A 143,823-nucleotide genomic window follows, 5' to 3' on the forward strand; every position below is an offset into this window, starting at 1 on the left:
TAGCTAGCCATAGATATCAATAGTTACTAAATAATAAACGATATTGTGCAGCACGCAAGATAGACAGCGCACAGTGTGCTTTGAGGCAGTAGCCAAGAAAGCTGTAGTCCGCGTCTGTGAATACCCATGTGTACACCTGTGTGCATACCTGTGTGGATCAGCATGCTTGCATTCCAAAGGTTTCTCCATGTAATGATCTGCTAGGGAGTGTGGGGAGCCACAGCCCTGTCCTTTATGGTATCAAGCAGGTATGGAGGAGATCAAAACTCCAGACATCCAGAGGCCCCCAGAACACAAGAGACCAAGGAAGACCCACCCAACCTCGTTAAAATGACCTTAACGCCACAACACGGCAAATCTCTGTTAACGAGCTACAGTGGGGCAAAAAAGTATTTAGTCAGCCACCGATTGTGCAAGTTCCCCCACCTAAAATGATGACAGAGGTCAGTAATTTGCACCAGAGGTACACGTCAACTGTGAGAGACAGAATGTGAAAAAAAAAATCCATGAATCCACATGGTAGGATTTGTAAAGAATTTATTCGTAAATCAGGGTGGAAAATAAGTATTTGGTCACCTCAAACAAGGAAAATGGTTGACTGGTCGTTTCCGGTAGTCCACTATCATTTCTCTAGTTTTGCTGATGTTGAGAGTCGGGTTATTTTCCAGACACTACTCGTACAGTGACATCACCTCCTCTCTATAGGCCGTCTCATCATTGCCTGTGATGAGGCCTATGATGGTTGTGTCATCCGCAAACTTGATGATGATGTTGGACTTGTGTTTAGCAACAGTCGTGTGTACACAGGTAATATAGCAGGGGGCTAAATGTCTGTGAAGGTTCTCAGTGATCCAGGTCATCATAGTCAAAGGAGCTTGCAAAGAAAAGCGTCTGGACTTCTTTAAGTTACTTGAAGGCGTTTCACCTCTCATCCGAGAAGCTTCTTCAGTTCTAAGGTCAAATGGTGGAGAGTCCCAGATATAAACCTAGTGGGAGTGACCCCCCACAGAGGGACAAAAGGACCCCCTGATGATCCTCTAATCACCTGAGCCAAGGTGTGAAATTGGGTGTGGGCCCCAATCAGCCAGAGTTTCGGGTGGGTTCATTGTGAAACCTGGCCCCACCTTATCATGCGAATTCCTGAGATCAGATGGCCCAGGATGTGAGTGGGCATTAAGGCGTCTGGGAAGGGATCTCAAAACTGGATTATAGATGGCAGCGAGGATGCCAATGTTCACATTTTGGACAGAGAGGACAGATGGTTTGAAAGAGGAGTGAAAGAAGCCATCTATGTCCACTGTGAGCGACCATCTTTGAACAGAGGCGGGGGTTTACGACACCAACTCTCTGTCATCTATAATCCAGTTTTGAGATCCCTTCCCAGACGCCTTAACGCCCACTCACAAATTTCTTTTTTACTATGGATTTAATTTGTTGATATTCTAAAAATCTTTTCTTGTTGATCCCATATTGTGTAACTAGTCCGTCAAATGAAATAAATTCTGTTCCTTCTAGTATATGTTCTAAATATTTGATTCCTTTACCACTCCAATCTGAAAAGTTTATCATATTATTGTTTTATAATAATAATAATAATAATGGATTGGATTTATATAGCGCTTTTCAAGGCACCCAAAGCGCTTTACAATACCACTATTCATTCACTCTCACATTCATACACTGGTGCATGGGATTAATGAAGATGCCGTCAATTTTAGAAACTCCCACCATGCTGTCAGAGAAGAGCTGATGTTGATGCTTTTAAAGCATTCATGTCGTTGGATGTTTGAGCTGATAAATGGTAGGTCTGAGATCTCTAGATTATTGCAAAGTGCTTGTTCTACATCTAGCCAAGGTTCATCTAAGAGGGTATGTTTTAGCCATCCTGAGATAAACTGGAGCCTGTTGGCTAAGAAGTAGTGCTGAAAGTTAGGTAGTTCTACTCCTTCTCTATCCTTGGTCTTTTGTAGTGTTTTTAAGCTTATACGTGGGGGTTTATTTTTCCAAAGGAATTTGGACATACATGAATCTAGAGATCTGAACCAATCTTGTGGCGGTTTAGTTGGGATCATTGAGAATAAATAATTTATTTTTGGTAAGACCATCATTTTTATAGCGGCAACCCTTCCCATGAGTGATATGGGTAGGCATTTCCATCTAGCCAGATCATCTTCTACCTTCTTTAAAAGTGGGATATGGTTTAATTTAGTTAGATCTGCAAGCTTGGGAGAAACATTAATACCTAAATATTTTATATTTCCCGATTGCAGTGGTGTAGAAGAGGAATTATGGAGGGAGCAATTAATCGGTAGGACTGCAGATTTGGACCAGTTAATTGAGTAATCTGATATGCTTGCAAAAGAGTTTATCAATTCAATCACCCCAGAGATATTGGTTTGTGAATTTTGGAGAAAGAGTAACACATCATCTGCATAAAGGCTGATTTTATGTTCCACGTTCTTGCATTTTATGCCCTTAATTACTGAATTCTGTCTAATTGCTGCTGCTAGTGGTTCAATAAAAATTGCAAACAGTGAAGGGGAGAGTGGGCATCCCTGCCTGGTGCCCCTCAAGAGACAGAAGCTGGAGGATGTCTGGTCATTTGTTCTGACACAAGCTGTTGGGGAATTATATAATATTTTTAACCAGTTGATGAAAGAGGATCCAAAACCAAATTTGTGTAAAGTTGCAAAAAGAAATTTCCAAAAAAGATGTCATCTGCTGACATCTGGTTGAATTCATTTGTGTAAATCCACAAAGAGCAGCAGGTCAGCTGATCACAGCCTGTACATTCAGAAAATCTACTGAAGCTCTCAATAGAAATTATGAGCCATTGCAACTGATTTTAGGGTTCCTCCACCTGCTGAATCCACTTCAACCCCTGACTCCTCATTTTCCTGTTTAGAGACAAAGTCGCCCTCTACAATGTAGGCAACAGAAAATAGAGCCACTTTTTATTTTCCTTCTTTTTCTCTGCTCATGAGGCAGAGCTCAGCTACTTTTTACTTTCTTACTCTGAGTACATTTCAGAGCCTGTACTTTTTCACTTTTACTTAAGTAAACACATTGAATCAGTACTTTAACTTTTACTGGAGCATTTTTAACACAGGTATCTGTACTTCTACTTAAGTACAACATGTGTGTACTTTTGCCACCTCTGCGTATCAGCCACATTAAAGTCTCCCTCTTCTGTGGTGCCGCCTTTACAATGTGTTAAAGTCTTCTTTATCATGATCTTGTTTCACCTCTGAGGGGAAATTTTGATGCTGGTCCTCTTTGTCTGTTCACTGCCTGCTGGAAACTTACCTGCTCGCTGCCGCTGCTCTTCCTCTCAGCTTCCCGGAGTAAGTCTGAAAACTCACCCGCCTGCCCTCCTGTCTGCACCTCTGCTCTGAAAAAGGAAAGGAAAGGTTAGACATGTTGTTCTTCTCCTCACTCCACCACACACCTGGAGAAACCCCCTCTCTGCAGTGCTTGGCCTTGACAGCACAAGGTCCTGGACCACGTTTACATGTCTTCATAAGTTAACAGATGTGAAGTATTTTCACATACGGCCCTTAAAGCTTTTGTTAAAATGCTCCACAACACTTGCTTCAATCTGGCTTTATGCAGAGAAATGTGTGATGTTAAACTGAACCATCAGCTGATGGAAATGTTTATTATTAAACTCCTCGCCTTCATCTGTTGGAAGTTTAACAGGTACACGTCCCTCACTCATCCTCAAAAGCAGATGCAACAGATGCTGCTGCCTTGGTTTGAAGACACCTGCATGCATACTTAGAAAATCCATCTGTACATGTCAGTAAGTGTCTCACATTATCATTATCTGCACAATATTCACCCATATCAGCCAAATCAGCCTGTTTGTCGATTCCACTAATCAAAACTCTGTTTCTGGGAAAAAGTCTTCTTGCTGGTTTATGAAGTGTGTAAGTATCCTCCCTCTTTAAACAATGACAATGTTTCACCTCCAGTAGTGACAACATTACACCTGCTTATTCCCCTGCAGCTTTGAGAGGGTTATTCACACTGCCCAAACCCACTTTATGTCATGTGTTTTCCACGATTGCTATGAGACACAAGTGGTCAGACTGTGAGTGTTAACACATCTTATTTCATCCCCATCACACAAAAACACTCAGCAGTGCACGCCTGTTTTATGCTTCCCACATCAACAGTTTCTCCTCTTGTTCAACAGACTTGCTGTGATCCAGGGAATTGTGCACCACATCATCATTTGCGTTACGCAGAACAAAGTGCACTTTATTCAGCTTGAGCCTGGAAGCTGATAAAGAGCATTCACTAATGTGTCGTTAATTCAAACTGGAAATGTAAGGCTGGAAACCTGTTTCAGAAATCCTCTGGATCGTACCATGAATCTCATTTGTTTCGCTGTTTAAAGGAGGGAAGGTGTGTTTAGATGATGCTTGCTGGTTGTAACAACCAGTATCCCCTGACACCACACCCTGAACCCACTGCTCCACTCCTCCCGTGCAGCCGAGCACAAACCACACTGACCACACACTGCTACTAAGAATCAACATGAACACGACAGAATTAACCAGCATTGTTAAAAGAACAACTATCGAGGGCACACATTTGCTGGCTGTCTTAACTTGTTATCAGCTCCCAACACACATTATCGGCACATTTCCACACATGAGTGTTGTGTAGTGATGGGACGTTCTGTATCGAGGCTTCGGAGCGTGTGTCGAGTAATGGAGGGGGCGTTTCCGCGAAGCGCGTATCGAGGCTTGCTTCATTTATGGGAGGAGCTGAAAATGATGACGTCCAAAGCCTCGCTGCCCGGCTGTACCACGTGACTGGTTCATGAAGCAGTTCGAATTTTTTCCGCGAGATATGACAGCGATATAAACCCCTCAGACTTCATTCAAAATGTGGGTGTTTGATGGAGAGTTGCGGTTAGTGAGAGTTTGGAGACAGTTTGGAGGTTTATGAGAGTGAGGAGAGAAAGTCAGGAGAGAATGGAGCCAGCTAAGAAGAGGAGGATGTCCTCCCCTGTGTGGGAACATTTTGAGCTTATATCTCCCAACAAGGTATGTGAATTTCCACAGAAGATGTATTTTCATAATACTGATGGTGCAATAAAACCTATGTTAGGCTGTCTGTACTTTTGTACAAGGTGAGGTGTTTGCTATGTGCCAGGGAGCTGGGATATAACAACAACACCTCATCCATGCTTAGGCACTACAGAGCTTTGCATGAGAATAAGGGGAACACCGATTGTGGAGCAAGACCAGGTGAGCCATCAAATGCAATGATAATATAGCATGCAGTAATGTTACTAAATGATATAACAATATCATACAATGCAATAAGTGACGTGTGTGATATTTATATTTGTGCTTTGTTTTTGTCTTTCCATACTGCCAGCATAAATATACACAGTATACTGCCATCACTACAATATACATGTTTTACACACTCCTTTTGTTGTTGACATTTACAGGCTGTGTGCAAAATGCCACACTCTTCAAATTCATGCCAGCTATTATTTTTACATCCAGTAGGTGTCCTGCTAGAGCAAATGAAGCTTCATGAAGCTTCGCGTTGGGGTGAACCAATTGGATGAAAAGCTTCAGTGCTTCATCTGCCCATCACTAGTGTTGTGAACACTGAGTGTTTATGTCACAAAAGACAAACAAGCTAATTTTTCACACTTTAACGATTCACTGGATAAATTTACATCTGAGATAAAAACATGTTTTAGTGAAAAACTGCACATCCATGTTGTTTTCTAGAAGTGGGCGTGGGCGATGATTCTCGGGCACCGGGCGTACTGGTGGAGGCTTGGTGGGTGCAGAACCATACGATGGTGTGGTAACCACAGCCGACGAGACTGGACCAGATGGCAACGTGGCAGCCGCAGACGATAGAGCTGATGGTTGAGCAGGTTGTGGATGAACGGGCTCACCAGAGCCGCCAGCGGAGACGAGGAGGTGCCGGAGCAGTTCTCCTGAACCCCCAGCAGAGTCGAATGCAGAGCCAGCAGGTGCAGAAAAGTCCGGCTGAGGCAAAGCTAACTGTAGCTGCACAGGGCACGTACAGTGCTAACAGTCTGTCTGAGATTTGTCAGAAAGATGCAGTCCTCAACTGACTGAATGAGCTCACCAGAGCTTTCAGCAGAGGATGGCAGCAAGTGAACAGGGCTGGGCTGGAGAGGGACCTGGAAACAGAGCTAAAGCCTGAACAAGTAATAGAGCTAGAAACTGAACTAGAGACTGAAGTAGAGGCTGAGCTGGTGATAAAACAGGAAACTGAGCTGATAAATGAGCTAATGGCTGAAACAAAAGTTGTGGTGGTTGTGATGATGGTTGTGCTGGTGGCTGTGATGGTTGTTGAACTTGCGACTAATCAGGTAACTGACTCTTAGCTGCTCTCCTCTGGGGAACAGGGATGGGTACTGGGCCTGGCCGAACACCAGCCATCCCCATCCGAGGAACAGATACGGGCGCAGGGACGAGCTGGGTTCTTCCTGTCTTTATTCTGGGAGCCCGTGTAGGCGCAGGAGCTAGCTGGACCTCTGCTGCTCCAACCCAGGGAACTGAAACGGGTGCAGGAGTCGGCAGGGTCAGAGTTGCCTTCACCTGGAGAACCGGAACAGGGATTGGCAATAACTGGGTGTCCGCCATCCTCACCCAAGGAGCAGGTACGGGTGCAGGGATGAATACAGCCTCAGTTAGCCTGGCAACTGAAGCAGGCACCAGCTGGACCTCAGCCACCCCCACCCGAGGAACCGGTAAGGGTGCAAGGGAAAGCTGGGCCCGAGCTGCCCTGGGAACAGGAACTGGAAGTGGAGAGCGGAGCTCAGGAGCAGTAACAGTCACTGGGCAAACTAGGTTAATGGTGCCAAAGACAGTTTCAACTTGTCACTCTGAATAATGTCTTTAGAGTTCAAACACACAGTAGCGGAGTTATCTGATTCAGGCGATACAGAGTCCACAGAAGACGAAACAGTGTTACTGTTGACCTATTTTTACTTATTTATTTGTTTATTTATTTGATGGATCCGCCTTCCCCTTGTGTTGACCATTCTCACCTGCTGGTAAGCCTCAGTCCTGAACTCCTCCTCCCTGTATGGTTGAATGTGAAGTTGCTTTCTCTGTCTGGATAATAAATCTTGGAAGCACATCTCCTCCCTCATTTTAGTATAAAGAACCTTTGCACCTGACTGTGTTAAACATATAAATATGCATTAAAGCCACTAAAGTGTCTTATAGTCCCTGTTAACACATGCCTGCTGACACATGATACACAGTAATGTGTGTTTGAATACAACCTGAAACCTGTTAATGTTCTGATTTGACAGCAGATTTCTCCACATGCAGGACAGAGAAATTCCAGCATCTGTCACACAAAAAGTGGAAAATATATTTGTTTGACATTTTAATCACAATAACAAAGAAATAAACTGTTGGTAGATCCACTTTTTACAATGAATCATCCATCAGTAAAAATCTAACTCAAATCAAATACAACAAATTCAACATTCATAGAAAAAAATCCAACCCTGCAGGGATCAAACATCTGATCAAACACCAGGGTTGGACACACACTTTCTAATCTGACATCAAAAAATTATTCTGAAGCTGTAAATCTAATGAAAAACTCCCTAAACTATGAGAAAACCCTTAAAAGGTTCAGTGATAGAAGAAAAATCCTTTACATATAAAATCAGAGGTTCCTGATAAATAGACTAATAAACAGAGAATAGCTGAACAGTTTCTGTGACACAGACGTAAAAATGCATAAATGCTCCATGATTTATTTCTATCCATCATCTTGAACACGGACTATAAATGTGTTCACTTCATTATTGTGTGATTTGGTTTCTTCACGTGTCTCTGTATCTGAAAAATGACATTAAATGTCATCACTCTAGATACAATAATAACAATATAAAAAACCTCAAAGATTAAATTTGTTACATTTTAAAGGTTCAAACCTCAAAGACATTAAGTCTACAGTCATATATGATCAAGAAAATCAACATTCACATTTCAGAAACTGGAAGCAGCTTTAAATGTGACTAAAATAATGATAAAACAATCAGTTCTCTAATCATTGACTAACTGATGAATCACTGCAGCTCCAATATATTGTTGCATTTGACAACCCACTACAGCAACTACAGAATAAAACCACTAACCAGACTGATGACAGATTTCAAACATGCTGAATATGAAGAGTAGTGTTATGTCCCCTCTTAAATGCTAGGCGATGAGGGTGGGGGGGACAGTAACAGTTAGATCCAGGTGGAATGAAAACAATGCCAGGCAGAGGTATTTAATATAAAATAGATCTTTATTGTAAGAAAACACCTCAATAATTATAAATGGCAACAACAAAAGGAGACAGCACCGCTGCTTTAACGAGAAATCAGGGAGGTCAACCCAAAGTGGTAATGACCACTCAACAAAGAAAGCAACAATAAGGCTTCAACAGAAAGAGACAGCAACGCTGCTAACAAACAATATCCAGGCAGGCCACACAAACTAATGAAGGCCGCCGTCACTCATGGGCAATCACTGCTCAGTTAAGCACTACTCACACACCAGAAGGCTGGTCACACACAGCAGGCTGTTCCACACCTAAGTCAGTAGCACACAATGACCAGCACAGAGGAACTCCACCAGAAACCTCTCCCTCCTCTTCCGCACTGCTCTTCTCCAGCTTATATCACCCCTGAGGGTAATTGGTTGTAACGAGAGCAGATGAGCAGCAGGTGTGACCTAAAGGAGAGGGCAGGGGCAGAGAGAGACAAGGGGAGGGGCCAGAACGAAGGAGGAGGAGAGGGAGAAGACAACACCACGCCCACACACTCCCACAGCCTCCCAGGATGTAACAAGTAGTATCATTTAAACTCACATGATTATCAGCTATAAGAACAAATTGAGATTTATATTGATGTAAGGTATATAAATGTAAGTACAGTTTGAATCAGTGCAATATTATTTTCACACATCAATGGACCACTGAACTTCTCAGCTTCTAAAATGTAAAGCCTCATTTAGAAACTACACAAGTACATATAATGGTCAGGGATCAACATGAACCTGTCTTCTCTATTTGACTTTAATCAACTCTGCAGTGTCTCCTTTAGAGTAATAAAGCAAAAGTCCAGCATAGAGCGGCTGAGTGAATGTGGTCTGGACTCTGTGGAGGAGAGTCATGGTTTCAGAGACGCTGTAGAAAGACAGAATACCTGCTCTGTGATCCAGGTACACTCCTACTCTGGAGGACCGAGGACCTGAGAGGTCAGTGTGGACTTTGTTGTGAAGAAATGTATAACTGTTTGTGTCACAATATAATGCCCAAGATTTGTCATTGTATCCAAATCCACATTCATCGCCCCACCCTGCTCTGCTGATATTCTTGTATGTGACTGCAACACAGACTCCTTCTCCTCTCCACTCCACCTCCCAGTAACAACGTCCAGTCAGACTCTCTCTACTCAGGACCTGATAATTTACAGTGAATCTGTCTGGATGATCAGAATAAGACTGTTGTTGTTTCATTCTTGTTACTTTTCTGTTCCCCTCAGATAATAACAGACGTCTGTTTGCTGTCTTTGGATCCAGTGTGATTTCATGTGAATATTTTAAGAATCCAGCTCTGGTCTTTGGCTCTGCTGGTGACAGTAAAACATCCTCTTCAGTGACTGTCAGTGAGATGTTTGTCCATTCCTCTCTCAGAATGTCCTGTAGTCTATCTCTGGTCTCTGACACAGCTGCTGTCACATCCTCAAAGTAGCTCAGAGGACGAATATTGATGCTGGATGAGTGTGTAGACTCACTGAGTGCTGACAGTGAGGGGTAGTTGTGTAGAAACTGGTTGTGATCCTCTGTGTGTGAGAGCTGCTCCAGCTCGCCGTCTTTCCTCTTCAGCTCAGCGATCTCCTGCTCCAGCTTCTCCTGAAGCTCTTTGACTCGACTCACTTCAGTTTCCTGCTGGGATCTGACCTGCTGCTTCACATCAGAGCTTCTTTTCTGGATGAGACGGATCAGCTCAGTGAACATCTTCTCACTGTCCTCCACTGCTTTATCAGCAGAGCCATTGATGGCCTCCACCTCCTGTTGAAGCAGCTTCACATCTTTCTCTCGCTCCTGGATTCTCTGCTGGATGTTTAGTCGTCTCCCCTCGAGCTCCTTCTGCTTCTCAGTCCTTTCTGCTGCAGCTGGGACTGTTTCATGGCCTTTATGTTCATACATTGTGCAGAGATAACAGATACTCTGCTGATCAGTACGACAGAAAATCTTCATCACCTCATCATGACGAGAGCAGATGTTCTCCTGGAGCTTCTTGGAGGGGGCCACCAGCTTGTGTTTCTTTAATGGAGCTGCATCATAGTGAGGTTGGAGGTGTTTCTCACAGTAAGAGGCCAGACAGACTAAACAGGACTTGATAGCTTTCAGCTTCCTCCCAGTGCAGACATCACATGCCACATCTTCAGGTCCAGCATAGCAGTGATCAGCTGGAGCAGCTTGGAGTCCAGTCTTCTTCAGCTGCTCCACTAAAGCTGCTAACATGGTGTTTTTCTCCAGGACAGGCCTCGGTATGAAAGTCTTCCTGCACTGAGGGCAGCTGTGGATTCCCTTCCTGTCCTCTTCATCCCAGAAACTTTTAATGCAGTTCATGCAGTAGCTGTGTCCACAGGGAATAGTAACCGGATCCTTCAGTAAATCCAAACAGATGGAACAAGAAATTGTTTCTCGGTCCAGCTGAACTCCTTTCTGCGCCATTTCTCCTCTCAGTGTCAGCGACTGTGTGAGTTTCACTTCCTTATAACTGAAACTAGTCTGAGCTCTGATCTCAACAACATGTTTCTGCAGTGAATGGAGCCTGTCAGCTCTTACACGTCACCACATGTTGGTTACACCCATCTTCAAAGTGCAGATCTGAAGGGGAGGGAACGAGGAAACACGTGGACAGAGAGGAGGTGCTGTGTTTAAGAGCAGGAAGAAGAGGGAGGGTTATCAGGCTGTGCTTCACTCCAGGAAGAGGAGCAGTTTGAGAGTGAAACTGTGTGTTTAACCCTTTTTATTTACTGCTCACATCAACTTTTAAGCTTGTTAACAATTTCTTCTATATAAATAAACTTCAGTTTAGAAATGTCAGAGTTCTCACTGAAGTTAACAAACAGTCCTTCAGTTTCAGTCAATGCAGGAGGATAATGATCCTAAACATACAGATAAGGCAGCCACTGACATGATGCTTATGTTGCATTTAAGTTTATGTTCATTTCAGTTGTTTCTCTTCTTGAAACACCATCAGAGGTGAGAGGGTGCAGCAGGTGTAGTAGTTGGTATATGAGTCAGTAAACAAATTAAAGGTTTTTCAAACACAGTCATCTCCACAAAAATGTGATAAATGTTTGACAGAAATAAAAAGAAACTCTGATCCTTCTTTAAAAGTATTTTTCTGTTATTACGGTCGAGTTGATCACACAAAATCATCTTGAGCAGGGACATGGCTAAATACAGGTATGTGAGAACCAGTCAATATTAAGGTCTCCACTGACTGACTGCAGCTTTGTACATGTGACCTGGAGATACTGGATATTAGAACTTGGTGGTCTGTAACAGCAGCTCACTAGTACAGGTTTCACAGGAGGAAGCTGGACCTGTAACCACAGAACTTCCAGTCGGATCAACAGTCACAGCAAGAATCTGCATCTGCACATTTATCATCAAGAGCAGCAGGGGGCGCTGTTACACACAGAGGCAGGTTCTCTCCCAAATGTGTCCAGAACAAGAGCTGAGCAGCTTTTTCTGTGAGTCAAAGTATTTCTAACAAACTACAGCAGATCACAGAGCCTGTGTCAGCTCAGCTATCAGAATCAAACAGTGAAGCTGACCTGTGTAAGTCAGCAGGTCAGACAGTATGTTAATGAGGGCAAATCTACAAAGCAGTAATGAACTTTTCATAAACCACATTTAATACAAATCTATGATACGTCCATAAGTCTGCACCGTCTGAAACCTCCTCACATTTCAGCCCTCATTTCTCATCATATTGTAATCTACAGTTATTTATGGTTCAGTGAGTTTTGCTTGGAGTTTCCAGCTTCTGAGAGCATTATTTACATCACTGAAGTATTTATGATTCCCCTGGTATAAAAAAGCTTCACAGTAAAATCTCATCTTTGTAACATTCACACTGAAACATGTTTACTATACTGCATGATAAAGACAGCTGAACACGACGTCCCCAGTAACATGTTTTATTATCAGAAACAGACAAAAAGAATCAGCTTTCCTGACCTACAGTTTGATGGTTCAAAAGCACGAAGGACAAAAAATGTAAAGAATTGAAATGTAAGAAATCTGTCCTCTCCTCATCCTTCCCACCACCCTCAGGGTGACCTTCATTTTCTTTGCTCTCTTTACCTTCATCATCCTCTGCATCGTCTTCTTGCTTACTGTCTGCTGCACACACACACACACACACACACACACACACACACACACACACACACACACACCTCTACATAAATGAAAGAAACAGCTCAGATATGAGCCTCTTAACCTGCTCACAGCTTCATACTGTTTTTAACATCAGAGGTCACCAAGGATCGCCATAACAACTGTAACTAATACCAGAATAGGTCAAAGGTCAGAGTTGTTAAAGTGGTTAAATATATGAAATACTCAGCAGTGTGTCAGAGAGAAGGGAGCAGCTATCAGTCTGAGTCATACACTGAGTAGTTTGGCAGCATTCATGGTTTTATTGACACAGTTATGATCAGTTTGAAGTGTTGCAGCATGTTCACTCCTGCTCTGCATGTTGTGCAGTTACTGATGTCTTAAACTGTGTGTGTGCAGGCTGTGGCTCTGTTTCACTTCCACAGTTCAACTACAGAGGGCGCTAAAAGGGTCCAGGTCATGTTAGTCTAAGTGCCTGAAAAGAAGTTCAGTTTCCTTCTTTTTAAGATATCCAGGCTGAACTTCACGACAACAATTCAAGCGTCTACCAATGAGAGTTCAGGACACTGTGATTGATCTACGACGGGGTGGTAAATACATCAGAGGGTGACCTCAAGTGTTTTTATGTTTAGTTAACAGAAAGAGTAGGAGTATAAGCCATGTTTGCTCAGCAGCAGCTTTACATTAAAGGTTGTAGCTTTAGTATTTTAGCTTTTATATAAACCCCTGTTTCACCCCCTGCTATTCAAATTCAAATTTTTTATTTGTCACGTACACAGTCATACACAGTACGATATGTAGTGAAATGCTTGGACAACTGCTCGTGACCTAAAGAAAACAAAAAAGGAAAAGGCTATGAATAAGATAGGAAATAAATATGAAAAATTAAAAAGGGTAAATTTAACTAGGAAGGAATAAAATATAAATTATAAATTAAGGTTAAAAATGAAATAACTGTACAACACACTGGGAAAGAATAAGATAAAATATATAAATTAAATTGAAAATAAAATAACTGTACAACAAAATACACAATATAGAACTATATAAGAATGTATGAACAAAATACACAAGAAGTATAAATAAATATATACACAATAACAGCAGCAGTGATTTAAGTGATGAAGTGAAAACAATGTCCAGAATGTCCAGTGTGTGTGTAAGAACTATATGTGTGGGTCAGTACTGTGTGGTGGTGTGATTGTGATTGAGAGACCGTATCGCCTGCGGGAAGAAGCTCCTCCTCAGTCTCTCTGTGTTGGTCTTCAGGGAGCGGAATCGCTTTCCTGACCTCAACAGAGAGAACAGTCTGTTGTTGGGATGGCTGAGGTCCTTCACGATCTTCCTGGCCTTGGTCCAGCACCGCCTGCTGTAGATTGAGTGCAGGTCAGGGAGCTCGGAGCGGATGGTGCGCTCAGCTGATCGCACAACCCTCTGTAGAGCTCGTCTGTCCTGCATGGTGCTGTTCCCGAACCAGGTTAAGATGTTTCCCGTCAGGATGCTCTCTATGGTGCACGAGTAAAAGTTCCTGAGCACCTTGGAGGGCAGTTGGAAGTCTCTCAAGCGTCTGAGGTGGTAGAGACGCTGACGGGCCTTTTTCACCACGGAGTTGATGTGACAGGACCATGACAAGTCCTGCGTGATGTGAACTCCGAGGTATTTGAAGCTGTCCACTCTCTCCACTGGGCACTCGTTGATGACGGGGGTCTGGTAGTTCCTCTCCTGCTTAGTGCTGAAGTCCACTATCAGCTCCTTTGTCTTACTGACGTTTAGAAGGAGGTTGTTCCTCTGGCACCAGTTCTCCAGATTCCTAATCTCCTTCAGGTAGGCCGTCTCGTTGTTATCAGAGATCAGGCCCACCACGACGGTGTCGTCAGCAAACTTGATGATGGTGGTGGAGCTGGTAGTGGCCACGCAGTCATATGTGTACAGAGAGTACAGCAGGGGGCTCAGAACACACCCCTGGGGGGCTCCAGTGCTGAGAGTGGTGGAGGCTGAGACATGTCCGCCCATCCTTACTGCCTGTGGTCTGCCAGTTAGGAAGTTGGAGATCCACTGACACATAGATGAGCTGAGTCCCAGATGCTCCAGCTTGGTGGTGAGTGTGGAGGGAATTATGGTGTTAAATGCAGAGCTGTAGTCTATGAAGAGCATTTTAACATAATTCCCCCTTCTAATGTCCAAGTGAGTGAGTGATGTATGGAGGAGATGAGAGATGGCATCGTCTGTGGAACGATTTGGACGGTAAGCGAACTGTAGTGGGTCCAGTGTGTCTGGTAGTGAAGAAATGATGAAGTCTCTGACCAGGCGTTCAAAGCACTTCATCACTACTGAGGTGAGGGCTACAGGGCGATAGTCATTGAGAGAAGCAGGGTGGGGTTTCTTCGGGACAGGAACAATGATGGACTCTTTGAAGCATGTGGGGATCACCGACTGAGATAAAGAGATGTTGAATATCTCAGTGAACACAGGAGCTAGCTGGTATGCGCAGTCTCTTAGGATACGACCTGGGATGCCGTCTGGTCCTGCTGCTTTCCTGGTGTTCACTCTCTTGAAGGCTCTCCTTACTTCATGCTCGGAGATGACGAGCACGTTTCCGGTGCTGGCAGTATCTTCCTGTCTGCAGCCGTTAGCGCCGCTAGCACTAGCATTGTTGGAGTCCTTAGCTGCAGCCTCGAAGCGAGCATAGAAAGTGTTCAGCTCGTCTGCCAGAGTCACGGCCGCGTTCGTCATACCGGTTGTTGGTGCTTTATAGTCCGTTATTGTCCTTAGTCCCCGCCACAGGCTCCTAGAGTCACTCTGTTGGAGTTGTGACTCTAGTTTCCTCCCGTAGCGCTGCTTCGCCTCTTTTACCGCCCTCCGCACGTTATATGACGCGGCTTTGTACGGGTCCATGTCCCCCGTCGTGAGTCCCGTGTTGTAGGCAGCGGTGCGGGATCTCAAAGCGTCGCGGATGGTTTTATCCACCCACGGCTTCTGGTTGGGAAACGTTGTGATAGTCTTTGTCTCCACGGTATCATCCGCTAGTTTCCCGATGAATCCCACAACCGCTTCCGTAAACACGTTGACATCATCATCGGAGCTGCTTCTGAACATGCCCCAGTCTGCGTCATCGAGTGCGTCCTGTAACGCGGCCACTGATTGATCCGTCCAGCGCGCGACCTTCCTCTGAACCGGAACTTCCTGTTTCAGCCTTTGTTTGTATTTTGGCATGAGGAAGATGGCGGCGTGATCAGATTTGCCAAACGGAGGGCAGGATTGTGCCTTGTAGCCGTCCTTAACCGTAGTGTAGCAGTGGTCCAGTGTCCTTTCACCTCTGGTGGGGCAGGTGATGTGTTGATAAAAGTTCGGCGCTGCGCGTTTGAGGTTGGCGCTATTAAAGTCCCCCGTCACAATAAGCGCAGCGTCCCGGTGTTGTGTCTGGTGCTGTGTGAGTGCCTCATGCAGCTCGCATAAGGCGGTGACCGTGTCCGCTTGTGGTGGAATATAAACGGCACTTATAATGACCGATGTAAATTCCCGAGGTAGATAGTAGTTCCAGATTTGGTGTGCAGGAGCGTGTAAGAGGAACAACGTTCGCACTGTTGCACCAGTTGTTGTTCACCATTAAACACACGCCGCCTCCCCTTGACTTCCCCGAGTCCCGTGTCCTGTCCATGCGGTGAACCGAGAAGAACTCGGCCGGCTGGATGGCGTGGTCCGGCACCGCTGGGTTCAGCCATGTCTCGGTGAAGCAGAGGAGATTGCAGTCCCGAATGTCTCTCTGGAACTTTATCCTGGCCCTGAGGTCGTCAAGCTTGTTCTCCAGTGACTGGACGTTGGCGAGCAGGATGCTAGGCAGAGGTGTGCGGTGTGCACGAGCTCTCAGCCTGTTCCTGACGCCGGCTCGCTTCCCTCTAGGCCGCCGCTTCCCTTTGTTCTCCCTCAAGATCTCACTCGGCCAGCTCGGATCCGGAGTTAAAAACTGAGTACATTGTATACCAATAGAAACAAGAGTGTCACTGTCATACCTAATGTACCCAATGGTGATGATTTTGCCGATTTAGAAACGCTGAAAACTAACTTAAAAAGCAAAGACAAAGAAAAAGTGGTCGGAGCAGTCGTGACGGCAGCCGACCTCACCGGCGCCATCAAATGAGACCATCAGGTACTGTTACTGCATTTACCTTGCGGAAATCTGTGCAAAAGCGAGGTGTTCCATCTGATTTTGGCGTAACCAGGCACGGAGAACTCCATGGACTATAGCTTGGGATAGCCAATCCATGCTTCAGAAGGTAGTCTACTTCTGTGTTCATCATTTCCCTTTTTGCCATATTCACACGGTAAGGATGCTGCTTAATAGGCACGGCATTCCCAACATCAATGTCGTGCTCTATTACAGTAGTACGGGAAGGCATGTCCCCAAAGAGTGTTAAATGAATGGTGACGAGTCTTTCAATGTCCAACTGTTGCTCACGGGTCAAGTGAGACAGATATATAGACAACTGGGACAGTACCTCAGAATTAAGCATTCTGGCATTCTGGTAGCTGGCATCACAAAGTTTGAGCCCGTCTTCATCTAAACTTGACCTCAACCCTGAGGAAGAGTTCAACAAGAGAGTTTCTGGAGATGAGATTGGCTCGGACGGAGATGCCACAGACTTATCTGCAGGACCACAGAGAGAGTCAGCTCTAGAATGAAAAGATTTGAGCATATTGAGATGGCACAAGCGTGTTTTACGCTTCCTGTCTGGTGTTTTAATCACATAGTCAGTGTCATTTACTTTCTTATCCACCTGGTATGGTCCACAGAAGCGGGCAGACAATGCAGAGCTAGCAGTTGGTAGAAGAACCAAAACCTTGTCACCTGGATTGAAAGATCGAGGAACGGCTTTCTTATCATACCAACTCTTCATCTTCCCCTGAGCAGAGGAGAGGGCTTCTGCAGCTGCCAACCTGGCCTTATGGAGGCGCTCTCTGAACTGTGAAACATAATCCAGAACATTAGTTTTCACAACATGGTCTGTTGACAAGAACTGTTCTTTCAACAACTTCAAAGGTCCCCGGACAGAATGACCAAACACTAGTTCATTTGGGCTAAACCCAAGGGACTCTTGCTTAGCTTCGCGCATGGCAAACACCATCAGAGGTACTCCCTCATCCCACTCTTTTGCAGTATCCAAGCAGTATTTCTGCAATGTTGCCTTGAGTGTCTGATGCCAGCGCTCCAATGCTCCTTGAGACTCAGGATGGTATGCACTTGACACAACATGCTTAATCCCCAGAGTCTGCATGACCTGCTTGAAAAGTTTAGACAGAAAGTTAGTTCCTTGGTCTGTCTGGACTACTTTTGGTAAACCAAAAGTAGTGAAGAACTTTGTCAAAACTTTAATCACCAAAGGTGCAGTTATTCTTCTGAGTGGGACAGCTTCTGGAAAACGAGTCGAAGTACACATTGCAGTCAGTAAAAACTGATTACCATTCTTTGTCTTGGGCAATGGACCAACACAGTCCACAATGACACGTTCAAAAGGTTCACCAAGTACTGGTATAGGATGAAGAGGGGCTATAGGAACTGTCTGGTTTGGCTTTCCTGCAATCTGACATGTTTTACAAGTGCGGCAAAACTCAACTATATCAGCCTTCAATCCTGGCCAAAAGAAATGGTTGAGTATCTTGTACGTTTTTGTAACTCCCAAATGACCAGACAGCGGGTGCTCATGTGCAAGGGAGGCTACGTAGTGACGATACTCAAGAGGCACAACAATCTGATAAGTAGTGCTCCAGTTACAGTCATCAGAACAGCTTTCCTCTACGTCCGCTGTTAGACTTGGGTGGGCAGTCCACTTGCGCATCAAGACCCCATCTTCCAAGAAATAAGAAGCCTTTTTATTTCCTGTTTCAGAAAGAGAAGTAAAGCATTTAGTCAATGAGCGATCAGACTTCTGAGCAGCAACAAGGCTTTCACGTGTGACTGGCAAGTCTAACTGTGGGAGATGTAGATCCTTCCACTTCTCAGTAGTATCCTTTGAACCACTTTTAAGATCAATCAGGGTTTGCAAATCATCTGTAGCCAGAGCCTGAGCCAACGAAGAGTCTGACAAATCAATTTCTGCAGCTTTACGTCTTGCTTGAGCCCTGGTGAGAACACAAGCAGGAAAAACAGATGGGAAACATGTTGCTAGGTCGTTGCTCTTCAAGTTTGATTCTGGATCATTTGTTACTTCGGGAACAGGTTGCACTTTTCCACCAGCAATATCATTTCCCAAAATGAACTGCACCCCTTTTATGGGAAGTGAGGGGCGTACTGCCACAGAGAAGATGCCATTAACCAACTTTGACTTGATGTGTACATAATGCAAAGGAGCTTCGACATAGCCCATTTCAACTCCTTGAATCAGAATACTACCATGACAAGAGGAATGGTCACTCAGGGGTAATACATCAGATAAAATCACAGATCGTGACCCTCCCGTATCTCTGAGTATTCGAATGGGTTTTTCATCCTCAGGCTTCCCAGTCAATGACACAGTGCCATCTAAGAGGAAGGGTTTGAAGCAGGGACCAACTCCTTCACTTTGGTCCCTTCTCTCAGCACGGATGGTTTTAATTAAGCCTACTCCTTTTGGTGACTGGTTCTTGCGCTTCAAAGCGGGACATTCAACAACAACATGACCAAGTTTATGACAATAGAAACATTCCCTTTCAGTCCTTGGAGCAAAAGTCTGTTGTGGGCTTGAAGGATCCTTTCGTGGGGGAGGTTCTCTGGTGATAACTTCACGTTTCTGCACAAAAACAGTTTTATGAGTCAGCACAAATTCATCAGCTATCACAGCTGCTTCTTTCAAAGTGGAAACCTTCTGTTCATTAAGGTGTACAACAATGCGTTCTGGCAGGCCATTTTTGAACATCTTCCAGCAGTATCAGTTCACGTAAGGAGTTGTAGTCAGGAACTTTACTTGCTGTTATCCATCTTTCAAAAAGAGTAGCTTTTTCACGAGCAAACTCTACAAAAGTCTGATTTGCTGTTCTTTTGTGATTGCGAAAGCGTTGCCTATACGCTTCGGGAACAAGTTCATAAGCAGCAAGGATAGCAGACTTCACTACATCATATTTCAAACTTTCTTCCAAAGACAAAGCAGAACAGACTTCTTGTGCTTTGCCTACCAATTTGCACTGAAGAAGCAATGGCCAAACTTCTCTCGGCCAGTGCAATGAGGCAGCAACACGTTCAAACACATTGAAATATGTATCAACTTCTGATTCACGAAATGGAGGTACCAACACAATGTTTTTACTCACATTGAAACCACCTGGGTTTACAGGGGAGGAGGTTGTTTCACCAACAGATGAATTTGCAGAACTAGGTTGAGTAGTAGTACTTCTTGAAGTCTGTGCCTGTAACTCCAACTGACGCAGTCTGACCTCCCTTTCAATCTGCAACTCCAGCTCCAACTAAACCGGCTTCCTGAAACAGGGCCCTGGTGACGCTGGTCTTAAGTATTGGCAGCTTAATTGCCAACAGGTGTGGACTGCAGGCTGTAATGCAATGACTCCGCCCAGAGGTGGAGCCACCGGCTCTATAGAAAAACCTGCACTCAGCCGGACCATGACACACTGATACATCCAACCACTGCAGAGTCATCATAAAACTTCTGAAGATGGCAAACTCAACATGAACAATTTATAAAAGACTCCACAAAGCTGGATGGGACAGGCCTTGAGGACACAGCACTCATCTGGTCTGGTCCAGCAGACGTTGTAACAGTCACAATGGTGTGGTGTCTCTTTAAGACAACCCAAGTCGAGGGTTAATGTTATCATCCGTATGCGCCACTGGCTCTCTCTGTGATTGTGTGGACATGTGCTTACACAGTAGTGCATGAGGACGGACAGATTTTATGTTTTACCTCTCCAGACACCTTTCTTTTGCAACGTTATGAACACTGCGCGCCATGTTTGTTAAGCTGCAGCCGTTCAACCGGGCTTATATGGTTGATGAAGAGAAGGTATATTAAAGAACATGCTGTGGAGGTTGATCTGATATCCTCGTGTTGGTGTTGTTCCCAGATCATCATACTAAATGTTGTTCCAGGATCAACATTGCAAGTGACCAATCAGAATGTTGTGACATCATACTTTTGCGACTTCGGGAAAAACCGGCGTAAAACAAAAAACTGTACTTAAACTGCGTGAAACCGCCTCTGTCCGCCGATCAACGGACCCTGACCCTAACCCTAACCGTAACCCTTTAATAAACAGTAAGCAGAATTGATATTGTCCTTGCAACATTGGAATTTCATAAATGCACGAATGGCTTGGCGCGCAAAGGAATAACGTCACAACAATGTGATTGGTCACTTGCAATGTTGAACCTGGAACAACATTTTCATGATGGTCTGGGAACAACACCAACACGAGGATATCAGATCATCCATGCTGTGGAATTCCCAATGCCAGTGCGAGTGTGTATTCTTTCGACTATCCTGCTAAGTGTTTTGCCGCCTCCTCTCAACCACTAAACACAACCCGACGTTACAACGTGCTTGATTGGAGTCTTCTCCTTTGTCTTTGAATCTGGTCACGAGTGGAAGTGAATGGTGCAGGAGAGGCGGCAATGGTGCAATGTGTCCATGCTGGGACAATGGAGCTGGTGCAGAAGGTTATGTAGTGAGTGACACACCCAGTAAGCCCACTGGTGTCCTCACCGTGAGGCTCAAAGAGTGTCTCCCAGTCTGTCACCTCAAAACAACCCTGTAGTCCCACTAAAGCCTCCTCCGACCACCTACTACTATACTTCTAGTGGTCACAGCTTCCCTCTTCACAATAGGCACATAGCAAAGATAGTAAACATAGTAAAGATGGCGCCGGTGAGGTCGGCTGCTGTCACGACTGCTCCGACCACTTTTTCTTTGTCTTTGCTTTTTAAGTTAGTTTTCAGCGTTTCTAAATCGGCAAAATCATCACCATTGGGTACATTAGGTATGACAGTGACACTCTTGTTTCTATTGGTATACAATGTACTCAGTTTTTAACTCCGGATCCGAGCTGGCCGAGTGAGATCTTGAGGGAGAACAAAGGGAAGCGGCGGCCTAGAGGGAAGCGAGCCGGCGTCAGGAACAGGCTGAGAGCTCGTGCACACCGCACACCTCTGCCTAGCATCCTGCTCGCCAACGTCCAGTCACTGGAGAACAAGCTTGACGACCTCAGGGCCAGGATAAAGTTCCAGAGAGACATTCGGGACTGCAATCTCCTCTGCTTCACCGAGACATGGCTGAACCCAGCGGTGCCGGACCACGCCATCCAGCCGGCCGAGTTCTTCTCGGTTCACCGCATGGACAGGACACGGGACTCGGGGAAGTCAAGGGGAGGCGGCGTGTGTTTAATGGTGAACAACAACTGGTGCAACAGTGCGAACGTTGTTCCTCTCACACGCTCCTGCACACCAAATCTGGAACTACTGTCCATCATGTGTCGTCCTTTTTATCTACCTCGGGAATTTACATCGGTCATTGTAAGTGCCGTTTATATTCCACCACAAGCGGACACGGTCACCGCCTTATGCGAGCTGCATGAGGCACTCACACAGCACCAGACACAACACCGGGACGCTGCGCTTATTGTGACGGGGGACTTTAATAGCGCCAACCTCAAACGCGCAGCGCCGAACTTTTATCAACACATCACCTGCCCCACCAGAGGTGAAAGGACACTGGACCACTGCTACACTACGGTCAAGGATGGCTACAAGGCACAATCCCGCCCTCCGTTTGGCAAATCTGATCACGCCGCCATCTTCCTCATGCCAAAATACAAACAAAGGCTGAAACAGGAAGTTCCGGTTCAGAGGAAGGTCGCGCGCTGGACGGATCAATCGGTGGCCGCGTTACAGGACGCATTCGATGACGCAGACTGGGGCATGTTCAGAAACAGCTCCGATGATGATGTCAACGTGTTTACGGAAGCGGTTGTGGGATTCATCGGGAAACTAGCGGATGATACCGTGGAGACAAAGACTATCACAACGTTTCCCAACTAGAAGCCGTGGGTGGATAAAACCATCCGCGACGCTCTGAGATCCCGCACCGCTGCCTACAACACGGGACTCACGACGGGGGACATGGACCCGTACAAAGCCGCGTCATATAACGTGCGGAGGGCGGTAAAAGAGGCGAAGCAGCGCTACGGGAGGAAACTAGAGTCACAACTCCAACAGAGTGACTCTAGGAGCCTGTGGCGGGGACTAAGGACAATAACGGACTATAAAGCACCAACGACCGGTATGACGAACGCGGCCGTGACTCTGGCAGAAGAGCTGAACACCTTCTATGCTCGCTTCGAGGCTGCAGCTAAGGACTCCAACAATGCTAGTGCTAGCGGCGCTAACGGCTGCAGACAGGAAGATACTGCCAGCACCGGAAACGTGCTCGTCATCTCCGAGCATGAAGTAAGGAGAGCCTTCAAAAGAGTGAACACCAGGAAAGCAGCAGGACCAGACGGCATCCCAGGTCGTATCCTAAGAGACTGCGCATACCAGCTAGCTCCTGTGTTCACTGAGATATTCAACATGTCTTTATCTCAGTCGGTGATCCCCACATGTTTCAAAGAGTCCATCATTGTTCCTGTCCCGAAGAAACCCCACCCTGCTTCTCTCAATGACTATCGCCCTGTAGCCCTCACCTCAGTAGTGATGAAGTGCTTTGAACGCCTGGTCAGAGACTTCATCATTTCTTCACTACCAGACACACTGGACCCACTACAGTTCGCTTACCGTCCAAATCGTTCCACAGACGATGCCATCTCTCATCTCCTCCACACATCACTCACTCACTTGGACATTAGAAGGGGGAATTATGTTAAAATGCTCTTCATAGACTACAGCTCTGCATTTAACACCATAATTCCCTCCACACTCACCACCAAGCTGGAGCATCTGGGACTCAGCTCATCTATGTGTCAGTGGATCTCCAACTTCCTAACTGGCAGACCACAGGCAGTAAGGATGGGCGGACATGTCTCAGCCTCCACCACTCTCAGCACTGGAGCCCCCCAGGGGTGTGTTCTGAGCCCCCTGCTGTACTCTCTGTACACATATGACTGCGTGGCCACTACCAGCTCCACCACCATCATCAAGTTTGCTGACGACACCGTCGTGGTGGGCCTGATCTCTGATAACAACGAGACGGCCTACCTGAAGGAGATTAGGAATCTGGAGAACTGGTGCCAGAGGAACAACCTCCTTCTAAACGTCAGTAAGACAAAGGAGCTGATAGTGGACTTCAGCACTAAGCAGGAGAGGAACTACCAGACCCCCGTCATCAACGAGTGCCCAGTGGAGAGAGTGGACAGCTTCAAATACCTCGGAGTTCACATCACGCAGGACTTGTCATGGTCCTGTCACATCAACTCCGTGGTGAAAAAGGCCCGTCAGCGTCTCTACCACCTCAGACGCTTGAGAGACTTCCAACTGCCCTCCAAGGTGCTCAGGAACTTTTACTCGTGCACCATAGAGAGCATCCTGACGGGAAACATCTTAACCTGGTTCGGGAACAGCACCATGCAGGACAGACGAGCTCTACAGAGGGTTGTGCGGTCAGCTGAGCGCACCATCCGCTCCGAGCTCCCTGACCTGCACTCAATCTACAGCAGGTGGTGCTGGACCAAGGCCAGGAAGATCGTGAAGGACCTCAGCCATCCCAACAACAGACTGTTCTCTCTGTTGAGGTCAGGAAAGCGATTCCGCTCCCTGAAGACCAACACAGAGAGACTGAGGAGGAGCTTCTTCCTGCAGGCGATACGGTCTCTCAATCACAATCACACCACCACACAGTACTGACCCACACATATAGTTCTTACACACACACTGGACATTCTGGACATTGTTTTCACTTCATCACTTAAATCACTGCTGCTGTTATTGTGTATATATTTATTTATACTTCTTGTGTATTTTGTTGATACATTCTTATATAGTTCTATATTGTGTATTTTGTTGTACAGTTATTTTATTTTCAATTTAATTTATATATTTTATCTTATTCTTTCCCAGTGTGTTGTACAGTTATTTCATTTTTAACCTTAATTTATATTTTATTCCTTCCTAGTTAAATTTACCCTTTTTAATTTTTCATATTTATTTCCTATCTTATTCATAGCCTTTTCCTTTTTGTTTTCTTTAGGTCACGAGCAGTTGTCCAAGCATTTCACTACATATCGTACTGTGTATGACTGTGTACGTGACAAATAAAAATTTGAATTTGAATTGAATTTGATTCCTTCCCACTGCCCCGTGTTGAGGACTGTATCGACAGCGTCGGATCTGCTGCTTATGTGAGTAAGCTTGACCGTCTTAAAGGTTATTGGCAAGTACCTCTGACAGAAAGAGCATCAGAAATCTCAGCTTTCGTAACACCTGATCACTTTTTACAATATACAGTCATGGCATTTGGAATGAGAAATGCTCCTGCTACCTTTCAGAGGTTAATGTCAACTGTATTATCTGGTGTGGCGAATTGTAATGTTTATCTTGATGATGTGGTCATCTATTCTTCCGACTGGTCAGAGCATGTCGACACTTTAACTACTGTGATCAAGCGTTTAGCTGATGCTTCCTTGACCCTCAACTTGGCTAAATGCGAGTTTGGTAAGGCTACAGTGACCTACCTTGGAAAGGAAGTTGGACAGGGCAAGGTTCGCCCTATCAGTGCAAAGGTTAATGCCATCCTCAACTTTCCTGTGCCAACAACACGCCGTGAGCTGCGCAGATTTCTGGGGATGGTTGGTTACTACAGGTGTTTCTGTAGGAATTTTTCTGAAGTCGTAACACCACTGACAAACCTGTGCAGCCCGAAGGTACCATTCATTTGGAGTCCTGAGTGTCAACATGCTTTTGAATGTGCAAAAGGTCTTCTGTCGAGTTCACCTGTTCTTGTCGCCCCAGACTTTTCTAAACCTTTCAAGCTTGAAGTGGATGCCAGTGAGGTGGGGGCTGGAGCTGTTCTTCTTCAGGATGATGGACAAGGAGTGAGTCATCCTGTCTGCTTCTTTAGCAAGAAGTTCGATACTCATCAAAGGCGGTACTCGACAATTGAAAAGGAGACTCTGGCCATGCTTCTGGCTCTTCAGCATTTTGACGTGTATGTGGGGTCTACTTCCCACCCTGTAGGGGTCTTCACTGATCACAATCCTCTCGTGTTCCTCTCTTGTATGTATAACAACAATCAGCAACTGATGAGGTGGGCTTTAATTTCACAAAACTACAACATTGAAATAAAGCATAAAAGAGGATGTGAAAATATTGTGGCCGATGCCCTCTCAAGAATGTGATGGTGTAAGGTTAACAAACTTATACGTTTGTTTTTCTGGGTGGGGGTGTTACATCCCCCAGGAGGATGTCTCTTCTCCCTATTAACCCTTTGTTTTGTCCAGGCTCCACCTCCTCTGTCCTGATTGGATGTTGCGCAGAGTCCGGCTGATTGGTAATCAGCAGAGCACTATTTAAGGCCTGTGGAGCTGTGCTTCTGGGCCCTCCGGCCATTTTGGTTGCCATACTTGTGCAGGCTTGCATGCCTTTGTATTTTGTGTGAGCATTATTGTTTCATGTTCAGACTGCTTGTAGGGGAGAGCTGCCTTTTGTTTTGACACCCTGTTTTCTCCTGTTTATATGTTGTTAGGTAGGTTATGGTTATAGGTTGTATATTTTGTTTCTTTGGAGTTAGGTAAGTTTCTTTTATTTCTACGTCAGGGATGTTTTGTTTGTTATGTTGGCCTTGGCTCTCCCTGATATTACACCTCGGTCTGAACCCACATCCCATCACCAGTATTAAATAAACCTTTTAAAATTACCATCTTGGCTCCTCCTTCTCTATCCACATTTATGTTCGTCCCTTCAACCCCCTAGACTAGCCAGGGGACGTAACACCCTGAGTTAATGAAAACTCTGGGTTTTCAGTTTCACAAAGCGAGTTTAAATTAATTCTGAGTGAGTTACTATGACGACACACTCCGTGAAGCTAACCTGCTCCCTAGCAGGTTTACTTCAACTAACCCTGACTTTCTCCGCCTCTGTGTCGGAAACCTGACTGTAGGAAGTGTCAGACATGGCGTGCCCCTTCCTTGAAGAGCCAGTAGATGTTGAAGCCCAAATTCTCCGCAGAGCTCTCCGCCGGGAGAGAGTGATTAGAGTGCATTTGGACATTTTATCATTTCCTGATGATTTTCTGTGTGAACGTTACCGTTTTTCAGCACAATCTATAATTTATTTGAATAACATCCTCAGGCCTAATATTGCTCATGTGACACATCGCGGACATTCTCTCAGTTCTGTACATATTATTTGTATTGCACTTTGGTTTTTTGCAAACGGGAGCTTTCTGTATAATATTGATGACGCTGAGCACGTTTCTGTCGGGCAGTCAGGAATGTTACAGTTGCACTGAAACGTCTCCTGTACTCGTTTGTGGTGTTCCCCGGTCATAGACCCACAAGATTTATCAAAGAGGGATTCCACAAAATTGCAGGTAGCAGGATGAACAAAACTTAATTCATGATGTGGTGATACTTGAACTACTACTTAAATTTTACTTTTTTTTTCAGGGTTCCCAGGCGTGATTGGCTGTACAGATGGCACTCACATTCCAATCATTGCTCCTTCAGTAAATGAAGGAGACTATGTGAACAGGAAGTCTTTCCACAGCATTAATGTACAGGTACATAGTTCCCTGTAGCATTTCAAACTAACAAATTATTTCATTATAGGTGGCCTTTTGTTGTGGGCAGTCTGAGGTACACCTGTGCACTACTCATGATGTCAGATCAGCATCCTGATGTGGCACACCTGTGAGGTGGGATGGATTATCTCAATATAGCAGATGTGCCCACTACCACACATTTGGACTGATTTGTGACCACTGTTTGGGAGGGATGGTTATATTGTGTATCTGGAATGAATTTTAGGTCTCTACGTCCATCCCATGGGGAATGGGAGCAGTAACAAAGGTGTTGCGTTTATATTTTTGTTGAGTGTATGAGCCATAGTGCTTGGTCTGTTTGTCCTATGTAAATCAATTGCAGTTAGAGGCTACATTAATATTCTTTCTGTAAGCACTTATTGAAATTATCTGAGCACATTACAAGTACATATTTGCTTACTCTGTATGCTCAAATGTGACCCGTTATAGCCAACAGAAAAAAAGCGGAGGCCCGAAAAACAGGTGGGGGTCCTCCACCACCACCACTCACAGAGCCTGGCCACTTGGCTTCCACATTTGTGATAATGTTGGCAGCATCACATGATATTCACAGTGCAGAGAACGCAAATTAGCATCCATTACTATAATGAAATAATTTGTTAGTTTGAAATGCTACAGGGAACTATGTACCTGCACATTAATGCTGTGGAAAGACTTCCTGTTCACATAGTCTCCTTCATTTACTGAAGGAGCAATGATTGGAATGTGAGTGCCATCTATACAGCCAATCACGCCTGGGAACCCTGAAAAAAAAAGTAAAATTTAAGTAGTAGTTCACGTATCACCACATCATGAATTAAGTTTTGTTCATCCTGATACCTGCAATTTTGTGGAATCCCTCTTTGATAAATCTTGTGGGTCTATGACCGGGGAACACCACAGACGAGTACAGGAGACGTTTCAGTGCAACTGTAACATTCCTGACTGCCCGACAGACGGTAGCCTTGGAAACGTGCTCAGCGTCACCAATATTATACAGAAAGCTCCCGTTTGCAAAAAACGAAGTGCAATACAAATAATATCTACAGAACTGAGAGAATGTCCGCGATGTGTCACATGAGTAATATTAGGCCTGAGGATTTTATTCAAATAAATTATAGATTGTGCTGAAAAACGGTAACATTCACACAGAAAATCATCAGGAAATGATAAAATGTCCAAACGCGCTCTAATCACTCTCTCCCGGCGGAGAGCTCTGCGGAGAATTTGGGCTTCAACATCTACTGGCTCTTCAAGGAAGGGGCACGCCATGTCTGACACTTCCTACAGTCAGGTTTCTGACAAAGAGGCGGAGAAAGTCAGGGTTAGTTGAAGTAAACCTGCTAGGGGGCAGGTTAGCTTCACGGAGTGTGTCGTCATAGTAACTCACTCAGGATTAATCTAAACTCGCTTTGTGAAACCGAAAACCCAGAGTTTTCGTTAACTCAGGGTATACTTACTCAGAGTTTGCACTAAACCGGCTTCCTGAAATAGGGCCCTGGGGCCCGTTCTTCGTACGTCGCTCACTACATCCAAGATCAAATGACACATCCAAGACCAAACCATCGCGCTACCGTGAGCTCGCTAATCCGGTTCTCCGAACACACCTGCCGTTGACGATTAGTACAGCTGGACGCAGTAATGTGACATCACTGGGTGTCGTAAAAGGGGCTACGCATCGATAGTAGAAACATTGATCGGCAACCCGCTGATTGGTCGGCGAAAATGTCGAAGGAGCGCGCTCGGTATTATCCGGCAGCAGAGCAAGAACTCTTGAGTGCGGGATTTCAGGAGTTTCAGAGTTTAATTAAAACGCAAGGGAACACTGCAAAGGCTGCAAAAGCAAGGAGAGAGGGCTGGCAGAAAGTTGCTGACAAATTAAACTCGTAGGTGATTTAATAATAATAATAATAATAATAATAATAATAATAATAATAATAATGGATTGGGTTCATATAGCGCTTTCCAAGGCACCCAAAGCCCTTTACGATACCACTATTCATTCACTCCCACATTCACACACTGGTGGAGGCAGCTACGGTTGTAGCCACAGCTGCCCTGGGACAGACTGACAGAAGCCAGGCTGCCATATCGCGCCATCGGCCCCTCTGGCCAACACCAGTAGGCGGTAGGGTAGATCTATCATATGACACTATATTGTCCAATATCATATGGCATTATATTATATTATAATATGTTATATTATATCCCCTTTCACATTAGAGCCATAACAGGACCCACAAGAACATGGGAACAAGCCTTGGTTGTTTTTAAATGTGCTCTATAAATAAACTTGACTTGACTTGACTAAAAGTGGAATACAGGAGTATTCTACAGAATGGTAATATTTATCTCTTAGATTGCTTTTCGTCTCTTGGCAAGGTAATACTGGCCTGTAATACTCTGTTAGTTTGTTCATAACAGCAACCAAGAAAAGGGCAGAGGAAAAAAAGACAGGTGGTGGTCCTGCACCCCCTCGTCAACAAGTTTGTTAAATAAATAATACCCTCACGGGAATATCGATATCTCTCAATGAGCACACTGTCGCGCTGAGCAGGCTCCCGAGCAGGTTTACGCTTACGGCTCTGTTGCTATGACAGCAAGTCCCGGATGAGCTTCGGGGAACCGAACGATCCAGGATCATGCGAAATCGTCAACAATCTAATCCAGCTAACTTACTTAGCGAGGTACGAAGAACAGGCCCCAGGTGTTTAATGGACAGCATCTTTAGATTTTGTTGACCTGATGAATCTCTCGGAAAGTTTATCTAGATATAAATTCCTATCAGTACTGACAGGTCGTTTCTATAACAAAACAATTATGGAGTTGATCTTTTCAATCATTTATCTGTATAGAAATCACGTTTAAACATATCAAAAAACAGAAAACTTTCAGTTATTTTTGTGTATTATAGTGTAAACAATCCAACTCAGTTCACTGTCCCATCTTTTTCTTTTGTTTCTCTGTTTATGTAACAGCATTTTGGTCTGATTTATTACAAAGAGCTTAACAATCTGTCAAATGAACACACAGACAAGCAGATGAACTTGTATTAGAGATGTTAGAGCTCCTCTCAGCTCTTTCCTCACAGTTACGACCTGATCTCACGTGTGTATTTCTGAAGCAGAGCCCCTTAACTTCACGCATCTAATGTCTGTACCTGATGCTTCACTTTTTCTTTTGTTTTAAATGCAGTCTTCTTCAGATCAAGAGCAAATAGAAACATTTTTTATTGATTTATCAATCAATTTATTACAACATATGAAGAAAAATTTATTACAACATATGAAGAAAAAAAAAACCAGACAGCAATGTTCTTGATAACAAATGTCACCAAAACACATTACTACCAGATATAGATCTCCACACACACACACACACACACACACACACACACACACACACACACACACACACACACACACACACACTTTAAAAAAAAGAAAAATTTATATAAAAACAAATCAATATCCAAAAAAACTTGGGTAGTGCTTCACAGATTAAAAAGAGTGAACGTATAATGATAAAGCATGTTTATAAAACCAATAAAAATAAAAAAAATAAACAGAAATAACACCAAAAACCCATAAACACTGTTTTTTTTTCTTTTTTACATGAAACTGAAAAAAAGGTGTTTAAAGGTGAAGCTTATGTTATTAAAAATTATTGCAAGTATCAGATTTAAAAAGTGCTTATTTCAGATATTTAACGTTACATACATGAGACTATTGCAGGTTTTATCCAAGACTGAAACACGTCTGTCAAACTGAAGGGTGCAGTTATTACATTTATTGGTTTTATCTTTGTTTAAGTCAGATGTGATTTGTAAAGACCAAACAATTACATCAATGGTTTTATGTCTTGCCACTTTAATTTTTTATAGAAATGAAGTGTGTTACTGTAACATTACTGTGAGAACATGAAAATGAGTCATTGTCAATTTTGAGCTGAAATGCTGCACGGCTCACATTATTTGCTGAGAGTGAGTTCTGAAGAGACAGAAAACCCACTTAAAATGTCTAAGGTCATGTTAAAAAGAGTAAAAGTGCATGTTCAGTGATTTTTCTTTCATAACCCATGCTCATTTTTGAAGCTGATACTGAGAACGGCTGAAAAGTTGTGGTTATTATTTCCAGGAGACCACGAAGGGGATCTGCCTGGAGCCATAATGATGCTGAGAAATGTGCATTTGGATCAAATGAAACTTCAAATGAATCTTTGAATATAAAGATCTAGGCTTTTGTCTTTATAAGTGCAAAACAAAATACATCAAAAGATAAATCAGAGCATAAAAATTGTTCGATTAAAATTCAACTACACAGAGAGAAAAAAAAAAAAAAACTTTCGCAGTATTGCTTGCAGATGTCTCTTAGCCTCTTCTATCACTAACACTAAACCACCAAGTATTAGAGCTCCAACATTTAGAGCTCCTAAAACTGTTTTAACATTGTTCCAGTCATGAGCTCTGCGTTTCTCCTCAGGACTTCTTGCTCCTTTAAGAAGAAGGAAAAAAACAACAAAAAAACAACATCTGTTTATATCTGATGTCAGGTGAAGCAACTATTTATGTTTGATTTAACCTTGTCATGCTCAATCATTCAGGGAAGGCAATTACAGAAAGTTGATTCTGTTCATCTGGAATCAGATACTCTTATGTGACCATTTAAAATACATACAGTAGATTTTGTTTCTACTTTCCTTTAAACCCTCCATTTTCTCCCCTCTTTTTCTACAGCACCAGCCAGTAAGTATTTTTAGGTAATGAATAAACAATAAACTTGTAAAAAAAAAAAAAAAAAAGCCATGGCAAAAAAAAGGAGCAGTGTTATCGTTGTCAACGCTTCTAAATAAGTGCCCAAATAAATGCCTGGCAGCATTTCAGACCAACTGCCAAGTGGTTAGATTTTTTCTAGAGATACTTTGTTTTAAAAGAAAAAAGAAGTTTCATTACAAAGTACTTTGTTAATTAATGAGTGAACACCTTTAAAACCTTTAATAACCATAGTAGCAGCTCGGTGTGTCCTACCTTCACTTGGTTTTGGTGTTGTGTGGAAGCCGTCTCTGCTCACTGAATGAAGGCGAGTCACATTCAAGATGAAATTTTCTGTAGAAGCAGATTAGTTAGGTGTTAGATTCTCATCAAGGTCATCTTACAGCAGTAACAAAAACAAAGGCACAACAGGTTTGTATCTGGGGTTCTGTTGACCTACCAGAGACCTCATGCTCCCACCTCCTCAGCACCTTATTATAATCAGCAGCCAGATCACAGCGGTAGTTTCCAGAGTCTTCAGCTGTGACTCTGGACACATGAAGTACGACTCTTCCTCCTCTCAGGGCGCCTCTGTCGATGTGAACCCGTCCTGCAAACTGCTCATGCTGAGACTCAGAGTCCTCCACTCCTCTGATCATTTTAAACAAAGTATTTCCATTATCTGAGAGGAAAACACACATCAAGTGAGCTAGAGACAAGTCAGCTTGGAGCTGACGGTCCAGTTTGATGGTGATGTTGCTGCCCTCCTTGGCCTCATAGACACTGAGTCCCAGCTAATATACCTGAAGAGGAGACAGAGGAAGGTCAGGATTGTAGCTTTATTTAAATAAAAACCTCTCAATGTGTCAATGTGAAAACTCACATAAAGACAGAAATATCGAGATGATAATTTTCCTGTGAGGAAAAAAAAAAGAAAAAAGGTGAGGACAAAGTTTTAGATTTTTTTTTTTTAACTAGGAGAATAAAAGTAAGACATAAAAAGTAAAATGTACATAAAACAGAATACAATGAATTGGAAATGTCATAAAACTATATTTCATTCACAACAGAACACAAAAAACATTCAATTTTTAAAATGAAAAAACGCACAACTTTAAGAGAAATCAAAACACTATTAGCTGAATCAACATGTTTCCAAAATTTGGGAAGAGACCATTTTTATTGTAGCATCAGGTCTTCTTTTGTAACAGTCTAAACATGTGGGAACTGAGGAGAGACAGCTCAATGTCCCAATATTGTCTGATATAAGAAGCTAACAGTCCTGGATCTTCTCTGATGTATTCTTTTGCTTATTTACGCTCTAAATGTTTGGAGCTGGTGAAAGGTCTCAATGGCAGGCAGGAAGACTTTTTTTTTATTGCATTTTTTAACGCAGTGAGGACCAGAACATTAAGGGCATTCAATACTGGTTTTCATTTTTGTCCCTTGCCCACAGTGATTTCTCCAGATGATCAAAATATTTCGATAATATCATGTACTGTAGAGTATTATGTATATGATAACATTTAGGTCTTCACAATTTTACACTGAGAAACCTTATTCTGGAACTGTTTAACCTTATTCTTAAAATGGTATTTTTCTTTGTTTAAACAGTTAATATTTTTTTCTATTTTCTATTGTGAATTAAATATGAGTTTATGGGATATGCAAATTATTGCATTCATTTTTTCTTTACACTTTATACAGCTTTTTTTAAATTTTCTTTTTTTTTTTTTTTTTTTTTTTTTTTCTAAATGACATCAGAAACAGCAGTATGCGACATTACGTGATGGCAGAGCTTCAGTTCATCCTTTGTCATTTTTTTTTTTTTTTTTAATAAATAGGACAGGGGGAATGAATGAGAGAAAGAGGGGGAGAGAAAGAAAGAAAACCAAAGGGGAGAAGAGACGGTGAGAAGGGGAGGGAAGAGAGAGAGAACAAAAAAAAAAAAAGAACTCCTGGGTCACCTGTATGGAGAAAAAAAAACAAACAAACAGAGGAGACAGCAAACAACAAAGAGCAACATAATAATAGAGAAAACAAAGCACCATCACAATAAACTAGCTAGCCATAGATATCAATATTTACTAAATAATAAACGATATTGTGCAGCACGCAAGATAGACAGCGCACAGTGTGCTTTGAGGTAGCAGCCAAGAAAGCTTTAGTCCGCGTCTGTGAATACCCATGTGTGCATACCTGTGTGGATCAGCATGCTTGCATTCCAAAGGTTTCTCCATGTAATGATCTGCTAGGGAGTGTGGGGGGGCCACAGCCCCGTCCTCCAGGGTGTGAAGCGGGTATGGAGGAGATCAAAACTCCAGACATCCAGAGGCCCCCAGAACACAAGAGACCATGGAAGACCAACAGAGGGGCAGCCGCGCCACTGTTCCAGTAAGAGCTGAGGAGAGTCCCAGATGAGGGCTCGCCCAGCAGCCGCGGAGCAGAAGTCAGGGGGAGTTGCAGTGACGCGCCCGTGAGCTCCGCCGGCCCCCAGCTGCGCCTGAGTGACCGAGCCCCAGGCCGAGAGGCCGGGGGCACCCCACCTCCAAAGGGGCCCGAGCGAGCCCCAGGCCCCAGGCCCCGACAAGCGGCCGCCAAGGAGTGAGCCGGTGTGTACCCGGACGCCCACCCCCAGACACAAAGAACCACCAACACACCGACACCTGAGGGAGTCCGCCACCGGCAGGGGAAGTGGTGGTGGGTGGAGATAGGCCTCCAAACCTTGGAGGGCCTGAGGTGTCCCCAGAGAGGTGGCGTCTGATACCCAACCTGACATATAGACACAGACATACAGGCACACACAGACACAAACATCCATTCCCACCCTCATGCTCTCATATGCACTCACTCCACACTCAACCAACGTGGAGACAGACATAAAGAGACGCTGTACACACAATCACACTCCCCAAGCGTACTCTACAAACCGGGTCTAGGTACCCTTGTCCCTGGAGGGGGGAATTGCACCCAGACCCAGGTGGTGTTGCCCTTTTCCCTGCGGTGGGGAGAGGCAGACCACCCCGACTCCGCAGCAGCAGGGAGGCCCCACACCCCAGACCGCAGTCGGACGGCCAACTCCTCCTACTAGCCCTCCCGCTCCAGCAGGCCGCAGAGAATGGGGGTGGGAGAAGACTCCAAACCTCCCTCCACCCGCTCATTGTAGTGTTGATGCATATGTGTTCTAAGGTGCAATTAAAACCCAGGAGGGCATGGAGCTACCTGCCATGGAGCAGCAGGTAAGCGCATAGTCCCTCCTGCTAGCCCTCAATGACTAAGTGTATTTAAAATTGAGAGGTGGGCAACGACGTCAGGGGTGAGGTATACACCCTGATGGTAAATTGGACTCCGTGATTGTGCCCACCCCCAAGATCCTATATGTATGTGTAATGAGAGTGTGAATAATGTGAATGTCTAAGTTGTGGGATAAAATTGAGGCAGAGGCAGCCAGAAGGGGACGGGGGGGGGGGGGGGGGGGGGGTAGCCTCCTCTGCACCCTGGTGACATACCCCCACTCCAAGGCCCTGCATGTGTGGGTGGTTGTGGAGGAGCGGGAAGAGGGAGGCAGCTGGAGATGGGGAGGGAAGGAAGGGAGGGGCAGGTAACCCCTCCCTGGGGCCAGCTCCCCCGCTGACCCCAGTAGGCACTCCCACCCTCCGCGACCCGCCAGGGAAGGGGGGCCCAGGCCCATCAGACCGGGGCCCAGTGCAGTAGCGCCCTCCGGCTCCACAGAGCCCTGGACAGTCCACCCAACCCCACCACAGAGAAAACTGCACCCACCCCACCATCCACACATCTTCCAGACTACATAAGACGGTAAACGCCCAGGCTGAGATCTTCCTCCACCTCTCCTGTATCTCCCCCTCCTGCAGAGAGTTCCTGAAGAGAAGAAAGCTCCTGCAAGATGTGACCATCCCCCCCACCAGATGAAGAGCCCCCCAGGCGGCTCGACGCACCGGCGGCACCCTGCTCCAGGGCCGGGCCCCCATGCACCCACCCGCCCACAACCCCGGCAACACACCAACCAGGACCCAAGCCCCCGAGGCCCGGCCCGGGCCCCAGCCCAGAGACGGAGCGCCCCCAGAACCTCACGCCCATCCCGGACCCACCCAGGGGCAGCCAGGTTGCCAGGTCAGTAACCCACGTCCGTCAGCACAGACCCTCCCCTAGCCCCGCTGCACGCAGCCGCGAGGAAACAGTCACCTGAGAGCCAACAGAGCCCCCAACCGGACGTGACCGCTACCCCGGGTTGAGCCCCCCAAGGAAGATGCCTCCGGGGAACCCCCCGACGCCCTAAGCCTGTCCCTACCCCCTCACCAATCACAACAGTGAAGGCGGGACCAAACTATGACCCCCCACCCCCACTAGGTGATGGAGCTGATAAAAGGGGCCCAGAGCAATTGATCTAATGTGGTGGCAGAGGCTGTGTCAAGACTAATGTAATCTAATAGATAATTTCTATATTGGTTAGAATTAAGATTATTTTTATTTTTCCAGTTCATGAGGACTGTTTTCTTGGCTATGCATAGGGCAGTGAAGATCATATGGGCTATATTCTTTTCTGAAGTGACATTATCTAAGCTGCCCAGTAGACACACTAAGGGGGAAGTTGGAATGTTACATTTCAGACACTTTGATAAGTCTTCACATATCTCGCGCCAAAACTTTTGCACTGGTGGACAGAACCAAAGAGCGTGGATGTAATTGTCTGGTGTATTGCCTTGACAGTGTGAGCAGTTGTTGGAAGATGTAAAGCCCATCTTGAACATCCGATGACCTGTATAGTGCACTCTATGAAGTATTTTGTATTGTATTAATTGCAGACTGGGATTTTTAATTAATTTGAAAGTTTTTAAGCAAATCTGAGACCAGAAGTTTTGGTCTAGGTTGACTGATAAATCTGCTTCCCACTTTGCAGTAGGAAGGGATATTGATTCATCTAATTTAGAAAGTGTTCTGTATATTTTAGATAATAATTTGGGGGATTTAAGAGCTTTTTTTAAATTTTCAGTATTATTATTATTACTATTATTATTATTAAGTAAAAAAAAAAAGTAAGTAAAACTTAGTTATATAGCACCTTTCAAGATAAAAATCACAAAGTGCTTCACAGAAGCTAAAACCTAAAAATAAAAATCAACCAAAACCAAGTTTAAAAAGATGGGTTTTTAGCTGTTATTTAAAAGCGACCACTAAGTCCACAGATGTCAGGCTCAAAGGGAGAGAGTTCCACAATCTGGGGGTCACAGTTCCAAAAGCTTTGTCGCCTTTTGTTTTCAGCCTCTTGTGTTGGACAGCAAGCAAGCCCTGGTCACATGACCTCAGGGACCTGCTGGGAATGTATGGTTGTAAAAGTTCACTTATATATGTTGGTGCTTGTCCATGCAGGGCCCTGAAAGTCATTATTATTATTATTACTACTACTACTACTACTACTACACACTTCAACCCTATTAGATTTAAAGCACCTGTTGACATCAGTGTGCAGTGCCTTGTCTAATATTATCTCAGTCAACTTTTTTAACTCTTGTAAGCTCAGTTTTGAATGACGTTCCTACCCCTTCATTCGTGCTCAGTTTCCAGGAACCAGGAGCTCCTCTCCATGAAAGTGAGCAAACATGTGACGATGAAGTTTTCCTGGTGAACTTCCTGAGTGCATCACAATCAAGGGCCTGGAAACTAGAAAAGAAAAATGACAAGCATGCGGTTTTGTTTTTTTTTTGGTTCACTTCCACTAAATTTCGATTCATGGTGTTGACGTATCAAAGAATTAATCTGTTAAATATTCCCCCACAGTCCACGATGAAGTTTACAAACTTGTTGTTTAATCAACGCAGGCTGTTTTCTGCCCTTCCGATACATGGATTTGCCATGGCAACGGGCAAATAAAGAGGAGAGCCTCGTTTTAATCTAGTGGACTGAGAAACATGAATGTTTGCAAGTGTGGACCATGATGTTTATCTTTGGTTTTCTACTTTGTCATAATAATAGATGGATGGATCTGGATAAAAGGTTCTTCTTATGAAATAGAATCGTATTTATAATATACGTTTATGAGAGTAATGTTTTTTTTTCTTTTACATGATTCTGTTATTTCTTCAGGTTCATCAGGAGGAGGAGTTTGCTGGAGGAAACCTGTCAGTGAGTAGGTCAGGTTCACAGAGTCTGTTACTCAACTAAGCGCTTAATTTCACTTGTAGAACAAAAAACCCAAATTTCTTTCAATCTCAGACTTAACAATCTCCCAGAAGCAACTATTATTAAAGCATTACACCGGTCATGTTTCGGATAGTTTCCATTTAACAGCCTGTCTTTAATTCACCTACAATAACAAGAAAATATTGAAAATCGCGACTCTAACGACACGGCGCTTTCAGCTGATGTTTAAAAAACTTCAACTGCATCAGGTTTTATTTTGTTTCTGCTACAACCAGCAGAGCTGCTGGAGCTTGTTGTTGCACAACCTTAACTTAAAAACGTTAGTGTGAAAACCAGTAAAAAAGACAAAAACAAAAAACAGTTAACCTGGAACACAGGGCAACAGACGAAAACAATTGAAACACAAACTTTGATTTTTGTTGGGGAGCAGCTTTTAGTTTCTAAAAATCAACTAAAAACGATTCACTGAACAAATATTTTTTTCAACCAGGAAGTAGCAGATTTAGAACTCGTGACAAAAACAAGGAAGGAGGAAGGGGAGTAATGCAACGATAAAAATATATTTCACGGCTCAGAGTTGGTACAGATTTACCTCTGAGAGCTAAATAAATATTCGCAGGAAACAGCAGCACAGTAGTTCAAACAAAAAGTACAGCTTTTATTTATTCATTTGAATGGTTTAAGACGTGAACTGCTCTTCTGTTTCCTCAATGCGCACTTTAAATATCCAAACTTCACAGCTGTTCCAAACAAAAACCGACGAAGAAGCAAAGTCAAAAGATTAACACTGGTTTAATAATACTTAAATCAATTAATGCGTTCATTAGGTAGTCCAAACTTAAATCCTGCCGAGTTTTACATGTTGACATTAAATACGTTTTAAAGGACTGAACATGAAAACACAAAGAGTCAAATCAGCTTTTAGATACTCACCGGTTTAAAAGAGAGGTCCACTTCGTGTAAATTAATAGTGATGGGTCCAGCAACACTGATGCACGTATCAAGCTCACAGAGCGAAATTTGTATCTGTGCTGTGTCTCTTTAAGAAAAAAGTCACGTGATCGTAGTGATGTGACGTTCTGTATCGAGGCTTCGAAGCTTGTGTCGAGTAATGGAGGGGGCGTTTCCGCGATGCGCGTATCGAGGCTTGCTTCAGTTATGGGAGGAGCTGAAAATGATGACGTCCGAAGCCTCGCTGCCCGGCTGTACCACGTGACTGGTTCATGAAGTGGTTCGTACTTTGCCGCGAGATATGACAGCGATATAAACCCCTCAGACTTCATTCAAAATGTGGGTGTTTGATGGAGAGTTGTTAGTGAGAGTTTGGAGACAGTTTGGAGGTTTATGAGAGTGAGGAGAGAAAGTCAGGAGAGAATGGAGCCAGCTAAGAAGAGGAGGATGTCCTCCCCTGTGTGGCAACATCTTGATCTTATTCCTCCCAACAAGGTATGTAAATTTCCACAGAAGATGTATTTTCATAATACTGATGGTGCAATACAATTTATGTTAAGCTGTCTTTACTTTTGTACAAGGTGAAGTGTTTGCTATGTGCCAGGGAGCTGGGATATAACAACAACACCTCATCCATGCTTAGGCACTACAGAGCTTTGCATGAGAATAAGGGGAACACCGATTGTGGAGCAAGACCAGGTGAGCCATCAAATGTCATGATAATATAGCATGCAGTAATGTTACTAAATGATATAACAATATTATACAACTGTTATAGCTGTAATAAGTTACGTGTGTGATATTTATATTTGTGCTTTGTCTTTATTGTCTTTCCTCAGGAGAACAATCTCAAATAGATGAAGACCTGGTTATCATGGTGATTGAGGACTCCCAGCCATCTAGCATTGTGGAGGACAAAGGATTTAAAAGATTTGTTAAATCATTAAATCCTATCTATGTTCTCCCCACTAAAAAGGTCATAAAAGCAGTGAAAATTTAGTTTTTACAGAATAAAATGTGAACAGGCAGGACTGAGGCTCAAAGCCTCAGTGTGTAGCTGTCCATACCTCAACGTTACAAAAGCACAACCACTGTCCACACCCCAACCACACCTCACCTCACAGTAAATGATCATTTCCATTTTAAGCATTTCCAAATAATCATTTTCCATACTGGCAGTATAAATATACACAGTATACTGCCATCACTACAATATAGATGTTTTACACACTCCTTTTGTTGTTGACATTTACAGGCTGTGTGCAAAAGGCCACACTCTTGCCAACTAATATTTTTACGTCCAGTAGGTGTCCTACTAGAGCAAATGAAGCTTTAAGAAGCTTTGCGCTGGGGTGAACCAATTGGATGAAAAGCTTCAGTTCTTCATGAAGCTTCATCTGCCCATCACTACGTGATTGGCACAGCTGCTGTATCGCTCGTTGCCAAACTGTGGCTGTGTCCCAATTTAGCGACCGCACGCTTCGGAGTACGCGCAGTACGCGTGCTATGTATGGTAGTACTATAAGTGTACTATAAGTGTACTTATAGTACACTTCTCGTACTATAAGTACGAGAAGTGTGGAAGTGAGAGGCTTGTGAAATGGGACGGTCTAGCCTTCGTCGCGCTGCTCAGGTTGCCTAGCAACCATGATACTACAGCATTGTTTGACATAAATGAAGGAGAAAAAAATGTCATCGTAGTCAAAGGAGCTTGCAAAGAAAAGCGTCTGGACTTCTTTAAGTTACTTGAAGACGTTTCACCTCTCATCCGAGAAGCTTCTTCAGTTCTAAGGTCAAATGGTGGAGAGTCCCAGATATAAACCTAGTGGGAGTGACCCCCCACGGAGGGACAAAAGGACCCCCTGATGATCCTCTAATCGCCTGAGCCAAGGTGTGAAACTGGGTGTGGGCCCCAATCAGCCAGAGTTTCGGGTGAGTTCATTGTGAAACCTGGCCCCACCTTATCATGCGAATTCCTGAGGTCAGATTGCCCAGGATGTGAGAAACAGAAGCAGAGCAAATCAGGATGAAAGTCTCAGCCACACTCTCCAGTGCCAAAGTCCCTCCATCCAACCTCACAATACAGGAAAAGAAGGCCGTCGCTTCCCTGAGCAAAGACCACAACATCACTGTTTTACCAGCTGATAAGGGAAGATGCACCGTGGTCCTAAACACTACAGATTACCATACAAAGATCACTACTCTCCTCAGTGACAACAATACCTACGAAGCCTTAAAGCGAGACCCCACAAGCAGCTACAAAAAGAAAGTTATAGCTTGCCTTCAAGACTTTGAAAAGGACAAAATTATTGACCGCCTTACATATCACCGCCTTTACCCAGGGGATGCCATACCCTGCATCTACGGACTTCCTAAAATTCACAAGGAAGCTGTCCCACTCAGACCCATAGTCAGTAGCATAAACTCAGCCACTTATAACATTGCTAAACACCTTGCTACCATCCTTGCTCCTCTCGTGGGGAACACCCCATACCACATCAAGAACTCCACCGACTTCACCGACAAGGTCCAGAAACTTACCCTGGATCCAGATGAAACCATGGTGTCCTTTGATGTAGTCTCTCTCTTCACTTGCATACCCACCATGGAGGCCGTGGAGACTGTCAGAAAATGACTACAAGAAGACAGCTCCTTGGAGGACAGGACCAACTTCACACCCGATCAGATTTGCACCCTGTTAGACCTCTGCCTCACCACTACATATTTCAAATACAACGAAGGCTTTTACAGACAAAAACATGGCTGTGCCATGGGCTCCCCCGTGTCACCTATTGTAGCCAACCTTTACATGGAGGAAGTGGAAAGAAAGGCTCTTGGCTCTTTCAAAGGAAGAGTACCCAGCCACTGGTACAGATATGTGGACGACACCTGGGTCAAAATCAAGACACAAGAAGTGGAATCCTTCACTGCGCACATTAACGCTGTGGATAAAAACATCAAGTTCACCAGGGAAGACACAAAGGACAACTGTTTGCCTTTCCTGGACTGCGCTGTGCACATTGAAGAGAACGGCAACCTCAACATCGAAGTTTACCGGAAGCCCACACATACGGACCAGTACCTCCTCTTTGACTCCCATCACCCTCTGGAACACAAACTTGGAGTAATTAGGACCCTACACCACCGGGCAGAACATGTTCCCTCTAAGCCTGAAGGAAAAAAGAAGGAACACACACATGTAAAGGAAGCACTCAAAACGTGCGGCTATCCTAAATGGGCGTTCTTAAAGTCAGCAAAGAGGCACAGAAAAGAAGACCAGACACCAGCGAGGGAGGATAAGAAGGACAGACGCAACAACATTGTCATCCCCTATGTAGCCGGTGTATCAGAAAAACTCAGGAGAGTTTTCTCCAAGCATTTCAGACCCAGCAACACGCTCAGACAAAAACTGGTTCACCCGAAAGATAAAACGCCAAAACACAGACTTAACAATGTGGTGTATGCTGTACAGTGCAGCGAGGAATGCCCAGACCTCTACATTGGAGAGACCAAACAGCCACTTCACAAGCGCATGGCACAACACAGAAGAGCCACCTCCACAGGACAAGACTCAGCAGTCCATCTGCATTTTAAGGATAAAGGACACTCTTTCGAGGATGCCAATGTTCACATTTTGGACAGAGAGGACAGATGGTTTGAAAGAGGAGTGAAAGAAGCCATCTATGTCCACTGTGAGCGACCATCTTTGAACAGAGGCCGGGGTTTACGACACCAACTCTCTGCCATCTATAATCCAGTTTTGAGATCCCTTCCCAGACGCCTTAACACGCACTCACATCCTGGGCCATCGGATCTCAGGAATTCGCATGATAAGGTGGGGCCAGGTTTCACAATGAACTCAGCCGAAACTCTGGCTGATTGGGGCCCACACCCAGTTTCACACCTTGGCTCAGGCGATTAGAGGATCATCAGGGGGTCCTTTTGTCCCTCTGTGGGGGTCACTCCCACTATGTTTATATCTGGGACTCTCCACCATTTGACCTTAGAACTGAAGAAGCTTCTCGGATGAGAGGTGAAATGTCTTCAAGTAACTTAAAGAAGTCCAGACGCTTTTCTTTGCAAGCTCCTTTGACTACAACCTCTAAAAGCAGTTACCTTCACTGTCTCATACCAGTATAATTTAATTTAAAGAGTAACTCCATGAATGAAGCATGTTTAGATAGTTTATAGTATTCAGCCTTTTAGACAAGTACTGCTGTTCGGTATAGCGTGAGACCATCTGGTAAAGTTTTAAAATCTGGAAGAAAAAAAAAACGTTTGATGACTGGCTGATCTGAGGGCGGATCTGCCTCTAAGACCTCTGCTACCCGGACACCCAGGACATCTTTCCTCTCTTCACCCTTTAACATGTGCTAGAAGGTAATGTGATTTCAATAAGCTACGCGTCGCTGTTGTTGTTATTGCGTATTTGTGTTCATAGAAAAAACACCTCCCTTAAAAAGCAGCGGGGCATAGTTTACACGTCATATAGTGACAATCTGCAGTCCACAGGCATTCTCTAAACTGCAAATTTAGCTTAAAAAATGAATGAAATTAAAAACGTTTAAAGTTCAGTTTAAATCAAGTTTCTCTGAAATGTGTAATAAGTGGAGTGACCTTCGTGAAATCATTTTGTTCGTCGTGTTTTTTAGATGTGTGTGTGATGAATTGGTGGGGAAGAAAAAGAAGGAAGGACAGTTCAGTTATTACATCAGCGACCTGTCTACCGCTGCCGGGCATCGGGTGTTGCCCCTTCTCACTCCCGGAGTGTAACATCCCGACAATTTGTCACGTCCCGCGGCGTTCCTGGGGAGCGCGAAAGCGTAGCGTCAATTTGGGAGTGAGAACGTGTTGGCCATTTTTATATTGAGTAAAATATGCTTTTTGTCTCGTGCTTTAGAAAAAGAGCATCATTATAATATTAATATAATAATAATGATGATGCATTTCACAGAGCTGTGCAAAGTCTACAGACACTGGGAGATCCTGGAAGTGTGCCTGCAGGGTACTTTCCAACTCAGCTCAGTTTAGCGCCGTGAAGGGAAAAGTACATGATCAAATCCGGAAGAAACACCACGTGCTTTTATTTGTCTGTCAGTTCGGGTTATAAATGCTCATACTTCCTGAAACGCTTTGAGTTAAAGAAGCGAAGAATTCACAGACAGACGCTTCTCCTCTGTTCTGAATGACAATGGTGAAAACGTTCAACTCAAGCCTTCATATTAACACTGCACTTAACGCCACTCTCTTTTCATTTTTCACACTATAGTTGACGCCTGGTAAAAAACAAAACAAAAACGAATAAAAAAAAAACCTAAATCACAATAGCTTATGAAACCGTAATTTTATTATTAATAGAACCAGCTGCCAGTTTGGATTGAGGAGACAACAATCCATTCAATCCAGCTTTATTTACATTTTTAAGGTAAAGACAAGTGGACAACATTTCTACTTTTAAGATTAGACTTTGCCGGGACAACTTTCACTTTCAACTTGCTGCCTGTACTTTAAAATGTGAAATATTTTCAGAGTAAATCAAAGTGCAGGTTTTTATTCTGGTTGCTTTAATTGCAGAGGTTGTAGTTCATGTAGTTTTGGTCAGTCAGTGTAATAATCAGGATCATAAAGGGGATCACATGTAATGAGTGAATGAAGTCAGACTGTAGATTTTCCTTCTTCTACTTGTACTGACTGACCTTTGACCTCATGTGTTAATGACTCTTCACCTCTGTCTCCTCTCACAGGGAGAAGATGATCTGCAGGATCCTGCTGCTCATCATCCTCACCTCATGTGTCTCTGGTTAGTTTACAGCTTCACTTTATGAACTCCAAATAAAGCTCAACAACAGATTTGTTCCAGTTCTCAGTGTGTCTGCTCCTCTCTTTCCCTCTCTGTCTCCTCAACAGGATCATTTGTAGTCAATGTGACACAGACCTGCTATCAGGCAGAGGAGAACCACAACATCACACTGGAGTGGACGTTCACCACCAGACCTGACAGATCCTGGATCTACATTTTCATCATCTGTTACCTGATAAATGCTCATAAAGATTCAGTCCTGTATCAGGTTCATGAAGGTGTTGAGGTGTCAGAGTCTCAGGATGAACAGTTTTCAGGACGAGTCCAGAGTGACAAAGACGCCCTCAGAGAAGGACGAATCAGACTGCAGCTGTCCAGACTCAGGACTGATGACTCGGGTCGGTACAGATGTGAAGTGGAGACAGATTATGGAAACAACCTCCAGGAATGTCAACTCAGCGTCACTGGTGAGTTTATTCAGTATGTTTTTTCTTAAAATTTTGAGTGAAACAGCTTTCATGGATAACTGGAAATCTTTTTGTAAAACTTATTCTGATTTCTTTATTGTTGTTTTTGTAAATGACTGAGATTTATTTGGTGTCTCTGCAGGGCTAAAGGTCAGTACTAAACCTGAGAGAAAACCAGAGGCATCAAAAGCAACAAGTCAAGGCAGGATGAGTGTTGCTGCTTCTTTGCAGGTTTTTCTTCACTCTGTGTCTCTAAAGTTAGGAGACTTCCCTTTTTTTATAGCTGTGCTGCAGTTTGTGTAGTTGAACATCAATGAGTTTTGCAGCTGATAACTGCTTTCTTTGTTATGACTTTGATTTTTCAAAATGAAATATGATATAGTGTAAATTAGCGGTGCAACGGATCACGGTTGATCCGTAATCCGAACCCATCCCACTCCACGGTTCGGCACGCACGTGATCCGAAGATTCGAAAAAGAAAAAAAAAGGTATGTGTATGGTGCGCGTGGTCGGTCTGTCAAGCGATAGTTATGGCCAGCGCTAGTGGTCCAAGTAGCGGAGCAGAGGAGTTTGCGGTATTTAAGCAGCCCTTTGCTGCCCAATCCGACCGGGCTAAAGCTATTACAAAAGCTACTGGGGTGTTTAGCTGCAGACAGGAGGTGTGCAAAACAAGGGGTTTAAACTATGATGAATGTGCTTGAGCCACGCTATGATATCCTGTTCGCGTCCACTTTAGTGGCAAGATTGTTCCAAGCATGTATGAGCAGGAAAAGATTTAAGTTATGGCTGAACTGTCCCAGGCATCTTCTGTTGCCCTAACTACTACAAATGATTGGACCTCCAGGGCAACGGAAAGCTACGTGACCGTGGCAGCTCATTATATCACAGCGGAGTGCGATATTGGTATGTATTATTGTAGGGTCTACCTTACAATATAAAGCGCCTTGAGGCGACTGTTGTTGTGATTTGGTGCTTTATAAATAAAATTGAATTGAATAGAGTGGTAGATACAAAGCTGCCCTACATTGAACCATAATTTATTTTTTTTATAATTGCGTGGAATGAGACTTGAGTTGAATGTTTTTAACAGGCAAAAAATACTTCAATAAGTAAATGTTAAATTTTTGTCTTTTTTCTTTTTTTGCTGATCAGAAAATTGATCCGATCCATGACTTAAAACCGTGAGCCGAACCGTGAGATTTTTGATCCGTTGCACCACTAGTGTAAATGGACAACCCGTTCTCACTCCTGACGCGTAAAATAATGACGATTTGTCACGTCCCTTAACTTCTCATGCTGACGCCTAAGGTACCCTTCCACGTTTTTATGTGACGCTGTGGGTTGTCAATTCATTCCAATATGAACCCGCTCGCGGCGATCAGAGACGCTTCGAGCAGAGGCTCCAGCCATCCATTTACTCCAATAATAACCCCCGTCACGGCGAAACATGACGCCGTGAAGCACAATCTAACTGGAGAACCGGGGACCCTCTCCGCGAACGGGGTTTTCTCCCTAATTTAATGCTTTCTTTTAATGACATCGTTAACATTTCTCAACAAAAACACGTGAAAGTATCACTGATAATTCAACAATAAAATCGCTTCATGTTGTGGCCATCACACAGTGTTTTCCAAAGTTATTCACGATCTGAAAGTGCTCAGATTTAACGTACATAATCCTTTGTTAGGTTTATTATTTTCATTTCACACGTAAAACACATTTATAGATTCATCCACCACTCCTGTTAGTTTTGGATGTGCTCGGCTCCAACCAATCAGACGCAACCTGTGTAAGCAAAGGCTGATGGGAGAACGGAGAGACCCATTTATAAGAATAAGAAAATGAGGCGGAACTGATTGATTCTAATGCAGGTATGTAAAAAATACATATATTTAACGTAATACCTTGATGTGTGTTTCAAAGTTTGTTTTTTCATAAAAGCTTCAAACAAACAGAGGTGACTGATCTCGGAAACGGTGTAATGTATTTAAAAATGGCTACAGCTACCGTCAGCATGCTTGCTAGGTAACGACTACACGTGGCTACTGCAGCATTAGCCATTTAATCCAACGATGATGGATTAAATCTATTACAAACGTTAAAGGACTTGTGTGCTGCAAAATACCCTCACATGGTGCGTAAAGCAGTTTTTGCGCTAAGAGTTCTGCTAGCTCTTTACAAACTGATGATGCTAACGTTAATTGCTAACATTAACCGGAGCGCCAAGACTGAAAATCATTTGAGTTGCGTTAGTAATGTGTTTATGTCACTGAGTTCTGCAGAAATCTCTTTCCTCTTTAGCTTGAAAATGAGTGATTCAGAGGATCCCGAGCTGGAGGAAGAGCTTCAGGCTGCTGACGAACTCCTTCAAGATATGCAGGTAACATTTTAGTGGAAACAGTTGTTAAAGAGGGAACACGCTTGTCTAATATTTTGTACGGAGTAAACGTTATGTTATTTGAATTTTTTTTAAAGTTTATGTCAAATTAAGTTGGTTAACTTAAGATGTTTGATAATCTTTGCTTTAATCATAGACTGTATTTTAGGTGTTCCCTTTTTTCCTTGTTAATTGCGTAGAATGATGCACAGAGTGAACCTCAGCCAAGACCAGTGCGCTGGAAAAAACGTGACAGACAGGAAGCTTTTATTCCTCAAAGACCATCAACCAGTCGAAGTACTAGTTGCATGCCACGTGGTCAGTGTTCACACAACCATTGATTTTATCTCACAACTTGTTTTCACCAAAGAATTTCAGTAAGTAAATATTCTTCATTCCCCCCCAGTGTCCAGAGAGCAGCATCAATGTCCACGTGAAGAACCTAGTTATGTTGCCAGTGTCAACCCAACAAAAGGTACTTTACCTTCTTGTATATATTGTGATTTCTGTTTACTTTTATATTTGTTGTTATAGTTGAGTTATGCAGGGCTTTTGTGGAGTCCTAAGAAACATACTGCCTAGAGTGTTTTTCACTTTGTGGAAGAGTTTCTTCCTTTCTTTATTTTTTTTCTGTTAGTGTATGGAACTGAGGTGCTTCGTCAGGAGCTCCTTCAGTTGTTGGAGGATGGAGAAGAGGATAGGGATGGGTATCGAAAACCGGTTCTTGTTGAGAACCGGTTCCCACTGTTTCAATTCCTTGGAATAGTTTGCCATTTTTGCAAACGATTCCCTTATCGATTCCAGTCGCCCCGAATGACGTCACCACGTTGCAGCGCGTCATTTACCTGGCAGGAAACACGGCGCCTAAGCGGCTCAAACGCTCAAAAGTTTGATTATACTTTATGAGAACCGATGACAACAGGGCAACTTGCAAAGTAGATATTTCATTTAAGGGAGGAAACACTACGAATATGCAAAAGCATTTGCTCACAAAACACGCGATGACACGCGTTTTTAATTCCGCTCCGGACTCGTGACTCTCAACCCAGCAGCAGCGGTAACGTTTGCATGTCCTCTCCCGTTAATGCGGCAGGTAAATAATCAACTAACAGTGCATATTATGTTAGCGCAATCTGCCTTATTACAAGACCTGCCATTACTGTACATGTAGGTGACCATGATGAGAGAGACAGACAGAGTCTGGCTGGCGCTCGCTGGCAGTTCTCGCTGCAGTCTACCGGTAGCGTCTCCTTTCAGGCCAGGATAGACGAATGTCACCGAGCAGTGTCTAAGTTTGTGGTCAAAGGCTTGAACCCATTTGCCACAGCAGATGCCCTCAAATTTTCGGTAAGTGAATGTGTTTAATTGTAGGCAGGGACATTACTGGATATTCTTGTGTAATTGCCACAGAACAATTTATGTTATACTTTGTTATTGCTACAGAAGAATATTTATTTTATTATTTTACATTTACAATTTTTTTTCCTGGGGACCCTGTGACACCCCATTGAAGAGCCGTAGGCTGTGGATCTCTTATCTCACTGTTGGGTTTGTAAGGCCATGTTACTCCTAAATTTCTATCTTGTTCAAAGAGAAGATATAAAACAAAGTTCTAAGCTAATCGACCTTAGTGTTCTCCTTTTTAAAAAAAAAAAGAATCGATAAGAGAATCGATAAAGAATCGAATCGTTAAACAGAATCGAAAATGGAATCGGAATCGTTAAAATCTTATCAATACCCATCCCTAGAAGAGGACGCAGCCATGACTTGTGAGACGTCGTCTGAGTCAGCTGCTACTCACTGGGCGATCAGAAATATGGTGTCCTCGCAAAAGTGGAAAGAGGCCAGGCCTTGTCTTATAGACAATATGTTAGCTACTCTGGATCCACAGTCACACCGTGTGTGTCAGTGTGGCAAACAAGTAGTTGTGAGGTGTCTGGACTGCCTGCCTCTTCCATTCCTTTGTGCTGACTGTGATATTGCAGTTCACACACGCTTTGTCCTGCACAACAGAGAGGCAGTAACAGGAGGGTTTTTGCAGCCTTCATCAGAGTTTCACAAGCCAATAGGTACAGTTTTTAAGTCTTATGCATTTCTTGCTATGTATGAGTATGAGTGGGTGCTGTTATTGTATATTTATTGTGTATCAGTTAATTTCTAATTCTTTTTATATATATTGTGTGTTTTAATGTTAGTTCGGCTGTTGCCTGTGCAAAGGCCAGACCATGTGTGTGACTGCCCAGCAGGTAACGTTGAGGTTTCACCCGGCGCAATTGTGGCTCTTGTAACCATAAATGGTAAGTTGCCCTTTTGTCACACACTACATACACAATAGTTGTGTTTGGAGGTTTTATTGCAAATTGTGCATTGCTATCTTGGTTTTAATTACCCTCGGCCCGCAGTATATGTGGGCACCTGTCAAAGGTCATTTGGATTTACCAGACCGATTTGAAAACAACATGAAAAAAATGAATGCTTTGAGCCATGACTGAATTTATCCTGATCCTTTCTAAAGGCCGTTATAACCTTGCACTGCCAGTGGTGAGCTGCACCAGCTGTGGCCTAATGTGGTCCCCCTCAGTTAAGGACATCCTGGGTAGTGGATATTGGCCTGGCACCTTAAATTTCTGCACCCTGTTTTCAATGGATGTCTTTCAGTCTTTCTATGACATTAAGAAGGCTGCACCAGGGATGTCACTTAAGGCATTTGTCAAAGTGCTGGATGAACGAACAGCTCATTTTGGAAGGGTGAGTTTCTAAATTTGCTAAGTTTAAGGAAATTGTGCAAATCAATGTTTATGATGACTGTCCTTGAATATTCTGTTGTATGTCCTCTATGTAAAAGAATGGTCGAATATCAGCTGATGCCTTCAGTAAAAGTTTCTTGGAGTGGAGTGCTGTAAAGTTTGAGGTGGACAGGATGTGCAAGGAGCCATGCTTTAGCTGCCCTGCCTGCACTCCAGACATGCTCGCCGTGTCAGTTGATGGAAACCGCAAGCTTTATCGCTTTCAGTCTAATGCAAGGTACGTTATGCATTGTGTACATAAGTCAAATATGGATTTGTAGAAAAATGTATTTTAATGTTTCTTTTCAAACAACTGTCACTGTGTTCGTTCAGCACTTCAGAGCAGGGGAACTTTGAAGGTGTCTTCATTGAAAAAGATGAGGAAGTTGCTGAGTTTGTGAAATACATCCAGAGACACACAAATCATGTAAGATACACATATATATTAGTGCTGTTAGCGTTAATCTTGTTAAAATGACGTTAATGCCGTAACCATATACACATACGTGTGTGTGTGTGTGTGTGTGTGTGTGTGCGTGTGTGTGTGTGTGTGTGTGTGTGTGTGTGTGTGTGTAGACATATATGGATGGGTCGATATTTTTTTTAAATTTTTCTCTTGGTGTTGTCGTAATACTATTTACTTTACTTTATCTTAATGTGTACTTAATTTTGTCACCATGTGTATTTAAAAAAAACAACATGATTTTTATTTTGTGTTATCAGTGCTGTCCTGGGGAGATATGAGGTCTTGTGTGACTCGAGGCTAATTGAGCTAATTGTTATGCATTTGTTTTAAAAAGTTTGTCCCTGATAGGGCTTAATCATGTCATGTCTTTTATGTTAAAATCCTTGAGTGTATAGGTCCCGGGGAAAGGGTTGTGCGGATCTTCATCTTGGACTGCAGCAAAGGAGTCGTCCAAAAAGTCCACTGGGAAGTTGGATGAGGAGGGCATGGAAATAGCTGTTTGTCGCCACGGAGTCCTCTTAGCTGCATTGAACATGTTTCGAGGGGAGATCTTTGCTTACCCCCTTTTTCTCCAGAGGAAGTTGGCAGCTAGCGTCCCAGGACATATTACGTTCCTTTGCTCCGATGTGGCCTGTAAATATTTCCCCTATTTAACCAAGGTGGCTCAGCAGTGCCCTGAGCTGAGGAACCTCTTGTCAATGCGTCCTTTTCTCTCCGTCATGCATGCAAAGGCTCACACTTGGAAATGCGAGGTATACTGCAGCTTGTAGTTTTGGATTAGTTTGAGACATTTTGTTATAAGGTTGAATGAATTCAGCAGTCATGTATTGTGACCTCCTTTCTATAGATCAAATGGGGAGGTGCGTTTCAGGATGGGGCCGGTTCAACAGTTGGAGAAGAGGTGGAACAAGTAAACAGTTTCCTTGCAGGACACATAAGCAAACCACGCTTGTTCATATTAGTGAATATTCACACATAGTCAGACTTATGGAGCCTCTCACCACACTTTTTTTTCTCTCTCTCTCTTTCTATTTACAAACAAGAGATGTTTCCACACTCTCTCCACCTGTCTAAACGAAACACCCAGCGTACATCATTAGACATACACACACAATTATGGGCATTCTGAGGCTTGTCACATGGAATGTAAATGGAGCTGGCACCAGAGGAAAGAGGTTAAAGATTTTTAACCAGCTTAAAAAACTACAGGCAGATGTTGTTTTATTACAAGAAACTCACAGACCTGTCACAGGTTTAAACGAACTTAAAACACCTGAGTTTCCTAACGTGTTTGCAGCCTGTTATAATTCTAGACAACGGGGAGTAGCAATTTTAATACATAAAAATGTTAATTTTACAGTACTCGATACAGTTATAGATCCAGAGGGTAGATTTCTAATTATTAAATTATCAATATTGAACAAAAAACTATGTATTGTAAGTATATATGGTCCAAATGTTGATGAACCCTCATTCTTCCACGGATTTTTTAGTGCACTCTCTGAACACCTCGATTGCGCACTCATTCTTGGCGGTGACCTCAACCTTGGACTAAATGAAGAAATGGATAGGCTCAACACAACAGGAACTCAGCGCAATTGGCAATCCACAAATATAATCAAACAGTATATGAGCGACTTTGGCCTTCGCGATGCATGGCGCTCCCTTCACCCCAACAGTAAGGAATATACTTTTTTCTCGCATGTTCATCACTCTTACTCTCGTCTGGATTATTTTTTGGTCAGCAGCTCACTGCTGAATGACATTTCAGACACTGAGATTCATCCTATAGCCGTCAGTGATCATGCTCCTGTATCTTTAAAACTAATGCACAAGAATAATACTACGCCAAGTAAAAACTGGAGATTTAATACATCACTGCTTAAAGATGAAGACTTTATTAAATATTTTAAAAAGGAATGGACTTCATACTTAGACTTTAATGACACTCCCGGAATATCTGCTTCTGTTCTATGGGAAGCAGGGAAAGCTGTGATGAGAGGTAAAATAATTTCTTTCTCATCACACAAAAAGAAAGAAGAAAACAAAAATATTCAGGAATTAGAAAAAAACATCAAATCACTAGAAGAAGCCTACGCGTGCAACCAAGATCAGGAAACATTGAACAAAATATGCAAGACAAAACTAGAATTAAATGAAACTATTAATAAAAAAACACAATTCCTTATACAAAGACTTCGCTTGCAGAATTTTGAACACAGTAACAAATCAGGTCGATTTCTAGCTAACCAGTTAAAAATAAATAAAGAAAAAACAACTATATGTGCTGCTAAAGATTTATTGGGGAACACAATATATGACCCTGGAAGAATAAACAACATTTTTAGGGATTTCTATGAAACTTTATACTCACCACAAATAAACCCATCTAAAAATGAAATTGATCGGTTTCTTGACAACGTAACTCTCCCAAAATTACTAGACAGTCAAGCAATGGAACTGGATTCGCCACTGACACCAAGTGAATTCCAGGAAGCCCTGATAAGTATGCCCAATAATAAGGCTCCAGGTCCAGACGGCTTCCCTGCAGAATTCTACAAAGAATTCTGGACAATTCTGGCACCAATATTCCATGGAATGTTGCAGGAAATCGAGGAAAATGGCAGACTACCACCAAATATGAACTCTGCCAACATTAGTCTCCTGCTAAAACCAGGCAAAGACCCTTTATTTCCCTCAAGCTATCGTCCAATTTCTCTTTTAAATGTAGACCTTAAAATAATCTGCAAAGCTCTCTCAAAGAGATTAGAGAAAATAACCCCCCTCTTAATTCATCCTGACCAAACTGGTTTCATAAAAGGTCGGCACTCCTCAACAAACACTCGTAGATTACTTAATTTAATAGACTACTCATACAATAAAAACGTTGAAACCATAATATTATCTCTAGATGCAGAAAAAGCATTTGACAGAGTTAACTGGAAATTTTTATTCGCAACTTTACACAAATTTGGTTTCGGAAACTCTTTTATAAACTGGATAAGAATATTATACAATTCCCCAACAGCTCGTATCAGAACAAATGACCAGACATCCTCCAGCTTCTGTCTCCTGAGGGGCACCAGGCAGGGATGCCCACTCTCCCCTTCACTTTTTGCAATTTTTATCGAACCTCTAGCAGCAGCATTTAGACAGGCTACAACAATTAAGGGCATAAAATGTAAGAACATAGAACATAAAATCAGTCTCTATGCGGATGATGTGTTGCTTTTTCTGCAAAACACACAAACCAACCTCTCTGAGGTAATTACTTTAATAAACTGGTTTTCAAGAGTTTCAGATTATTCAATTAACTGGCCAAAATCTACAGTTCTCCCCATTAACTGCTCCTTCCATAATTCTTCCTCTGCCCCACTGCAATCCGGAAATATTAAATATTTAGGTATTAATGTTTCTCCTAAGCTTTCAGACTTAACTAAATTAAATCACATCCCACTTCTAAAGAAAGTAGAAGGCGATCTGACTAGATGGAAATCTTTACCCATATCACTCATGGGAAGGGTCGCCACTATAAAAATGATGATCTTGCCAAAAATAAATTACTTATTTTTGATGATCCCTAACAAACCATCACAAGATTGGTTCAGATCTCTGGATTCATATATTTCCAAATTCCTTTGGAAAGATAAACCCCCGCGTATCAGCTTAAAAACGCTACAAAGAACCAAGGATAGAGGAGGATTAGATCTGCCTAATTTTCACCAATACTTCTTAGCCAACAGGCTTCAGTTCATCTCAGAATGGTCAAAACATACCTTCCTAGATGAGCCCTGGCTAGATGTTGAACAGGCACTATGCAAGGATCTAGAGATTTCAGACCTACCATTTATTAGCTCAAACATCAAAAGACATGAATGCTTTAAAAGTATCAACATCAGCTTCTCTCTGACAGCATGGTGGGAGTTTCTAAAAATAACGGAGTCTTCACTAATCCCATGCAAACGTACACCTATCTGGAATAACCCTGACATATTACAAAACAATAATATGATTAACTTCCCAGAATGGAGTTGTAAAGGAATTAAATACTTAGAACATATATTGGAGGGAACAGAATTTATCCCATTTGACAGACTAGTTGCACAATATGGGATCAACAAGAAAATTTTTTTAGAATATCAACAAATTAAATCCATAATAAAAAAGAAATTTAACCTCAGTCAAGTTGAATTACAAACACCACCAAGTGCGGCACATTTCCTTACTCTTAAATCCCCCAAATTATTATCTAAAATATATAGAACACTTTCTAAATTAGATGAATCAATATCCCTTCCTATTGCAAAGTAGGAAGCAGATTTATCAGTCAGTTTAGACCAAAACTTCTGGTCTCAGGTATGCTTAAAAACTTTTAAACTGATTAAAAATCCCAGTCTGCAATTAATACAATAGAAAATACTACATAGAGTGCACTATACAGGTCATCGGATGTTCAAGATGGGCTTTACATCTTCTAACAACTGCTCACACTGTCAAAGCAATACACCAGACAATTACATTCACGCTCTTTGGTTCTGTCCACCAGTGCAGAAGTTTTGGCGCGAGATATGTGAAGACTTATCAAAGTGTCTGAAATGTAACATTCCAACTTCCCCCTTAGTGTGTTTGTTGGGCAGCTTAGATAATGTCACTTCAGAAAACAATATAGCCCATATGGTTTTCACTGCCCTATGCATAGCCAAGAAAACTGTCCTCATGAACTGGAAAAATAAAAACAATCTTAATTCTAACCAATATAGAAATTATCTATTAGATTACATTAGTTTTGATACAGCCTCGGCCACCACATCAGATCAATTGCTCTGGGCTCCTTTGATCGGCTCCATCACCTAGTGGGGGTGGGGGGTCATAGTTTGGTCCCGCCTTCAATGTTGTGATTGGTGTGGGGGCAGGGACAGGCTTAGGGCGTCGGGGGGTTCCCCGGAGGCATCTTCCTTGGGGGGCTCAACCCGGGGTAGCGGTCATGTCCGGTTGGGGGCTCTTTTCTGACTATTTCCTCGTGGCTGCGTGCAGCGGGGCTAGGGGAGGGTCTGTGATGATGGACGTGGGTTACTGACCTGGTAGCCTGTCTGCCCCTGGGTGGGTCCGGGATGGGCGTGAGGGTCTGGGGGCGCTCCATCTCTGGGCCGGGGCCCTGGCTGGGCCTCGGGGCCTTGGGTCCTGGTTTGTGTGTTGCCGGGGTTGTGGGCGGGTGGGTGCATGGGGGCCCATCCCTGGCGCGGGGTGCCGCCGGTGTGTCGAGCCGCCTGTGGGGCTCTTCAACCGGTGGGGGAGATTGTCACACCTTGCAGGAGCTTTCCTCCCCTTAGGAACTCTCTGCAGGAGGGGGAGATACAGGAGAGGTGGAGGAAGATCTCAGCCTGGGCGTCTATTGTCTCATGTAGTCTGGAAGACGAGTGGAAGGTGGGGTGGGTGCAGTTTTCTCTGTGGTGAGGTTTGGTGGACTGTCCCGGGCTCTGTGGGGCCGGGGGGCGCTGCTGCGCTGGGCCCCGGTCTGGATGGGCCTTGGCCCCCCTTTCCCTAGCGGGTCGCGGAGTGTGGGAGTGCCTACTGGGGTCAGCGGGGGAGCTGGCCCCAGGGAGGGGTCACCTGCCCCTCCCCTCCTTCCCTCCCCATCTCCAGCTGCCTCCCTCCTCCCGCCCCACCACAACCACCCACACATGTAGGGCCTTGGAGTAGGGGTATGTCACCAGGGTGCAGAGGAGGCTACCCCCCCCCCCCCCCCCCCCCCTCTGTCCCCTTCTGGCTGCCTCTGCCTCAATTTTATCCCACAACTTAGACATTCACATTACTCACACCCTCATTACACATACATATAGGATCTTGGGGGTGGGCACAATACACGGAGTCCAAGTTACCATCAGGGTGTACACCTCACCCCTGGCATCGTTGCCCACCTCTCAATTTTAAATACATGTAGACATTGAGGGCTAACAGGAGGGACTATGCGCTTACCTGCTGCTCTCTGGCAGGTAGCTCCATGCCCTCCTGGGTTTTAATTGCACCTTAGAACACACATGCATCAACACTACTATGAGCGGGTGGAGGGAGGTTTGGAGTCTTCTCTCACCCCCGTTCTCTGCGGCCTGCTGGAGCGGGGGGGCTAGGAGGAGTTGGCCGTCCGGCTGCGGTCTGGGGCCTCCCTGCTGCTGCGGAGTCGGGGCGGTCTGCCTCTCCCCACCGCAGGGAAAAGGGTAACACCACCTGGGTCTGGGTGCGGTTCCCCCCTCCAGGGGCAGGGGTACCTAGACCCGGTTCGTAGAGTACGCTTGGGGAGTGTGATCGTGTATACAGCGTCTCTTTATGTCTGTCTCCACGTCGGTTGAGTGTGAAGTGCACATGAGAGCATGAGGGTGGGAATGGATGTTTGTGTCTGTGTGTGCCTGTATGTTTGTGTCTATATGTCAGGTTGGGTATCAGACGCCACCTCTCTGGGGACATCTCGGGCCTTCCAAGGTTTGGAGGCCTATCTCCACCCACCACCACTTCCCCTGCCGGTGGCGGACTCCCTCAGGTGTCGGTGCGTTGGTGGTTCTTTGTATCTGGGGGTGGGCGTCCGGGTACACACCGGCTCACTCCTTGGCGGCCGCTTATTGGGGCTCGCTCGGGCCATTTCGGAGGTGGGGTGCCCCCGGCCTCTCGGCCTGGGGCTCGGTCACTCAGGCACAGCTGGCTGCCGGCGGAGCTCACGGGCGCGTCACTGCAACTCCCCCTGGCTTCTGCTCCGCGGCTGCTGAATGAGCCCTACTATCTGGGACTCTCCTTAGCTCTTACTGGGACAGTGGCGCAGCTGCCCCTCTGTGGGTCTTCCTTGGTCTCTTGTGTTCTGGGGGCCTCTGGATGTCTGGAGTTTTGATCTCCTCCATACCTGCTTGATACCATAAAGGACAGGGCTGTGGCTCCCCACACTCCCTAGCAGATCATTACATGGAGAAACCTTTGGAATGCAAGCATGCTGATCCACACAGGTATGCACACAGGTGTACACATGGGTATTCACAGACGCGGACTACAGCTTTCTTGGCTGCTGCCTCAAAGCACACTGTGCGCTGCACAATATCGTTTATTATTTAGTAACTATTGATATCTATGACTAGCTAGTTTATTGTGATGGTGCTTTTTTTTTTTTTATTATTATGTTGCTCTTTGTTGTTTGCTGTCTCCTCTGTTTTTTTTTTCCTCCATACAGGTGACCCAGGAGTTTTTTTTTTTTTTGTTGTTTGTTTTTTTTCTCTCTTCCCCCCCTTTTCACCGTCTCTTCTCCCCTTTGGTTTTCTTTCTTTCTCTCCCCCTCTTTCTTTCATTCTTTCCCCCTGTCCTATCCCACAGTTATGTCTGTCCCGTTTGCAACTGAAAATAAAATAAATTCATAATTATAATAAAGGTCAACCAAATGGACCAATATGGCAAGGCCATGATGATCCACTTGGCAAAATTAAAAAAAAAAAAAAAAAAAAAAAGTAAACAGTTTCCTGTCTAGGGCGGCCATCACAACGAAGTACATGTCTAAAGCAGGTATGTGTCCATGTCTGAGATTCCACTCAGTCTCCTGCTCATTAATTCTAATTTGTATACTAACTGAAATGCAGGGCGAACAGACATGCTGACCCTCCTGGCTTTGGGCTGGAACAAAAGGAAAGTGGAACAACTGGGCCGCACTTTGAGCCAGCGATATCTAAAGGTCATTTTTTCAATACCCATTTTAATGTGTGTGGTAATGGGGGGAAAACACCAGTACTCTTTTAATGTCAATATGAATGACATTTATGAATGCATTCTTAGATCATAAGGATCCTTAGAGAACAAGTGGAGAGCCTGAATGCGACCAGAAATGAGCTGGGTGTGGATGACGACACACTGCAGCAATGGGTGGCCGATGTGCAGAAATGGGCTGAAGGTGAGTCTCAATATAATGCACTCGTGTATAACAACAGGACCCACCATGGCCTCATTAAAGAACTTAGAGTTAAGATCTTTCTGACAGTGTCAACAAACAATGAAAAATAAGCCTTGTAAAAGCAAATTTATGGCAGAGTTGTTGCGTTTCATCAAATTGGATAGAACCTGGGTTGAAATGATGTCGTACTAGTTGGTTTTATAAACCTGAACACCAACATACTTGTTATCTCGTGATTATCATGAGATAGCAGCACATGAAGGCTCCAGATGTCTTATAATGAATGTCATCAAGTCAGTGATTACAGAGTCCACTGTAGTTTGGTGACTGTTACTCATCCTGTATTCTGATTAATATTCCTCTCACTTAGAAAGTGATCAAACTGATGGCAGCCTTGGAGCGTTGCAGGCACGAATAGAGGAGCTTGTCGTCATCATCAGAGTGCGAACACAGTCTTTACAGACAAAATGGTACGTCCCAGTTTCTTTGAAACGGACCGTTTGATACTTCGTTTGTACAGCTTGCGCAGCTACTTTGTAAACAGAATAAAATCAGATCCAGGTTTGTTTAAGCTGGATGTGATTTGTTCTAGCAAACAAATTGATGAGTGTAGATTAAAATGTAACTATATACATTATGTGAAGGTGTGAATTTTTTATGATTATTTACAGATGGCAACAAGAGGCGACACAGAATTCGCAAGGTCATCTTAGTTGAGAAGAAACGCTTGGCGGCTGCTGTTGACGACTACAACAAGCTCGCTGAACCAACAAAGCAAATCGTATCCAGTGATGCCCTCATGCAGACCGATATTTGGCCCTGGCAGAGCACAAGTGAACGTAAGCTCTTGATTTATAAATATCCTTTTTAAACAAACTCCCAGTATCTGAGCAGTAGTTGAATGTTTTGTTCTTGAATCATAATATGCTGCTATGTTTTCCCATCTGATGTTGTTAAACTGTAGCTGCTGCTGACCTCCGGACAAAGAGAAAGGTCTTTGAGAAGGTGATGGCTGTGAGGCGCCTGAGAGAGGAGGAGATGATCCTTTGCAGGGAGATGCGGCATCACTGGACAGTGTTGCGAATGCGTTCTGTGGTGTTGGGGACAATCTCCTCAGACTGTAAGCACTTTATTTATTTATTAATTTTTTGATGAATCGATTGAAAATAAGAGCAGATGCTAAAGTCTTACTGGATCTTTTACCTATATCTAGATTGCTAGCTAACACTGCCTTCTCCCTTTTAAAAAAAATGTTTAATTACAGCATCCTAATTCCTTGTGTTTATGAGGTGAGGTTTTTTTTTGTTTGTTTTTTTTACTTTTCTCATATTTATTTGTTTTGTTCTTTTTACAGCCTCCTTTGTTGGCATGTCGGAGGATGCACAGAAGGGACTCTGTAGCCTGGTTTTAAAAAAACAAAGTGAACTGAAAGCTGAAATGCTCAAAGTAAAGGACGTGTACAAGAGAATCCTCAGCCACCAACCACTCCTGGAAATGGACTCGGAGGAGGAGGAGGACGTTCCAGACGATGCCACTGAGAGTGATTTGAGCACTTCTGATGAAGACTGATTGTGTCATCATTGATGTTATGTTTGGTAAAATAAAAAGTTAATCACATCTCTGTTCAATGTGATTTTTCAACAGATTTTGAGAAGAAAAATGGAATTTCCTTGGTGCAGTTGTTTACCCTGAATCATTATTTCCCATCTAATTTAATGACTAGTGTACATGTTCAGATACGATAACATAATTTAATTTATGGGATGCTTTCTGGGCTGCTCAAATTATCACAAAATTTAAAAGCACCATGCAGCACACTCACAAGTACATTTTTTGTTCAGTGTTTTGTCGAAGAAATCAACAAGTACAATTGAGATGTTTGCTGTAGTGGTGTGTTTGTTAAGAAGCATGCCAGCACACTGGTGAACTGACAGTCCCAGAATGCACCCGAGCCATTGACTCGCCCCAGAGCAAATGAAATTGCTTATCTAGAAAGACAACCGTCATCAAACAAGAAGTAAAAGAGTAGGAAACAAATGGTAAGGGAAGGTACTGTGGGGTAGGAAAGAAAGGCCAGAGCTGTGCAAAATGACCTCCAGCAGGCCACAAATGTGCACGTCTGCTCAAACGGTCAGAAATGGACTCCATGAGGGTGGTATGAGGGCCCGACGTCCACAGGTGGGGTTGTGCTTACAGCCCAACACCGTGCCGGATGTTTGGCATTTGCCAGACAACACAAAGATTGGCAACTTTGCCACTGGAGCCCTGTGCTCCTCACAGATGAAAGCAGGTTCACACTGAGCACTTGTGACAGTCTGGAGACGCCGTGGAGAACCTTCTGCTTCCTGCAACATCCTCCAGCATGAGTTTGGCAGTGGGTCAGTTTTGGTGTGGGGTGGCATTTCTTTGGGGAGCTGCATAGCCCTCCATGTGTTCGGCAGAGGTAGCCTGACTGCCATTAGGTACTGAGATGAGATCCTCAGACCCCTTGTGAGACCATATGCTGGTGCGGTTGGCCCCGGGTTCCTCCTAATGCAAGACAATCCTAGACCTCATGTGGCTGGAGTGTGTCAGCAGTTCCTGCAAGACGAAGGCATTGATGCTGTGGACTGGCCCACCCATTCCCCAGAACTGAATCCAATTGAGGACATCTGGGACATCATGTCTCGCTCCATCCACCAACTGCACCACAAAATGTCCAGGAGTGGGCAGATGCTTTAGTCCTGGAGTCTGGGAGGAGATCCATCAGGAGAGCATCTGCCACTTCATCAGGAGCATGCCCAGGTGTTGTAGGGAGGTCATACAGGCATGTGGAGGCCACACAGACTAGTGAGCCTCATTTTGACATGTTTTGAGGACATTACATAAAACCAGATTAATGATTCTGTATTGCATTGATCAAGGAACCAACCCAATAGGAGCTAAAGGAATCCTCTTGACATTACTTCACTCAGTAAGTTTATACTATGTTTAATGTGCATTTTCTTCATCAGTTTAGAACATAACATGTTAGCGCTCCCTGGTCCTTTTTGGAGACAGATCCTGAGACAGCAGGCAGCTATGGAGAACTCGTGTCAGCTGTGGTCATTAAGGAATACTTTGATTTAATATTGATTCCATGACAACTATCCTCAGGCACATATTCCTGGATATATATAATGACATAAGTAAACTCCCATTTTAGAATCATTGCCTTCTTTGATCTGACTTATTGCCTCAGACTTTGGCCCTGTGTCCCCAAAAGTATAGAAAATCCATGACACAGAGTAAGAGGCCTTTATCATGTTATAAGTGAGAGAGTTTGGTGTAACAGTGGTTGAACATGCCAAATCAATCCACAACATACTGCCATTCCCCAGCTGTAACCTGCATATGCATCAAACCAAAATCCAGTATCATAGCCACATGATAGACATAAAGATGAGGTTAAAAGGGTTGTCTCATTTTGCCAGACAGCTTCATCCCAAAAAAGATAAACATTCTTCAAAAACAAAAGTTTGTGAATATTTGCTTTTTTGCCAGGCCTAAACCAACCTGTTAAACTTATCAAATTATTGTCATAGATACGAACCTATTGATTGAAACAGAATAATCCATTGAAGCCTCCATCATCATCATCCACAATCACTGTTACTGTTCAGATTATTTTATCTCTATTTTCCTCTAGAATGTTTTGAAAATCAGCATTTGATCAACAGACTTTTTAAAAGTTTATTTTGATCCTATTGTTTACGTGTGTAATTGCATTTTTATTGAAATTATGACAGGAAAACCCTCAATCAAATTGTATCTTTGATATCTAATAATAATATTAACAATAATGTAACATATGTAATATGTACACAATAATATTGTGCAAACAAACAAGAAAAATAGCAAAAAATGTCAATTTTTTTTAATACCCTGTATATAAAAACCACATATGATCACAACTCCAAATGTGCAATTGTCACTGCATCTAAACATGACATATTACAAAAAGGTAGAAACACATAATTTACAATATGTTCTGAAGCTGGTACTGGTGCAGTTAACTTTGCTTTAGGCTCCCATACACAGTAGGTGTTACTTACTTTACGTGCAGTATTACTTTACCTTGTAATATGTTATAATAAGCAAGTCACTTCTATATTTATGAGGATGTAGACAATAATGTTGGCTGATATGTAAAACTATGAGATGTCGAGCGCAGGGAAGATATTATTGATGGATCAGATTCATGAATGTGTTAGGTACTTAAGCCACAATTAGAGAGTGAAACAGAGACTGACACTGGTTGAAATGTATAGTAAATATTTTATTTTGAACTTTTATGCTGAACTACAAGCTGTGAACTGTGCGATCTCTGCGACCTGTGGTGCCTGGTTTACTGTGTGCAAAACTGCGCAGGTTCCCATGTGTCATCCCACACTTTGCCACTGTCAGGAGAAAAACATAACAAACAACAACGATAACCACACACAAAATAGGACAATTTAGGTTGTGACATATGACAATTTTTTAGGATGAAATATCTTCTATATTCATGTCATGCTTTATACACCTTCATTGTAATATAAATTAATCAAATCAAGTCAGAGAGTATTAATATATGTAGTAGATGTCAAGCAGGACCACAGCAGCAGCCACGATCCATCGGAACCTGCTGGATGAGAGAGCACAGAAACTCCAGGGAAGAAGTTTAGTTAGTAACATGCATGAACTGCATTACTGAGACATGTATGTTTACAGATGGTGGTGAGGGAGAGGAGGAGAGTTTTCAGTAAAAGGAGACGTGACTGCATCTTCAACCAATACTGAGCCTGCATAACCCTGAAAGAGACAGACAGAGAGGGGGGGGGGACACTAACCCCCAGCAGTCTGGTCCTATTACAGCATAACTAAGGGCTGAGCTGAACCAGCCCTAACTATAAGCTCTATAAAGAAGTAAAGTCTTATGCCTACTCTTAAAAGTGTTGACCATGTCCACCTCCAGAACTCATAATGGACTTTGGAGGTGGACAGCTATCAAGCTCCTCACAGAAGAGGAGCTCGATAGCTAAAAGCTCCCAATTTACTTTAGTCCAAATACATGAATTCAAATTGAGTTGATAACTATTTATCAACAATATGAATGTCTGTTCCCGTCCAACAAAGTTGTTACTACATACCATGTTGAGCAAGGCTTCCACTTGACTTTAACTTCTTCTTTTTCCTGAAAAACATGATATAAACAAACAATTAATTAAGAAAGACATGCAAGTTGCATACAAAAAGGAGCTTATAAACATTTGTGTACTATTGAATGGCTCAATATATTATACAATTAGTTTACAAAAACATAAGAACCACTACAATGCTTGTACTGCCAGCATCGAGTGCATGTCAGCAAAGCAACACTGCTTACATTGTGGCTCACAAGCAAAACTAACTGAAGCAGATGTTACTGAATGGGAAGGAGCACCTCCACATCAATCACTCCTTCTGAGCATGAGGTCAGGAGGACTTTAAAGAACGTAAACATCAGGAAGGCAGCACGACCAGGTCGTATCAGGTGGTCTGTTCTTATTTAATGTCCTATTTGGAGTGAAATCCTGACTCAGTGGCTGAATTAGTGTAGATTCATCAAATACAAAAGCTTATGGATATTCAGTCAGGCACAGTTCAAATCCGGGAAGTCCAAAGACGCAAACAAATCTGCACAACAGCAGGCTAAATTACTTACATTTACAACTCTCCTGTCTACTATCTCTTCATATTTGAAAATCTTCTGTGTACGGTGTTTTTGGCATTCTGAAAAATAACAAATGAAATATTTACATGAGTTCTGTAAAACTGGAAAAAATGCAAAAATTAAGAAAAAGAAATCTTAACAAACTTAACGAACCTGTCATGTGTTTCGTACATTTACAATACCATAACGTCTAACCTTTCCTTGTCCTTTTTTTGTTTGGGACATCCGAGGTGTACACCGTAGAAATTGAGGGAGATGCAGGATGTGGAGATGGAGAGGAGGATGCAGGAGGAAGCAGAGATGAAGAGGAGGATGCAGGAGGAAGCAGAGATGGAGAGGAGGATGCAGGAGGAAGCAGAGATGGAGAGGAGGATGCAGGAGGAAGCAGAGATGAAGAGGAGGATGCAGGAGGAAGCAGAGATGAAGAGGAGGATGCAGGAGGAAGCAGAGATGAAGAGGAGGATGCAGGAGGAAGCAGAGATGAAGAGGAGGATGCAGGAGGAAGCAGAGATGAAGAGGAGGATGCAGGAGGAAGCAGAGACAGAGAGGAATATGCAGGAGGAAGCAGAGATGGAGAGGAGGATGCAGGAGGCTGACAGAGGGAAGATGTTGGTACAGGCTCTAAATGAAGAATAAATTCCTCGTTTAGAGCCTCTGGGTCTGGGACTGGTCCAGCATCGACACTGTCAGCAGAGGATGGTCCAGCTGCTGGTGTAGAACTTTTAGCAGGAGGTGAAGCTTGTAATTCTGAAAAATTTTTAAATATTAAACATTCATTAAAATGGGTTGAAAAAATGTACAGTACACATAAATACATAATAAGTAGTGATTTGCAAATATTGGCATCAAATAAGTCATCTCACACACTCACTGACCCAAATCATTCAGTACAAGTGCCCTCTAGGGTAGTGTGACATCTGTAGTGCTTTTCTACATTGTACATTAATAAATTAATGAGTGTGACTATAAATCCAGATAGATAATGACTTTTTCCTCTGATGACACTACTTTCCTGACTTTGTAGTGAATAACATTTGACACTTCAAGCTAGTACTGTGACTTAGGAGTTTTGTACAATGGTGATGCTAACTACCTCAGGGAGGTAATCAGGTAACCTCTTAAGAAGTATATAAGTTATTTAAGAATCTTGGTGTTCATATTGGTAACATTATAACATTTGTTATACTAGAAAGTCTCGAAGAGAATTATCAGGTCTGGTTTTTGTGAAGATTTTTAAAATTACATTTGTATATACATGAGTGTGAAAGACCATACTATACACACACACATACAAAATTGTTCAGGTGGGTAACACCAGAGGTTCAGTATGGCTAGCTTTGGTGATGTGACCGACACATGGGGAGGTAATAAGGCATATATAACACTATTTTCATGTTAGCAACAGGACATGTAGGGCAGCTGTCACCTCACAGCAAGAAGGTTACTGGTCTGAACCTTGGCTGAATAATAGAATAGAACAGAATAGAGTAGAGTAGAATAGAATAGCTGGTGACTGTTAACTATCCTCATCCTCACCATCTTGTTTGTCTCTATGTACCCCGTGATGATCTGCCTTCTTATCTAGGGTGTACCATGAGTATCACCCAAAGACAGCTAGGATAGGCTACCTGATAAGGACACCTGGTTACAGATAATGGACAAAGCATATCTTACTTCTCAGAAGGTGTTCATAAAGCTTCCTCATCTTCATGAGGATGTCACGTGCAGCACCTTCCGCTGGTTCGATCTGAGTGATCACGTCCCCTACTATACGGCCCTTACGGTCAAACTGTCCAAGAAACAGAATTGGCTGGTAGCCCAGGGCGTGTAGTTTTGAAACCTGCAAGAACAACAAAGAAAAACATGCAGCCAGTCTTTCATGTAAGCAAATTGATGTATAACAAACCTTTAAGTTTCACATCTTTGTTGTTTTATTGTTGTCGATAGTTAAAAAGTATTTATGGTGACCAAACCTGTAAATGTATGATAAAATCCATCTTGAAATGTTTTGTCTCTCAGTTAATAGCCGATTAAATTAAAAATCAGAATTAGCTTAAATAAAAATAGTTTTTAACAAGTTTTTTCTAGTTGGATGTCTTTAGTGTGATGATGTTATTCTGATGTGAATAACTTTTTTATTTATGCTCTTTTATAAATTAATATTTTATGTGTATATACATGTCTTGTTAGTTTCTTACTTCATGATATACAAGAAAACATTGACAACTGTGATTAATAAAGAATTGTCTACCAGACCAACCACTTATTAGATCAGAACTTTCAAACTTACTGACAACTGGGCTGAATTAACCACCCTGCTCGCATTTCTGTTTTTTTTAACAGAGGCAGCCCAGTTACTGTTTTTAAACTGTTCTTGTTTTTTTTTCAATCCCTCCTTTACGTTCAGGCTGCCCAGGCATCCACTGCATGTCTTCCTGTTGCAGGTGTTTGGGGCCTGACAGGAAGGGCATGGTTTGGTTTTTGGCTTTGTCATTTCTGCAAATGAAAATGGAACATGTAGGGATTATTTCAGGTCTGTTTTGGTGAAACGATTACAAAAATAATTTATGACCAAAGAAATAACTTATATTACGAGGCAGTATTGCACCATATTTAGAAAAAAAAAATCCGCGGCTGCTGAGTGAGCCCTCATCTGGGACTCTCCTCAGCTCTTTCCGGGACAGTGGCGCAGCTGCCCCTCTGTTGGTCTTCCTTGGTCTCTTGTGTTCTGGGGGCCTCTGGATGTCTGGAGTTTTGATCTCCTCCACACCTGCTTCACGCCCTGGAGGACGGGGCTGTGGCCCCCCCACACCCTCTAGCAGATTATTACATGAAGGAACCTTTTAAAAAAACAAAAAACAAGCGCGTCCATGCTCACAGGTGTACACACGGGTGATCACACCCACAAACTACACCCTTTTTGGCTCCTACCTCAAAGCACACTGTGTTCTGTTGATCTTATGTGCTGCACAATAATGTTTAACATTTAGTATTTACTGTCATATTCCCATATATCATTGTGATGTTGTTTATTCTATTACTCTTGTTCTCTTCTGCTTGCTTTCTTTTTTCTTTCTCAGCAGGTGATCCAGGTGATTGATATATGCATTTTTTTTTCTGCCCATTCTGTTGGTTTTTGTCTTTTGCCCTTCTCCCCCGTCCCTCTTCTCAGCTGTTTCTCTTTTCCTCTTTCTTTCTCCCCTTCTTTCCCCCAGTCAAGTCTGTCCCGTATTCAGTAAGTGAAAATAAAATAAACAATAAAAGGTGAATCAAATGGACCATTACGGCAAGGCTGGGATGGTCAGTTTGGTAAAGTAAATCCGTTGGGCATCTTTCTTTGCCTTTAGACAACAATTCTGATGGCAAAAGAGCCAAACGGGACAGGCCAAAAGAAAAAAAAAAAAGAAAAAAAAGAAAAAAAAAAAAAAAATCAATTACGAGATTAAAGTCGTTAATATTGAGTTAATTACGTGAATAGGGTTAAAAAAAACCTGAATTGATTACAGAAAAGATACATTGCTAAAATAGAGCAACATTAGCTGGGTGGCCAAGCAAGTGTCTTACACATGAGAATACATCACCAAAAAAAAATTAAATAAACTTTTGCAGAAGTAGTTCTCTTGGTACACAGACTGCTCTGTGAAAACATTTCAAGTTTAATATCAGTTTAATATCACTGAAATTAATATTTCAGTGAACATGCAAATTACCCACAGTTTATCACAACTTACTTAGCTAGGATCTGCCTCGTGTCCAGTCGAAAACTTCGCTGCAGGACCGTGAGTTGAAAGATACATTTACTACGACTCCCAAGATGCATTGCAGTAAAAACCATCCAATCGCCTTGCTTAAGATCTGTTGACGTGTCGCTAAAGGCGCGCTGCAGATAAATATTGCAATTTGTAAAAAATAAAATACTAAAATTTGCAATTTTTAATTACATAATTAAACACTGGGCCAGTTTAATTTCGTATTATCGCTGGTTATTATTTTAGAGTAAATAAAGGAATAACGGGTAGCACCAAGCTGTCGTTATCTTCATTTCCATAGCGACGGCGGTTGAGGATTATGGGTAGTGTGCAGTTACGGGATTAGTGCGTCTGCGTAAATTGGTCTGATTGGCTGGAGCCGAGCGCATCCAAAACTAACAGGAGTGGTGGATGAATCTATAAATGTGTTTTACGTGTGAAATGAAAATAATAAATCTAACAAAGGATTATGTACGTTAAATCTGAGCACTTTCAGCTCGTGAATCACTTTGGAAAACACTGTGTGATGGCCACAACATGAAGCGATTTTATTGTTGAATTATCAGTGATACTTTCACGTGTTTTTGTTGAGAAATGTTAACGATGTCATTAAAAGAAAGCATTAAATTAGGGAGAAAAACACGTTCGCGGAGAGGGTCCCCGGTTCTCCAGTTAGATTGTGCTTCACGGCGTCATGTTTCGCCGTGACGGGGTTATTATTGCAGTAAATGGATGGCTGGAGCCTCTGTTCGAAGCGTCTCTGATCGCCGCGAGCGGGTTCATATTGGAATGAATTGACAACCCACAGCGTCACATAAAAACGTGGAAGGGTACCTTAGGCGTCAGCATGAGAAGTTAAGGGACGTGACAAATCGTCATTATTTTACGCGTCGGGAGTGAGAACGGGTTGCAAAGGGTTAATAGAAGATTTAAACAGCATGTGTGTGTGGCTCAAATCCAGTGCATGTGTGCTTTAGGTACCTTTACTAAGGATATCCTGTCTTTAAGACATCATAGAGAGTAGAAAAGAAGCCTGAGGCTCCGGCTCACTGGTATTACTTCTATACATAATGACCTTTTTATTTAACATTGTTAAATATCATGGTCATATCTAATGCACTCATCCATTGCTGAAACAGTGTAGTTCTATATGACAGGAAATAAGGAAACGCATAATGAGTCTACTCTAAGGAGCTTGGAAAGAGAAGCGTCTGGACTTCTTTAAGTTTCTTGAAGATGTCTCACCTCTCATCTGAGAAGCTTCTTCACTTCTGAGAGTCTACTTACAAATCACATTATGCATACTGAGTTTAAATGCTCTCTTTAAAGGCTTCACCTGTTCATTATTTCTCATTTATTTATAAGTTCTGTCTGCCTTTTATCATAATTACCATTTTATTCTGTTTATATATTTCCGTTTAACCTCTGCAGATCAGGCTAATTTCACTGAGTGCAGAATACGTCTACAAAGCTGAGCAAAAGAGCAACATCACAATAACATGGCTCAAAATGTCAACACTAACAAGCCTCCTGACTTCCTGCAAAAAGACCTAATGAATGTGAAAAGGAAAACACATGTTTATTCTATAACAGTGAGACTAACACTGAGGCGTATCCAGATGAGCACTACAGAGGATGACCGTATCATTCAGTTCACCTGGAACGGATGGCTTGAGTGTCTTCTTAAGTCATCTGAGACTCAACGACACAGGCACATATCACTGCATCGCTATCCTTAAGAGAAAAAATAGGTCATAGGTCAAATCATGTGACCTCAAAGTTACAGATAAGATAACAATACTAGCTCCTTTGGGTTTGTTTATAGCACTTTCACTCAATCTGTTTGGTAAATAATAGGCCAGTTATGTACATATAGAAAGTAGGTGCACATTGCAGATTGCTGCTACTGTTATACATAAGTTGCTTTTAAAATACCTCAGAGCTGTATCACAGTGTACTTTTACATCAGCCTCCACTCCTCTACATTTACATTCATAAAACCAACCTTTTTTTAAGTGAAGATGCCAACAAATCCATACTATCCTGACCAGCTTCTTCTAAAACAGGTTATTAGGCTTCAGTGGTGGCTGTAACTCAGGAGGTAGAGCCAGTGTACTGACTGGAAGGTTGGTGGTTTGATCCCTGATTACACGAGTCTGCATGCCAAATATCCTTGTGCAAGATACTAACCTCAAGTTGCTCTCCAATGCTTCCATGTTAGGGGTTAGATAAAAGCATAGAAGAAAGTGTTTGGTTGAATGGGACATGTTGTTTAAAGCACTTTGGGGTAGTAGAAAAACGCTATGTAACAATCACTCCATTTACCATTAGCGCGAAACTGTTTTTGATTTTAGGTCCGGGAGGGCATCATGTGTAAAACTCAGCAAAGTCAAACATGTTGAACCACCCACTGTAGTGACCTCTTCCGGCCACAGAGGAACAAGTAGCTTCTCTCTTTTTTTCTAAACTGACAGCTGTTTTCTAGTTTTTCATTTCCATGAATATGTGAGGGTTTGCTTTATTTAGATAAATTAAAAGTATATTTTTGCTGGTAAATCAAGGCCATCATGTGAAAATGTCCTCCATAATTTTACTTTTTGGTTAAAGGTTAGAAAATGTACTCTAAAGGTTTTAAGTATAATAACAAGCATCTGTAAAAAAATAAATAAATAAGGAATAGTTTGATTTTTTTCATTTCTTTTTTTAAATATCAGTTTGCATGCATGCATGTTCACAGATAAAACACAGGAATAGAAACTCTGTCACAGATTTTATTCTTGCGATAAAAAATAGTATAAAATACAAATTGAGACATGAAGTGTGCATTTATACAACACGTAACATATCAATGCTATGTGACAAATCATCGGTATGTTGTGTCTTGGGAATGAGAATGCTCTGAGATTTCACTGCCTATTATTAAAAAACAAAACAAAAAACACCTGGTTGCTCTAGCATCACCATACTAGAGTTGCATTTCGCTCATCATCCCAAAGATAAACTTAACCTTTAACAGGTCAAGTAGTTTCAGTAGATAAAAGTAAAAAAAAAAAAAACTAAACAAAATACAACGTCATCATTTATCTAGAAGCCTTTTTGGTAAACAAATGAAGCTCAAAAGAGTAGAATAGCTCTTTATTGTCATTGTACATGTATTACTAAATTGGGGTGCTCCACACTAATGTGAGAATGTGTCTTGTCGCAGTAAGTTCACTCTGAGTCGTCACAGAGAGAGACAGTGGAGCCAGGTGACCTTAATTGAAACCCAGCATATAGTGCTTCAGTGAATTTGGTGTTGAAAGTGTGCAGGTGGATCAGTCTGTCAGGGAGGACACTGTAAAAGGACACAGTGCCTGCAGGGTAGTCCACATACACTGCTAATTTGTTAGAGACAATCGAGGAGGGGACAGCGATCACTATTGATCTGTAATTGGAATTTCCAAAGTAACCATCATCATTACTGCAGTAGAGACTCCAGGACTGATCAGTTCTTCCAAACCTGCTGTCATCGCCGTCTCCTTTCCGTCCAATTCCTACACAAGCGACACTGATATGAACTTCTCCTCTCCACTCGACCTCCCAGTAACAGCGACCAGTCAGACTGTTGGTACAGAGCAGCTGAGGCCAGTGATCAAACCTATGATCATGATCAGGATACAGCTGGTCTTCTTTCACGTGTGTCACCTTCTTGTTGTTGTCAGACAGTTTGAGGTTCCTGTGTGCTGTGTTTGGATCCAGCGTCAGGTCACAGAAATCTAAAGGGGACAGTAAGACACAGTGCAAATGGTCTGTAATAAACACTTTTAACTTAATTTGCATGGTTTTCATATTAATTTATGAAGAAGATACGGTATGCAAAAGTTTTTGATTTTTTTAAGAGTGTGTTACCATCAGAAATTGGTTTTTAGTTAGTAAGTAAGTAAGTAAGAAGCTATGTAACTTTTTTTGTAAAATTCATGATAAAATGTATTTGGCAGAGGTAGGGGAGACCGGGGATAGTTGTAACGTGGGTCAGTTGTAACACTTCCAATTTCTCCAATCAGGGCTAAGTTTCAAATGATGTGACTCATCCTGTGCATGCCCAACTCAGTTCTGCTATCACACGTGAAAAATCAGCACATTTTGTCAAACACAGACAATTTAACACGAAAAAAAGTAATTTGTATGCCAAAAAGTAATTTTCTCTACTTTATTTCAATTTCTAATAGCATTATCTGCTTTGCAGTTAAACTCATCAAACTTAAATTATGTTATTTGTATGTCTATGGGGATATATTCTGTGTAGGTCTTTAGTGCTAATGTTTTAGCCGTTGGCTGTAATGCTAGCTAGTTCATGGCTATAGGAGTCTGGGTCAGTTGTAACAATAATGCAGATGTTACAACTTACCACACTATTACTTTAACTTATATTAAACAAGTTGGGGCAACGACATCAGCAGAGAGAGGTTCACTGGTCGCATTTGTATATGCGGTTAATGCCATTGGCAACACAATTCCTCCACTGTTTGTGTTCCCACACATACATTATCCAGACCACTGTGTCAGAGATGGACCAGTAGGAAGTACTGGTTGTGGAAATAAATCAGGATGGGTGCAAGAAACAGATTTCCTCATCTTTCTGAAGCACTTTGCAAACCACACCAAGGTAAGCCATGATAAAAAGTAATTCAATTGCGATGCTGGTGAACAACTACATTTTTTCAGCTTCATTGTTATGTTTAAAATTGGTGCAAGAGTTGTAGGTTATAATGCCCACTGAGCCAATGAGGCCAAACTCAAGGAAGACCAACCAAAATTAATGAAATATTCAGTTGCAGAAAATTCCATAATTTGTCTTTTTTGGGGGGTTGGAATATGTTCAAAAGCTAGATTTCTGCATTCTGTCACACACACACATAGCTACATAAATGGCTCTAAGTGCATTCATGTGTTGAATAAACAAAGATTACATGTTAATGTTTTGTTAGTACCCTTATTTCATTGTGTTACATTTCACCACAGGATATGTTACAACTAACCCAGACTATGGGGTTAATTGTAACATTTCACTCTTTGTGTTTGAGACCATACCATGCAATGGGTAATTGTGCTGCAGAGAAAATAGCTGCACTATTTAATAGCCGAGACATGTAAATACTTTGCATTACATTTTGAATCCACTACCTTAAAAGATCTCCAATTTACAGAGAGAAATGTGAAAAATGTTACAACTATCCCCGGTCTCCCCTACAACTAAAGTGTAAAAAAATGTGAACACAGTACAACATGGTGTAAATAGAACTGATACATTAAAAATACTCACATTTCCTTAGACCTGGTCTCATCCACTGGACTCCTTGAGGCTCCACACTGAAATGAGAATTTTATCTTTTAGTGTGAAAACATGCCTTTATATTGTCTGATTAATCTTTTCTAGAGAAATAATCTTGTTTCCTTTTATTCCATAATAAAATGAAAACGATAATGCACTTCCAGTTCTATGGTTTTATATATCAAAGTAACTTTTTTAAAAAAGAAACCAACTGGTCTGTACAAGGTTCTTAAATTACCTAAACACAACCTGAGGAAATTGAAAGTATTTAGACATGTAAATAAAAATGACACTGTGTAAAACAGTAAAACATTGGCATGTATGGCAATACATCTGGTAATGAAGGGAAAATGAAACAAAAGGGTTACATAACAAAAAAAACCCCAAAAAATTCTGATTCTGTTTATCTGGACTTTGCATTTTCAGTGGGAGAAACGTTTTGTCACCCATCCATGTGACTTCTTCAGTCTCAGCTGACTGCAGGTTTCACCAACCTTATAAACAGTACATTTGCACAATAACGGAAACCAGCCCACTTGTTCTAGTGGAAAAACATGGGGAACACAGGAGGAACGAATTAGGTGTCATCTGACAGGAGGAAGCAGAACTGCACACACTGAACACAGAGCTTGAGATTGTCAAAATAAAACAGGAAACACACTGAGACACAGACCAAGAGACAAAGGCTTGACAAAGGGGCCGGGGGAGAAAACAGACAGGGATGGACATGACAGATTGGGTAGAAAGGATTGAACACAAGGAGAGAAACATGGGAACAACTAAGGGAGACGAGGCCTGGAGGGAGAGGGAGTGAGCGAGAGACAGAGAGGGGGAGAGGGAGGGACACAGAGCAGGCAAAGAGACATAATGGCCGAGGAAAAGACACATGGATGGACATGACAGACAGAGGAGACATGGAAAGAAACACATGAAGGGGAAAACGGGAACAGAAAAGCGAGATGAAACACAAAGACATGACTGGGGGACACATGAATAAACTCAAAGACATTAGGAAAACTAAAACCCAAACCTAAATCATCTTAACCTCTTAAGCCCCAACGCCCCCTGATACGGGGGCAAAAGGCAGGATATCAGTTAGGCTTAAGGGGCTTAAGAGGTTAATAAAGCAAAGTCTCAACAATCCCAAAATAAACTCAAACCCCCCATCGCAGACCAAGAACTATGACAAAGACACTTGTCAGAACTTGTCAGGGTTAAACACATCAAAACCTCACTTGGCTATTGTGACACCTACAAGTGTATGGTCACAGTTGTAATCTGCTGGAAACATTTACTGATGTAAAAGCCTTTGGTTCATTGCGGTATTGCACTTTTCAGTTGAGGTTATGAAGATTGCGTGGCGTCGCCACAAAAGGCGAGCAGCTGTAAGTGCGACAGGCCATTGCAACGCTCTTACCTCAGTTGACGAAGAGCCTGCAGACTGAACACAACTCTTGTCTCCTGTCTCTACTTTTCTGTATGAAAACAGGTTAGTAGTTTGAGTTAACTAACTGTGATGCACATATAAGAGCAAGAAACCTTTTTCTGTCTTGATTTAAAGGCCACAAAGTGTGTTTTCATAGATCAAGAGAAAGCAAACTTTCCCTTTAGTTGTTGTCATGATCCTGGGTCCTTTTGACCCAGCGTTTTGTGTTTTCTCTTCACGATTTTGGTTCTGTTGTTCCTCTGGTTAGTGTTTACTCTGTTCTGCCCGTGTGTTCCTGTATCTAGTCCGCGTTTCTTAGTTTGTGTCCTTTCATGTGTAAGTTCCTGTTTTATTGTGAAGGTCTGCGTCTTATGTGAGTGTTTTCAGTTTGCCTCCCTAGTCTCGTCATGTTAATCACTCCCAGCTGTGTTTCCCACCTGTGTGTAATCTCCCTGTGTTCTCTGAGTGTATTTAAGTTGTGTTTTCTGTCTTAGTAGTTGCTGGTTCGTCTGTGTTGTTTCCCCTCGGTCTCCCTGCGTCTCTCCGTATGTATTTCCCCGGACCTCCCTGCATCCTCGTTTCTGGTTTGTGTTATTAGCTTACCCAGTTTAGGTTTCCGGTTTCTTGTTTTTCCACCAGTGCTGTTTTGTACCCACCGTTGTAAATAAATATTCACCTGCACCAGAGCTGCCGCCTTTTGGGTCCTTTTCTACAACTCCACACGGCTTGCCCCCGGCAAACCGTGACAGTTGTAATGGGAGCCACAATTCCACTTGTAGTGTAAAGAGGTGGTGGGTCTTACTACATATGTTTTATTTCGTAGCACATGTAGCTCTGAGACATACTTTTAACCTGATGTTACTAGAAGTTTTACAGTTGATGATTTCAAAATAACCTCGTTCTTACTCATTATATTGCTAAATGTAAATAGACTGGTTTATATTTACTTTTGGGCAACTACAGAATATGTTTGTTTATTGTTTGCAAATATAGTGTTTAATCTCCTAAGGTATAAAGAGTTTGTAACAGTTATAATAAGCTGGTTATTCGTAGTGCTAATATTACTGCACAGAGATATTGTTGAAGCTGGACAGCAGCAGGATTTAGTTACAGATTTATTGGTAATAAGAAGACTGATATAAGAATTATTTTGTAGATCTATACTTGTAAAAAAACAATGCGACCAAGTGGTTTTAACATGTGAACCTGATTGAATATGATGTTGTTGTTTTTTTTGTCACAAGAGGAATGACTGAAGGAAAGAGGAACGTGTGTATAAATGAACAGAAAACAATGGTATAAAATTCTGTGTAATAGAGAGACAAAGAAGAGCCTGCACAACTTATGTCTCCAGTCTCTACTTTTCTGTATAAAATAGTCCCCATAGAAGGCCTATAACACGATGGTTATGTGATGTTGGTGTTGTGAGCAACACTTTAAACAACTGAACTTCATAAGATCGACACAGTTTCAAACATCAGTATCAAGGGTCCCATCCCAAGCTATTTGTTACATTCTCCCTCAAGCTGTGTATTCCTCCTTGTGTATTTCTGCATTTCCTGAGCAACTTTAATTTGTATTTTGTTAAGCTCAGCAATAAAGCTTCCTTTTAATCACCTTGTTTCTCATGTCCTGCATTTTGGGTCTAACTAATCTTGCCACACAGCCAACCTTTACACACAATGAGAGAGAGCAACGCTCGTGGGCAATGATGATGAATCCTGATGGGATGTGATTGGGGTAAATACCTCAATCTTTTATTGAAATGCACAATCTCAATTGTCAACCTTAATGAGGTTGCAAGGTCATGCAGTCATAAGGTAGTGGGTGCCTATTTCATTTGATTTTAAACACTGTTTGAGGCCTAACTCATCATGATCCCAGCCTTGTTTATTTGTTTTTAGTCAATTATTTTCTCAAAACTTGGCAGTCTGGAAACAAAGAAAATAATCGATCTGATACAGAGCAAAAACTAATTTGAAAAAAGTCAGTTTTGCCTCTCTCTTGAATTAAAGGTTAAGGTAAACTTAGAGTTAAGGTTATCACTTACTTTACTTTTTTGTCCATAATTGGATAGATATATTGTAGATAGACAGGAAAGTGGTGAGAGGAAGAGGAAAAGACATGCAGCAAAAGGCTGCTTGAACCCAGGCCTACTGCTCTCCGGCCATACGGCATATGGTCGCCTGTTCACCCACTGAGCTAAAGCAGATCAACAAGATTACCACTTATTGTGAATGATATCACAGTATGCAACTGCTTGGCAAAGACTGTGACAGCTGGGATATGTTTGAGCACCACTTTTGACCAGCAAGACAAGAAAATGTTAGAGATGATTGATTTTGTGATTTTGACTCACAGATGAGCTTTACTGTGATTGGTTCTGAGTCATTCAGCCACACAGTTGCCCATTTGACTGGACATACAGACTATATTACGGGCCATCAGGTCAGTGGTTACAATAAACCCTTAAATGAATTCAAGTAAATATCTGCTCTTCCTTACAAAATGTTGGAGAAAAAATATATTTTCAGCTTTATTTCCTGTTTTCCTACCAGAGTATGTCCAGTTTCACATGTGGATCCTGCTGTTGATCAGACAAAAGCTTCATTCCTGAGTCTCCTGGATGATTATAGCTCAAGTCCAGCTCTTTCAAAAAGGAGGGATTGGAGCGCACAGCTGTGGCCAGAGAGGTGAAGCCTGTTCCTGTGATCTGACAGCCTGACAACCTTAAAACACATACAACAATGTAAGGAACTGCTCTGCATTTGATGATGCACATGCAGTCAAATGAACAGATTCTGATTTCAGTTAAAGTAGAGTAAAAAGGCTTTTAAGGACTCTGTTTAAAAACATGGAAAAAATATTATTACATTTTATTTTATACTATGATGGACAGACATAAATAAAGTTATGTTTGTGTGTGTGTGTGTGTGTGTGTCTTTCTCTTCTACTGTGCTCTTTCAGAGCTTACACCAGAACAGAAAGAACATCTTAAATCTATAAAATAATGACAGTTGTTGTGAAATATCCAAATCTCCTGAAACAAAGAGTCAGCTAACCTGAGAGTTTCCAGCACACAGTGTGGATTCCCAAGTCCAACACAAAGCAGCTTCACTCCTGAGTCCTGGAGGTAGTTGTTACTCATGTCCAGCTCTCTCAGTCTGGAGGACTGAGAACTTAGAATTGAGGAAAGAGCTTCACAGCTTCTCTCTGTGAGGTTACAGCCGCTTAACCTAGAAAGACATGAATAGCAGTGAACTTTCCAAACTTTTGAAATAAATACTTTAAAGCAATCTCTTGCCAGGATTAAACTGGATACTTACTGGGCTTTCTTACAGGCTTTGACCACTGGCGGCAGCTGCAGAAGAGCCGCTTCTGAAGCTGAATATTTCCTCAAGTCAAACTCATCCACACCTGTTTCTGATGACAGTAAGATGAAGACCAGAGCTGACCACTGAGCAGTAGAGAGATCAACTTTAGACAGTTGTCCTAAACTCAGTTGATGCTGGACCTCCTTCACTACAGAGTCATCATTCAATTCATTCAGACAGTGGAACAGATTGATGCTTTTCTCAGGAGAGAGAGCGCCATTCATCTTTTTTTTAACATACTGAGCTGCTTCCTGATTTATCTGTGAGCTGTTTCCTGTTTGTGTGTGCAGGCCTTGTAAGAGATTCTGATTGGTCTGCAGTGAAAGACCAAGGAGGAACCGGAGAAACATGTCCAGATGTCCATTTGGACTTCGTAAGGCCTTGTCCACAGCACTCTGGTAGAACTGTCTTACTGAAGATTCTCCAGTCTGCACTGAGGCTGTTTCTTCTTCCTCCAGCAGGTTGATACCAGATTTGGCGAATGTCAGATGGACATGAAGAGCAGCTAAAAACTCCTGAATGCTCAGATGGACAAAACAGTAAACCTTCTCTTGGTACAGCCCTCTCTCCTCTTTAAAGATCTGTGTGAACACTCCTGAGTACACTGAGGCCTCTCTGACATTAATGCCACACTCTGTCAGGTCTGATTCATAGAAGATCAGGTTTCCTTTCTGCAGCTGCTCAAATGCCAGTTTCCCCAGTGCTTCAATCATCTTCCTGCTCTCTGGACTCCAGAGAGGATCTGTCTCAGCTCCTCCATCATACTTGATGTTCTTCACTTTGGTTTGAACCACCAGGAAGTGAATGCACATCTCAGTCAGTGTCTTGGGCAGCTTTCCTCCAGGCTGTTTGGTTTTTAACACGCTCTCTAGAACTGTAGCAGTGATCCAGCAGAAGATTGGGATGTGACACATGATGTGGAGGCTTCGTGATGTCTTGATGTGAGAGATTATGGTGTTGACCTCTTCCTTGTCTCTGAGTCTCTTCCTGAAGTACTCTTCCTTCTGTGGGTCAGTGAACCCTCTGATCTCTGTAACCATGTCTATATAGTCAGCAGGGATCTGATTGGCTGCTGCAGGTCGTGTGGTTATCCAGATGTGAGCAGAAGGAAGCAACTTTCCCCTGATGAGGTTTGTCAGCAGCACATCCACTGATGTGGACTCTGTAACATCAGTGAGGATCTCAGTGATGTGGAAGTTCAGAGGAAGTCGACACTCATCCAGACCATCAAAGATGAAGAGAACTTTGAACTTTTTAAAGTTACAGATTCCTGCTTCTTTGATTTCAGTGAAGAAGTGATGAATAAGTCCCACTAAGCTGAACTTTTTATCCTTCAGTGAATTCAGCTCTCTGAATGGGAATGGAAACATGAACTGGATGTCCTGGTTGGTCTTGTCTTCAGCCCAGTCCAAAGTGAACTTTTGTGTCAGGAATGTTTTCCCGATGCCAGCCACTCCTTTGGTCAGAACTGTTCTGATTGGTTTGTCTCTTCCAGTCGAAGCTTTAAAGATGTCTTCACACCTGATTGTTGTTTCTGGTCTGTTTGGTTTCCAGGAGAACATTTCAATTTGTCTGACCTCATGTTCAGTGTTGACCTCTCCGGTCCCTCCCTCTGTGATGCAGAGCTCTGTGTAGATCTCATTTAGAGTGGTTTGGTTTCCTGGTTTAGCAATCCCCTCAGAGACACACTGGAACTTCTTCTTCAGGTTACATTTAAAAGTATTCTCACAAAGAGGATCAGGATTTTCTACAGGAAAGCACCAGAAACATGAGCGTTATGATTATAGAAAATGTGACAATTTCATTCCTGTAAAGACTGAATTTATGAAGAGAAATCCTCTCACTGCTCTGCAGACAGTCAGCCAGCTCCTCCTGTTTCATTATTCTCAGGAAGTTAACTGCGAGTTTCAGAAATGCCTCTCTGCTGCTCCTTCTCTGCTTCTCTTCCTCACTGTCCAACACCTCCTCTTCATCCCTCTGACACTCTGAATAATCTGGATGCAGATCATTCTGCATCTTCTTTAGCTCGTTCTTCACAAAAGTGATAATGCTGTCCTCCAGCATCTGGAAAATAATGACACAATCTGAATTTATAAAAAAATAAGATCTTCATAGTAAAAACTACTTTTTTACAGATTTGTTTTTTTGTGTGTTTTCAATTTAACAGAAATACAGCGTTAAAAGATATGCAGGTAACTAATTAAAATAAAACTTCTGTCAGAGAAAAAAATATAATTCCAAAATGTCATTGTTATAAGATAAGGATGATTTTTTTGGATAAGTGTGTCATTTTGGTTCTTATTGATGTAAGGACATTTTCAGAAATTTACATTTCTGAAAAAAATGTGATAAATAAGTACATCGTAAGTACCCTGTACTTTCTGGGGCGCCGGTCGTGTCATAGAGTGACTTAGTTGACAAAAAAGAATAAAATAATAACATAAATTAAATTAAGTAATCTATAGTACTGATTTTTGTTTTTAACCTCACCCCAAAGGGGTTTCTGAGCTTCCTGCTCGAAAATGCAATGCCCAAATTTAATTGATTATTTCTCTGCAATTACAAACTCTGTCCTTAGAATCTTGGTATCAAAATAAAGCTAACACTTGTGAAATTTCATCAGAGGTGTAAATATTGAAGCAGACATTACTGTGTCAAAGTTACTGAGACTGGAACACAGAAAAAGTAAGTTGATTTTATCCTCGCCTAATTTAAAAAGAAAAAATAGCATATAACCCTTTTAAAAATATGCCTCAGTTCACATTTCATTACAGAAATTCAGTAACCAACATATAAACATCATCTGTGCAAAGATGTATGTTTGTAAAGTGAAACAGTGAAAAATTACAGCACTGTCAATACATGAATATCCAGACGTTGTACAAAAATGTCTAATTTTGGCACACAATTGGACACCATGCCAGTTGATTTTTTTAGGTATTGAAGAGCAAAAATTAATACATTTTATTAACAGGCCTAAACATGCTCTTTTTTAAAATATATTTTTGAAGAAATAACCACACATTTACATGGTAATGGCCCTTTTCTGCTGTGTGCATGGAGCGTTTAATTGGCCTCTGGTCCTTTAAACTCTGAGGGGCTGTAACCTTGGTTTCTTTTGGTCAATTTGCGTGATTGACACCTCTTTTTAATCGTTTGAGCCAATAGGATCACAGGAATGATGCCACGTTCACGTCACTTCAACCAATCAGACGTTGCAAGGCCAAAACCCACGTTGGCCCAAATTTACTGCATGTGACGTCTGTCCAGTCACGTGTCTGTAGGTGGGTCTAAAATGGAGGTTGTTGACAGAAAACGGCTCTGATGCAGCTAGCTAGGCATGGTAACCGCTGATAATCACGTGGCTGTGCAGTGTACTTGCACCTTATTTGCGGATCATGTTATGTTACCAAAACTTTGTTTTGAAAAGTGCTTTATACATAATAATAAAGTGAAACTAATTCACTGTTGGAGTATGTTTGTTATTTTGCCATTAAGTTATGATGACTATTGGACTGAGCAAAATGAAAACAATTTAAAAAAAAGAGGTAAGTGTACATGTACAAACCTTAAACACCGAGTCCAGATTGGTTTGATGCTGCTGGGCATGATGAAGACTCTCCTGATCAGCTCTGTGGAGACATCATGAAGAAATTAGAACCATTTTGCACATAAATACAAGCCAAAGATTTCTTCTTCTACTGTTTGATGATCATCCTGATTAAAACAAGCACTACTGTGCTGTAACAAACCTATTGTGTCAGTTTATACACTTATTTGTTTATTCATTTATTGGACTCCACTAGTCCAACTAACAGGTCAGTGATGGTTCTGTACCAAAGTGTGTTCTTGTACTGACCTTTATAGATATGCTCTGTACATTGCAAAAAGAAAAAAAAAAGTCAGATTCATATTTTTTTTGTTGAAGAGTTTTATTAAAATATTTGGCCTTTGTGTTTTTACAATACCAGTAGCAAGAAAGAGCATCTTCGAGGAGCAGCTGAATATTTTCTGAGGAGAAAACTAAGAATACACCTAAAAAAACAAAAAACACATGATGACACCTTGAATCTGCCTACAATACATCTACATCTGTGGTGTTCAGTATCCAGATGGTGAACTACAAAATTATCAACAGCTTTGAGGGTCTCGAAAAGCGCTATATAAATGCAATTTATTATCATTATTATTATTATTATTAACAGTATTAACCCTTTAGAGCCGATCGGAGCGGGAACGCTCTGTTTTGCGTAACTATTTATTTATTTATTTTTTTTTTTTAATACTTATTGCTTTTATTCAAGGGTAACTATAAGTATAAAAAAATCTGATTGTAGGTTCCTTTAATAATGAGCTTTTCAAGGAGAATTTTAACTAAAAGAAGAGAAGAAAGATGTTAAACATTTATTCTTTTTTTTTTTTTTTTTTTTTTTTTGTGTCCCGTTTGGATCTATAGCCATCAGAATTGTTGTCTTGCGTAACTATTTTAAAATCCCGGTAGCTCTGCAACCACCTAAGCTGGCGCAAAAAATTTTTTTGCATATGAAACCGAAGGAGTTGTACTTACATCTTATGCCATCAGCTTGTTCTAGGTCACGGTTTCCTTCCACATAAAGCTTTGCAAAAACTGCATAAAAAGCGCTTGCAGGAACAAAAACATAATATTCCAGAAACACGCTTTACCGATCCGATCAGCTGTTCGTAACACTTCCTACGTTGGAATAGACGTCAGCGCGAACTTTTGCATTTCCGCCATTACCTGCCCGAAACCGGAAGTGACGTCATTTTCGCGGAAATGTAGTCTTTTTTGCGATCAGGGCCTCAGGGCCTATACTGCTCTTTTTAAACGTTATCTTTGACTTTATGACTTTCTGTGTCGTTTCTGGGATGCTGAGGACTCATATTGCACTGCTGGAAATAGTTTATTTTGATACATATGCTGCTTTTTTGCAAATTTGCAGTATAATATTTATTTTCGTTTTTACTGCAGTGTATAAAAATTGGTGTATTTCAAAAATAAAACTATGAAGACACTCAAAATAAATTTCCTGTGGTGGGAAACTAGTTTGTGCAACTTTTTTGTATTTACAGTTTTGAGGGATAAGCCTCTTAAATTTCTCTAACTAGAAATATATGTTAAAAAAACAAAAACGATTTTCAATTTTTTTGTAGTTTATTGCACTTTTTTGTAATTTATGTAATTACTATGCACTTAATGAATACATATTATTAATATCTGGGCTATAATGGTTGTATTGATGTATAGCAACTTGAAATGCTCCCAAAAATGGCTCCACAGCATGTAAAAATATAATATAAGCTCTGGCGGACTTGGTTCTATGGTAGGTCTTAAAGGGTTAATATTATCATCTTATTATATCCCAATGCACTTTGCAGTGTTATTTCATGGAGAAAAATGTCAATGTTAAGGTTAAAAAAAAAAAAAAAAAAAAAAGATTTGCTGTGGTCCTTTATCAGTGTTGCGGCCCTGGCTGGCTAGAGTTTTCTTCTGTGCTATGTCTTTAAGAATCTACAGGTCCTTCCTGATTGGAGAGCTAATGGTGGCTGATTGCTCATCACCACTCCTGCTGCCATTCAGGTCTTGCTTGCCTGTGTTGTCACACGTGCGCACAAGCGCAAATACGGTGATGTTGACTTGTCTGACTCTTTTCTATGCTGTGAAGATGATCCTGAGAAAGCTGAACCGTCAGTGGAAAAAACAGAAAAATGTGTGTCTGATAGCCTGCTACCTGCTACACCTGACCTGACTTTTGAGGTAAACAAAGCAGATTTTGTCCTTGCGGAACAAAATGATCCAACTCTGGCCAAATGTCTACTTGCTGCGAATTCCAGCGATCAAAATCCCTGAGTTTACAGCATTGAAAATGACATGTTAATGCGTAAATGGCACCCTCCCTCATTTAATGATCTTGACTGGAATGTTTTTCAACAGATTTTTGTATCGCAAAAGTTCCGACCCCAGGTACTCAGTGTTGCACATGACAGTTTCTCCGGACATTTAGGAATTAGAAAAACTTACTGCCACTCCTGTCACATTTGTCAGGTTAGTGGTAAACCAAACCAAGTTATTCCACCTGCTTCATTACATCCAATCGCAGCTTTAGGGGAACCATTTGAGCACATTTGAGCACATACTCACTGATTGTGTAGGTCCACTTCCCAAAACAAAGTTAGGACATCAGTATATTTTGTGCACCGCCACACGCTTCCCCAAGGCTATTCTGTCAAAGCTGTTGTCAGAGCGCTAGTAAACTGTTTCTCCACTTTCGGTTTGCCAAAATCTGTTCAAACGGACCAAGAATCAAATTTTATGTCCAAAATATTTGCTCAGGTCTTGAAATTTCTTGGCGTAACGCATCAAAAATCCACTGCGTATCATCCCAAATCACAGGGTGCGTTTGATGGTTTCCACCAAACATTAAAAGCCATGATGGGGAAGTTCTGCCTCAAGTCAAGAAGAGAGTGGGATGAGGGTCTGCCACTTCTCCTTCTAGCAGTGACAGAGAGTGCGCAGGGGTCGACGATTTTCAGTCCCGCAGAGCTGGTGTTTGGACACAGTGCGTGGTCATTTGTGGCTGCTCAAAGAGATATCCCTCAGACAGTTATCCCAAATCAAAACGTGTTAGATTACGTATGTTCTTTAACCCTTTAAGACCTACCATAGAACCAAGTCCGCCAGAGCTTATATTATATTTTTACATGCTACAGTGCCATTTTTGGGAGCATTTCAAGTTGCTATACATCAATGCAACCATACCATTATAGAATTTTTAATAATATGTATGCATTAAGTGAATAGTAATTACATAAATTGCAAAAAAGTGCAATACACTACAAAAAATTGAAAGTCGTTTTTGTTTTTTTAACATATATTTCTTCTTAGAGAAATTTAAGAGGCTTATCCCTCAAAACTGTAAATGCAAAAAAGTTGCACATAATAGTTTCCCACCACAGGAAATTTATTTTGAGTGTCTTCATAGTTTTATTTTTGAAATACACCAATTTTTATATACTGCATGAAAAACGAAAATAAATATTATAATCAGATCATAACTTTTAAAAACACCAGTATAGGCCTATAAAGCCCTGAAGGTAAAAAAACACATTTCTGCGAAAATTACGTCACTTCCGGTTTTGGGCAGGTCATGGCTGACATGCGATAGTTCGCGCTGACGTCTATTCCAATGTAGGAAATGTAACGAACAGCTTGGCAAAGCATGTTTATGTTTTTGTTGCTGCAAGTGGTTTTTATACAATTTTTGCAAAGCTATATGTGGAAGGAAACTGTGACTTAGGACAAGCTGATGGCACAAGATGTAAGTATAACTTCTCTGATTTCATAAGCAAAAAATATTATTGCGCTAGCTTACGTGGTTGAAGTTCTACCGGGATTTTAAAATAGTTACACAAAACAGAGCCCGACCGGCTTTAAAGGGAATAAAGCATACAAAATTGCACGTGTTCTGTTTCCGTATCTCAGAAGAAAATGAAAAAGAAAAAATGAAAAGAAAATTTGAGAAGAGATCCGTTCAGAGAAGTTTTCAAGTAGGTGACCAAGTGTTGACTCTCCTACCCAGTCCTGGATCTTCTCTCCTTGCAAAGTTCTGTGGGCCCTACAATGTCCAAGAGAAACTGAGTGACAGAGATTATGTTATAGGTACCCCAGACCATAGGAGAAAACGTTGTTTGTGTCACGTCAACCTGATGAAGTCTTATTTTGTTTACAGTGTCGGTGTAAACTCCTCTTCATCCCCTGCTGTGCCGTCGTCCCTGCCCGTAGTGGTACCAGTGTCTTTGTCTCAGTATAATCCAGAAAGTGATGGCTTAGTTTTCGTTTGTGCTGAGGGTTGCTCCCGACTCAGAAACTCAGAAAATTTAAAATCCCACCCAAAATATTTGGATGACGCTGCCCCGAACGATATGTGCTGTCTTATAAAAGACCATCCGTTCCTGTTTGCAGACACTTCGTCTCGCACTACGGTCCTTAAACATGACATAGATGTAGGTGACAATCAAACAACACGCTTATAGTGTGAACCCTACCAAACGTGCACTTTTTCAGCAAGAAGTTTCCTACTTGCTGGAAAATAATCTAGCTGTCCTGAGTTCCAGTGCATGGAGTTCCCCATGTCTTCTTGTACCAAAGGTTTACAAAACCCTACCATTTTCGAAAAGTAAACAGTGCGACCAAACCTGACTCTTCTCCTCTTCCTGGAATGGAAGATTGTCTTGATAGAGTTGGAGTCCCCTCATCATGTGGCAGACCTGAACCTGGCTTCCAAACTCTGTGATTTGTGTGTTATTCCTGAGATTCACGGAGTTTGTATATAGTGTGTAAATTGGTTTTCACTTATAAATAGGCACTGAAACAGAAGGGATGAGCTGCCTTATTATTTCTTGTATTATTATCTCCTGTTTAATTCAGTTAGGGAGGTAGGCGTAGCACTTGTCTTTTGTTTGGTTTTTGATTCATCTAGGGTTTTAGATAGCTCCTCCTTTCCCGACTTAGCTTGTTCTGTTTGTTATTTTGGCCTTTGTTCACCCCGGAGTTAAGTTTTCAGTGTAGCCACAAATAAACCACCGTTCACTTCAAAGATTTGGTTTCTGGGTATGGTTTTGGGGACCAGGGCGGGGTCACATCTTTCCTAACCCTTATGTTTCGTTTCGGTACCCCTAGACTGGGGTGTAACAACCAGTTTTGTTAATGATTTTCATGAATGCTGGGATGGTGTGTCACTATGAATTATGAGATTATGATAACATGGATCAAGGGTGGTCCAAGCTTAAACAGGAGTATAAAGGAAGCATTGAAGCACTTTTATATAAATTTTAAAGAACTCCAGCAGCTTGTATCGTGGCTTCCAGCACCACACAGACAGCTGTAGATCATTTCACCTTCCTAAGCAAAACGAGCACCCACAGTATCAGAGTCAAACTGACTAATTGCTGATACATTCCTGCTGATTACCACATAAATTATAATCAGCGTGATGGCCAGTGCAGGGAATGTAGGGCTGTCATGATAGATTTAAAAAAAAAAAAAAAGCAGTCTGTCAGTCTTACTCATGGAGGACCTAAATTTCAGGACTGAGGCCAGATGCACCACATAGCTTTAAGGTAGGTGTGAACTTTCTTACTCCTCAGCAGCAGCCGGTTTTGTTCCTTTAAAGTGGAAGAGGAAACGCTTTGACTGATCACTCTTCAAAGACACACAGCTGGGTTCAGGTTCAGGTTCAGGGGCATCTGGTGTCTCAGTGATCCTGGTGAACAGAGAAAAAGACCATCAGGCAGAGAAATTACATGTTTTGCCTTCTGACACAAAAAGTACTGAATAAACTTGGAGCTAGTCACAGTGATGATATTACAATAAGACTAAAAAATAAGGCTAAAAGGTTTGATGCTTTTCACAACAAATGACTTCTGTTTTTTTTAGTCTGTTTGTTGCTGTGTTTTCTTCTTTTTATGAACACATCAATAAAACAACAACAACAACAACAACAACAACAACAACAACAACAACAATAATAATAAATGATACACATGTGGCAAACTAAAGCTTCTCACTGATTACTCCTGGATCCATTCAGTTAACTCTTACTTTGGATCAGGAGACAATTTCCTGCTTTTAAAGTCAGGACGGTCTTCCTGTTGAGTGTTTCTCTTCCTCATTGTTACAGAGCTGAGACTCGGCTCAGGTTCATGTTCAGGAGAGTCTGGTCCTCTGGTGAGGAAAGGAATCAGGAAAGGTTATATATCTACCATTTTTTACTCTCCAGGTGAAACATATATTGGAAAAACCTTTCAGGGTTAAAATGAATTAGCAAAAGAGAGAGCAGATGATGAAGTTACTGCATGTAGTTTGAAATCATTTTCGTATTTAGCAGTGAAGATAATACAAGGTTTAGAGTTTTTACCTTTCCATGTTTGTAACCTGCAGTCACCTGATGGAAGAGAAAAGTGAGAATAAAACACAGATTATAACTTGGCTTTATTTCTGTTTATTGAGATATTTGATAGCTACAAGGTGGTGACCTGTTTAATCATAATTATACTTTTATATTATATTACTTTATAATTAAGGTTTCATTGTTTGTCAAAAAAATCGATCTGATCATCAAAGAGTCAACAAACAATCATTGTGATGATCACACTTTTCAAACAAAAGATTAAATGGAACAAAAATACAAAAAAAAAAAAAACCCCATATAATATAAATCAGATCAAAGATTAATTTATTCATCATCTTCCTGAACACCGTCTGTCTGCAGCTCTTTGCTGACTGCACTGGGATAAGTTTTGATTCTGTTCTTTCTCTATTAAGGTCTTGTCTTACTTCCCTTCATCACTTTATAGGAGTTTGAGTCAATATTTATGTAAAAGTATTTTCCTGGTACATAACACACATTCTAGAAAGCATCCTCTACTTCAGGTATTTTTCACTTGTATAACTTCCCCGCCAGACTGTGTGTAACCACTGGAGGATTTAAAGACACATCTTAAAATAATATATTAAAAAGAATTTTATAAACAACAAAAAATGAAAGAAACAAAGAAAAGAAACAAAATAAAAATAATTCAAAGCTCACCAAGTGTCCACCATGGGTGTGTTTTATTCTGTAGCTCACTTCCTTGTTTATTTCTTAGATGTTAATGATTTGAATACAGCTGCTCACTGTACCCGGATGACACGCCCACACTGTCCGACTAGTAAAACAAGTTTATAACGTCACTGCTTTGTTCTGATGTTTGGCTAAATTTCCTGCCCCTGGCTACTGAATTCCGTCTATCAAGTGAAAGTTTTAAACAGCAAAACATAAATTATTCACTTACTGAAGAGTGTTTAACATTTTAATTGAATATTAATTTTCTTAAGAACTGTAGGACTCTGCGTCCCGACAAAGTTTTGAATAACACATTTCACTACCCAGAATCAGTGACGCATCAGAATCAGTGAGCTGTCAGCTTCCAGCCCTGACGGCGTGTCCATTTACGGCCGTCGGGTGAGAAAGCCGAGAAAGAGAAAGCTGATTCTGATGCGTCGGGTCCGCGCTCTGTGTTTACTTCTTTGTGTGGAATCCGTTTACCTGCTCTCACCTGCTATCGCTTTATTCAAGCTACTCACCTCTCTCTATCCACCTGAGCTTAAATAACAAATGTCTGAAAACAAAAAAGAACAAGAAACAAAACAAGCTAATGGTTCATGTCTCACCTTTAGTCCTTCCAACAGAGTCTGTTCTGCCTGCAGTGGGAAACCTTCAGCCTCCTCGGTCCAGAAAAGAGGTTCTCAAAGGTTTTGTGGTCACGAGCCCCTTTCAGAGGACAACATTATCCCATATAATCAACCTCAGCTTCACATGATGATGTGTACTAACAGAAATATTTAACGTTGTTCACAAGAAAGCTGGCTGGCTAATAATTCATTAGTAGCAGGAAAGAAAATAAATAAAAGGTAAAATCCAGACGTTTGCTGTGTGTCCTTCTTTCACTCTGTACCTGTTTCATCAGTCCTTACAGGACACACACGGAACCAAGTGTAGTTTCATATGCAAACACAGCTGTCACGCCCGGCTGCCTGGGTCAGGTTACATCAGCCAGTTTGTTCCTCTGTTTGTGTTCACTACAGCTTCAGTTCAGTTTTCAGTAACTTCCAAGAAAGGCGCTGTTGTTATTTTGGGGTGGTTTCATGAGTAATGTTTGAAGACAACAGTAAAACAGGAAAGATGTACAGGAGGAAAAAAAATGTTGTGTGTACTCTATTTGTGTGTTGTTCTTGTAACACACAAATTTACCCTTTCTGTGTACAAGAGGTTGCTGGGAAGATAAAGCCAGCCTCCTGATGACATTAAAACAAATCTGAGATGTGCTCCTGTGATATAAACTACAGAGCAATTCAGATCCCAAACAAACTTCAACTCCATTTGTGAGTACAAGAAAACAGTTATTAGAATATAATGAGCTTAAATTTGCTTAGATGAGAGGGTCGAGCTGTAGATCAGAGGAATAGGGAAGGATTTGTGAATGTGTGTGTGTTTTAGTTTGGTTTAGCTATAGGCCTGAGAGTGTGTGTAATTGTGTATAGGGAGAGGAATTTATTGATACTGGGGGTCTGCCTGTCATAAAAGGAGACAGGAAGCTACAGTTGGGGGATGCTGGGACTGTATGGAACAGATAGGAAAGAGAGGAGGAGTCTGTTACCCTTGTTGTCCCCGAATGTAAAAACTGTTATGACACACACACACACTTACTCACATGCACACACAGGTACGCACACACTCAGGCACTCACATGCTCGTACAAGAACCTTTGTTCAAAGAAATAAACTGTTGGTAGATCCACTTTTTACAATGAATCATTCATCAGCAAAAATCTAACTCAAATCAAATACAACAAATTCAACATGCATAGAAAAAAATCCAACCCTGCAGGGATCAAACATCTGATCAAACACCAGGGTTGGACACAGACTTTCTAATCTGACATCACAAAGTTATTCTGAAGCTGTAAATCAAATTAAAAACTCCCCAAAACTACTAAGAGAAAACCCTTAAAAGGTTCAGTGATAGAAGGAAAATCCTTTACATGTAAAATCAACAGAGGTTCCTGATAAATAGACTAATAAACAGAGAATAGCTGAACAGTTTCTGTGACACAGACGTAAAAATGCATAAATGCTCCATGATTTTCATTTCTATCCATCATCTTGAACACTGACTATAAATGTGTTCACTTCATTATTGTGTGATTTGGTTTCTTCACGTGTCTCCTTCAGTGCAAATAAAGGACTGTTAGAGTGTGTGCTGTGTGTTTTTCTGAAGCATGACAATCCTTTCCAACAAGTATTTCCAGCTGTTTGTCTCCACTCTGCACTTTAGTCTTTCTTCCTGTCATGTCTGTGTTTGTCCACCAGGTGTCTCCCTGAGCTCATTTTCTCCAAATCAGAAGCTTCAGATTTGTGGAGACGCTCTGCCTGCCAGACACAGCTCAGGGCAAGAAACATGTCGCTCATCCACAATATACAGGCCTGTATCATTTAGTGTCTATATTTAAATGTATAAATGATCCAGTCTGAAAATACTTTTCATATGAAAAATGATATTAAATGTCAAACATTAAGTATTTAATTTTTGTTACATTTTAAAAGTTCAAAGCTCAAAGACATTAAGTTTACAGTCATATATGATCAAGAAAATCAACAATCTTCACATTTCAGAAACTGGAACCAGCTTTAAATGTGACTAAAATAATGATAAAACAATCAATTCTCTAATCATTGACTAACTGATGAATCACTGCAGCTCCAATATATTGTTGCATTTGACAACCCACTACAGCAACTACAGAATAAAACCACTAACCAGACTGATGACAGATTTCAAACATGCTGAATATGAAGAGTAGTATCATTTAAACTCACATGATTATCAGCCATAAGAACAAATTCAGGTTTATATTGATGTAAGGTATATAAATGTAAGTACAGTTTGAATCAGTGCAATATTATTTTCACACATCAATGGACCACTGAACTTCTCAGCTTCTAAAATGTAAAGCCTCATTTAGAAACTACACAAGTACATATAATGGTCAGGGATCAACATGAACCTGTCTTCTCTGTTTGACTTTAATCAGCTCTACAGTGGCTCCAGGTCCAAGCCAAAGTCCAGCATAGAGCGGCTGAGTGAATGTGGTCTGGACTCTGTGGAGGAGAGTCATGGTTTCAGAGACGCTGTAGAAAGACAGAATACCTGCTCTGTGATCCAGGTACACTCCTACTCTGGAGGACCGAGGACCTGAGAGGACAGTTCGGACTTTGTTGTGCCAAAATTTATAACTGTTCATGTCACAATCTAATGCCCAAGATTTGTTATTGTATCCAAATACACATTCATCGCCCGTCCCTGCTCTGCTGATATTCTTGTATGCGACTGCAACACCAACTCCTCTCCCTCTCCACTCCACCTCTGAGTAACAACGTCCACTCAGACTCTCTCTACTCAGGACCTGACACCATCCAGTGAATCTGTCTGGATGAACAGAATAAGACTTTTGTTGTTTCATTCTTGTTACTTTTCTGTTCCCCTCAGATAATAACAGACATCTGTTTGCTGTGTTTGGATCCAGTGTGATTTCATTTGAATATTTTAAGAATCCAGCTCTGGTCTTTGGCTCTGGTGGTGACAGTAAAACATCCACTTCAGTGACTGTCAGTGAGATGTTTGTCCATTCCTCTCTCAGAATGTCCTGTAGTTTATCTCTGGTCTCTGACACAGCTGCTGTCACATCCTCAAAGTAGCTCAGAGGACGAATATTGATGCTGGATGAGTGTGTAGACTCACTGAGTGCTGACAGTGAGGGGTAGTTGTGTAGAAACTGGTTGTGATCCTCTGTGTGTGAGAGCTGCTCCAGCTCGCCGTCTTTCCTCTTCAGCTCAGCGATCTCCTGCTCCAGCTTCTCCTGAAGCTCTTTGACTCGACTCACTTCAGTTTCCTGCTGGGATCTGACCTGCTGCTTCACATCAGAGCTTCTTTTCTGGAGGAGACGGATCAGCTCAGTGAACATCTTCTCACTGTCCTCCACTGCTTTATCAGCAGAGCCATTGATGGCCTCCACCTCCTGTTGAAGCAGCTTCACATCTTTCTCTCGCTCCTGGATTCTCTGCTGGATGTTTAGTCGTCTCACCTCGAGCTCCTTCTGCTTCTCAGTCCTTTCTGCTGCAGCTGGGACTGTTTCATGGCCTTTATGTTCATCCACTGTGCAGAGATAACAGATACTCTGCTGATCAGTACGACAGAAAATCTTCATCACCTCATCATGATGAGAGCAGATGTTCTCCTGGAGCTTCTTGGAGGGGGCCACCAGCTTATGTTTCTTTAATGGAGCTGCATCATAGTGATGTTGGAGGTGTTTCTCACAGTAAGAGGCCAGACAGACTAAGCAGGACTTGATGGCTTTCAGCTTCCTCCCAGTGCAGACATCACAGGCCACATCTTCAGGTCCAGCATAGCAGTGATCAGCTGGAGCAGCTTGAAGTCCAGTCTTCTTCAGCTGCTCCACTAAAGCTGCTAACATGGTGTTTTTCTCCAGGACAGGCCTCGGTGTGAAAGTCTTCCTGCACTGAGGGCAGCTGTGGATTCCCTTCCTGTCCTCTTCATCCCAGAAACTTTTAATACAGTTCATGCAGTAGCTGTGTCCACAGGTTGTAGTCACCGGATCCTTCAGTAGATCCAAACAGATGGAACAAGAGAAGGTTTCTTGGTCCAGCTGAACTCCTTTCTGCGCCATTTCTCCTCTCAGTGTCAGTGACTGTGTGAGTTTCTCTTCCTTATAACTGAAACTAGTCTGAGCTCTGATCTCAACAACATGTTTCTGCAGTGAATGGAGCCTGTCAGCTCTTACATGTCACCACATGTTGGTTACACCCATCTTCAAAGTGCAGATCTGAAGGGGAGGGAACGAGGAAACACGTGGACAGAGAGGAGGTGCTGTGTTTAAGAGCAGGAAGAAGAGGGAGGGTTATCAGGCTGTGCTTCACTCCAGGAAGAGGAGCAGTTTGAGAGCGATACTGTGTGTTTAACCCTTTTTATTTACTGCTCACATCAACTTTTAAGCTTGTTAACACTTTCTTCTATATAAATAAACTTCAGTTTAGAAATGTCAGAGTTCTCACTGAAGTTAACAAACAGTCCTTCAATTTCAGTCAATGCAGGAGGATAATGATCCTAAACATACAGATAAGGCAGCCACTGACATGATGCTTATGTTGCATTTAAGTTTATGTTCATTTCAATTGTTTCTGTCCCTCAAACACCATCAGAGGTGAGAGGGTGCAGCAGGTGTAGTAGTTGGTATATGAGGCAGTAAACAAATTAAAGGTTTTTCAAACACATTCATCTCCACAAAAATGTGATAAATGTTTGACAGAAATAATGAAAAGAAACTCTGATCCTTCTTTAAAAGTTTTTTTCTGTTATTGCAGTCGAGGTGATCACAACTTCTACAATCATCTTGAGCAGGGACGTGGCTAAATACTGGTATGTGTGAACCAGTCAATATTAACCCTTTACTGACCAAGTATTATACAGACTGCCTTATTTGGTTATTTTGACTGTAAAAGGGTCAGAAATCATACTATAAGTGAATGTTTTTGCTCCTTTTCTCAGAATAAACTCCACTTTCAATATCTGTCAGTCAATTTACATTATTGTATTGTTATTACAATGGAACAACAGCTTAAAGTGGAAATAAATGGACTCTGTTTTTTCAGATATTTAGTTAATTAGAAACTGATATTCAGCAGGAAGAAAATGTAACACGACATCAACGTTAAATATGAATTACAATAAATATGTACAAAAACGTTTTTTAGCCTGGGCCACTCAGGTTTTTAAATCTCCATGCCTTTTTGGGGGGCATTGCCACTTCTCCACACCTGCGTCTCTGCTCCGTGCGTCATCAATTCTTACTTGTGATTGGACCATTGTTACTCGTGCTTTCTAGTGATGCACCGTAAAGTTTCGTAAAGCACATCTTCTCATCTTCCAGTAACCGTCTGAAATGTCTCTCTTGCCCAACAGGTCGAGGAGCTACAGTGGTGCAAATCACCCATGGTAACACCTAAGAGGAATTGACTTTTCTTTTTTCAGACAGCAGTAGCTTGTGAACAGTTTGTGCTACCATAATACACCAAATATCTCCGTAAAGCGCAGCTTTTCTTCTTTTCAAAACCTTTCATATTATATTAATAACATACACAATGACAAAGTTACAGTCATTTAAAAAGCACATGTAAAATGGGCCCACCAGTGGATAAACAGAGCGCACTGATATGAATGGCAGCATTTTAGAGGATTCATTGTAAACATGGCTGAACAGGATGGTGACACTACTTTGATGTGACGGACTACAAATCTATTCTCCACTCATGACTCTGTGCTGAGTCTGCATAATAAAGGAGGGTTTGTATGAATTAGAAACTTTAATATAAAACATCTCTGTTACCAGTGGCTTCGTGTACAGGTTGATGGAGTGGAGGGTGTTTTTCCAGCATCTGTGCTGAATAAAATCCTTTAAGTGCTGCAGGATTTGATGGACTGTCTCTGTGTGATTAACAAAGTGAAATAATGTTTCATCTTATCTGCTTTGTCACAAATGGTTCTTTAACATCTTTAATGACTGAGCCTCAGGTTTGATACCTGAAGGCTCCAATATTCTTAGACACTACAATGGGTCAACTGACTATTTACGTTGCTTTGGACGGTAACATTGTCTGGTTATCCAGTTGGAATGAGGTTTGCAAATGTGAAAAGGGTTGATTACATTTACATATTGCATTGATATTAATTACAAGGCTCTGACTGGCAGCTGACTATGGAACGCCAGGACTGCCATAATGAATTAATTAAATACACCATTAAATAATTAATTAAATGTGGCAATAATTAATTAATTACATGTGTCATAACTATTTATTTAATTAATTAATTCCAATTTTAATTAATTATTGCCACATTTAATTAATTATTTAATGGTGTATTTAATTAATTCATTATGGCAGTCCTGGCGTTCCATAGCTGACTGGCAATCACCCTGCTGTCCATTATTAAAGCTGCCATTTATTTAACAATCATTCAACTTCACCACTTGACTGATTCCCATAAATGCCCACATGGAGGCGATAAAGTCAAACACAATAAATAAACTGCACAGCAGTCCACTGATATTTGACGTCCTGGCAGCTCATGAACCGATTGTCTCATTTCCACCTTAAATCCATCTCAGCTGGAAGAAAGAACAAAGAGGCTGAAGGTGGAAACTGTGGGATTATAATATTATTTTATGCCATGTTAGACCCCTAATTAAAGATTGTGAATTATTATGTAGTTTTAGTTTGCATTATTCTCCTGAATTAGAAGAAGGTAATAACTATTGCATTTGTTAAACTGATTTGCATTACATTAGACTGCTGATTTATTGTGAATGAGTGATATTGTTTTATGATGCATTATACTGCTGAGTTATAAGAAATACTGTTCACAGAAAGTTATCGCCTTATTTGTCCGATTGGAAGAGAACAGAATATGCTGGAGTTTTCTGCCCCATCTCAGCAGGAGCAGATAAACATGGAGCCAAGGTCGTAGCTTAGGCGCTGTGTGAGAGAAAGCATGTGAATGTTTGGGCTTTTATGATTAGGTGGGGGCCACTAGAGGCTATAAGAGTTTGATCAATGCTCCACCATTTTGAGATCTGATGCTGTCTGCGTACGGTGTCCATCTCCCACGCGTGTGATCATTAAAATCATCGTTTGACTCAACCCAGCCGGACCAGTGTTGTTATTGTGGTTTTTCCTCTTGTATCCATCCCCAATATTTGAATCCGTAACAGCTTGGGGGCTTGTCCTGTGGTATTGGGGTGGAAGTTGGAGGTTTGGACGGTCCGAGGTTGTCGAACGGACAGGCACGAGCCAGTGGTCTGACATGAGTGGGCATAAGCCTGCTTATACAAAGGTAAGGCACTACCTGTTGAATCTATTTCCAAAGTGTGCCAAATTGGACATGATAAAATTAAAGTCTACTCACTGAAATTACTGGTAGATGTCTGTTTTGATTTTGATGAAAAAATCTCATGAGTTAATGCAGTTAGAGGCTGCTAAGAAATTGAGTTAGAGGCTCAAGTGTTTAATGCAGTTAGAGGCTGCTAAGAAATTGAGTTAGAGGCTCAAATAGTTTGGTAGGGAATTGGTCATTTTGTGAGTTAGAGGCTCCATTGATCACTAGGTTGCACCTGCCTCAGTCACACTCTTGTTTCGAGGAGTTGACTGCTGTTTCAAAGTGTTATAAATTAGTACAGGACGGCAGTTAGAGGCTGCTAAGAAGCGCATAGCCCGGAGGTTACTCTCCCTCCTGGCCGTGGACGCGCGACCTTGACCTGTCGGCGAACAGGGTTAGTTCAGTTTGGCTTAACTGTGAGGTACAGGGCATCCTGGAATAAGCTAGGAGTTAGAGTCACCTTACTGTGTTAAACGGTATCTGCGCTTTTTTGGACACTGTTAAATTGAGTTAGGGGTTTTAGAGATTAGGCCAGATACAGTTAGAGTCTGATACTGGTTAATTGATTACAAAAAAGTTGGACTTTCTTCGGTTGGACCCGTTAACTTAAATTTGTCGAAATTGTGTAGGCGCTAAATCTGTCAGGCCTGAGAGTAATTGTAAATATAAGACGTCTTTATTATTATTATAATAATTATTATTATTATAATAATAATAGTAATTATAAAAACCAGTAAAACCAGTAATAATTATTACTGGTTTTAAACATACATATTAATGGAGGATTGTGGCGAAGAGTGTGGATAGAGGATGTGAAGACAGCTTTGCAGCTGCTGGTGGTGAGTAGCTGTGTGTGTGACAGGAACTTTGCATGCCCATGAAAGGCAACTGCCTGACTGTGTGAAGTATGCACCAAGAGAGAGAGAATAAAATCTAGGCAGATGAAGCGAATGGATGTTTTCAGAAAAGAAATACTAAGCGAATGTTTTAGTGTTTTAATACAGGTGGATTTCTCTCAACCTGGAAACTGAGTACAGCGGAAAAAAAGGATAATAAATTAAAGGAATTGGGACGACAGACAGGCCAAGCTTTGGCTCAATATTACAGCTTGACCTCACTTTGTCCGCACCTGGAAAAGAAGCTTAAAGGACATCTTCTCCTCCAGTTATCGGTTACCATCACTGGAAATTTTCAGGCAAGTTTTTGGCTGAATTGTTATTGGCACCATGTGTCCCTGAATCTCACAAGCAAGCTCTAACTCCTGGCTGAAGACATGGAATGCTGTTATTTAAGGTGGGAAATCAAATTTTGGGAAACAAAATAAAAACACACACACAACCAAAGAAACGTATAAGAAAGGCACGTGTTAGAGAAATGCCTCGTTTGAGAAAAAAAGTTAAAATAACCCACCTACAAACGCACACACACGCAATGAAGAAACAGCTTACATTCATGAACACGTGAAGATTTTCCAGCAAGGTTAAAGCAGCGAAACTTAACATAAACCTGTTGTTAAATGATCAAGTTTATCCACTACTAACAAATAAACTTTCTGGGTTCCAGGACAACAACTTAACTTCAAAAAAAAGACACTGGTCTGACCAACCAGTGATGACACGACAAATTTAGTGGTTAAAAGATTCAAATTGTGACATGTTTTCTGCTGATTGATTAATACAAATGATTACTAAATGAAGGAAAATCCCTTTTTTGGCTTTTAAACATGATCTTAAGAATTTTAACATGTACCTGTGTTGTCCTGTCAGCTTGGTGGGTTATGAGTTGATTATATAGTGAGAAAAAACAAAAAAAGGGGGAGAGAAGGCTGACACAGGGCTTGGCCCCGTTGTTTCTCCCCTCGCTGAATAACACAGCCAAAACAACATAATTTTCCTGTTCGTCCGTTTTTGTTTTGTTTTTTCTCTTTATGCTTGATTACAGGCTGCTTTGTCGGCCCGGAAAGCTGAGGCTGACCTGGACTCCTGCTCTCCCCTCTACCATCTTTGCTCTCTCCTCTACCATCTTTGATGTGACCCTGACCAAATGCTACAGCAGCTGGACCCACAACAACAACCTGAAAATGTCAACACTGCTGCAGGAAAACGATCTCATGCAGCGGAGACAGAGAGCGTTAAATCCAAGGCCCGTTTCACTACACGGGGGAGATTTCCAGACAGCTTCAGCTGACAGAGCTGTGATGAGACGCCCATTAAACCCAGATGAAAAGTGAGGCCGAGCAAAAGAATGCTGACCTTAACAACGTTGCATTAAAACTGTGCAGAACAGTGACGGACCAACACGGATGATCGGGCAGCAAAAAGGGCGTGCCAGAGACAGGAGAAGTAACTGAGGTCAGGAGGCACCTCAGAATGGACGAAAGCACCAGAAGAAAATAAGCTGAAGGCACAGGTGTCGGGGCTCGGCCAGGAGCTGACCTCTGAGAAGAGCCGAACAGCAGAGCCGCAGAAGGCCGTGGAGCAAAGCAAGGGAAACATCAATGGACTTCAATCTGACGTGTACGGAAAAGACTCTGAGGTTTCTGCCCTCAGTAAGAGCTCAAGACATCAGAGCAGAAACTGAGCATGGCTCAGGAGGAGCTGGCTGCTAATCGAACCCATCAGTCAGGCTTGGAGTCCCAGACACAGGACTTGAAATCAGGCCGGAGCTTGCTGGAGTAGGAGGTCGCCAAACCTGACGAAAAAGCTCCAACAGCAGGACCAAGCCCTGAAGGAGCTACAGAAGCAAAAGGGTCAAGTTAAGGAGGAGCTGGACAAGGAGAAGCTGCAGGACACTGGAGAAAAGGACTGCCTCAATTCGGGCCAGAACCAGTATGGACAGAACTTTGAGCAGCAGCACCAATGGACGCAAACAGACTGAAATAGAGGAGGGCAGGACCCCAGGGCACGCTTCAGGCCGTGGTTTACCCAGAACACCAGAACAGGAAAGTGATGAACACAAACACACACAAACACACACGTCTACATGCACTGACTCAGAATGAAGAGAAACACACATATGAACACATATGCACTCGTTGATTGAGTGAGAACTGACACACACACACGCACACAAATCGAAATGCTGATTCAATTCACTGAGAAGTGATCCACACACACACACACACACATGCACACGCTTGTGCAATGAAGAGTGATACACATGATGCAATGAAGAATGCTTTACTAACAAATGCTTATGCTGACACGCAAAATGCTGCACACAAACATCCAAATACAGAATCTGTTACAACAACAAGAAGCCATTGATTGTTTATTGGTTAAATGCATTTAATGCATAAAAGCACCTCCTTTAGATTCTAATCCCAAACAGTGACATATCATTACTTTATGTAAACACAATGTACATTTTCAAATTTATTAATCCTGAAAAGATGAATTATGTAACGAATCTATGAATTATAAAACAAACATGAACTTAATCGTAAATAAAAAATACAAAGCAGACGTCTGGCACCTACAGACGCCCCCAGGCAAAGACAGAAAGTTCGGTCCCAGCTGATCCACAGATGATTCGCAGGTGCTTGTTTGTGTCAGGTGTGTTCATGAGAGGGTGAAGCTCCCAGGAGAATCCCACCCTTGTTATGTAAGAAGACACACACACACACACACACACACACACACACAGGTAGTGCCACTGAGATGTTGTGTGAAGTTTTTTTTTTTTTACTGACAACACAACAATGGGTATTTGACTGTTGAATGTGTCATCCTGGTGAGTTAGCTGTTAGCATCAAAGGTTCAAAGTAAATATGTTTAATTGTGTTTTATGTCAGAAATACGTCAGACTCACCCTGTAACTACATCATTATATTTTACATTACTCAGGAAAGACCGACTACAGTTAACACCATGATAAAGATTACACACTATAAATAGTTATCAAAGGACACAAATGTGTTTTTGTGTATATTGTTGTTGTTATTGGCTTAGCGAGGAAACGCTTGTGTGTCAGTTGAGTCACTCAGACTCTCCTCCACACAGTCCGCATTTATAAAGTGCTTTAAAAACCTGAACATTACAGCTAACAGTTACATTTTCCATTGGTGCACAACTTGGAGCTAAACTTGTTTTAAAAACTTTAACTTTACACTTATTTCTTAAATTCATCTTTGTCAGTTTTTCAGAGCAGGGATCCATAATGTCAATTTGCCTTTTTATGTGTAGTGTTTCATGCCCACTTTAAGGGGCATCTACACAGGAAGAGAAAACTAGCTTTGTAGCAGCCAGAGACCTTTGAATGTCAGTGAAACTCAGCTCCTTAAAGCCACAGCTATTAACCACACACAGCGCAGTGTGGGTGAGTGCCAAGTTCAATTTTGAGACAAACAACTGAAGCGAGTATTAACTACTTAAAGTGAAAAGCATAATTTTACACATGGAATGCATCAATATGTGTCCTGTGGAAATATATGGTGCGGGAATAGTACTGTAAAGGAATAATGCACTGTTTGATATAAGTTTCCAAATAATCACGTTGAGATCAGCCTCTGTTTACTGTCCATGTAGATCTGCTAAAGGATGCTGGATACAGAGGTGCCATGTGACAGAGAGAATGGAGTCCTGGAGGGGAGGGAGGTGGTGAGCGTCCAGGCACGAGCCCTGGAGAAACCAGGTAAAGAGAACGGTGCACTGGAAACAAGGGAAAAACAGGGTTAATGCAGAAGCGCTAAAAAAAACAAAAAACAACTACAAAAAAACAAGTGAGAAAAAGTGGCTTCGTTACTACTTGATGGAGTGCAGGTGTCCATTGACCAGCGCTGGAAACTGACTCCACCCCAGAGTGAGCAGAACCCAACCTGAGCTCAGGAGAGGAGAGAAAAACAAACTGCAGATACCACAACATCCCAGATTATCACACAGTTTCATAAATGTCTGCTGTGCTGTAGCAACACATGCAAAAACTCTGTTCTTTACCACAATGATGTGCTGAGCTGTTGTACTCGGGGCGGTCCCGCACAGTCCTGGCCTGGCAGACTCCCACTGCAGCCTTCAGGAGACCCCTCTGTATGGCTGGGCATGCTAAATCAAGTCTGAGAGAGAAACATATTTATGTGCTGTATATGAGATCTGGCAGCCAAGAGAAAAGTGTTGATCATCTGTGTTTTCACACATTTAAAAAAAATGGTATCTGCATTCATAAAATAATCAAATGGTGTAATGAAGTCAGGTTTTTCACCAAATGAATAGATGTGAATATATGAAATGCACAGAGGCCCAGTAAAAGAAAAAGAAGCATTTTTTGTTGTTAAGTTATTAAGTTATTGTTCAAACACTGAAAATGATCAGAATATTTTCACTTTATGTTCAGATGTTGAGAAACTCAGATGAGCGACTGGTTGTCATAGCAATGGTTGATAACCTTTGACCCCTTCTGAGTTCATGCTGTGGCTGTTACACTCTGGTGTTCATTCTTTCATTCATGCAGGCTCCAGGATACAGACTGAGTCTTTTGTCAACATTTCAAATGTGTCATCATTTGAAGTGATGAAAATGTAGAAACTGCAAAGCTCTCACTCTGTGACAGCTGTGACAGGATCCAGCATAGAGGTGGAAAATGCTGAAAGCTGGACATTTGAGTTGGCTTATTTGAAGTGTTAAAATATTTGGGAAGCTGCTGAAATAGTCTGAACCATTCACCTGCGAGGAGCAGAACTGCAGCAGGTAACAGCTGATCTTTGTGTCCTTCACACTCAGACTTAAAGTTCAGAAAAAGTGAAAACAAAGTAAGTGTGTGTGTGTGTGTGTGTGTGTGTGTATGTGTGTGTGAATGTAGTATTGTTCTATTTGCTGTTTGGCATTTTTCTGGTGAAAGCTAATTTTGACTTTTTGTTATTAATGACTTACTAATTTTGACTTCATAAAAAAAGAAGAAAAAACTGAGTTTGTGTCCACATTCGGGTCAGCCTTCATCTGACTTTTTTCAGAAAGCACCTGCTTACATGTTGCCTCAGTCTGCATGTCCCCCTTCACCACAGTCAAGCACTTTGTCTTTGGTCTCCTCTGTGTTCAGCATCATTTGTCTGACATATCTCTCTCTCTGTGTCCAAACCATCTCTAAAGATGCTGATCATTTCTGATCCCGTCAAAAATCCCAGTATAAATTGTAGCATTAAGCACCACAGTAAGAGCAATTTGAGGATTTTTTTTTCTGCATTTGGAGCCTATTTATTTACAGAGATAATGAGCTGAAGAGAAACTTTACATTCTTCATGAGACACTAAAACTTCTGCAGACTTTTCAGGCAAAGCATGAATAAAACGGCATTTGTCCTCCACTTCTACCCAAACAAATCTGTTATCTTAATGACCTTGTAGTACCATATCACCCTATTAGAGCACTTCGCTCTCGCTCTGCAGGCCTACTTGTTGTTCCTAGAGTATTTAAAAGTAGAATGGGAGGGAGAGCCTTCAGTTTTCAGGCCCCTCTTCTGTGGAACCAGCTTCCAGTTTGGATTCGGGAGACTGACACTATCTCTACTTTTAAGATTAGGCTTAAAACTTTCCTTTTTGCTAAAGCATATAGTTACGGCTGGACCAGGTGACCCTGAATCCTCCCTTAGTTATGCTGCAATAGACGTAGGCTGCTGGGGGATTCCCATGATGCATTGAGTTTTTCCTTTCCAGTCACCTTTCTCACTCACTATGTATTAATAGATCTCTCTGCATTGAATCATATCTGTTATTAACCTCTGTCTCTCTTCCACAGCATGTCTTTTATCCTGTCTTCCTTCTCTCACCCCAACCGGTCACAGCAGATGGCCGCCCCTCCCTGAGCCTGGTTCTGCCGGAGGTTTCTTCCTGTTAAAAGGGAGTTTTTCCTTCCCACTGTCGCCAAAGTGCTTGCTCATAGGGGGTCATATGATTGTTGGGTTTTTCTCTGTATCTATGAAGCGCCTTGAGGTGACTTTTGTTGTGATTTGGCGCTATATAAATAAAATTGAATTGAATTGAATTAAATTGAAATACTTAGAACATATATTAGAGGGAACAGAATTTATTCCATTTGACAGACTAGTTGCACAATATGGGATCAACAAGAAAAGATTTTTAGAATATCAACAAATTAAATCCATAGTAAAAAAGAAATTTAACCTCAGTCAAGTTGAATTACAAACACCACCAAGTGCGGTACATTTTCTTACTGTTAAATTCCCCAAATTATTATCTAAAATATACAGAACACTTTCTAAATTAGATGAATCAATATCCCTTCCTATTGCAAAATGGGAAGCAGATTTATCAGTCAGCTTAGACCAAAACTTCTGGTCTCAGATTTGCTTAAAAACCTTTAAATTGATTAAAAATCCCAGTCTGCAATTAATACAATACAAAATACTACATAGAGTGCACTATACAGGTCATTGGATGTTCAAGATGGGCTTTACATCTTCCAACAACTGCTCACACTGTCAAGGCAATACACCAGACAATTACATCCACGCTCTTTGGTTCTGTCCACCAGTTTTGGCACGAGATATGTGAAGACTTATCAAAGTGTCTGAAATGTAAAATTCCAACCTCCCCTTTAGTATGCTTGTTGGGAAAATTGGATGAGGTCACTACAGAAACTAATACAGTCCACATGGTTTTTACTGCCCTATGCATCGCCAAGAAAACAGTCCTCATGAACTGGAAAAATAAAAATAATCTTAATTCTATCCAATATAGAAACAATCTAATAGATCACATTAGTCTTGATATAGCCTCTGCCACCACATCAGATCAATCCCTCTGGGCTCCTTTGATCGGCTCCATCACCTAGCGGGGGTAGGGGGTCGTGGTTTGGTCCCGCCTTAGCTATTGTGGTTGATGTGGAATTGGGACGGGCTTAGGGCACCTGGAGGATGTGGAGCAGGGAAATTATTTTACTGCTATTGTTAAAGAATAATCATCATCACCATTGCATTAATAATATAATCTGTAGTTTATATTGCATTCAGAGGTTGAACAGTGTGTCTTTCAGAAAAGGCTAAAAGTCACAGGCTGACAGGAAACAGGCTTGCAGAGAGTTTGCAGAAGTGAAACCAGTCTTAGGTTATTTTGAGCAGCAGGCCAGACGAGGCCATTTGAATTACTAGGTTATTCAAATTGATCATTGCTTTAACAATGTAACAGATAGCTTTAAGATGGCCTTAAGATGTTTATGCATTCAAGTTATTATATTAATTTTGTATTTCAGATGCAGTTATAACTATTTTATACATAATGCATATCTGTGCTTATTTGAGTTGATGTTCAGGTTCATTAATGGTCTAAAGCTTCACTAGTGAGAGTGTCTAGATGATCCATGCTGAGGGAAAACTAGAACATAGAAGGAATTGCAATACATGCTTACAAAACACTTATATCAGTTTATTTTAATATCTTTTATATGTTCATATTCTTGTATTAAGCTTTTAGTAGGGGTTCTTGATTAAAACATTTATTTAGTAGATGACATATCCATAATTTTAGTTCAGTTATTACATATCTGAGAGTGGCTTCTGTCTCTCTGTCTAGAGGTCAGGAGCTAGTCGCGAGGTGAAATAGGGTGCAATTGTGGTTAGCACACAGACACACACACACTCAGTTAGAGAGAATCATTTATAGGTAAAAGTTTAATCATGTTTTGCTTGGGGTTGCAAAAAGAGCAGTTTGTCGCAGAACTGCTGCTGAGGTGCCAAGATGACAAGCGAGCATCCGGCAGTGACAGGAAGCACCTGTTATGAAGATAGAAGACAATTGTTCTTTTAAATTGTGTCAAAAGTCGTTGTGGTTTTGATATTGACGTATGTGTATATATCCTGTCTGTGACGCATGAAGGGGCGTCAGTAAATCAAGCCCTGACGGTATAAAATCTGTGTATGCTTTGAGGAAGTCGAAGATCACTTGCTGTCTGCGTACAGAGTGTTCTTCCCACACGTGTGTAGTCATTAAAATCATTGTTTGACCAAGAGCTTCTGGACCATGGTGGTTTGTACTCTCCTTCCTCAATTTTTGAACCTTAACAAGGACCCCTAGAGACGTTATCCCTGGAGGGCTTAACCCGGGGGTTGTGTTCATAACCTGGTTAGTGGCTCTGGTCGCTCTTAGAGGTTGTTCTCCTTGTGGCTGCGTGCAGCGGGGCTGGAGGATGGTCTGTACTGGTGGACGTAGGTTACTGGCCTGGTGACCTGGCTGTCCCTGAGTGGATACGGGGCAGGCGTGGGGGTTTGGGGTTCGGGGGTGCTTCGCCTCCGTGCTGGGGCTCTGGCTGGGCCCTGGGGGCTTCGGTCCTCGTCGGTGTGTCACCGAGGTTGTGGGCGGGTGGGTGCACGAGGGCTCAGCCCTGGCGCAGGGGGCCTCTTGTGCATCGGTCTAACTGGGGGGCTCTTCAACTGGCGGAGAGGTTGTTCCATCCTTGCAGGAGTCCACTCTGCAGGTGGGGGAGAGACATAGGAGAGGTGGAGAATAAACTTAACCTGGGTGTCTGTTGTCTTGTGTAGTCTCGGCGATGATTGAATGTTGGGGTGGGTACAGTTTCCTCTGCGGTGGGGTAGGGTGGGCTGCCCCGGGTCCTGTGGGGCTTGGCAGTGCTACCGTAGGCCCCGGTCTGGATGGACCTGGGCTCCCTTGCCTTGGTGGTTACCAGAGGACGGGGGTGCCTACTGGGGTCAGCGGGGGAGCTGGCCCTAGGGAGGGGCATCCTCGCCTCCCTCCTTTTCCTCCCCATCCCTGGCTACCTCCCTCTTCCCGCTCCACCACACTCACCCACACAGGTAGGGCCTTGGGGTGCGGGTGTGTCACAAGGGTGCAGGGGAGACAATTCCCCCCCCCCCCCCCTCCTCTGTCCCCTCTGTCCCCTCTGTCCCCTTCTGGCCACCTGTGCCTCAATTTTATCTCACAACTTAGACATCCACATTACTTACACTCTCATAACACGCACATATATATATGGCCTTGAGGGTGGGCACGTTAACGGCGTCCAGTGGACGGTCTGTGTACTTAAACCTACCTCTGGCGCCGGTGCCCACCTCTCAATTTTAAATCCATGTAGACATTGAGGGTTCTCGGGAGGGGCCGTGCTAACACCTGTTGCTCTCTGGCAGCAGCACCATGCTTTCCCTTGCTTTAAATGCACTTTAGAACAACACGCAGCAACACTACACATGAGCAGGAGGAGGGAGGTATGGGGTCTTCACACACCCCCGTTCTCTACTAGCCATCGGGGCGGGGGGGCTGGGAAGAGATGTTGGCTGTCCGATTGGCCTCCATGCTGCTGCGGAGCATGAGACGGTCTGCTTGCCTCCACCCCGGGGGGAAGGGTAACATCTCTTGGGTCTGGGTTCTGTTTCCCCCTCTGGGGGCGAGGGTACCTGGACCCGGGGTATAGAGTATGTTTGGGGAGTGTGATTGTGTGTACTTGTCCATTTATGTCAATCCTTACCTTGGGTGAGTGCTGAGTGTTTGTATATGTGTGCATGAGGGTGGGAATGCATGTTTGTGTCTGTGTGTGCCTGTTTGTCTGTGTCTATATGTCAGGTCGGGTCTTAGACTCCACCTCTCTGGGAACTCCCAGGCCCTCCAAAGTGTGGAGGCCTATCTCCCCTCACCACACTCCCTGCCGGTGACTGATGCCCTCAGGGGTCGGTGCATTGGTGGTTCTTGGTGTCCGGGGCTGGGCGCTCAGGTATGTACCAGCTCACTCCCGGTGGCTACTTGGCGGGGCCTGGCGCCTGTTGCTTGGTCAGGCCTCCTCCGGGGTGCGGGGGGCCCTCAGGCCTCCGGCCTCTGGGCCTGCGGCTCGGTTCACTCTGGCACAGCTGGCTGCTGGCAGAGCCGGCGGGCATGCCGGTGCAGCCCCCTCTAGCTTCTGCTCAGTGGATACTGGGTGACGCCTCGTCTGGGGATCCTCAGCCCTTCCCATGAGGGTGGCACGGATGCCCCTCCGGTGGTCCTCCTTGGGCTCTCGCACTCTGGGGCCTCTGGATGTCTGGGGCCTGGATCTCCTCCATGCCTGCTTCACGCCCTGGGGGATGGGGCTATGGCTCTCTAAATCCTCTTGCAGACCATTACATGTGGAAACCATTTTAATACAAGTGCACTGATCCACACAGGTGTGCACATGGGTGTTCACTGTTCGTAGACTTAAATTACACCTTTCTTGGCTGCTACTTCAAAGCACATTTTTCGCTGTCTGTCCTGCGTGCTGCACAACAACATTGAATATTTAGTATTTACTGCTGTTTACACTTAGCTACATTAATGCGATGGTGTTGTGTTTAGTATGTTGCTTTGGGTTTTTTTGCTTGTTTTCTATTGTTTTTCTCTCAACAGGTGATCCAGGAGATCCCCCCCCCCCCTTCTCACTGTCCCTCTCCCCTTCTGTTTTTCTTTTCCTTCCTCTTCCTTTCTCCCTTTCCTATCCCTCACTCATGTCTGTCCCGTCTGTAACAACTGAAAATAAAATAAAATAAATAATAAAAATAAAGGTCGATCAAATGGACCAATACGGCAATGCCACGATGATCCATGTGGCAAAATAAATCCATTGGGTATCCTTGTTGGTCTTCAGACAACAATTCTGACGGCTAAAGAACCAAATGGGACAGGCAAAAACAAAAAAATGCATAAATGATCAAGTGTGATCAAACTTTTCATATGAAAAATAATATTAAATGTCAAACATTAAGTATTTAATTTTTGTTACATTTTAAAAGTTCAAACCTCAAACACATTAAGTTTACAGTCATATCTGATCAAGAAAATCAACAATCTTCACATTTCAGAAACTGGAACCAGCTTTAAATGTGACTAAAATAATGATAAAACAATCAATTCTCTAATCATTGACTAACTGATGAATCACTGCAGCTCCAATATATTGTTGCATTTGACAACCCACTACAGCAACTACAAAATAAAACCACTAACCAGACTGAAGACAGATTTCAAACATGTTGAATATGAAGAGTAGTATCATTTAAACTCACATGATTATCAGCCATAAGAACAAATTCAGGTTTATATTGATGTAAGGTATATAAATGTAAGTACAGTTTGAATCAGTGCAATATTATTTTCACACATCAATGGACCACTGAACTTCTCAGCTTCTAAAATGTAAAGCCTCATTTAGAAACTGCACAAGTACATATAATGGTCAGGGATCAACATGAACCTGTCTTCTTTGTTTGACTTTAATCAACTCTGCAGTGTCTCCATTATACAACCCAAGACAAAGTCCAGCATAGAGCGGCTGAGTGAATGTGGTCTGGACTCTGTGGAGGAGAGTCATGGTTTCAGAGACGCTGTAGAAAGACAGAATACCTGCTCTGTGATCCAGGTACACTCCTACTCTGGAGGACCGAGGACCTGAGAGGACAGTTGGGACATTGTTGTACAAAAATTTACAACTGTTTGTGTCACAACGTAATGCCCAAGATTTGTCATTGTTTCCAAATAAACATTCATTGCCCGTCCCCGCTCTGCTGATATTCTTGTATGCACTTGCTACACGAACTGCTCCCCCTCTCCACTCCACCTCCCAGTAACAACGTCCAGTCAGACTCTCTCTACTCAGGACCTGTAAACATCCAGTGAATCTGTCTGGATGATCAGAATAAAACTGTTGTTGTTTCATAAATGTTACTTTTCTGTTCCCCTCAGATAATAACAGACGTCTGTGTGCTGTGTTTGGATCCAGTGTGATTTCATGTGAATATTTTAAGAATCCAGCTCTGGTCTTTGGCTCTGGTGGTGACAGTAAAACATCCACTTCAGTGACTGTCAGTGAGATGTTTGTCCATTCCTCTCTCAGAATGTCCTGTAGTTTATCTCTGGTCTCTGACACAGCTGCTGTCACATCCTCAAAGTAGCTCAGAGGACGAATATTGATGCTGGATGAGTGTGTAGACTCACTGAGTGCTGACAGTGAGGGGTAGTTGTGTAGAAACTGGTTGTGATCCTCTGTGTGTGAGAGCTGCTCCAGCTCGCCGTCTTTCCTCTTCAGCTCAGCGATCTCCTGCTCCAGCTTCTCCTGAAGCTCTTTGACTCGACTCACTTCAGTTTCCTGCTGGGATCTGACCTGCTGCTTCACATCAGAGCTTCTTTTCTGGATGAGACGGATCAGCTCAGTGAACATCTTCTCACTGTCCTCCACTGCTTTATCAGCAGAGCCATTGATGGCCTCCACCTCCTGTTGAAGCAGCTTCACATCTTTCTCTCGCTCCTGGATTCTCTGCTGGATGTTTAGTCGTCTCACCTCGAGCTCCTTCTGCTTCTCAGTCCTTTCTGCTGCAGCTGGGACTGTTTCATGGCCTTTATGTTCATCCACTGTGCAGAGATAACAAATACTCTGCTGATCAGTACGACAGAAAATCTTCATCACCTCATCATGACGAGAGCAGATTTTCTCCTGGAGCTTCTTGGAGGGGGCCACCAGCTTGTGTTTCTTAAACTGAACTACATCATAATGAGGTTGGAGGTGTTTCTCACAGTAAGAAATTAAACAGACTAAACAGGACTTGATGGCTTTCAGTTTCCTCCCAGTGCAGACATCACAGGCCACATCTTCAGGTCCAGCATAGCAGTGATCAGCTGGAGCATCTTGGAGTCCAGTCTTCTTCAGCTGCTCCACTAAAGCTGCTAACATGGTGTTTTTCTCCAGGACAGGCCTCGGTATGAAAGTTTTCCTGCACTGAGGGCAGCTGTGGATTCCCTTCCTGTCCTCTTCATCCCAGAAACCTTTAATACAGTTCCTGCAGTAGCTGTGTCCACAGGTTGTAGTCACCGGATCCTTCAGTAGATCCAAACAGATGGAACAAGAGAAGATTTCTCGATCCAGCTGAACTCCTTTCTGTGCCATTTCTCCTCTCAGTGTCAGTGACTGTGTGAGTTTCTCGTCCTTATGACTGTAACTAGTCTGAGCTCTGATCTCAACAACATGTTTCTGCAGTGAATGGAGCCTGTCAGCTCTTACATGTCACCACATGTTGGTTACACCCATCTTCAAAGTGCAGATTTGAAGGGGAGGGAATGAGGAAACATGTGCACAGAGAGGAGGTGCTGTGTTCAAGAGCAGGAAGAAGAGGGAGGGTTATCAGGCTGTGCTTCACTCCAGGAAGAGGAGCAGTTTGAGAGCGATACTGTGTGTTTAACCCTTTTTTATTTACTGCTCACATTAACTTTTAAGCTTGTTAACCCTTTCTTTTCTATAAATAAACTTCACTTTAAAAATGTCTTCAGTTCTCACTGAAGTTAACAAACAGTTTTAGTCAATGCATGAGGATAATGATCCTAATCATACAGATAAGGAAGCCACTGACATGATGCTTATGTTGCATTTAAGTTTGTGTTCATTTCAGTTGTTTCTGTCCCTCAAACACCATCAGAGGTGAGAGGGTGCAGCGGGTGTAGTAGTTGGTATATGAGGCAGTAAACAAATTAAAGAGTTTTCTTACACATTCATCTCCACAAAAATGTGATAAATGTTTGACAGGAATAAAAAGAAACTCTGATCCTTCTTTAAAAGTATTTTACGGTCGAGTTGATCACACGGAATCGTCTTGAGCAGGGACGTGGCTAAATACAGGTATGTGAGAACCAGTGTACGGTTTTTACTAAGCTAACTACCTTTAATTTAGTAAACTCCCACCGTAAGGGTGTGTTTTAACTGATGAAACTGTGTCGTACTCAGGCTCGGACATCTGATTGCTGCCTTTTATAAGCTTTATTGCACAAGCTAACACCATTACAGTAACCTTGCCTTTACAGAAGCCAGGTAATCAACTGAAAGACACAAAATAAAACAACCATACAACATTAACAAAGCAACACTATTAATGACAGTACAGTTTGGTAATATTCATATCTATAGCTTTAACATGTTACTTAGTTAACACAGAAACTCACCAGCTCGGCTTCATCAGTCATAACAGCAATATCAATGAAAATAAGATCCGGCAGGTAGGATCTATGAGTGCCCGTTAACACGTACCATCCCAGACTTACATAAATCACTCCGTCTTAAATAAATTTGTCATTTAAAGCAAATATGGGTCTGGCTGATAATAAATCCCAACAAACAAATTGGCATGTTAGTAGTATGGGAAAAAACCACACACCTCCCACTTGGGCTACGTGTCAGACTAAGTAGGCCACAATAACCAGTAGCAGTAAACACTAATATAGAAAACAAAAACCCTTATAACCGTGTTTTAAACAGGTTGGGCCTGGTCCCCACACCAAAGAGTCCCCAATCCGCAAGTATTTCTCAGGTACTCAGGGGGATGAACCACATCCCTCTTGCTCCTCTACTGGCAGTAACACCACCAACCTCCTTACGTCCCTGTGGAGAATGGTGGAATGACATGGTTCCCTGTCCTTCCTTGCCTGAGACCAGTTGATGGGACGACTACAACAAATCCTTACTTTGACGTCTCGAAAAACACCCCGGTGATCTGGATCTGCCTCTTCCACGCGGCCCAGCCTGAAACGGCCCCTAAGTGCGTTCTGATTTGCCACCCAGACAAGGTCCCCAACAGAGACATTTCTCGCCAGGGCATGCCATTTTTGCCGAACAAACAGGTGCGGCCCGGCCAACTGACTCCACCGTCTCCAAAACTTGTCCACTTCCACCTGGACTGCACGTAGACGACTGAATGGGTAGGCAGGGAACTCAAAACCTATGTTGTCGCCTCTGGGTCCTGCCCGACCCAACAACAAAGAGTTTGGTGTCACAACATCTACAATTTCTTTCTGAACTTGAGCTCTGGCCCCGATAGGCCTCTCATTGGTGATGTTGGCCGTCAAATAGAGGAGGGCTTGGAATTCCAGAGCAGTCAAGTTTCCCTCCTCACAAGCGTTACTCAACGCCCTTTTCAACACGCGAACAGCTGCCTCTGCTGCTCCATTCCGGTGTGGGGAGTCCGCTGTACTAAACTCCCACATCCAGTCAGAACCAACTATGGCTGCCTTTCTTTGGATCTCTTCTTTGTCGATACTCGCAAGGAAATCGTAGCGCTCCTTCAGTGCAGGTTTAGCTCCCACGAAATTGGTCCCCTGGTCAGACCAGAGTTTCTTGGGGTGACCCCTCAGAGCAGTAAACCACTGGTATGCCTTCAGAAAGCCCTCAGTTGACAGATCTTCAACTATGTCTGCTTGAACTGCTCTTGAGGCCATACAGCTAAAAACCATGCCCTCGTCGCCTTACTGAGCAACATATCCACGAATCAATCACCTTCCGTACGATCCTGGAACCTTGAACTACCTAGCCCCTCTTCCTCATCCGAAGAAGGGTGGCAGAAACACCTTCATGGTTGACACAATGGGCGTCCTCAACAAGGAGAGAGCTTAACCGACACTTGTAGGGGATCAATGGGACCGGTGGTGGTTGAGCGTCGCCATAGGGAAAGTCACACCAGCTTGGGCAGCGAGGCATAAGTCCTGAAATGCCTCTACCCACTCCTGAGCCGTGGGCACTGCCTCCCACTTTAATCCTACAGCAGTTCAACCCCTGCCAGATAACCTAAAGCACAAGGCTCTGTGGACATAAGCTATGACCCCACAGAGCTTGGCTAGGCAATTGAACCGTGAAAGATCTACTTGATTTATCAAGGCTGAACCCCAGTACTCCTTGATCCTGAAGACATTAGAAGCAACAGAAGGAGACCCTTTTGTCACGGCGAGTGAGAAGAGCTGTGTGAAAAAGAAAAAAGAGGATCCAAGCGCAGGCAGTTGTGAAGGTGTGAAGGTGATTTATTGAACACAAAAATATAGAGAGGCAAACGGCAAAACGGAGAACTAAACTATACTGGGACAACTAAACTACAGAGCATGAACAAGAACACGAACCTGAACATAAAGGAAGGAAGGCGATGGTACATGATGATGATGACGACAGGGAACACATGGATGAAACATGGTGGATACTCAGACGGACCAGCAACTACAATGACAGAGGACACGACTTAAATACACACAGAGAAACACAGGGGAATTACACACAGGTGGTGGACACAGCTGGGAATAATCAACAAGACGAGACAGAGGTAAAACTGAACACACTCACATGACGCAGACCTTCACAATAAAACAGGAACAAGAAACCATCACACTAAGACCCAGACTCGACATAGAGAGACTGACAGAAAATGACACACGGAACTAGACAAATACTAAGCAGACACAACCGAAGAACAAATCCTAAACACAAACAGAGACATGAAACTCTAATAATAAACATCATAATCATCATCATTAACACGACAAGAGAACAAGAAAACAATCCCTGATGCAAACTTAAACCAAAACATAATAAACTCAAAATACTGGGTAGAAACTGACCCAGAACCGTGACAGTACCCCCCCCCCCCCCCCCCCCCTCCAAGGGCTGGCTCCCGACAGCCCCAAACAGAAAACAGAACAACAAAACCGAGCACCAGACCAGGGCGGGCGGAGGGGGTCCAGGAAGGAGGGTCCGAAACAAAAAAACAAGGAGCACAAGAGTCCAGATCAAACCAAAAACAGGTCAACACAAAACAAGACTATTCATGAGTCCACAGTAAAGTCTGGGGGTCGATTGGAGGTCAACAACACAAGAGCCAAAACAGTTCAGGGGGCCGACTGTGCACACGGCAGCGACGGGCAAACAGTTCAGGAGGCCGACCATGCACACGGCAACGGCGGCCGCGCAGGCAAAACCAATGAGGAGGCCGACCACTTGGAAGGCAGTGGCGGCCACCGAGCAGGTCCAGAGGTCGGCTGCGATGCCAGCGGCGGCGACGAACTCCTTCCGGAGGCCGTCCCCGAAGGCCATAATGCCAACTTAGAGGCCTGGAAAACGGCCGGCAGAGGCGAGGCGGAACAGGTCGAGCTGGCTCTGACGGCTGTGTGGCAACCGCAGGACCAGACGAGGCAGGACCAGACGAGGCAGGACCAGACGAAGGCGGAGCTGGACCAGACGAAGACGAAGGCGATGTCACGGAGGCTGGACTAGGCGTGGATGAAGCCACAGAGGCTGGACCAGGCGTGGATGAAGCCACAGAACCTGATGGCAGCGATGCTGCAGGCGGTGATGCTGCAGGCGGTGATGCGAATGCTGTAGGCGATGATGCGAATGCTACAGGCGATGATGCGAATGCTACAGGCGATGATGCGAATGCTGCAGGCGATGATGCTGCAGGCGATTATGTAGAAGTCGCTGGGGATGATTCAGCAGATGACGGCTGAACAGACCTCCCCGGACCATCAGCAGATGTGAGGGTGTGCTGGCTGGGTCCTCCAGGATCCTCAGCTAACGAGGCGTGGTGCTGGGTGGGCTCCTCGGACCCTCCAGCAGACGTGGCATGAGGCTGGACGGGCTCCTCGGACCCTCCAGCTGACAAAACTTGAGGCTGGCTGGGTTCTCCCAAACCCCCAGCAGACAAAACCTGAGGCTGGCTGGGTTCTCCCGAGCCCCCAGCTGACGAAACCAGAGGCTGGCTGGGTTCTCTCGAACCCCCAGCTGACGACACTTGAGGCTGGATGGGCGACTCGGGCCCTCCAGCTGACATGGCGTGAGGCTGGACGGGCTCCTCTGGCCCTCCAGCTGAGATAGACGACTGAATGGGTCCCTCTGGTCCTCCAGCAGAGGACAGGGGCAGAGGGGCGAACTCACTGGAGCTCTCAGCAGGGGATGACGGCTGAGACTGCTCAGTAAAGTCCTCTAGTGATGCTGCTGGTGCTGGCATCTTGACCTCTAGGGGTCCAGAGTTGGCTGGTGACTGACACCCAGCCTCTGGGGAGGCCCTAGAGGGAGCAACTGTCTCTGAGATGGCCAGCTTAAGTGAACCAGCTAAAGTTTGTATGAAGTGTGTTCCCTGCTTGTAATGAGGCTGTGAGGATGATGAGTGAGTGAATGAGTGGGTAGGCTGCTGAGCTATAAGTAGCAGAGACGATTGCAGTGGAGGCGTAATAGATGGTGAAGTGGCTGACTGAACTGAGGGCAGCGCAGCTGCTGACTGCGGTCTGCAATGAAGAGTCCTCACCAAGCTGCTCAGGGGAACATCCTGTTGTGACTGCGTTACAGGCCTGGCATTTAACTGGGATGGAAGTGAGGATGGGACAATGGAGCGGACATGTTCATAAACATGGAACGAGGGTTCAGAACAGGCAATCAGAAATCATTGTTATCCTCAGTAGAAACACAAAAAATTGCCCCAGAAACAACAGTCACAGAAGCAACAGAGTCAACAAAAGTGTCCCTTTCACTCACCACAGCCGGCTGCTCTGACATTCTGAACTCCGGCTGTGGGGTGCCGCGTCGGCGGCGCGAACGTCGCTTCCTCCTTGGAGACGGCTCCGACGGGCCGGGTAACTCCTCGGGTAACTCCTCATCCGGCGGTACGTGGATGAGGAGAAGCGAGCGGGCGAGCAGTAGCGGCGGGGTGGTGGAGGTGTAGTTCGTGGAGAATGAAGTTTTGCACGAGCGGGTGCAGTGAGTCCAATAGCCAGGGATAATTGGAAATAAGCTGTTGTAGCCTGACTTCCAGAACGTAGAGAAACACTTCTCCCTCATGCTCAAGCCACAGGTTGATTAATTTTGACACTGAGTCCGTTATGAGCTCTCGAAGCTCCGTGGGTGGGGTGAATGCCGCTGGATCCATACCTGGCTGGTCCGTACTGTCACGGCGAGTGAGAAGATGTATGAAAAAGGAAAAAGAGGATCCAAGCGCAGGCAGTCGTGAAGGTGTGAAGGTGATTTATTGAACACAAAAATATAGAGAGGCAAACGGCAAAACGGAGAACTAAACTATACTGGGACAACTAAACTACAGAGCATGAACAAGAACACGAACCTGAACATAAAGGAAGGAAGGCGATGGTACATGATGATGATGACGACAGGGAACACATGGATGAAACATGGTGGATACGCAGACGGACCAGCAACTACAATGACAGAGGACACGACTTAAATACACACAGAGAAACACAGGGGAATTATACACAGGTGGTGGACACTGCTGGGAATAATCAACAAGACGAGACAGAGGTAAAACTGAACACACTCACATGATGCAGACCTTCACAATAAAACAGGAACAAGAAACCATCACACTAAGACCCAGACTCGACATAGAGAGACCGACAGAAAATGACACATGGAACTAGACAAATACTAAGCAGACACAACCGAAGAACAAATCCTAAACACAAACAGAGACATGAAACTCTAATAATAAACATCATAATCATCATCATCAACACGACAACAGAACAAGAAAACAATCCCTAATGCAAACTTAAACCAAAACATAATAAACTCAAAATACTGGGTAGAAACTGACCCAGAACCGTGACACCTTTAGTCTCAAAAGACGTAACCTTGTTGCTGAATGGTAAAAGCTCTGGACTTACTCGGCCGCCGACCACGGCTTTGACGCTATCAAAACCATCTGAAGTAGTCTGCACCCTTTCCTACGACCTTGTTAAGATTGCAGAAAAAGCCTTTCTTTGGAGTCAACTGATGACTTCTCTAGTCCCAGAGGCCACCTCTGCATCCGACTTTATGGGCCATTCATCTACTGGCTTGGTTAGGAACATGGGACCGGTCTGCCATGAAGAGTCCTCACCAAGCTGCTCAGGGGAACATCCTGTTGTGACCAGGTCAGCCACGTTGAACTGGCCAGGAAGCCACCACCAGTCGGTCACAGTCCCGGCCTTCTGTATCTCTCCCACTCAATTGGCAAAGAAGGTCTGGAACCCGTAACTCTCCCGTTGGATGGCACCTAACACAGTCTGACTGTCCAGAAAATGGTACCAATGATCTATTTCCAACCGACTGTACTTCAGAAAGTAACCTTTCAGGCGAGTGGCAAAAACAGCTCCACAAATCTCTGCCTTGACAGCATCTCCCTTTTGTTCGATTGGAGTCAATTTGGCCTTGGACTCCACGAGCCGAGTCTTGACCCCTCCAGACGTTTCCCAGCGCAGGTAGAGGACCGGTCCGTATGAGTCACAACTCCCATCAGAGAACGTGATCCCCCAGGGTTTACCCACCCAGCCGGAGGGTGTAATACTCCTGGGAAAGGTGATGGTACTCAGCCACGTGTACTCCTCAAAGAGCTTGACCGCTCTCCCACGTAGTTCACTAGACAGCGGCTTATCCCACGTATCCTTAGTCAGCATCCCAGCCTCCTGAAAGGCTCTTCTGACAAGAATATCACCTTCGTACGCATCTTCTTGTTTCTCGCTGAGAAGTTAAGTTTCTTGAAGACGTCTCACCTCTCATCTGAGAAGCTTCTTCAGTTCTGAGAGTCTACTTACAAATCACATTATGCATACTGAGTTTAAATGCTCTCTTTAAAGGCTTCACCTGTTCATTATTTCTCATTTATTTATAAGTTCTGTCTGCCTTTTATCATAATTACCATTTTATTCTTTTTATATATTTCCGTTTAACCTCTGCAGATCAGGCTAATTTCACTGAGTGCAGAATACGTGTACAAAGCCGAGCAAAAGAGCAACATCACAATAACATGGCTCAAAATTTCAACACTAACAGGCCTCCTGACTTCCTGCAAAAAGACCTAATGAATGTGAAAAGGAAAACACATCTTTATAGGGCTTTGGAGCGTGATGTCACAGGGGTGGGCGTGGAAAGGACTTTGGCCCGATCCGCCATTTTGGGGGTCTAAGTAAGGAGCGAAAGCATAGCTATGGTTCGTACTTGCTGTGTGGTCGGCTGCAATGTTCGATCTTACGACCGGCACGGGAATAAGTTTGGATTGTCTTTTTATGCTTTCCCAACCTGGAAGCAACATGAAGGAGCTCATGTATCGGATATTACCAAACGAAGGCGTCTAGCCTGGATAGCAGCCGTGAGACGAGCTGATATCAAGTTCTGTTACATCTCCAGATATCAGTTGGTGTGCTCAAGACATTTTCATTCCGGTAAGTTCTAAATATGTTCACATCACACTTTATAGCTGAATAATATCATCGTTGGTGGTCTCGGAAGTTATAGAAATTGCGATCAAACATCGAATGGAGTAACTTGATTGGTTGATGTAAAGACAATAAATGAAATGAGACAGGAAGAACACAAATTGGCGTTAATAATTTGCCCGATTATCAATGTGTTAATTTGCATCTACTTTACAATTATGGGCATATAATATGATAACGATATTTTAGCAGTTCAATGATAAATGTATAACATTAATTATGGTGGGGGGTGGAAAATGGCTATTTCACTCGATGCACTCCAGCTGACTTACTTTGGTATGAATGACAACGTACTCAGAGTTTGGTGGCTTGAAAATAGCCAAATCTTGCACCCAGCCATTTGTAAATTGGATGTGCGCCTCCAGTGACTTGTAATTACGAAACTGGTTCGCTGTGTAAGCGCTTACTCCACAAACAAGATACGTAAAGATATCGGGGTAGGACAGTGGCGGTAAGTCGTCTGGGTCTTTACTCCACTGCCGTATTTCATATGGGTCCAGATTTGTGATGCACTCTATTTTTTTCCAAGTACCGCTGCTTCGCCTCTGGACGCAATCGGTCTCTATACCGTCCGTTTTCTTTTGAGCTGCTTTTAAGCATGTTTCTTGTCGTCGTCGTTCCAACACAGTGTGTTTGTTTTGATTCGTAGACCCCGAAAATGGAGCTGCGCTCCCACAATGCATTGCGGCGTGACGTCAACTCCAAAGCCCTATTCTATAACAGTGAGACTAACACTGAGGCGTATCCAGATGAGCACTACAGAGGATGACAGTATCATTCAGTTCACCTGAAACGGATGGCTTGAGTGTCTTCTTAAGTCATCTGAGACTCAACGACACAGGCACATATCACTGCATCGCTATCCTTAAGAGAAAAAATAGGTCATGGGTCAGGTCATGTGACCTCAAAGTTACAGATAAGATAACAATACTAGCTCCTTTGGGTTTGTTTATAGCACTTTCCCTCAATCTGTTTTGTAAATAATAGGCCAGTTATGTACATATAGAAAGTAGGTGCACATTGCAGATTGCTGCTACTGTTATACATAAGTTGCTTTTAAAATTCCTCAGAGCTGTATCACAGTGTACTTTTACATCAGCCTCCACTCCTCTACATTTACATTTATAAAACCAACCTTTTTTTAAGTGAAGATGCCAACAAATCCATACTATCCTGACCAGCTTCTTCTAAAACAGGTTATTAGGCTAGGCTTCAGTGGTGGTTGTAACTCAGGAGGTAGAGCCAGTCTACTGACTGGAAGGTTGGTGGTTTGATCCCTGATTACACGAGTCTGCATGCCAAATATCCTTGTGCAAGATACTAACCCCAAGTTGCTCTCCAATGCTTCCGTGTTAGGGGTTAGAAAAAAGCATAGAAGAGAGTGTTTGGTTGAATGGGACATATTGTTTAAAGCGCTTTGGGGTCGTAGCAAAGTGCTGTGTAACAACCAGTCCATTTACCATTAGTGCGAAACTGTTTTTGATTTTAGGTCCGGGAGGGCATCATGTGTAAAACTCAGCAAAGTCAAACATATTGAACCACCCACTGTCCCACTGTAGTGACCTCTTCCGGCAACAGAGGAACAAGTAGCTTCTCTCTTTTTTTTTTTTTTTTTTTTTTTTCGCCTGTCCCATTTGGTTCTTTAGCCATCAGAATTGTTGTCTGAAGACCAACAAGGATACCCAATGGATTTACTTTGCCAAATGGATCATCGTGGTATTGCCGTATTGGTCCATTTGGTCGATCTTTGTTTTTATTATTTATTATATTTTATTTTCAGATGTTACAGACTCTCTTTTTTTCTAAACTGACAGCTGTTTTCTAGTTTTTCATTTCCATGAATATGTGAGGGTTTGCTTTATTTAGATAAATTAAAAGTTTATTGTTGGTAAATCAAGGCCATCATGTGAAAATGTCCTCCATAATTTTACTTTTTGGTTAAAGGTTAGAAAATGTACTCTAAAGGTATTAAGTATAATAACAAGCATCCGTAAAAAATTAAATAAGGAATAGTTTGATTTTCTTCATTTCTTTTTTTAAATATCAGTTTGCATGCATGCATGTTCACAGATAAAACACACGAATAGAAACTCTGTCACAGATTTTATTCTTGCGATAAAAAATAGTATAAAATACAAATTGACACATGAAGTGTGCATTTATACAACACGTAACATATCAATGCTATGTGACAAATCATCGGTATCTTGTGTGTTGGGAATGAGAATGCTCTGAGATTTCACTGCCTATTATTAAAAAAACAAAACAAAACAAAAAGCTCCTGGTTGCTCTAGCATCACCATACTGGAGGATCCAGAGATGCATTTCACTCGCCATCCCAAGGATAAACTTAACCTTTAACAGGTCAAGTAGTTTCAGTAGATGAAAGTTAAAAAAAAACTAAACAACGTACAAAGTCATAATTTACCTAGAAGCATTTTTGGTAAACAAATGAAGCTCAAAAGAGTAGAATAGCTCTTTATTGTCATTGTACATGTATTACTAAATTTTGGGTGCTCCACACTAATGTGAGAATGTGTCTTGTCGCAGTAAGTTCACTCTGAGCCGTCACAGAGAGAGACAGTGGAACCAGGTGACTTTAGCTGAAACCCAGCATATAGTGCTTCAGTGAATTTGGTGTTGAAAGTGTGCAGGTGGACCAGTGTGTCAGAGAGGACACTGTAAAAGGACACAGTGCCTGCAGGGTAGTCCACATACACTGCTAATTTGTGAGAGACAATCGAGGAGGGGACAGCGATCACTATTGATGTGTAATTGTAATTTCCAAAGTAACTATCATCATTACTGCAGTAGAGACTGCAGGACTGATCAGTCCTTCCGAACCTGCTGTCATCGCCGTCTCCTTTCCGTCCAATTCCTACACAAGCTACACTGATACGAACCTCTCCATTCCACTCGACCTCCCAGTAACAGCGACCAGTCAGACTGTTGGTACAGAGCAGCTGAGGCCAGTGATCAAACCTATGATCATGATCAGGATACAGCTGGTCTTCTTTCACGTGTGTGACCTTCTTGTTGTTGTCAGACAGTTTGAGGTTCCTGTGTGCTGTGTTTAGATCCAGCGTCAGGTCACAGAAATCTAAAGGGGACAGTGAGACACAGTGCAAATGGTCTGTAATAAACACTTTTAATTTTATTTGCATGGTTTTCATGTTAATGTATGAAGAAGATCCGGTATGCAAAAGTTTTTGATTTTTTAAGAGTGTGTTACCATCAGAAATTGGTTTCTACTTAGTGAGTAAGTAAGAAGATATGTAACTTTTTTGTAAAATTCATGATTACATATATTTGGCAGAGGTACAACTAAAGTGTAAAAAATGTGAACACAGTACAACATGGTGTAAATAGAACTGATACATCAAAAATACTCACATTTCCTTAGACCTGGTCTCATCCACTGGACTCCTTGAGGCTCCACACTGAAATGAGAATTATATCTTTTAGTGTGAAAACATGCCTTTATATTGTCTGAGTAATCTTTTCTAGAGAAATAATCTTGTTTCCTTTTATTCCATAATAAAATGAAAACGATAATGCACTTCCAGTTCTATGGATTTATATATCAAAGTAAATTTTTAAAAAAAGAAACCAACTGGTCTGTACACGGTTCTTAAATTACCTAAATACAACCTGAGTAAATTGAAAAAAATTAGACATGTAAATAAAAAGCCAAAATCCTGTATAAATGATACAGTGCAAAACAGTTCACACTTGTAGCATCCGCTTAGCCATGAGTAGGAATCGAATAACTTAAGAGGAACTTTGAAGAAGAATTCTTAATTTTCTCACATGACTATATCTGCTCTGCATAAATAACAACTACTTGCTTCACTTTTTTTTCTTTACAGTAGGAAAGTCAAAATCCTGTTCCAAAGATTAGGGTGGTTCTGCATTTATTGGTGTAACGGTACACGTAAGCTCCAGACTGAGATGTCTTGATGCATGCTCAATCATCCAGGTAAGTAAATCCTAAAAGGTTGATTCTGTTCATCTGGATGTAACGTTTTCAGTGGGAAACTCCTCACAGCCTATTGTTCAGATGTGCTAGTTTCAGTCATTACGCATTGAACTGTATATAAGGTTGGGGAAACCTGCAGTCAGCTCAGATTAAAGAAGTCACTTGGATGAGTGACAAAACGTTTGTCCCACTGAAAACATTACATCCAGGTGAACAGAATCAACCTTTTGGGGCTCCAGACTGAGACTAAGTCTGAGAAAACAATCTGACTCAAAACATTGGCATGTATGGCAATACATCTGGTAATAAAGGGAAATGAAACAAAAGGGTTACATAATATCAAAAAATCAATTCTGTTTATCTGGACTTTGCGTTTTCAGTGGGAGAAACGTTTTGTCACCCATCCATGTGACTTCTTCAGGCTCAGCTGACTGCAGGTTTCACCAACCTTATAAACAGTACATTTGCAAAATAACGGAAAACAGCCCACTTGTTCTAGTGGAAAAACATGGGGAACACAGCAGGAACGAATTAGGTGTCATCTGACAGGAGGAAGCAGGACTGCACACACTGAACACAGAACTTGAGATTGTCAAAATAAAACAGGAAACACATTGAGACACAGACCAAGAGACAAAGGCTTGACAAAGGGGCCGGGGGAGAAAACAGACAGGGATGGACATGACAGATTAGGTAGAAAGGATTGAACACAAGAAGAGAAACATGGGAACAACTAAGGGAGACGAGGCCTGGAGGGAGAGGGAGTGAGCGAGAGACAGAGAGGGGGAGAGGGAGGGACACAGAGCAGGCAAAGAGACATAATGGCTGAGGAAAAGACACATGGATGGACATGACAGACAGAGGAGACATGGAAAGATACACATGGAGGGGAAAACGGGAACAGAAAAGCGAGATGAAACACAAAGACATGACTGGGAGACACATGAATAAACTCAAAGACATTAGGAAAACTAAAACCCAAACCTAAATCATCTTAACCTCTTAAGCCCCAACGCCCCCTGATACAGGGGCAAAAGGCAGGAGATCAGTTAGGCTTAAGGGGCTTAAGAGGTTAATAAAGTAAAGTGTCAACAATCCCAAAATAAACTCAAACCCCCCATCGCAGACCAAGAACTATGACAAAGACACTTGTCAGAACTTGTCAGGGTTAAACACATCAAAACCTCACTTGGCTATTGTGACACCTACAAGTGTATGGTAACAGTTGTAATCTGCTGGAAACATTTACTGATGTAAAAGCCTTTGGTTCATTGCGGTATTGCACTTTTCAGTTGAGGTTATGAAGATTGCGTGGCATCGCCACAAAAGGCGAGTAGCTGTAAGTGCATTGCAACAGGCCATTGCAACGCTCTTACCTCAGTTGAGGAAGAGCCTGCAGACTGAACACAACTCTTGTCTCCTGTCTCTACTTTTCTGTATGAAAACAGGTTAGTAGTTTGAGTTAACTAACTGTGATGCACATATAAGAGCAAGAAACCCTTTTCTGTCTTGATTTAAAGGCCACAACTGTTGTAAGAACGTGTGTTTTCATAGATCAAGAGAAAGCAAACTTTCCCGCCAGTTGTAATGGGAGCCACAATTCCACTTGTAGTGTAAAGACGTGGTGGGTCTTACTACATCTGTTTTATTTCGTAGCACATGTAGCTCTGAGACATCATTTTAACCTGATGTTAGTAGAAGTTTTACAGTTGATGATTTCAACATAACCTCGTTCTTACTCATTATATCGCTAAATGTAAATAGACTGGTTTATATTTACTTTTGGACAACTATAGAATATGTTTGTTTATTGTTTGCAAATATAGTGTTTAATCTTTTAAGGTATAAAGAGTTTATAACAGTTATAATAAGCAGGTTTTTCGCAGTGCTAATATTACTGCACAGAGATATTGTTGAAGCTGGACAGCAGCAGGATTTAGTTACAGATTTATTGTAAATAAGGAGACTGATATAAGATCATTATTTTGTAGATCTATACTTGTGAAAAAAACAATGCGACCAAGTGGGTTTAACATGTGAACCTGATTGAATATGATGTTTTTTGTCACAAGAGGAATGACTGAAGGAAAGAGGAACGTGTGTATAAATGAACAGAAAACAATGGTATAAAATTCTGTGTAATAGAAAGACAAGGAAGAGCCTGCACAACTTATGTCTCCAGTCTCTACTTTTCTGTATAAAATAGACCCCATAGAAGGCCCATAACACGATGGTCATGTGATGTTGGTGTTGTGAGCCACACTTTAAAGCAGTGTAGTAAAACAACTGAACTTCATAAGATCGACACAGTTTCAAACATCAGTATCAAGGGTCCCATCCCAAGCTATTTGTTACATTCTCCCTCAAGCTGTGTATTCCTCCTTGTGTATTTCTGCATTTCCTAAGCAACTTTAATTTGTATTTTGTTAAGCTCAGCAATAAAGCTTCCTTTTAATCACCTTGTTTCTCATGTCCTGCATTTTGGGTCTAACTAATCTTGCCACACAGCCGACCTTTACACACAATGAGAGAGAGCAACGCTCGTGGGCAATGATGATGAATCCTGATGGGATGTGATTGGGGTAAATACTTCAATCTTTTATTGAAATACACAATCTCAATTGTCAACCTTAATGAGGTTGCAAGGTCATGCAGTCATAAGGTTGTGGGTGCCTATTTCATTTGATTTTAAACACTGTTTGAGGCCTAACTCATCATGATCCCAGCCTTATTTGTTTTTAGTCAATTATTTTCTCAAAACTTGGCAGTCTGGAAACAAAGAAAATAATCGATCTGATACAGAGCAAAAACTAATTTGAAAAAAGTCAGTTTTGCCTCTCTCTTGAATTAAAGGTTAAGGTAAACTTAGAGTTAAGGTTATCACTTAATTTACTTTTTTATAGATATATTGTAGATAGACAGGAAAGTGGTGAGAGGAAGATGAAAAGACACGCAGCAAAAGGCTGCTTGAACCCAGGCCTACTGCTCTCCGGCCATACGGCATATGGTCGCCTGTTCACCCACTGAGCCAAAGCAGATCAGCAAGATGACCCCTTATTGTGAATGATATCACAGTATGCAACTGCTTGGCAAAGACTGTGACAGCTGGGTTATGTTTGAGCACCACCTTTGACCAGCAAGACAAGAAAATGTTAGAGATGATTGATTTTGTGATTTTGACTCACAGATGAGCTTTACTGTGATTGGTTCTGAGTCATTCAGCCACACAGTTGCCCACTTGACTGGACATACAGACTATATTACGGGCCATCAGGTCAGTGGTTACAATAAACCCTTAAATTAATTCAAGTAAATATCTGCTCTTCCTTACAAAATGTTGGATAAAAAAAAAATATTTTCAGCTTTATTTCCTGTTTTCCTACCAGAGTATGTCCAGTTTCACATGTGGATCCTCCTTTAGAGCAGACAAAAGCTTCATTCCTGAGTCTCCTGGATGATTATAGCTCAAGTCCAGTTCTTTCAAAAAGGAGGGATTGGAGCGCAGAGCTGTGGCCAGAGAGGTGAAGCCTGTTCCTGTGATCTGACAGCCTGACAACCTTAAAACACATACAACAATGGAAGGAACTGCTCTGCATTTGATGATGTACATGCAGTCATATGAACAGATTCTGATTTCAGTTAAAGTAGTTTTAAAAAAGGCTTTTAAGGACTCTGTTTAAAAACATGGAAAAAATATTATTACATTTTATTTTATACTATGATGGACAGACATAAATAAAGTTATGTTTGTGTGTGTGTGTGTGTGTGTCTTTCTCTTCTACTGTGCTCTTTCAGAGCTTACACCAGAAGAGAAACAACATCTTAAATCAGGGGTGTCAAACTCAAATACACAGTGGGCCAAAATTCAAAACTGGAACAAAGTCACGGGCTAACGTTAATATGTATTGAAATATATTTATTCCTCCAGATATAAGAATGAATCTTTTCTTTTGGACTCAAACACTTTTTGCTGAAAAACTGAATATGGAACAAGCAAAGCTTAATACTAAACAATATATATATTAGCTGTATAATACCAGTAGGCCAGCTCTGATAGTAATTTGGTATGGCTTCGCAGGCCAAATGTAAGTAGGCTGCGGGCCAAATGTGGCCCGCGGGCCAGAGTTTGACACCTATGTCTTAAATATATAAAATAATGACAGTTGTTGTGAAATATCCAAATCTCCTGAAACAAAGAGTCAGCTAACCTGAGAGTTTCCAGGACACAGTGTGGATTCCCAAGTCCAACACAAAGAGGCTTCACTCCTGAGTCCTGGAGGTTGTTGTTACTCATGTCCAGCTCTCTCAGTCTGGAGGACTGAGAACTTAAAATTGAGGAAAGAGCTTCACAGCTTCTCTCTGTGAGGTTACAGCCGCTCAACCTAGAAACATATCAGTATATCAGTGAACTTTGCAACCATTTCAAATAAACACTTTAACTCTCTCGGGCTCAAATTAAGTTTCTGTTGCTAATACACAAAAGAATACCTGCAGTGGTACTTCTGAGTAAAAAAAAAAAAAAAATTTATACATATAAAATATGTATGTGGGGTAATCAGGTTGTTAGCTTTTAAGTGTTGCAAATCTGCAACGCCTGCCTTGAGAGGGTTAAAGCAATATCTTGCCAGGATTAAACTGGATACTTACTGGACTTTCTTACAGGCTTTGACCACTGGCAGCAGCTGCAGAAGAGCCTCTTCTGAAGCTGAATATTTCCTCAAGTCAAACCCATCCAGATCTGCTTCTGATGACAGTAGGATGAAGACCAGAGCTGACCACTGAGCAGGAGAGAGATCAACTTTAGACAGTTGTCCTAAACTCAGTTGATGCTGGACCTCCTTCACTATGGAGTCATCATTCAATTCATTCAGACAGTGGAAAAGATTGATGCTTTTCTCTGGAGAGAGAGCGCCGTTCATCTTTTTTTTAACATACTGAACTGTTTCCTGATTTATCTGTGAGCTGTTTCCTATTTGTTTGAGCAGGCCTTGTAACAGATTCTGATTGGTCTGCAGTGAAAGACCAAGGAGGAACCGGAGAAACAAGTCCAGATGTCCATTTGGACTTCGTAAGGCCTTGTCCACAGCACTCTGGTAGAAATATCTTTCTGAAGATTTGTCAGTCTGCACTGAGGCTGTTTCTTCTTCTTCCAGCAGGTTGATACCAGAGTTGGTGAATGTCAGATGGACATGAAGAGCAGCTAAAAACTCCTGAATGCTCAGATGGACAAAACAGTAAACCTTCTCTTGGTACAGCCCTCTCTCTTCTTTAAAGATCTGTGTGAACACTCCTGAGTACACTGAGGCTTCTCTGACATTAATGTCACACTCTGTCAGGTCTGATTCATAGAAGATCAGGTTTCCTTTCTGCAGCTCCTGAAACGCCAGTTTCCCCAGTGCTTCAATCATCTTCCTGCACTCTGGACTCCAGAGAGGATCTGTCTCAGCTCCTCCATCATACTTGATGTTCTTCACTTTGGTCTGAACCACCAGGAAGTGAATGTACATCTCAGTCAGTGTCTTGGGCAGCTTTCCTCCAGCCTGTTTGGTTTTTAACAAACTCTCTAGAACTGTAGCAGTGATCCAGCAGAAGATTGGGATGTGACACATGATGTGGAGGCTTCGTGACTTCTTGATGTGAGAGATTATGGTGTTGGCCTCTTCCTTGTCTCTGAGTCTCTTCCAGAAGTACTCTTCCTTCTTTGGGTCAGTGAACCCTCTGACCTCAGTAACCATGTCTATATACTCAGCAGGGATCTGATTGGCTGCTGCAGGTCGTGTGGTTATCCAGATGTGAGCAGAAGGAAGCAACTTTCCCCTGATGAGGTTTGTCAGCAGCACATCCACTGATGTGGACTCTGTAACATCAGTGAGGATCTCAGTGATGTGGAAGTTCAGAGGAAGTCGACACTCATCCAGACCATCAAAGATGAAGACAACTTTGAACTTTTTAAAGTTACAGATTCCTGCTTCTTTGATTTCAGTGAAGAAGTGATGAATAAGTCCCACTAAGCTGAACTTTTTATCCCTCAGTAAATTCAGCTCTCTGAATGGGAATGGAAACATGAACTGGATGTCCTGGTTGGTCTTGTCTTCAGTCCAGTCCAAAGTGAACTTTTGTGTCAGGAATGTTTTCCCGATGCCAGCCACTCCTTTGGTCAGAACTGTTCTGATTGGTTTGTCTCTTCCAGTCGAAGCTTTAAAGATGTCTTCACACCTGATTGTTGTTTCTGGTCTGTTTGGTTTCCAGGAAAACATTTCAATCTGTCTGACCTCATGTTCAGTGTTGACCTCTCCGGTCCCTCCCTCTGTTATGCAGAGCTCTGTGTAGATCTCATTTAGAGTGGTTTGGGTTCCTGGTTTAGCAATCCCCTCAAAGACACACTGGAACTTCTTCTTCAGGTTACATTTAAATATATTCTCACAAAGTGGATCAGGATTTTCTACAGGGAAGAACCAGAAACATGGGTGTTATGATTATAGAAAATGTGACAATTTCACTCCTGTAAAGACTGAATTTATGAAGAGAAATCCTCTCACTGCTCTGCAGACAGTCAGCCAGCTCCTCCTGTTTCATTATTCTCAGGAAGTTAACTGCAAGTTTCAGAAATGCCTCTCTGCTGCTCTTTCTCTGCTTCTCTTCCTCACTGCCCAACACTTCCTCTTCATCCCTCTGACACTCTGAATAATCTGGATTCAGATCATTCTGCATCTTCTTTAGTTCATTCTTCACAAAAGTGATAATGTTTCCCTCCAGAATCTGAAAAATAAACAACACAATCTGAATTCATAAAAAAATCAGATCTTCATAGTAAAAAATACTTTTTTACAGATTTGTTTTTTTGTGTGTTTTCAATTTAACAGAAATACAGCATTAAAAGATATGCAGTTAACTAATTAAATTAAAACTTCTGTCAGAGAAAAAAATATATAATTCCAAAATGTCATTGTTATAAGATAATGATAATTTTTTGGATAAGTGTGTCATTTTGGTTCTTATTGATATAAGGACATTTACAGAAATTTACATTTCTTACAGAAATGTGATAAATAAGTACACTGTAAGTACTGTAAGTACTTTCTGGCGCGCCGGTAGTGTTATAGAGTGACTTAGGTGATAGAAAATAATAAAATAATAACATAAATTAAATTAAGTAATCATTAGTACTGATTTTTTTAACCTCTTAAACCCCAAAGGGGTTTCTGAGATTCCTGGTTGAAAATGCAATGCCCAAATTTAAATAATTATTTCTCTGCAATTACAAACTCTGTCCTTAGAATCTTGGTATCAAAATAAAGCTAACACTTGTGAAATTTCATCAGAGGTGTATATATCGAAGCAGATATTACTGTGTCAAAGTTACTGAGACTGGAACACAGAAAAAGCAAGTAGATTTTATCCTCGCCTAATTTAAAAAAAAAAATAATAATTGCATATAACCCTTTTAAAAATATGCCTCAGTTCACATTTCATCACAGAAATTCAGTAACCAAAAATAAACATCATCTGTGCAAAGATTTATGTTTGTAAAGTGAAACAGTGAAAAATTACAGCACTGTCAATACATGAATATCCAGACGTTGTACAAAAATGTCTAATTTTGGCACACAATTGGACACCATGCCAGTTGAATTTTTTAGGTATTTAAGAGCAGAAATGAATTAATTTTATTAACAGGCCTGAAAATGCTTTTTTTTAATATATTTTTGAAGAATTAACATTTACATGGTAATGGCCCTTTTCTGCTGTGCGCATAGAGCGTTTATTTGGCCTCTGATCCTTTAAACTCTGAGGGGCTGTGAATTTGGTCTCTTTTGGTCAATTTGCATGATTGACACCTCTTTTTAATCGTTTAAGCCAATAGCAATGATGCCATGTTCACGTCACTTCAACCAATCAGACGTTGCAAGGCCAAAACCCACATTGGCCCAAATTTACTGCATGTGACGTCTGTCCAGTAACGTGTCTGTAGGTGGGTCTAAAATGGAGGTTGTTGACAGAAAGATGCAGCTAGCTAGTCACGGTAACTACTGTTAATCACGTGGCTGTGCAGTGTACTTGCACCTTATTTGCGGATCATGTTATGTTCCCAAAACTTTGTTTTGAAAAGTGCTTTATAAGTATTAATAAAGTGATTCACTGTTGGAGTATGTTTGGTATTTTGCCATTAAGTTATGATGAATATTGGACTGAGCAACATGAAAACAATTAAAAAAAAAACAGGTAGGTGTACATGTACAAACCTTAAACACCGAGTCCAGATTGGTTTGATGCTGCTGGGCATGATGAAGACTCTCCTGATCAGCTCTGTGGAGACATCATGAAGACATTTGAACCATTTTGCACATAAATACAAGCCACAGATTTCTTCTTCTACTGTTAGATGATCATCCTGATTAAAACAAGCACAACTGTGCTGTAACAAACCTATTATGTTAATTTATAGACTTATTTATTAGACTCCACTAGTCCAAAACTAACAGGTCAGTGATGGTTCTGTACCAGTGTTCTTGTAATGACCATATTATGGATATCTCCTGCACATTGCATCATCACATTAAAAAAGTCAGATTTGTGTTGTTGTGTTGAAGTGTTTCATTTTAAGTTTGACCTTTGTGCCTTTAAAATACAAGGAAGAGCATCTTACAGCAGCAGCTGAAGTTTTTTTCTGAGTATAAAAACTTATAATACACATAAACAAAATCATATGACACTTTGATTCAGCCTACACTCGGCTACATCTGTGGTGTTCAGTGTCCAGATGCTGAACAATAAAATGATCATCTTATGGTCTGTATTTGTATAGCACTTACTATCTTACTACATTATAATCCATTTTGTCTTGTTATTTCATGCAGGTCATATAAAAAAGAACCACTGGTGAAAAATGTAATGTCAATATTAAGGTTAAAAAAAAAAGATTTGCTGTGGTCCTTTATCAGTTGTGTTGATGATTGCCATGGTGATGGGATGGTGTGTCACTATGAATTATGAGAATCATTTAATATATAGAGAAATCCAGCGGCTCATATCGTGGCATCCAGCACCACACATACAGCTGCAGATCATTTAACCTTCCTACGCAAAACTGGCAACCGCATCATACTGAAACTCTCATTTACCAAATAAAAGAGTCAAACTAACTGCTGACACATTCCTGCTGATTATCACATAAATTATAATCAGTGTGATGCCCAGTGCAGGGAATGCAGGGCTGTTATGATAGATTTATTTTTCTTTTAAAGAAGCAGCTCTTTAATCTCAGGACTGAGGCCAGGTGTACCACAGAGCTGTAAGGTAAATGTGAAACGTCTTACTCCTCAGCAGCAGCAGCAGACTTTGTTCCTTTAAAGTTAAAGATGAAAATCTTTGACCGATCACTCTTCAAAGACACACAGCTGGGTCCAGGTTCAGGGGCATCTGGTGTCTCAGTGATCCTGGTGAACAGAGAAATTACATTTTTAGCCTTCTGACACAAAAAGTAGGATAAACTTGGAGCTAGTCACAGTGATAATATTACAGTAAGGCTAAAAAGTTTGATGCACTTCACAATGTTCTCTTTAGTCTGTTTCTTTATCCAGCTGTCTTTTCTTCTTTTTGTGAACAAAGCTAAAAAATAAATAAATAAATGACTAAACCAAACCTTCTCACTGTTTACTCATGGAGTTAAGATACGTTTAACATTTTGTTAACTCTTACCTCTCATCAGGAGTCAGTTTCCTGCTTTTAAAGTCAGGACGGTCTTTCTCTGGAGAGCTGAGGTTGGTCTCAGGCTCAGGAGAGTCTGGTCTGAGGAGTGAGGAAAAGAATAAGGCAGGGTTATATATATACACTTTTTTAATCTCCAGGTGGAACATACGCTGGAAAAACTTTGCAGGGTTAAATTGAATTAACAAAACAGAGAGCAGTTTTTTTGTAGAGAGTTATTGCATGTATGAAATCATTTCTGTATTTGTTCTTTTAGCAGTGAAGATAATGCAAGGTTTTGTGTGATACCTTTCCATGTTGGTAAAAACCTGCAGTCACCTGATGGAAGAGAAAAGTGAGAATAAAACACAGATTTTAATTTTTTACTTAAAGTGAGTCAATCAAAGAGTCAACAAACAATCATTGTGATGATTAAACTTTTTAAACAGGAGATTAAATAGAACAAAAACATAAAAACATACATAATTTAAATCAGATCAAAGATTCGCTTTTTCATCATCTTCCTGAACAGTGTCTGTCTGCAGCTCTTTGCTGTCTGCACTGGGAGAAGATCTGATTCTGTTCTTTCTCTATTAAGGTCTTGTCTTACTTCATCACTTTATGCTTCAGGAGTTTGAATCTGTACTTAAGTAAAAGTATTTTCCTGCTACACATCGTAGATCATATGACACACATTTTAGAAATCATGCTCTACTTCAGCTGTCTCAGCTTTTCTTTCATTCTTAGACTGTGTGTAACCACTGCAGGATTTAAAGAAACATCTTAAAATACAACAATAAAAACATTTTTAATTAAAAAAAACAAAAGACAAATGAAATGAAATGATTCAAAGCTCACCAAATGTCCACTATCAGTGTGTTTTATTCTGTAGCTCACTTCCTTGTTTTTCTTGTATCTGTTATTGTTTTGAATACAGGTGCTCACTGTACTGATGACACGCCTACACTGTTAGACTGGTTAGACTGGTTAAACTGGTTAAACACTGCCGTGTTCTGATGTTTTGCTGAATTTCCTGCCCCTGGCTACTGAATTTCATCTATCAAGTAAAGGGTTTGATCAACTAAACATAAATTATGCAGTTACTAAATGGCGTAAAACATTTTAATCGAATAATAATTATGTTAAGAACTGTAGGGCTCTGCGTCCTGACAAAGTCAGAAATGATCCAGCCACCTGAATCAAAAACATGATAAACTACACAGAGAGCTCATCACCCAGAGGCATTAACGGTTATGTCAAAGCACATAAAACCATCATCTGATTGTCTGAAAACACAAAAAACCTAATTCATGGTTCATGTCTCACCTTTAGTCCTTCCAACAGAGTCTGTTCTGCCTGCAGTGGGAAACCTTCAGCCTCCTCAGTCCAGTAAAAAGGTTCTCAAAGGTTTTGTGGTCACGAGCCCCTTTCAGAGGACAACATTATCCCATATAATCAGCTGATTTGGACTTAGCTTCACATGATGATGTGCACTGACTGAAATATTTAACCACGTTCACCAGATAGCTGACTGGCTAATAATTAATTGGTAGCAGGACAGAAGACACAGAATTACAGTAAAAATAAATGAAAGATAAAATACGTACATCTGCTGTGTGTCCTTCTGTCACTCTACCTTTTTCATCAGCCCTTACAGGACAAAGAACCGAGTGTAGTTTCATATGCAAACACAGCCGTCACGCCCGGCTGCCTGAGGTCAGGTTACATCAGCGAGTTAGTTCCTCTGTTTGTTTTCACTACAGCTTCTGTTCAGTTTTCATCAACTTCGAAGAAACACACAGATATTATTGGGTTTGGTTTTATGAGTAAAGTTTGAAGACAGCAGTAAAAGAGGAGTAAAAAATAATAATAATTATGTGTGTGTGTTGACCTTGAAACAAAAACATATGATCCTCTGTAATAGGAACTAATATGAGCTCATGTTTATGTGTCTCTTTGGCACACTTAGAAATGTTAATGTAGGTAAACTGGAAAATTTATTAATATTAATAATAATTCAGTGTCCAATCTCAGGTCATTGGCTCAGACGCAGTTTTCTTTCACTCTACCTGAGCTCACCATCTCGGTAACAGCCCCACTCTTTGGTGTAAATGAGTCTTTATATTTGCTTTCTGTAATTAGATTTTTCTTACTTATTGTGTGCTCACTGTCTGTGTGTTTGTGTGCACAAACTTGACCAAATAAAGTAAAAAAAAATAATCAAAGAATAAATAAGTTTTAAAAACTTTAATTAATTTTAAAAACTGAGTCAGTGCTGGTTTCACTGCACTCCTTACACCAGTGCAATATTCAAAGATGCCACGAGATGGTCACAGCACTCAGGAGGAACCTTAAATTTGTCAGAGAAGTCCTGAAGTTAAATCCTGCAGTCTACTTGAACACGTGTTTTTTGCATCTCTGTTCAGACGGTTGGTGGAATCTCATGTTTGTTCCCGAATCTTCACTTTTGTTGTTGTTTCAGTTCCAGCCTGAACTTTGAACTACATGATCACACAGTGGATTCTCCATTTTGTGCCAAAATCTGTTTTGAGTTTTCAACAACAGGTGTTTAAATCCACTGTTTCCACAGTTCACAGGGCCTGCCTGTGTTAGAGACTAAAACATGACACACATCACACTGGAGTGGGCGTTCACAACCAAACCTGGCAGATCCTGGAATTATATTTTTATCTTCTGTGGAGAGATAACTGATCAAAAAATCTCTGTCCTGTATTATGTCCATGACAATTTGTTTGGGCAGAAATCTGGTTTCATTTAACACAACGTATTCACCTGAACACCTGTCATGTTCATGAAGGCGTTGAGGTGTCAGAGTCTCAGGAAGGACGAAAGAGAGTGATATTATACCCCTTTCGTCAAACTGACAGGTCATTAATTATTCATGAGCTCCGGAAGTAATTAAATTATTCATGAGCTCCGGAAGTAGGAAGTAATTAAGTAATAAAAATATGATATTCATAAAAATATAATTGATTATTTAGAAAGTTTCTTATATATCAAAATATAGCATTCTTTTATTTCTTTAAGCAATTAAAATTTTTTTTTATTTTTTTATGCTCAAAAAACGCCATCTGGTGGCGGGTCAGTGTGTGTGTGTGCGCGCGCCCGCGCGCGCCCGAGGCTGTGTGTCTGGGCGCGCGGGGGCGCGCCCGTGTCTCCGGACCGTGCTCTCTCGGGCTCCGTGCTCATGTGTTTAAAAATGTATTAAACCATATTAAAATTGTTTAGTTAAACTTGTGCTTTTGTAACGTTCAGTATGGCCACAAACACATGCTGCATGCCTTGGGGGAAAACTTTATTTCGATTTATATGCATTTGTAGATTTAGAATAAAACTCATACTCAGAAAAAACTCGCGATCCCCTAACCCTAACCCTCCTTAGAAACATAAGCAGGGAAAACTCCTTAAGAAACCCTCCGCGTTTTCTCCAAAACCCTACAATAACTTGTTAGGGTGCCCCCTCTATTCCCAAAACCTTATATTCGATAACAGGGGAAATCCTGAAAAAATCCTTAGTCTTTTTTCTCAAATTCAGCGCCCCGCGGCTCCCTTCATGCTCAGCCAAAGAAAGCCAAAACTCCTTTAAAAAAAAATTTCTCCGCGATTTCTCCAAAACCCTAGAATAACTTGTTAGCTACCCCTCTATTCCCAAAACCTTATATTCGATAACAGGGAAAATCCTTATTCTTTTTTCTTCAAAAACTTCCCTCTTACTAGCAAGCTCTAAAATTCAACCCACACTCTAAGTTCTACCTCGCTCTTAATCTCCGATCCACAACTTCTTGCAGAGCACAATTTTTTCCTGCTTGTTCGCTCCCTGCTCTGCTCCCGAATGCGCTGCTTACCTCGTTTGAAAATTCCCCCCTTAGACCAACTCCGCCTCACTGCGCCCCCGCTGCCAATCACATAACTATTGCACCGCTCCCTTCGCACCCCGGTTAGCCAATCCGCTCCAGGCTCGATTTACCTTCTCAGCCATAGGTTAATTCACTTACTGGCATTCAGGATAAATAATCTAACATTTCAGCTTAAATTTAACTGTTTTTTTCTCTCTCAGAAAAAACAAGCAAGTTTTCTCTTTTTTCACAAAGAAGCATGGCCGTGAGACCTACCAACCTAACGGTGCTTTCTCAAACTCCTGTAAACTGCTACAGAGCTTCCGCCACGGCGTCTGAACTAATAAAACAAATAATTTTCCCCCCATTAGGCCAACACAGTAACGTGTTGTTTGTCAAACTGTGCACTGTCAGCAAAACCAGAGAAAGCACAGATGAAACGCACTGCAAAACATTTTGTTTAACTTTAGGAATGGAGCCATATCAACAACTGGAACCGCTCAGACTGCTTGCGAGTTCGCATAGGGAGCGGCCGATTTCAACAGCAACTTGCGTCTCTTTCCTTATCCGCATATCATTCGGTAAGTGTTAATCTTCCTCTCTAACTACATTTTTGCATTTTCCTTTTTACCATTCTGTCAATCCTTTCATTTAAAAAAATAAATAAATATCACAATGGTTTGTAACAGGTACAATACACCATCCATCCATCCATTCGCCTCCACTTATCCTTTTCTCAGGCTCGCGCGGTGCGCTGGAGCCTATCCCACGTACAATACACTTTAAAATATATATAAGCTCCACTTTTAACTCCCGTAAAAGTTTATACATTACATGTCTACATCACCTATCATGGCCTCATCGGGTATCTCATATCATCTTGTTATTGTTATGTTATGCTCCTTTGATATTTTGCTAGTTTGCGTGTTTTAAAACTCTTTTTGTTTTTCTTTATATTTTTAGACCCAGATGTGTTAACCTGATCCCTGCGAAACACCAGCTCTGCGTGGATTTTGACCGCGAGTGACCGGATGTTGTTTCCGGCCTGAGGTTGCCTGAAATGCCGTGAGGCTCGTTTGAAAGATTGCGCCCGAGACCAACTCCGCCTCCAAGGCATGCCTACCTTTAGCTGCCACCAGTGAGATATCAGAGCCGGGCTCCACATATCCAATCAGGAGCACGAGCAAGACAGCTTTTGCAGACTCTCCAGAAATATACAAGTCCTTACCAACTGCTCTGCAACCCAGTGTTTCTGGTCCCCTCACTAACATCACTTTTTGAGATATTTTTTATGAACCACCAAAAAAGCAATTTTACCCCACAGACTGGGTCTGAGGGCAGCAGCGGGGACAAATGATTGTAATGAAGCGACGGACATTTCATGGCTGGTCTTGCATAATCGTGAGTTATTATGTCATATGGTGATAAGTACATAGTTTTGCAAGAGGCATACAAGCACTGTGGAAAAAGTAATCATAAAACTGTTTTTGTGAACACCCTACGTTATGCTTTAAAAAATGTGATACATGTAATGTGATCATCAAAGAACATGATTTAAAAAAAAAAACTTTTATTCTTATGCTTTTAAAGTATGTCAGATTATCTTAAAACACTTATTTGTATGTTATAATGTTTTTCTTACACCATGTGTAATTTTTATAGACACCTTATTCATTGTATCAATGTGTAATTATGTATCTTTGATAAATAAATAAAATATTTAATCTTGTATTTGTGTACTTTCTGGTGATTCAATAAAAAATTAGTCACATATCGCTCTGATAAACACAGATGGCTGAAAGAAATGTTTGATGGAACAAAGGAAACAAGTGTCTTGCTGCTAAACTTTTAAGTCACCATGGTTTAAATGAGAAAGTCTGTATGTAAAACATGAAAAACTCCATATCAGTGATATCTACAAAGGTGTACTCATTTCTTTGTAATGGTACTTTACTGTTCCAATGAAACAAAAAGAAAATCTCATTTTTAAAGTACATTTTTCGGCCATCCTGACCTATTTTCAGGGGCAAGAATGTTGATGTTAGACTGTGTTTTAAATCAGGTTGTGATCTTAAACTAACTATCACAGCACTGATTTCCGTTGTAATCTCAATTAGAATCCCAATTTGGCTTTTCTCCAGTCAGTGTTATGGTGAAATTTAACTTGTTCTTTGGTGTAATTGCACATGGCCCAGCAAAGGACCCCTTAGTAAACTGTACAGCATAAGTTTTCAATTCACTTTTGTCAGAAAACTTCACAGTATGAGAAGTTACAGCACAGTTTCTCCAAACGTGTGGTTCTTTTTCAGCCAGCGTGCTTTTAGAGCATCTACATTAGCTCATGTAGTAAAAGTACAATCAGTAAGTGTACTTTAACATTTGAGATTCCGAGTCACTCTTGCTTAGATCATGTGAACTATATCATGAACCTTTTTTTGTATAATGCATCAAACGTGTTCAAATCAGTTTATTTTCAATTTATTTTAACTAATCTAGAGACAAGCAACTCCTTTTTAGCTTCTGTTATGTATTTACCTCTCACACCTTAATCTAGATGTTAGTGTTCTCAGAGTTAACATGTCTCATGTTGCCATGTTGTATTTCTAATACCCAGCCTCAGTGTTCGCCCTGTTGACCCTCAAATCCAAACACACTGAAAAAAAGGGACTGGCCATCTCTTGGATTTATATTAGCATCTTGCGTGTATTTAACACAAGTACCTCATGTTTTAAGGTTAGGTGTAACTATTTAGTGTAGAAACTACATGATATGCAGAGAAGGTACATTAATTTGTTCATATCACGTTCAAGTGAAGTAAGACAATAATGAAGCAATGTCAAATCTCGCGATATCGCACGTAATTTCATCTTGCGTTCTTTTGATCGTGGGTGAGGACTGCCGCCATCTCAGTAACGTCGTGCTGCCCGCCACTACTTTTTTGGTAAGTTGCTGCCTGCCACTACTTTATTTTTGGTATATATGCGAGATCTTCAACGCACACCTCCGGCAGAGCTTCAACAGCATTCCGAGGGAGACTGGGGACATTGAGTCCGAATGGACCATGTTCAGCGTCTCCATTGCCGAAGCTGCTGCATTGAGCTGCGGCCGCAAGGTGGTTGGTGCCTGCCGTGGTGGTAATCCCCGAACCAAATGGTGGACACCAGAGGTGAAGGGAGCCACCAGGCTGAAGGAGGCCTATCGGGCTTGGTTAGCCTGTGGGACTCCGGAGGCAGCCGACAGGTATCGACAGGCCAAGCGGAATGCGGCTCGGGCAGTGGCTGAAGCAAAAACTCGGGTGTGGGAGGAGTTCGGAGAGGCCATGGAAAAAGACTTTCGGACTGCCTCAAAGAGATTCTGGCAAACCGTCAGGCGTCTCAGGAGGGGAAAGCGGTGCTCTACCTGCACTGTGTATAGTGCTGGCGGAGCGCTGTTGACGTCGACTGAGAAAATTGTCGGGCGGTGGAAGGAATACTTCGAGGACCTCCTTAATCCCACTGACACGTCTTCCGGGGAGGAAGCAGAGTCTGGGGATGAGGGGTGTGACCCACCGATTTCCGGGGGCGAGGTCACTGAGGCAGTTAAACAACTCCTTGGTGGCAGAGCCCCTGGTGTCGATGAGGTCCGCCCCGAGTTCCTGAAGGCTCTGGACGTTGTAGGGCTGTCTTGGTTGACACGCCTCTGCAATGTTGCGTGGAGATCGGGGGCAGTACCTGTGGACTGGCAGACCGGGGTGGTGGTCCCCATCTTCAAGAAGGGGGACCGGAGGGTGTGTTCCAACTACAGGGGGATCACACTCCTCAGCCTCCCCGGGAAAGTCTATGCCAGGGTGCTGGAGAGGAGGGTTCGTCCGCTAGTCGAACCTCGGATACAGGAGGAACAATGCGGTTTTCGTCCTGGTCGCGGAACACTGGACCAGCTCTTTGTCCTCTCGAGGATACTTGAGGGTGCATGGGAGTTTGCCCAACCAGTCTACATGTGTTTTGTGGACCTGGAGAAGGCATTCGACCGTGTCCCTCGGGGCGTCCTGTGGGAGGTGTTGCGCGAGTATGGGGTGTCTGGCCCATTGCTACGGGCCATTCAATCCCTATACAACCGTTGCAAGAGCTTGGTTCGCATTGCCGGCAATAAGTCGGACTCGTTCCCGGTGGGTGATGGGCTCCGCCAAGGCTGCCCTTTGTCTCCGGTTCTGTTCATAATTTTTATGGACAGGATTTCTAGGCGCAGCCAAGTGGCGGAGGGCTTTCGCTTTGGTGGCCTCAGAATCTCATCTCTGATTTTTGCGGATGATGTGGTTCTGTTGGCTTCATCGGGTGAGGGCCTCCAGCTCGCACTGGAGCGGTTCGCAGCCGAGTGTAACGCAGCGGGAATGAGGATCAGCACCTCCAAATCTGAGGCCATGGTTCTCAGCCGGAAAAGGGTGGAGTGCCCACTCCGGGTCGGGGATGAGTTCCTGCCCCAAGTGGAGGAGTTCAAGTATCTCGGGGTCTTGTTCGCGAGTGATGGGAGAAGGGAGCTGGAGATCGACAGACGGATTGGGGCTGCGGCTGCAGTAATGCGGACGCTGCACCGGTCAGTCGTGGTGAAGAGGGAGCTGAGTGTAAAAGCGAAGCTCTCAATTTACCGGTCGATCTACGTCCCTACCCTCACCTATGGCCACGAGCTGTGGGTAGTGACCGAAAGAACGAGATCGCGGATACAAGCGGCGGAAATGAGCTTCCTCCGAAGGGTGGCTGGCCTCTCCCTTAGAGATAGGGTGAGAAGTTCGGCCATCCGGGAGGGGCTTAGAGTAGAGCAGCTGCTGCTCCACATCGAAAGGAGCCAGCTGAGGTGGTTTGGGCATCTGGCAAGGATGCCCCCTGGGCGCCTCCTGGGCGAGGTGTTCCAGGCATGTCCCACCGGGAGGAGGCCCCGGGGCAGACCCAGGACACGCTGGAGAGATTATATCTCTCGGCTGGCCTGGGAACGCCTTGGTATTCCCCCGGACAAGCTGGAGGAGGTGGCTGGGGAGAGGGAGGTCTGGACCTCTTTGCTTAGGCTGCTACCCCCGCGACCCGACCTCGGATAAGCGGATGAAGATGGATGGATGGATGGATGTTGATTTTCTGAATGAATATTTTCAAAATTACACCCAAATGTGGTTTAATGTATAGTGTGTCACCATGTAACGTTAACGTTAAATAAAGAATTGGCGCGTTTTCATTTGAATTTTTTTTTTGACAAGGAGCCGTTAAGTTGCAATTAACTTAACTCTAACATTGTTTGGTCTTGAATTTCAATTAGTTTGCAAAATGACTGTTCAGTTACATTATTCAACAGTGTGTATTGCACCGTGGTGAGATTTTGGCTACGTCCACGCATACACGGGTATTTTTGAAAACGGAGATTTTCCGTTTTCGTTTTAAAAAATAATCCCGTCCACACATAAAGGCAGAAATGAAGGAAAACGCTATTATGAACATCCCAAAGCAGCAGGTGGCGATATATGCCTAACCGTGCAGAAATGTTGGCCAATCAGAAGTCTAGAAGCCTCGGTGGGAAAAAGTAAACAAAGCTGGGGCATAGAAGCGGAACCAAGTCGTATGTGTGGAGGGACAGTAACTGTGTGTATATGTAAGCATTTAAGCACTGCAGAGAGTAGAATTAACAGTATTGTAGAAATTCATTTCACCGAAACAATAACGTGGCGCACAGTGTGACGTAGCCTTTGACTATCAAACCACCTCTGCTAATGTAATCGGCGGCATTAAGTTAGCTTACGCCCCTCAACGCCTTTTTTTTTTTTTTTTTTTTTGCTGCAGATTGAGAGACAAAGTCTATTCGCATTTCACTTGAAGTAAGCTGCTGGATCGGGGGTTTGAGTTGTTGTGGTAAGAACGTGACATTGTATTTTGTCAAAGTTTTCGTAATTAATTATGATACCGATAATATGCAAATATATGCAGTACAGTACACTCAAGCACTATTAAATATATGAATTCTAAGTACAGCTATCATTTATGCAATCTCTTTGCAATCAGTAATTTGTTTAACTCTGTCCAAAAATTGGGTTATTAATATTACACTTTGTGAATTGCTTGTCATACGTAATTTAGAGAGTCATCATTAGATTTAAGGGTTCATCCTTTTACTGTTGTGTATACCTTCCCATTGTTGTTCTCTTCATTCAATAATGCATCCTTGAAATATCAAACACCATTTTGTCCTCACTACACCTCACTCCTTCTTTATTTTCTCTTTTACAGTGAATGGTGCTAGAAGTGTTGCAGTGACATAGTAAATGTGGCAATGTAAGACCTGCCCTTCAGTTTTTCCAAGTAGGTCACATATTCTGAAACATTATCGAGTGAGACATAGGCACTTTGGAAATAATAATCGTATTCCATGTGTTCATGCAAGCTGTCCATGCAGTTCTAAAACATGGAATGCACTATTAATTCATTTGAATAGATGCCACGCTGTTAAAAATAGTCATCAGTCACAGGGATGTACATTTAGCTGTCATTTGTGTTCTTGTAAGGATCTTGTGTCTGAGAGAGATTACTGGACTCACATTAATGCACACTTGAAGAAAAATGAGGTTGTAACTTGTATGTTTTTGGACTGCAAATTCAAAACAAACGTCTTCGGATCTTTTAGATCCCACAAGAGTAGGAAACACAGGTGTTATTCAGTAAAAAATCTTAAACCAGGAATAGTAGTATCAGACACAGTTGCTTATCCAGAATCTGCCTCCAGTACCTTTGATGAACACATTGGTGAGGGTGCTCAGCCTGGTAGCAGTGCTGATGCTTCACATAACCTCCCCAATGTAATTGAGCACAGTTTGGCAGCAGCTTTATTAAAATTGGAACATTTTTCTAATGTACCAAGCAGAGCAATTAATGATTTTTTGGTAGAACTTCATCACTTAAGCGACTGTCTCTCAAAATCTCATGCTGAAGGTGTTCTAGTGGACATTTTTAAGAAGAACAACCTTCAAGTTGACAGAGCTGTCATAGAGGAAATCACTACTTCTCTGTGGTTAGCAAATCCTCTAAATAAGGCCATAGAAAAGGGTGGGCCATTGAGTTCTTCATATCAACGTAATCAATATTACAAGGAAAATTTTAATGTTGTTGAACCAGTTGAATATATTTTAGATGTGAAAGAAAACAAAACATTGCAGTATATTCCCATCCTAGAATCCCTGCGAGTGCTGCTGAGTAGGAAAGATATTGTGGACAAGATAGTTAGAATTCATGAAACACGAAGGGAGACTTTGATAGGAAAAGAAATATTGTACAGGTCTTATAAGGATGGTCTGCATTGTAAGGAAAATACTTTGTTTTCAGGGGAAGAGCTAAGTTTATCCATAACTTTGTATGCT

The 143,823-nt window shown here is 42.3% G+C and overlaps 8 protein-coding genes, 2 long non-coding RNA genes and 1 pseudogene across 12 annotated transcripts; 4 read left to right on the forward strand and 7 right to left on the reverse strand.

Moving 5' to 3' along the window:
* Positions 1–8,312: 8,312 nt before the first annotated feature.
* On the reverse strand, positions 8,313–10,823 carry LOC146579422 (E3 ubiquitin/ISG15 ligase TRIM25-like). Of its 2 annotated transcripts, XM_085269306.1 has the most exons (2): positions 9,960–10,808; positions 8,313–9,255 (listed from the first exon to the last, which is right to left on the reverse strand). In XM_085269306.1, exons 1-2 carry the CDS (start codon positions 10,761–10,763, stop codon positions 9,199–9,201), a joined length of 861 nt encoding a protein of 286 aa, XP_085125432.1. In that variant the 5' UTR covers positions 10,764–10,808; the 3' UTR covers positions 8,313–9,198. The 2 variants fall into 2 exon arrangements, with proteins under 2 accessions (XP_085125432.1, XP_085125431.1); XM_085269305.1 differs by having other exon boundaries at positions 8,313–10,823.
* A 20,471-nt stretch (positions 10,824–31,294) lies between these two features.
* Positions 31,295–37,470, reverse strand: LOC146579423 (uncharacterized; annotated as a pseudogene). Its single transcript, XR_014891592.1, has 5 exons — positions 37,463–37,470; positions 32,760–32,819; positions 32,365–32,687; positions 32,181–32,258; positions 31,295–31,647 (listed from the first exon to the last, which is right to left on the reverse strand). The product of XR_014891592.1 is annotated as an uncharacterized LOC146579423 (transcript).
* A 10,121-nt stretch (positions 37,471–47,591) lies between these two features.
* Positions 47,592–48,349, forward strand: LOC146579424 (uncharacterized). Its single transcript, XR_014891612.1, has 3 exons — positions 47,592–47,661; positions 48,065–48,133; positions 48,296–48,349. It is a non-coding gene; the product is annotated as an uncharacterized LOC146579424 (long non-coding RNA).
* A 2,200-nt stretch (positions 48,350–50,549) lies between these two features.
* On the forward strand, positions 50,550–51,889 carry LOC146579425 (uncharacterized). The gene is made up of 3 exons (XM_085267952.1): positions 50,550–50,871; positions 51,306–51,662; positions 51,758–51,889. Exons 1-3 carry the CDS (start codon positions 50,740–50,742, stop codon positions 51,887–51,889), a joined length of 621 nt encoding a protein of 206 aa, XP_085124078.1. The 5' UTR covers positions 50,550–50,739.
* Positions 51,890–58,556: 6,667 nt separating this feature from the next.
* LOC146579426 (uncharacterized) lies at positions 58,557–59,279 on the forward strand. Its single transcript, XR_014891599.1, has 3 exons — positions 58,557–58,612; positions 58,714–58,828; positions 59,199–59,279. It is a non-coding gene; the product is annotated as an uncharacterized LOC146579426 (long non-coding RNA).
* A 16-nt stretch (positions 59,280–59,295) lies between these two features.
* Positions 59,296–60,397, forward strand: LOC146579427 (uncharacterized). The gene is made up of 4 exons (XM_085267953.1): positions 59,296–59,389; positions 59,500–59,667; positions 59,793–59,948; positions 60,183–60,397. The coding sequence occupies exons 1-4, from the start codon at positions 59,296–59,298 to the stop codon at positions 60,395–60,397; spliced, it is 633 nt and encodes a 210-aa protein (XP_085124079.1).
* Positions 60,398–63,154: 2,757 nt separating this feature from the next.
* On the reverse strand, positions 63,155–66,553 carry LOC146579428 (uncharacterized). The gene is made up of 5 exons (XM_085269340.1): positions 66,216–66,553; positions 64,737–65,288; positions 64,533–64,600; positions 63,979–64,022; positions 63,155–63,246 (listed from the first exon to the last, which is right to left on the reverse strand). The coding sequence occupies exons 1-5, from the start codon at positions 66,250–66,252 to the stop codon at positions 63,195–63,197; spliced, it is 753 nt and encodes a 250-aa protein (XP_085125466.1). The 5' UTR covers positions 66,253–66,553; the 3' UTR covers positions 63,155–63,194.
* A 4,519-nt stretch (positions 66,554–71,072) lies between these two features.
* LOC146579429 (protein NLRC3-like) lies at positions 71,073–80,297 on the reverse strand. Its single transcript, XM_085269189.1, has 6 exons — positions 80,246–80,297; positions 78,354–80,148; positions 78,090–78,263; positions 77,583–77,756; positions 73,593–73,639; positions 71,073–72,045 (listed from the first exon to the last, which is right to left on the reverse strand). Exons 1-6 carry the CDS (start codon positions 80,280–80,282, stop codon positions 71,501–71,503), a joined length of 2,772 nt encoding a protein of 923 aa, XP_085125315.1. The 5' UTR covers positions 80,283–80,297; the 3' UTR covers positions 71,073–71,500.
* An 11,195-nt stretch (positions 80,298–91,492) lies between these two features.
* On the reverse strand, positions 91,493–93,725 carry LOC146579430 (tripartite motif-containing protein 16-like). Its single transcript, XM_085269223.1, has one exon. It carries the CDS (start codon positions 93,702–93,704, stop codon positions 92,007–92,009), a length of 1,698 nt encoding a protein of 565 aa, XP_085125349.1. The 5' UTR covers positions 93,705–93,725; the 3' UTR covers positions 91,493–92,006.
* A 14,075-nt stretch (positions 93,726–107,800) lies between these two features.
* On the reverse strand, positions 107,801–110,842 carry LOC146579431 (tripartite motif-containing protein 16-like). Its single transcript, XM_085269245.1, has one exon. The coding sequence runs from the start codon at positions 110,809–110,811 to the stop codon at positions 109,108–109,110; it is 1,704 nt and encodes a 567-aa protein (XP_085125371.1). The 5' UTR covers positions 110,812–110,842; the 3' UTR covers positions 107,801–109,107.
* A 10,207-nt stretch (positions 110,843–121,049) lies between these two features.
* On the reverse strand, positions 121,050–134,083 carry LOC146579432 (protein NLRC3-like). The gene is made up of 11 exons (XM_085269192.1): positions 133,927–134,083; positions 132,910–132,939; positions 132,613–132,702; positions 132,231–132,350; positions 131,157–131,220; positions 129,453–129,672; positions 127,561–129,355; positions 127,122–127,295; positions 126,297–126,470; positions 122,328–122,374; positions 121,050–122,034 (listed from the first exon to the last, which is right to left on the reverse strand). The coding sequence occupies exons 2-11, from the start codon at positions 132,915–132,917 to the stop codon at positions 121,490–121,492; spliced, it is 3,237 nt and encodes a 1,078-aa protein (XP_085125318.1). The 5' UTR covers positions 132,918–132,939; positions 133,927–134,083; the 3' UTR covers positions 121,050–121,489.
* Positions 134,084–143,823: the final 9,740 nt, after the last annotated feature.

The sequence above is a fragment of the Mchenga conophoros genome, linkage group LG3 (genome assembly GCF_057382185.1).
Source record: "Mchenga conophoros isolate Kocher_MC1m ecotype Shallow Benthic linkage group LG3, M_conophoros_male_GT1.1, whole genome shotgun sequence".
Taxonomy (NCBI): Eukaryota; Metazoa; Chordata; class Actinopteri; order Cichliformes; family Cichlidae; genus Mchenga; species Mchenga conophoros.

Coding starts and splice junctions, on each gene's coding strand:
- LOC146579422 (XM_085269305.1), bottom strand. CDS start 10,763: ATGGCGCAGAAAGGAGTTCAGCTGGACCGAGAAACAATTTCTTGTTCC.
- LOC146579425 (XM_085267952.1), top strand. CDS start 50,740: ATGTTTCTTTTCAAACAACTGTCACTGTGTTCGTTCAGCACTTCAGAG. Junction 50,872..51,305: donor TCCAGAGACACACAAATCAT/GTAAGATACACA, acceptor TTGAGTGTATAG/GTCCCGGGGAAAGGGTTGTG. Junction 51,663..51,757: donor CTCACACTTGGAAATGCGAG/GTATACTGCAGC, acceptor TCCTTTCTATAG/ATCAAATGGGGAGGTGCGTT.
- LOC146579427 (XM_085267953.1), top strand. CDS start 59,296: ATGGTACGTCCCAGTTTCTTTGAAACGGACCGTTTGATACTTCGTTTG. Junction 59,390..59,499: donor CAGAATAAAATCAGATCCAG/GTTTGTTTAAGC, acceptor GATTATTTACAG/ATGGCAACAAGAGGCGACAC. Junction 59,668..59,792: donor CTGGCAGAGCACAAGTGAAC/GTAAGCTCTTGA, acceptor GTTAAACTGTAG/CTGCTGCTGACCTCCGGACA.
- LOC146579428 (XM_085269340.1), bottom strand. CDS start 66,252: ATGAAGATGAGGAAGCTTTATGAACACCTTCTGAGAA. Junction 64,601..64,736: donor CAAAAAAAGGACAAGGAAAG/GTTAGACGTTAT, acceptor GTTATTTTTCAG/AATGCCAAAAACACCGTACA. Junction 64,023..64,532: donor TAGACAGGAGAGTTGTAAAT/GTAAGTAATTTA, acceptor CATGTTTTTCAG/GAAAAAGAAGAAGTTAAAGT.
- LOC146579429 (XM_085269189.1), bottom strand. CDS start 80,282: ATGAAACAGGAGGAGCTGGCTGACTGTCTGCAGAGCA. Junction 78,264..78,353: donor AAAGCCTGTAAGAAAGCCCA/GTAAGTATCCAG, acceptor ATGTCTTTCTAG/GTTAAGCGGCTGTAACCTCA. Junction 72,046..73,592: donor GAGACCAGGTCTAAGGAAAT/GTGAGTATTTTT, acceptor TGTCCCCTTTAG/ATTTCTGTGACCTGACGCTG.
- LOC146579430 (XM_085269223.1), bottom strand. CDS start 93,704: ATGGCGCAGAAAGGAGTTCAGCTGGACCAAGAAACCTTCTCTTGTTCC.
- LOC146579431 (XM_085269245.1), bottom strand. CDS start 110,811: ATGGCACAGAAAGGAGTTCAGCTGGATCGAGAAATCTTCTCTTGTTCC.
- LOC146579432 (XM_085269192.1), bottom strand. Junction 129,673..131,156: donor ATCTGGACTCGGTGTTTAAG/GTTTGTACATGT, acceptor TTTATTTTTCAG/ATTCTGGAGGGAAACATTAT. Junction 122,375..126,296: donor GTGAAACTGGACATACTCTG/GTAGGAAAACAG, acceptor TTCTCATTTCAG/TGTGGAGCCTCAAGGAGTCC.